This window comes from Rhipicephalus microplus, chromosome X (assembly GCF_043290135.1).
Source record: "Rhipicephalus microplus isolate Deutch F79 chromosome X, USDA_Rmic, whole genome shotgun sequence".
Classification (NCBI taxonomy): domain Eukaryota; kingdom Metazoa; phylum Arthropoda; class Arachnida; order Ixodida; family Ixodidae; genus Rhipicephalus; species Rhipicephalus microplus.
This window is the reverse complement of record NC_134710.1, coordinates 176768408-176890266: the sequence shown is the minus strand read 5'-3', so window position 1 is coordinate 176890266 and position 121859 is coordinate 176768408. Positions and strand designations below refer to the sequence as shown.

The window sequence follows — 121859 nt, the reverse complement described above, 5'->3', positions numbered from 1 at the left end:
AATACGCATTTCCGCTGTCGTCATCTGTCGGGCGCAATCAACTGCTCCTACATCTTGCACTTCTTGTGGAAGTGAAGGTGACCTTATGCGCATTCTGTTATACGTGTCGTATGTGCTGTCATATTGGTTGTACGGTACGTGATCAGTTTACAATTATCAGTAAGCGATGCTTTATTCTTACACACATAATGCTTCCTTTTGAACTTGTGTGAAAATTAGCCGATTTCATCGGGCTGTGGATCAATATACCGTGACAGCAGTTGACTGGTCCCGCTCGAATTTGTGGAAACCAGATGCGATTTCCGCTAAGCTGTTCGCCCCGTTGACTATTAATCACAGCAGCATGACGACTGCAGCGCCATTAAAATGACACTTCGTGGAGTGAAGCCTAAGAGAGCGAATGCTGTGAATGACTGATGGTCATAAAGAAACACTCAATAAGCTACACTGCGTTAACGTATTGTAACACTCTTGAACAGAGTTGCAAGTTCTAAAACGTAAAAAAGAGCGAGTAAATTGAAAAGAATGCACCAAATTTAGTGAACTTGAGTCAAAGGCATTCAAAGGTGCCAGAACGAGCTCTACATGTGTGAAAACTACTTCCACATATATATTTATTTGACTAAAAGCAAAAGTTTTTCGGACCAAACTGTAAATAACTATCTTTCAAACCCAGTTTTCGATTCTGAAACTGTAAATCTTTGCAGCGCTAGCACTTCAAACCCATAATTACTGAGGTTCCAGCATAAACTTGACTTTAGTCATTATTTCATGCATGATTTCGTAGTGTTGGCTCCGTCGGAAGAACGACTATTCACGCGTCTTGCATAATTTTTTCAATGAATTAAAGTTGCGACAAGAAAAGTCTATAGAATGAAGAGTGCGCCCAAAGTCAAAGTTTGTTTTTGTTTTATTTTATTTAAAATATCTTACAGGCATCTGCTCAGACATTGTGTAAGAGGGCCAGTACAAAATGTTCCCTTTATGAAGTGTCACTCAAAATACAATATGAGTGAACAGCAACATGTACTAAATGACATAAGGAGCAGCGCAATACAAAGTAATTAATTAGAGTAGTACTGGTAACAAAAAGAAAATCACAACATTGGGAAATATAAAACATAAATTCGGGAAATATTCACAGGAGCTATTATCTCTAAAGTAATGCAGTCAACCAAAATTAGGTTTTATAAAATACATGACTCTTATGTCTTGATTATCATGTTTGCGCATCGCATTTATGTTCATCGTCCATTCACGCGACGTAATACCAAATATAGTATAAGTGAAGCTAGTGAAACGGCCTGGAACGTGCTCTGAGCGTAGCATATAATCATGTTCTTAAATGACATGCATATCATGATTATCATATTTGCACCAGTGATATACCTTTGTCGTTCATTCACGTCACTTTATACCGAATTTGGTATATAGGGAGCTAGTGAAGCGGCCGCGGGTGCACCATGAGCATGGCATGTAGTCATGTTCTTACATGACACGCATGTCAGGATTATCGCGTTTGCACCAGTCAAATACCTTCATCAGCCATTCACGTCACGTGATAACAAGTTTTTTATATATGAAGCTAGCGAAAGGACCGCGAGTACACCATGAGCGTATGGCGTGTAGTCATGACTTACATGACATGCGCGCCATGATTTCTACGTTAGGGCCTGCCACTTATGTTGGCCATGCAGTCAAGTCATACCAGACCAGTTTTGCAATATGTCATTTGAACAAAACCACCACAAGAGCACAAGACCATGAGGTGTAAATCATGACATTCATGACTACTTATCTTGATTTTCAGGTCATGACAAGTCACCGACGCTCGTCACAGAGCCATGTTGTGCCATAAAAAGTTTGGTATATATCCCATCAACGAAATGGCCAGGATAGCTAAAAGTTGTAGGCAGATAGATAGATAGATAGATAGATAGATAGATAGATAGATAGATAGATAGATAGATAGATAGATAGATAGATAGATAGATACGCTCAAAGTAGCCGAAGTTCACTAAAAATCTTTCACATTTAATAGAATGATCCACATAGAGAAAAAACAAAGAGAAGTAGTGGCACTATGGTACTATAAAATGAAGAATTTCCAAAAAAAATATTACAATAACACAGAGGGCTCCCTGTTGTAATGAGAAATACCTTTACTATGCTCTGGCAAGAGAATTGGTCAATGCGTGACGAAATGCAGCAGTGTTGCCCATACATGCGATGCTATCTGGCAGGAAATTCCAACATCGGACTGCTCGTGGCAGTGCAGAGCAGTTGAATGCACGTGTTGATCCGTAAGTGTGTGTATAACTAAAATAATTATGAAGCATTTGTGACGTGAGTACGGCCATTTTAGTCATGCCAGTTTTCGATATGAATGAATGTGTGAAACAGCGTCAGCAAAGCAATGTCACCGTGAGTACTCAAAGGTGGTAATGAAAGCTTAAGTTTATCTGTTCGACACTACACTGATAGCCTTAATTGTTAGAAATTAAGCCACTTGTACTGTTTAGAACTTGTTCAGCTATATTAGTAAGGTATTTATGGTCAGCAGAGAAAACAGGGGAAGCGTACTCGAATTGAAGGCGAACGAGCGTTAGGTACGCTAGTTTGTGAACATTTGAAGGAGCATTTCTTAAATTTTCTCGCAAGTAAACCGAGAATTGGGAGGCTTTGGGTGAAATAGAGGTGATGTGGTCAGACCAAGAAGGAAGGTAGAAAGAACAAAAGAAAAGGCATGATGGTTAACGTGGCACATGCCCGCTTTGCTACCCTACGCTAAGAGAATAGCAAAATGGTATATAAAGATGGGAGGGAAAGGAAAGACAAGGGAAAGATGTGAGAAAATTATCGGTAGATGGGCTGACGCATATGCAGCGGTGGTACTCAGCTGAAGTCAAAGGCACTCGCATAGGCCCATAGTCCTCAGAAAGCGCAAGAGGGCTTTGACTGCCTTGCGAGTCGACGAAAGACATCGATGGTGCTCAAGCAGCTTCTGTACAGATAATGTTCGATTGTCTAACTGTCAGAACGCGTCAAAAAGGTTTTGTCTCTCGGAGGCAAATCGAGAGCAACGGCTTAGCAGATGGTCCATGTCTGCTTCGGGGCCGCAAACCTCGCCTTCCGCACTGTCGGTGACTTGAATGAGGGTTGTATATGCTTTTGTGAAGGCAAGGCCCAACCAAAGCCAACAACGAAGCAATGCTTCATGTCGACGAAGTCTGGATGGAGGTCAAATTTCCTGTTTGGGGTGTATTTTGTGGAGTCCTGTATGTCTTATGCTTGGGGTGTTCCACTCCAGCAGACACAGACCACTTGCCAGGTTACGAAGTTGCCTTCCAGCGTATATCGTTGACAGAGGAATAGGCAGGATATGCTTTTCTTGATGGGATGTTGTTTGCAGAATCATTTTCACTTATCCCACAATGACCAGGTGGCAACTCAAATTTGACCTCGTCACTTGTTTCTGTGACGTGAAGATGAAGCTTGACAATCTTTTACGTTAGTTATTCGTGGCAACCTGGTCGAAGAACTGACTGCTAACTGAATATAATGCCTGGATACTTATATTCTGTAGGGATTGCAAGATTGTCTTTATTGATATTGTATGAATATAGTGAAGGTGTAGCCTTCCGAGTAAATGACATTATTACAATTTGACATGTTCAATGCAATAAGCCATTAACTACCCTACGCAGTCATTATCATCACCATCAGCCTGACTACGTCCACTGCAGGACAAAGGTCTCTCCCCTGTTCCGCTGTTCCGCCATTCAACTTGGTCCTGTGCTTGCTGCTGCCAATTTATGCCCGCAAACTTCTTAATTTCATCTACCCACCTAACCTTCTGTCTCCCCCAACCCGCTTGCGTTCTCTGTGAATCCGATTAGTTACTCTTAATGACGAGTGGTTATCCTGTCTACGCGCTACATGTCCGGCGCATATCCATTTCCTCTTCTTGATTTCAACTAAGATTTCCTTAACCGCCGTTTGTTTCCTAATCCACTCTGCTCTCTTCTTGTTTTTTGAGGTTACGCCTACCATTGTTCTTTTCATTTCTCGCTGCGTCGTCTCCATTTTAAGCTGAATCCTCTTTGTAAGTCTCCAGGTTTCTGCTCCATAGCAAAGTACCGGCACTCTCAAGTCATGACATGTAGATTGCCACTATCCCTCAAGAGGAAGGTATATAACAGCTGCATCTTGCCCTACACAGTAGTTTGCTTCAAGTCATGCTGAATAACCAGATGGTCATCTGTATATTCCATTGGGCGATATAAATTGTAGTCCTCGGCAAATATTCTGATTCTAGAGCACACGTTACGTCAGAGATCAATAATGCAGATGAGAAAATGTGTATGACCGAGGACGCTTCTTTGTGGAACACCAGATGATACTTCATTTAAGGAGGACGAGAAGTTATTTGCAATGGTGAATTGGTGACGATTAGTTGCCATGTTGTGCTGGCATCGAATCATAAACAGTTGCCTGTTTCGTAATGATTTTTTCCGTGATAATCAATCCAGAAATACAGCCTGAACCTTAGCCTAGGAACTGATACAAGTAGTTCATCGGATATCCTATAATAGTTGGCTGTAGTGCGATAGTGTGTGACGTGCCAAAGTGAGCACTGAAAAACTAGGATACAAGAAGCAAAGGTGGCAATACAAGCCCTCTAACACAATTGTTAATGCTTGCACTGCCGCCTTTGCTTCTTGTGTCCTGTTTTTTCAACTCTCACTTGAAATGTCGGATATCTGATTTGTAATGTGGATATTGCAGGTCGGATTCTGTGGGGAGGGATTCCAATCGCTTTTCACTTCCAACTGTGATTTAAAGCCGTATTCAGGAATGGGTGATCTGCGAAATGGGTCACCATGCAGTAGTTCTCGCTGAGTTACAGTCTCGCATCTAAACGCATTTTTGTGCGTGCTTGGCGCACGTGTGTGTGTGTGTGTGTGTGTGTGTGTGTGTGTGTGTGTGTGTGTGTGTGTGTGTGTGTGTGTGTGTGTTCTCATCCCTATCATTGGCCCTCATGCCTGCTGAGGCTACTCCACCATTCTTTTCATGAAAGTTCATTATCTGCATATTAAAAGTGGATAATTCAATTTTGGGAGCCGGAAGCACGCTTTGACTTCGATGTTTGGCACCGTATACTCGAACACCACCGCTGCAACGTCACTTGATTTTGATAACCTTAATTAAATCGGGGAGACAAGAAAGTAGCCAAAAAAGATCCAAGTAGCAAACAACATTTTTATGTTTTTATGCCAAATAGGCACAAGATAATCAAACCTGACAACCCTGATATTGAATTTAAATTGCATGGGCCACCAGTATACTACTTTTGAAGGCATCGTCAGCCACGTTTCAAGCCTTGCAAACCCTTTACCGCAAACACAGAAGTCGCACGTTTGTAGGAATGGTCAAATAAATATTTTAATCGATTAAGAAATATTCATTTACTAGTATGCCGATAAAAAAATCACCCAGCAGCATGTATATAGCTACGAAATATTGGGTCACTCGTTTTGGAATGCCCTGTGTAACTTATATGAACGCACGTGGCCTAATTGAGAGTTATAAAAGAATTGCATAATTTATGATAGATAATTAAATAAATAAGCACATTGTACCAATTTTATAATGAGGGTCATATGGCTGCGGTTAACCATTTCTTTAAAGTCCTCAAGGGAAACGGCCTGCGTAAGGACTGGTTATATTTCGGGTATGTCTTTAGGTGCATGCAGCCTGCGCCAAATCCGTCTGCATTTTTTGGTTAATTGAATTTTAAGGTGACCCTAATTCTATACGTGATGAAGTTTGTAGAAAGCTCTTAGGTAAGACACAGCGATAGCATCCTCCTGCGACTTTTCAAGTCTTTAACGTCTCTAATATTATGAATTAAGATGATGTTACCATCATGTTAAAAGGGCTGGACTTAAATTGAGGACAAAGCCACAAGCCACCGAAAGTAAAATTATAGGCGTAATGTTATGAAACCATAACAGATCAGAGTGGGTAAAGGAACAAGTGCGTGTTAATGGTATCGTAGTCGTAATCAAAAGTAAGAAATGGGCATGGGCAAGCGTGTAGGCACAAACCAAGAAAACTGCTGGTCATTATTTGTGACAGACTGAATTCGTAGAGAAGGTGAGCACGTGAAAGGGAGGAGGGCAGGTAATCAAGCACGCAGATGAGATCAATAAGTTTTGCGCGAATAACGTGGCCACTGCAAGTGCAGCACCAGGTTAGCTCCAGAAACACGGTATAGAAGCCTCTGCCTTGCATGAGGCTTAGTAAGGTTGGTGGTGACGATGATGATGCACAGGTAAACAGCTGCAGCAATGAGAATGGGAAATAGGGGGGGGGGGGTCTATTCAAACTAACTTTGTGTAGGTTAACTGACACCTGCTGAACAGCTCGGAAACGGCATAGTTTGGAATTTTTCGTATGAGAATTCACTTTTTCAAAAACTTTGAATTCACATAAAAAATAAAAAAGTAAAGGTAAATTGTCCAATTAAAATAGAACCATAGCACTGAGCAAACACTAACACATCCTCGCAAGCGAAAGTTGTATAGGGAAAAATACAAAGAGAGTACGCGCCGTACGCACTTTACTATCAATCCCTGTTTTTAGCGGATGAATGTGATCACCGTAAAAAATAAATGTTATAATCCTGAAACTCTTTTACGATTATGTATGATCATTCAGTTGCATTTCTGAAAGCTATTTCGTGTACTCAATAACGTTGTGTATGTGCGCATCTCTTTTTTTTTTCGATTGTGTAACACTGCACTAAATCAACATTTTGGCTGTTGGTCTGTAAATATATCAACTATATATCTGTCCGTCAGTAAAGCTCACGTGCGAAGCATGCAATCGTGATATGGGCGACAGGCATCGGACGCTGTGAAGTCGGCGCAGGGCATAAATACCATGCACGGCGACTATTAATGAGCTTAGTTCCTGATATATATGTTTGTTTGCTGTCTTTTAGCAACATTAGGATTTGGCGTGAAATTGTGGTCAATGACTCCTCGGTCATTTTGACTCCAAGGTCCTCACGCCTGGCACATGACTGATTCTTTTCCCATAAAATGCCGCCTGCGTGACCGCAAACCTGTTTCATAGCAGTATAACGTCATTAGGGCTGGGCCACAGCACAAATGCTTGCCGCATGCGTTATTTCGTATTACTTGTTATGTCCAACGTAATGTATCGAATAGACATGAACCCAATGGAAACCTAACAGGACCTCTGCAAATTTTAACTTCAGTATAGTGATTGTGTGACGTAAACAGAAAGGTATTAAACTGGACGAAAAAAAAAAGAGGGAGAGATGCCGCTGGTCATAATCAACGCTATCGGACCCATGGACTTAGATGAAAGGGCTTTCAACATGCCCACTTTTATTATCATGAATTCTTCGCGACAGTGATATTAAAGAGAAGAAAGACGCCGGCTAAAAAGTTTATATAAAGGTTACAAGGCTTAGTGGTTACAAAGGAGCTTCCTAGAAGGCGTAAATTGGTCACTGAATGTTTAAGGTACACGCTGGAATAAAATATGTGGCTTATAGGTTACTACACAGCAGCCTTTTTCAAAGCGGCAATAGTCTCTGAACAGGTATATTCCAGTCCTACGCCGAAATAAGCCTCAGGTAAAACAATTTTTCAGTTTAAAAACATTTTCAGATTCAGATATAGAAATAGGTTCATTTACAAGAACATCTTGTAAAAAATCAAAGCCAAAGCCGTTGTGTTGATTCACCTCGACGATTTCAAGCCCGTTGAAGAAAAGCTCAGTGCGCGTGCAGCGTCGATAGTTATTCCGGGCCATGTTTCAGAGCTCCAATATTTCCGCGCCTTTGATCCCAGACTGAAATAGAGTAGAAAGTTGGGCGAGTTGGAAACGATGCATTTGTCACATTCTCTCCTTCCGTCTTTGCCTTGTTCGCACTGATTTTCCCAAGTACACTCACACACGGGGCAGCTTTTCAAATTTCGGTTTCTTTTTACCTGCCATGAAGGGCTGGTGGTTGTGGTATTCGATTGCTGACCCGTAGGTCACAGGATCGAGTACCGGCCGCGGCGACCGCATTTTGGATGGAGGTGGAAATACGCGAAGACCGTGCACTTAGATTTTAGTGCACCTCAAATAACCACAGGCGGGAAAATTTGCGAAGCCCTCCACTACGGTCTCTCTAATAATCATATCGTCGCTTTGAGATGTTAAACACCTTCTATTATGAAAACTCAAGTCCTAATTCTGTGCCCCTTCCCCCCCAAAAAATAAAATCATGAAGTTGTTATACAGTGGAAAAATCCATTAGATGTTTCTAAATAGGTTGTGCAACTTCTTTCAATATTTTGCAGTTAGAGCATTTATTTATGATATTTTTAATGGACCATACAGCTCTTGCAGAGATTTGAAAGTCAGAGGGTACTTTGAAGTTCAGTTAAAAATTATTTGTATTGTCAACCTCCTCAGTAAAAGTGTTTTCAGTAACTCTGGAGAACTGAACAACGGAAAGTTCATGGAATTTCCGTATCGCGTACTCGAATCGTAACGCAAACACACGTGAGCTAGCAGTAGTAACAATATGTCAGTAGTAGATATATTGTGGGTAACTAATGGCCCTGTATTCACAAGAAAGTGTTACGCTCACATTTGTTCGGGACCGAAAATCATAGGTTATGTTAACGAAGCCGGACGGTAAATGCCAAAAAACATTTACTAACGAACGTCATTACCGCCCCTGATACCTGCCCAGAATAAGAATGTGTCTAAGAAGCTGTAACTACTACACTTTCTGTCTTTAAACATACTCCATAACTATGTTAGTTTGAAGAATGTTCAGTTCAATGCGGTAGATTGAACAAGCTAAAAAAAGAGAGCTCATATCTATTATTATTTCACGTGCACAGTGTCTCGCTAAAAGAAGAAATCTTTGTAGACTCTTCCCCGACTGTTTTTTGGAATGATTGGCCGAAGCTTCTTCTTAAAACGCAGCAGTATTATTGCATTAGCAAATAAATACACACTCCCGGCTAATTTTTTGCCGTCGTCACCATGTGCCGGATATGTGTATATGTATATATATATATATATATATATATATATATATATATATATATATATATATATATATATATATATATATATATATATATATATATATATATATATATATATATATATATATATATATATATATATATATATATATATATATATATATATATATATATATATATATATGTGTGTGTGTGTGTAAGAAGGCATAAAGAAACATAGATCAGGGGGGAAAATTTCAAAGCAATATATCGGTTATTCGAACCAGCCACCCCTCGCTCCGCAGCTCGTTGTGCTAGCCAACACAGCCAATCGCCATTGCTTGGACTGGAGCTATAACTGGAGCTATTCATATGCACCGATTATTGATCACTGATCGTAGATCTCGGAACAGCTTGAGAGTATTTTCTATCGCCAACGTTTTTATTTTCTTTCAAATTGAAAACTCCCTTGAGACGCTCCGGAAAAAGTGGCCCCCTTTTGTACTACTCGTAATAAAGAAGAAGAAAAAGAGAAGACCGGCGTACTAGGTGCCGGACGCCACCGCGGGGCCGGAGACGCACAAGGGTCGTTCCACGTAGCGCGATTTCAAAGTAAAAGAAAAAAAATCAAACAGCGCTGGCCTCTCTATTGGGATATTTTGGGCGTGTTCTTCAAGTACAAACGCGTTACAACTATGACGCTTGTTATTTCCCACTTGTCCTGTGTACACCCATGCGTTCCTTTTGAGCATCACTCTTTTGATAGTGGTGGGCTGAAAGTATCGAACTGCTTGTCTTTCTTCATGCGATATTCTATAATGTCTAACATTCGTTGCTTCACCCTAGTAGGGAAACAGTGACTTTTTTTCTTAATCACTGCTTGCGCGCTCTTTAAAGTATTCCACCCCCAAAAGCCGTTGATCCCTTATCAGTTTACACCCCCCCCCCCCCCCAAACAAAAAACACTATATTCACTTGTTCCTACACCAACCTTCGCACAAGCACCTTCATTGTTGAGGAATATACAGGACAGGCGTTCCCTATGTTTGCCTCAGGATAATCACTGAGAAACCACGTCTCGTCACCAGGTTGCTTGAAAATTAAACTCATTTTTGTTTTTGCAAAAGTTCCAAAACAGCCCCCGTGTAACTGTGCTTTTCTTGTTTCGATCGAATGTAATTTAGCTATTGGGTCACAGGATTGAATCCTGGCTGCAGCGTCTGCATTTTCAATCAAGACGAAAATGTTTCAGGCCTGTGTATTTAGATTTAGACGCACGTGAAAGAACCCTAGGTGATCGAAACTGCGGCGTCTCTCTAATCATATGCTCGCTTTGGGACGTTAAACCCATCAATTATTATTATATTATTATTATTATTATTATTATTATTATTATTATTATTATTATTATTATTATTATTATTATTATTATTATTATTATTATTATTATTATTATTATTATTATTATTAAATGTAAAAACTCCAGCATCACTTTCATGACAAACTTTCTCATTTTCAAATTTTGCTGAAGAACGGAAGTAATTTTTTGGGATATTCGAGTTACTACATTCGCAAATGGAAAGATAGGAGCAACCCTTTTATGGGGTTTACACCCTTACAATGCATACATAGATCGTTTAACCATCGGCAACTAAATTTATTTTTATTGGCAGCCCTCGGGAGAACACAGCCGCTGAAAACTTGCGAAATTTTATGATACAAAGTATTTGCTGTTTTTATTTCGCAAATACACTGCACGGCAAGCTTTCAACATCTGTTAACCTTTTTCTCGCCTAAGCTCCTCGAACATGTGACCATCGCAAGAACGATCGCATTTTTGTCGGCAAAAAAACTTCCCTTGTGGCGTTCGATGGCTTATCTTCGCTAAAGTCGCGCAATGAAGACAGTGGAATAGGTGGATTCGTGTGTAGCTCTCCTGTTTTAACCTTCTCGTGTAGCCCTCCATCACGTGCGCATTATATCGTAATATTAGAAGCGCTTCAGGTTTCTTCACAATTGAAAGTCCTACCTTTGGCAACGTCAAGGAACGGATAATTTTTCTTTCATATGAATATTTCTAAGGGATTATTGACGGCGAGGACCCGCCGTGGCGCCATCTGCCAGAATCCTGTGAAGTATAAAACTACATCACGTGGTACCAGCAGTGCAAAGTGTTCGGCAACCCCTGTGCTTCAGGCTGTTCTGCCGGGGCTGTTCTCGCTTCGCAAGCTTCGGTTGTGTTTCTATTAGCTGCGAAACAACCAGAAGTGCTTGCCATCAAAGGTCTTTAGCGAGCCAACGTAAGGTCATCGCACGTCGTGACCTTTCGAAGGGGTGCGTGCGCATGTAGCCATGGACGCACAACGTGAAGATGCACTCTGGTAAAAGGTGGGTTGTTATGAAAATATTCTAGTAATCTGTAAATCGAAGCATTTTCGTATTGCACGAACATTTACGTTTACAGAGACAATGGCGATGACGCACACCTTCTAGCTTTTGCTCGGAAAGTGCGCGGCCAAAAGGTAACGTTTTGATCAGTGTGGACTGCCGTACAGGACTCACGGCAGCACTTCGCCTTTGTTTTTAGAGGGTTATCATGTTTCCGAAGGGAAACGAATAGTTTGGAATTGGTTATTAGGCTCGCTTGACCTTTCATAAGGGTATCGATAGAGCTATTGCACCGCAATAACATTACTCTTCACAACGAACGTGGTTTGTGTGGCCTGCTACTTTCAGCAGAATTATTACTGGACGAATATATATAAGACATATATTTCAACAAGTGGAACTTCACTGGCATATATTTTGTCTCCCTAATCATTGCTTTCCCTACACGCACTTTTCTGCGTCCGGTGTATCGACTGGAGCGAAATGATGCACGAAAGTTGCAAAGATACCTGCCCGCATCGTTTGCTCTTCTAATATTTACAATTAGAGAATCTTGTTATCAGTGACTCTATTGGTCTCTGGCATCAACCAATTTGATCACCAGCAGCTCAGCACATCACGGCTGCTAACAGAAGAGACGTCTGAAATGCAACGCGAAATTTCAGCATCAGGGCAAATTCATTCTGGCCGCCCTTGAGCTGCAGACAGCTGGAAAAGGCCTGTCGACCTGGCATGAATAAACGTCACCAATTCCTATGTGTACATTTCCGGTAAGTTCCATGTCGTACTCACCACATATCAACGCTAATGTAGTACACAAAATATTTTCGCGAAAGTGCTTGCCGCACACGCGATAATATGTGCTGGGTTGTTGGCCCATGCTCGGTTTTATCGAACATGCATAGCGCGGCTTCTTGGTGGTTTTAGTGTATGCACGGAAACTCACACCAGGGCGAGAAGTAGAGTAAAGACCACATCAGGCATTTTTTTTAACTATACAAGAGCTTAAAAGAATGGTTGCTGTGATTCCATGCTTCGGGAATCTTTTTTTCCAGTCTTGTGCAAATAAACTCAATAAATTTCTATGCATACAGATCCGCGAAGTACAGGGTCATGCAGACCAAACATTTTATCTCTAATTCCTTGCGCAAAATTTTTGCAGATCCACATATGCTGAATAAAGTGACCGCTGAGTGAACTGCACACCTGAGTATGAACACTAAGTTATTTCGCCAATTTCAGTTTTATTGTTCAAGCGTATCGAGGCTGCGACGTTTTGAAAAGGCTCATTCACACTAAGGCTCACTCGAAGTCGTCATGCACTGCGGCACCGAGCGTATACACAAACCTATAGATTAGAAAATGAACTGACTTGGAGTTGAAAGCAAGCACGCTGCACTGACAACGGCATAGACGAGTCACAATGTCGTTTACTACGTCACAGCGACAGCAGCACTGGCCTCTCCAGTCGTCGCCCTCGCTCCCACTAGAGATAAGCCAGGCTTATTTTTATTTTTACCTGTCCTGAAATGGGTGAAGACAAAGCTTTACTGCTTGCTTAATTTTAATTTACAAGCAATGCTTGTTTCTGCATCACACCTTGGCACAGCATAGCGTACAATTGTATTCACTTTAATTAACTCAGCAGATGAAGAAGGCGCTGATGACACAATAAAGTTTTGAAAAGCTGAAAAAACCTGAGCCCAATTATGCTCCATATGCCCTTTACTTTTTTCTTTTTATATACCATTCATTTCTTGCAGACTCTCGTAGTCGCCTTGTCATTTAAACACTTTTAACAGCCCACCAGCTTCCTCTTCTCCCCACTCAGCTCCTTTTATAGTTATAGCCCAGCAATTGGGTGCTTGCGTGCCCAAAATTTTAATACTCACCACGCCAGCTGAATTTGTGAAACCACGGTCCTCTTCAGTTTCCTCAACCTGTCGCGAACGCCAAAATTAGAACCTTTATGAGGTGGACATCCTCCGAAGGACAGCTTGGCTTGGAAGATGCAAAACACAATCTGATGCACCACGCTTCATTACATGCGGGAATGTGTGCCTCTGGGGAATCGGTGAACAACACGTAAACGACTGCATAAGAATAAACAACTCGACTCTCCCCACCCCCCTCAACAGGAAATTGTGGAACTGCCAGCTCCTCTTATCATTGAAAATATTGCGGAAACATGAAGGCAGAGGAACATCATGGATCATGGAGTTTATTTCTTTATTCAGATGTATTATTACGAAGGACACAACACATTAATCTTGACTGTGAGAACACGATGGCAGACGGCCACGAACAGCGGCCATGAACGCGAGGCACATTCATTGATTAAGACAAACAAGGAACCATGCAGCACATTGTGCCTCTCAGAATTTTAATTAAACAAAGAGGAAGATTATTCGAAGTGAATTTCACTTTACGAAAATAAACGAAGCATCTCATATTGCTTCCTGCTCGTTCTAAAATGAATAAATGTACAGTTCACAAATACTTTTGGCGCATTCATAAAGTAGCGGGTGCACGACGTCGTGAAGTGAAGCTTATTCGCCCGTGCAGTGGAGATGGAAAGAAGTGCGAACAGAGTGGCATCAGCATTCTCTGCTGTTCAGCATTTCGTTTCAAATCGCTATAGCCTGGATGGTAATAAAAGGCAACTGCAGTGCTCCATGATAAAAATCAAGTACTGTTTTTGCATATTTTCGTTTCAACCAGAGTCAGAGCATGATGAAAACAGCCTGACGTGCTGTAGATATTTCCTTCACCCCCCATCCTCCCCATTTGAGCATGTATGTATAGCAATCGAAAGGGCTGAGCAGGCCCAGAGGAGTGTCAGCCGATTGCGGCGGAAACAATGTCGCCTGTCGACATAATTCATAACTATCTATTTGCCAGTGGATTGATTGCATCTGCAGCCACAGCGATTACTTCCACTGTCAACAGGTGTCGCTTCCCAGTGTAAGACAATGATGATGATATGTGGAGTTTAACGTCCCAAAATCACCACATCATTATAAGAAATGCCATAGTGAAAGGCTCTGAAAAGTTCGACCGGGTCGGCTTCTTTAACGTGAACCCAAATCTGTGCACATGGGCCTACACCATTCTCAGCTCCATCGAAAATTCAGCCGCCACAGTCGGGATTCGATACCGCAATCTTCGGGTCAGCAGCCAAGTACCTCAGCCATTAGAACACCTCGGCAGGGCAGTTTTAGACAATCAAGACGCGTCTTTTGTTTGCGGCCACAGATGGTCGATGCTCACGGCAATATTCGAGCGTTCTGTTAAGTTTTTGACTATCTCTAAGACGCAGCATGGGAGTTTACAATGCACACATGAATTTCCTACACATTCATCCGAACCCTGAAACCTATAACAAAAAACTCGTTATCACAGACACTTCAATATCTGGTGGCACCAGTTGGGCCGTAACGTACTTTAAAGGGACCAACAACAATTTTTATGGTGATTTTTGTTTATTGTAGCGCGAAGAAAATCTTACCCGTCAGTGAGTCCAATTCCGGAATGGTAAAGTGTAAAACGCCCCGAAACATTTGTAATCACAGTTTTTCTTTCTGCGGCCAATATCAAGTCGTACGCTCACATGCCGCAAACAGTGAGCGCGCGAGGGGTTTGTGTTTGTGCGTGGTAGTTTACTGCGCATATATGCACTCATGCAGTGAGTGCACGCATCACCTCCTTGGCACACAGGCTCCACTAGATCCACTGGTGGCCACGACGGCCACGCCGCTTTTCCCCGTGCTACTTCTTTTACGTCATAAGCAGCACAGAATTGAGCGGGGCTGGATAACGATATACAAACTCCAGTTTTTAGCACTGTCACGCATGACAGCATCAGCCTTTGCGACCACGTTAAACAAAGTGATAGACAATATACTCCATAATCCAGCTTCAAGGCTCTTCTGCTAGCACGTCAAAACGGTTTTTGATCATTTTAAGCATGCTTTAAAAATACAAATCCTATTCACAACGCAACAAAAAATTACAGCATATCCACGAGGTGAATGATGATGAATGCGCGAGGCTCCGGAGGGAAGGAAGGAAAATAAGAGGAAAAGAACGGCAGGAAGGTTAACCAGCCTATAGGCAGCTGGTTTGATACCTGCGCATGGGAGGGGGATGGGGGAGATGAAAGATAGAGAGCAGAGAGGGAAGAGAAATAAACACAGCACATTCGGCAGCACAGGCGCGCACACTCATTGTCCAGTCTTGTATTTCGTGGTGTGTGACATTGCTGTTACAGCCGCTTGTTCAAGTCCGTGTCGCGTAGGAATTTCAATAGAGCTTTGTCGCCTTCTGTTGCAATGTCTTCTCTCGGGCACTTGACATAATAGTGTCCACAGACATTTGGTTGTTGTCGATGCGCGCAACAACGGATGCCAGTGACTGTCTCTGGATGTCATACAACGGACAGTAGCGGCAGGATGTGGTGTAGCGTCTCTTCGCAATGACAGGCATCACAGAGAGCGTTGTCCGCCATTCCTATGACAAAGGAACAAGATTTTATAAATGCCACCCTTAGCCATAAGCGATGAAGAGGGGTGGCTTCTTTTCGGTCGAGCCCAGTGGGCATGCGGAGAGCCTTCAAAGAGGACAAGTGGTGTTGACAATTCGTCTCGTTGCTTGGTGGGAACCATAGTGAAAACGTGACTTCACGCGCAAGTCGTCGAAGATTACTGACTGCATCGGTCCGCGAAAGTGATATGGCTTCTTCTCGAGTTCCTTCAAGAGCTGCCCGCGTGGCAGTATCGGCCTGTTCGTTCCCTATGACGCAGCAGTGATTTGGCAGCCACTGAAACGTCACATGATGTCCTTTCTCGTGTGAAGTGTGGAGAAGGCATCAAATTTCAAAAACAAGCTGTGCGTACGGCCCACGACGCAGTGCTGAGAGCACAGATTGTAGGGCAGCCCTTGAGTCGCTGAAAGTCGACCATTGTTGCGGTGGTTCCCGATTGACCATACAAAGTGCAGCGCGCAAAGCAGCTAGTTCCGCTGCTGTAGATGCCGTGAAGTGGTCAGTCCTAAAGCTGATGGCAACAGCTCTTGCTGGGACAACTACTGCACCTGACGAACGCTGGCGGTCCGTTGAGCCATCGGTATATATATGTACACTGTCTGAATATTTCTCGCGCAAAAGAAGAAGAGACAGTTGTTATAGCATGGGCGATGAAAGCTCAGATTTCCTCCGGATCCCTGGTACACTAAGCCCCGAATGCAGAGATGTTACTTGAATCATAGTTGACTCGTTCTTAACTCAAGACTGTCTTGCTGGTCACCATAAATCGTTCTCGAACTTGCGGATGACTTGAAGGCGACTTGGCTCGGTCGAAGTCAGGACAAGTTTCAAGTCAGCTGCGGGGCTAGCTAGAAAGCGACTTCATGCGTTATTCCAACATGGCCACCTATCGAATGGACGTCGCACGGAGGGGGGCCGCTTTTGAGTTTGCTTGCCTCGCCATAAGCGTAGCATTTTCCGAGGCGCACTGCCTGCCGAAGAATCTTGGACCCGCTTTACGTGACCGAGGAAATCTGATGGAGTTGTACGACGAGGAACAATTCCACGCTCGATACAGCTTCACGAAGAACGCCGTGCGGCAGCTGCTGGGTATGTTGCCGCTCCGTGAAAGTGGGGACAACCGTTGACAGCCTGTGCCTCCAGTGTTACTGCTACTGATGGCTCTCGGGTTTTACGGCGCTGGCACATTCCAAACAGTCAGCGGGAATCTCGTCCGCATTCCGTAGTCGACAGTTTGCCATGCAGTAGGAAAAGTTACGCTACTCATCGCAAAGCACCTGTACGCAATGCTGGTGCTCTTTGCGCAGCCGGCAGCACTTTCTATTGTTATGCGGGACTTTTATGAAGTGGCTGAGTTCATGGGGTTACAGGCTGTGTCGACTACACACACGTGCGTATTAATAGCTTCGGTGGGGACGACGCCGAAGTGTTCCGTAAGCGCAAAGGCCATTTCTGTTTTTCTTAAACACGACAAAAATTTCCGCCTCTTTCAATACAAAATTGACTCGGGGCTGTCTGTGTGCCTCGTCTATCCTTTCGTCCGGTCTAGGGCGCTGTTTCTCGCTCAGAAAGGCATCGCTTGTAGCACAACGCTACGTAAAATTCCACACACATAAAAAAGAGGTGACCTTATCACGGTTTTTTTTTATCCGCTTCACCATCATGCAGCAAGACACTGCTGCACCCCGTGAGACAGAATTCCGCTGAGGGCAATGTCCTGATCCCCACGTTTTCTCTTGTTTACCAAGCTCAACAAAAGGATACGAATCGCGTTTGTTCCCAGGACTTCTTTTTTTTTTTTCATATATAACTGCGACCTAGCCCACTACAGGCATGCACACAGGCGAACAGAAAGGTAAATACCGTGAAAATCGCATCACCTCGTGAGCCAGGTCAGCACAAATACATGCCATGGTGTTCGATTGAAAAAAAGAAAACGGCGAAAGAACCCAACGCGATGCTTGCTTCGTCTCCAAACAAGCAACTGTGGAGAAACGCGCCGCTTTTGGGCGGCCACTGAAGCCAGCGGGCAACGAACGCTTTACACAAGCAACACTGCACATCGATGTGACGGCAGGCACCACGTGCCGCTCGTTAGCCGTAAATTGACAGGAATATGCTTGCGGCCCTTCGTTTTTAGAGTTATTTTAAAACGTATGGTTTTTTTTTGATGTAATGCACGCCTTACGCGAACAACTTTATTATTACCCTCGTTAGCAGGCGAGCAGCATGTTTCTGCTTTGAAGCTCGTTCTTGACTTGACCAAGCAAAACAGCCTGAGCATCTATGAAACGCGAAAGCTGACTTGGGCGTTTTGAAGTCCGCTTCTGGCTTCATGCCGACTTGCTCAAATTAAGTATGAAGTCGCGAGCCAAGTAACATCTCTGCATTCGGGGGTTAGATGCACTGTGGGTCGAATAAGACACCAAGGGGGTATCGATGGTCTAGATGCAGGAGTGATGCCCGAGGGAAGTTTCTCGTTGTACTTCACAATCATTTTACCGAATTATGCTTGGCGTCTATCTGGAGGCAACAGTGCAAGGTGATGACAGGGAGCACGTGCGAAGTGTCTGTTGTGCGTTTTCAGGACTTCTACAACAATGTGAGTTTGTATCGGATAGTCACCAGCAATTGGAATTGTTGCCTCTGTTGACGTACATCTGGGCAGACTAAGGCACACTCTCAGTGCTTGGGCTTGTACTGCCTGTAGAACAGGAACATTGGTCTTGCAGGCTCCGGAGGGAATAATTGGTAAACCATGAATGTTCCGTGGAATTAACCGAGTCTATCATCATTTAAAGACGTGAGAAACGCTGTGTGTGTATACCGTACCGCTTGGGCCTCCCGCTCTCGTACGACAGGATCTTGGTAGTGGTGTCGCCCAGCTTTGCGGCGCGTCAACAGCGAACTAATTTTATTACAACGCTCCCCCTAGCGTATGTCGCGCACTGAATCAAACGATTGCCTTCCACTAATGACACGCGCCATAGGTGACATCATTCTTATCATAACATCTCGCATCTTTCATTATCGACTACAGGTACCACCATCTAGTTTTATGACATCTCGAATCAATGACCGCCATCTAGTGAACACTGCAAGAACTAAACTAGAGGTAGCTACCTACTGCTACTACAACTACATAACTCAGAGGATGTACAGACCCATGCCTTGAGGCACTTCGCCTCCAAAAATGCTGGAATATGTCACTATTTTTCCTGCTCTTTTCATTTCTAGGACAATCAAATCGCACTCTCTGGCCAGTTGTCGGTTTATTTGACGTGAAATCCTTAAGGTGAAAAGCTTAGTTAGACTCATTAAATGCAAAAACAGACCATGAACTTGAACGTCGGCGTCGAAACGAGTGATACAATACATAACATAACCTGTCGTCACGTGAAGACCTCACCACATGACATCGTCGTTTGGTTAAAGAAGGACGTTTAGGGAGGCAGCAAGGTCTATTAAAATAGGTCGTGAAAGCTCGGGTGAAAAGCGGTTCAGAAGCTATTGCCAGTGACATCAGCATGGAGTGTTATGGGAGCTGCAATCGAAGCGGGACGATGTGTGGAGGGAACAAGCGCTAATAGTGAAAAAAAAACAAGTTTGATTCAAAGTTGAAGCAATAAATATGTTTACGAATAATATTTCGTTTACCGAAGAGTAATATGTAGGTGTAATGAACAAAGAATTTATGACAATTTTATTATTACGAAAAATAATTTCTTCGCGCCCTCTTCCCACGCTATTATTACTCAGTGCAGACCTTGCAGTACATGGGTATACATGGCAAGGCCTGCTAGGAAAATTCGTCTGCGAAGATACGCCACCTGGCGTGTTTTATTGTTATGCGCTTGCTTGCCCTCTCTGTTGTGCACGAAATCGTTAGGTGCATTTTATCGTTTGTGAACGTGTTCAGTGCAGCGTCCAACGGGCAGCGGAACGATGCGAATTACATTAACCGCTGGATGCTTTCGTCGGTAGCTCTGGAAACAATGTGCTGTGCAAGGATGCAGTATAGCAACACACGTATGCCTAGTGACCCATGTATCCTATAGATAAGAAACAAGGAGGAAAGTTGGGAATGCACTGCTGGCTGGGCATTCATTCACCTGTTTTCCGGCAGCCCAGTTTCCTTCTTGAGTATGCAGTGCCTACTATTCGCGTTATAGGAAAGCAAATTACCAAGTTATCTATCACGGTACAATTCGCATGTTTTCATTCACATACGTAACGGTAATTTATCGTAGCATAATGTAGAAAAAAGAAAAACATAACGCAGGGAGTGTCCCCAATTTTGTCTGTTCTTATTACCATTTTGTATGGTGCAATAACTTTCAGTTTTGGTGACCATTGAATAAAACTAAAATTTCATCATTATCGCGTGTCTATGCGTCAATGTTTCTTAATAAAACGGAATATCACAAGCATTGTGCAACCAAAAAAACCTGCGTATGTGTGAAACAAAAAAGCCACGCTGCAGATATCACATGTATAGGCTGCTGCGCTGTTGGTTGCCTTTATTCCATCGGCGGAAGATGTCACGAACGACGAATAAATGTTCGAAGAATAAGTTGCCTTGTAAAACCGAGGCAAAGTGAATGGTAGTACACTCAAACATCAATATTTAGTCATGAGCTCGTATTAGATTAGCTGGCTTTGACTTGAAGTGCACTCGTGGATGACTCATCGGTGATTGCCTTAGCACGAGTCCTTAGCGATCAGGGGCCCATGAAAAGTATTTTCAGATCAAATTTCGCGCTAGTGGTCACAAAATAACGTCACTTGTTTACCAGTTATTCCGTCACATCCGTTTTAATTTTTTTGTTCCACCGGAAGTGTTCCCTCCTCACAGAGATGGCGCTAAGCCCCATTGGCGATTCATCATCCGCCATTTTCTGAATGTACGGGCTTCTAAGGAGCCTCCTCTACCAGCCTATATACACCTTGGAGGCAGTGTTAAACCAGGTGAGGTTCACAAAGCTTGCTACGCCACTGATTCTAGAGGCAGTGCAGAAAAACTTTGGATGATGAAAATGGTCGCAGGAGGGTAGGGGAAGATCGATACATCGATTGTTAAGAAATAACACGACTTTCGCCTTCCAATTTTGAGCGCCCGACATTTCTTGGAACACACCTAACATAGGTACATGTACTCAAGCGTTCGTTCATTTCGTACTAGTCTTTGTTGCCGCGATCGAAATGAAACCTACGACATTGTGCCTAACAGCACAATGCCACAGCCGCTAAGACATCTCGATGTGTTGCTCGATGGTTCAAATGTCATATTCTTTGTGCCTATATTTATTACTTTGTTCATGGCGTCTTTCTAAGTACTTTTTATTTGATTGAGGTGAAATGCTAGAGATCACTGTACTGTATCATGTCAAGGCACGTTAATGAACGCAAGATGGTCAAAATTTGCGGAGCTCCCCCTACGGCGTTTTTTATAATCATATCGTAGTCTTGGTGCCCAAAATCTCAGATATATATTAAGAAATGATTGCATTTTATTGCTTTACTTTTATGAGTTAAACTTGAATATGTTATCAGTGAATATTCTACAAGGTCCTAAATGCGCGTATAACCACCTTCAGTATAATAATCAATTCATAAGGTCAGTAGCTTAAGATGTTCCTTAAATATATACACCACTAGGACCGAATGTGCATGCTCTATGTAACCCAATGAGTTCACACGATAGCGGTGGTATTTTTTCATTCATTTGATGGAGGCTATCATAGCCTACAATAGGAAGCGATGACAAGAAAGCCTGATTGAGAAAAAAGCAAAATTTTTCGACAAGCAATATGCTACTTGACTGAAGGATTCACAACGATTAATCCTGTTCATTAAAATTTTTGCTGGGCGTCGTGCTTTCTGAACGTTTCGCCAGGGATCAGAATACATATATCCTTACGTAGGTATATTTTTAGGCTCACAAGGACATCTGGATATAGCGACAGGCAAATAAATGAATAACTATGCTTACAAATTACCGGAATATCCTTATTCACAATAAAATCTTATAAAACTAAATAATATTATTAATATATAGTAATAATAATCATAATATTATGGGGAGTTTGGCGTCCCAAAATTATGATGTGATTATGAGAGTGGAAGGCTCCGGAAATGTTGACCATCAAGCATTCTTTATTATCCGCAGACATCTCACAGTACAAAGACCTCTACCATTTCGACTTCATCAAAATGCAATCACTGCGGCCGGGATCAAAACTCGCGACCTTCTGACCAGCAGTCGAGCACCCTAGCCACTGATCCACCGAGGCGCACAATCACATTAGAAGATACGCTACAAATATGAAAACTAAAGCGAACAGCGTGCAAAATGACAGAAATAGACAAAATTGTACGGTGATATATATTTCTTCCCCAAGCTAACACTTACATTCCTTGAAAAAACACCTGCTTCAGACGAAAAATTATTTAAGTAGCATTTTGTAATGTCTCTTCTTGTACAATTTACACTTTGACGATTTCTACCAAATGTGTAATATTTGTACCGTGATGGACCTTGGATGTTGTAATAGCAACATTCAAGACATTCAGCACAAAACAATTTTAATCACGTGTATAAATGCAAAGTCTGTTACTGATGGAAGACAAGATTTCATTCACTTCAACACATGTGACAGTAGGCTAATGTTGTATGACAACATGAAGCAAAATGAACAATATGTGATGTATTATTTATTATTTACATATACTGCCGTCTCATTGTGAGACAATGCCGTGACATTGCGAGATTGTATATCTCTTTCTCGCTTTTCGCTTATTCACATAGCACCATGGGTGTTTTATACAATGGGCAACGATGACAAGAAAGCCTGATTGAGAGAAAAGCAAAACTTTGAGACAACCAATTTGCTATTTGACTGAACCATTCACAACCGTTACTCCTGTTCATTAAAAGTTTTGCAGGGCTTCGTGCTTTCTGAACGTTTCGCCAGAGATCAGAAGACATATATTCTTACGTAGATACTCCACAACAATTGTTTTTTATAAAGTATGACGTGTAGCTACCACGATTACTAAGCGAAATGCAGGAACATGTCCTTATAGCAACAACAAAGAGATGTTTCACAAGCGACTTATGTCAGCAACAGATATAACCGCTTCCAGACCCTTTTGGCTAGCGCCCACCAACCTAGAAATTTTGTCAACTGTAGCACCATTGCGTGCTGTGCCGTTCATCGGTGCTATTTTAATTTCTTTGGGATCCTTGTTTTGCAGGCTAGAGGGCATGAGCAGCTGCTTTTCCAGTCGACCCACCGGAGCTTCACAGGCCACGAACACGAAGAAGCTAAGCATAGAGCTTACCACGAAGATACTAAGTGACAGCAGCACCTGCGCAGTACAAAGGTGATTTGATAATAATGCTTTCACAAATGGGAAACATCGATTTGGTTAATACTGCTAAACACTATGAGCGTACACTTGTGAAACGGAAAGATGACAGTCACAACTCACGAGTGAATTGATTGTCATGTAAACAGTGCTTAGTGATTCCCAAATGGTGCCACGTAACGGGTCGTCGAGTCATGGTAAAAGTGTATCCTGAATTTTCAAGTATTTTTTTGCTATTTTTCAGATTCTTAAGAATTAATTCTGGTATAGGATAAAAAACACCGCCAGTTAACATGACCGCTTAGAAAGACGTCCCACTAAAAACTTCTCTCATTACCACGGTTTCCAATGAACATAAGTTCATCAAACACAAAAGGACTTCAATACTACTGAAACATTTATTTTGAACAAAATGAATATAATTTATATCGCTCAACGCGGCCCCTCCACAGTAGTTTAGTGGCTAAGGTACTCGGCTGCTGACCCGCTGGTCACGGGATCGCATCCCGGTGGCGGCGGCTGTATTTTTGATGGAGGCGAAAATGCTGTAGGCCCATGTGTTCAGAATTGGGTGCACATTAAAGAGCCCCAGAAGGTCAAAATTATCAGAGCCCTCCACATACGGCTTCTCTCATATTCATATGGTGGGTTTGGGACGTTAAACCCTACATATCAATCAATCATATTGCTGAATGTATTTGATTTTCTAATTGGGCAGTGCGATTTGTCAAGCCAAAAGCGCATGTTTTGACAGGCTCAGGCTGCCCACATGGCAGTATAGCCCGCATGCTACGTGTGATTCACGGGTATACGCGTGTTATTTCGTCAAGATACGCCTCCTCACAGCTCTTGCACGCTTCGTACGACGACTGTCTTCACCGTGATAGCTCAACCACCGTGGGTTGGTCTGTATATGGACAGTCATTTTCTAAAAATTAACCTCTGTGTGATTCAAGCTGGATCACAAGGCGACATTGCTTTTTAGAAGCGTTGACGATATAGTTTGTTTTTACATTTAACTGTAGTTACGTAGAAGTTCGAAGCGACAGGACGTTTGTGTGTTCTCGGCCAGGCTGGTGTTCATGCTTAGTGTTCGACTTTGGACTCGAAGGTTGCTGATTGGATGCCGGCCTTACCAGCCGCTTTTCTATGGAGGTGAAATGGTATTGGCACGTGCACTGTGCGATGTAAGAGAAAGTTAAAGATGGTGCCCTTCATAACGGAGTTCAGCCTTATCATATTGTGTTTTGGGGACCTTAAACCCCCAATATTAGTATAGGTAGGTTCGTGCGTTCTTGTCTCTTTTCCTAGCACTTCTTTTTCTGTTATTTCAGGGGCATAAGCACAAGTTCCCATCGGTTGACTTCGTACACATTACTTTTTATATCAATTCGCATCATTCCGGCTCGAGATGTTATCAACCTAAGAGCGGCTTATTCAACGCTGAGTTCCTAAGATATTTCAGCACCAATCCCAAATGCTTCAATGGTGTGTAAGTGCCATCTTGGATGCTGTGTTGCTAACGCGCTGTCATGGAACTGGAACTTCGTCAACTACTTTCTGGCAATAAAACAATGTGTTTAGCAGTAGACTTACCAGTGTAAAATGAGAGTAGAACGTCCTCTCACGTGCCAGGGCAAAGAAAAAGTAGTAGAGTGGAACGTGGATGATGTAGATGCCGAAAGAGAGACGACTCAAAGGGACAAGCGCCCTCCAGGAAAGAAATCTTGATACCAGACCTTTTGTGGAAGATCAATCAAATGAAACACTCAATAAATAGATACAGTAAGCATGGCACGTTCATCATTCATCATACATCATACATCGCACAGAAATATGGGTATTACGCAGTTTTTCTTTCGCCAGGCTACATTACTGCAGAAAGTCATGAGACATTTTGCAGTGGAGCAGTTTGTTACATTTAACGTGAGTACATTTTCTGTCACACTGTGAATCACAATTTCACTTCTTTCTTATCATTCGCTTGAGCTGCAAAATCTAAGCTCTCACCGGCAAGCTGGCGCTGCCTGGCGGGTTAAGCAAGAGAACCCAAACAAGGTACAAACAAAGACGTGGTTTACTGAAGCGTCAAGGCAGGCTCACCTCCTTTGCCCGCTGCGCAGGCGAATACCAACCAGCTCATGAACATGGCACAACAGAGGCCGTTGGCGACCGACACCAGGAGGGTAACCCATTCTTCTGTTGGGTTGTGGCCGCGGCACCAGTCATACTTGATAAACAGGCACGTGAGCCCACAGGTTGCGCAAAGGCACCACATGGAGAACTGTTTCAGCTATAAGAGGAAGAAAAAAGGTGAGGTGCCCTTGGTTAAACCTCGAGTATCAAGATGCATATTACGTTTTTGTTTTTCGCTTCGACTAAAAGGGTGGTCTAGTCGTTATGGTGTTTTATTGCTGGCCCAAAGGTTGCGGGAATGAATCTCGGCTTAGGAGGCCGCATTTTCGATGAAGACGAAAATGGTTGAGGCCCGTCTATTAAGGTTTCCGGAGCCACTCACTACGGTGCCTTTAATATTCGTATGGCGGCTTAGAGATGTTACACCCTACCAGCTATTATTTCACAGAACACTTTTGAAGAGCCTGCCTTAGCTTGAACAAAAATAATTCTACTTTCTCTTCTACTTACCTGTGCCTTTAACACAACAAATACAACAGAATATAGTTTCAAGCTGTTCGATGATAGTATTACACAGCTTGAACCTCTTCTGTTGGTGGTAAAAGTACACTTTACCCTACATACTCCTGAAAAACGTGGATGGTTGTTTGTATTTCCCGCTGTTCAGATCGAAGCAATAGCTACCATGGGTGTAATACGTGAATCTCTTTGTTTGCAATTATTATTTTTCTTTTTCTGGCCACACCTTCGCTAATGTTTCCAGGGTTATGATCGACAGTCTGATGAAGAACTCTAGAGCAACAGTAGTTAGGTCAGTACGGGAACTTACACGCAACGAGCCCGCGTAGCTCGCACAATAGTGGCTTATGACAGAGCGGTGTCGATCCGCACCTATAGTTGGTCCAGGCGTTACGGGTATGTGCTGAAATTTGTAATCGCCAATCTGAACGTGGCTACTCTACTCCACGTCTTGGTAAAGTATACCAACGGGGCCCTCAGGAGCAGTCTATCGCGTATAACATCCGAGGCGTGGCTCTGCACTGTAGTGACCTCACGTCCAGCAAAACCAACTGATTTCGTCTTCCAGATCCTATCAAAGGCAGCCCGCATGCTTGGCTAATAATCGTGGTGACGCCACGGCACAAGAGCAGCCACGCGCAGCTGGGTGGATCTCGGTGGAGCTATGTCTGGGCTATACACCATGCTATGTGCACCGGTCACAAGGCAACACGAGATAAGGTTAACACTGCACGAAGTTTTCTGTTCCCGGCAGACGAACCAATGCTCGTACTAAACAGCTCGGCTGTTAAAATCATCTGGTGGCTATTTGCAACTTTTGGCATTTATTTGCGAATTAATTGACCAGTGAAATAGAGCAGTCATGAAAGAAGATCATTGCGAGTTTGTCAACACAAATATGGAACACTTGTTAAGCACAGTACTATATCAGGTACAGCCACCAAGTTTATTCACTAACGTGCGGAAGTACAGTTGAAGAATGGAGCCAAGCTGCAACTTGGGTGAGGATAAACGCATCACCATAAAACGAGTGCGGCTAGGCCCATCGACTGTTGGGCTGTTTCTTTTTAAGGACATCAACCCACATTAGCGCACATCAGACCAATCATGTTCTTCGGCAATTCTCGTGAGTGCGGACGTGTAGCGTATCTTCAAATTTTAATTCCACTTTTGCTTGCTGCAGCATTCATCTTTAACACATGAAGTTTGAGCGAAAACTTTGCTTTACTCATGGCGTTGGTTCGTGTGAAGTGCGCTTATGTTGGGTGACGTTCTTAAATAAAAATAGCCTAGTAGACAATGACCTCTGCGGACTGTGCATCTTTCATATATACTTATTTTCACCTTTTTTGTAACATGGCTCTGTCATATGGCAAAGAAAGTGACACCATGAGCTGTAGTATTTTAAAGTTGTGAAAGAGATCGTCATTGAGCTGGCTGCCACAGATCAAGAGTTCCAAACCATGATTTCTAAGCTCTTCACGCATTTGAGCTTATAGAGTGTCCGACGCGTCATATCATCATGTGGAATGCGGCTCACGTGGGTCTTGAGGGAAGAGAAGCAGCTGGTGCTGCTACCCTTGGGCTTATTCACAAGGCATCGCTTCATCCACAGCCTGCTACGGAACCTAATATCTGACCACCCAGCACCCTTAAAGAAATTGCCTGTCTTTATTAAACCTTTCTAACCACTACCCCCCCTCCTGCTCTTCTGCCAAGGTGGCACCTGGGCGCAGTGATGTTCTGTACTACAGCGAAGAATTCCTCTTCAGACACATGGAAATTCCCCATTTCGTGGATTTTTCTCTGCAAGCGTTGATGAAATTTGCAGAATATTTCCCTGCACAACAGTAATAATTTTCGCCCCCATCCACACACACGCATACTATAATTACACGTGTCTCAAGTGCTAGCGACTTCTGAAATCATGAGTAGCTCCTCCACTGCCGCACAGCAAAAGCATGACTTTATTAATTGATATACGGTTAGTACACTGCACATAGTGGCTTTCAGGTCTAACACTAATAGTGAACTAGAAATCGTCCCGCGTAAATATCAGTAACAAATCTCAAAGCCAATGCTTTCTTGATGCATGTGCCAGAACCAATTACAGCATGTGAAGGCGCACTGTTACCGCTAAATATCGGTCGTCGTAGAAACATTTAACCTTTCCTGAAATTCCCTGCCATATCGCGAAGATTCCCTTTTTCCCTCTGGCTCAAAATGGCGGGCGAAAAAAAAACCTGAAAAAGGGAAAATTCTCTGCACGGAACATCACTGTCTGGGCGGCAAGCACTGTCTTCTCCACTTCTTCACGAAGTATTGTACAGTATCGTCCATTGCCGTATTAAGCACTTCAATTCTGCTTTCTCGGGTGTTGGCCCGCACTGTCACCTTGCTAACCTTTATAACAACGTGTGGGCATACTTCCACTCATCTTACCCATGCCACCTCCGTCCCACCAGAGATAACTAGAAAGCTCTCGTGCTAGGCTACTCTGACGTTCAAGCCCAACAGGCATTGGCGGCTAGAAGCCGGGTCTCCGCAGAAGCTACAGGAACATCGAGCTAGGGATCTCTCTTGGTTTTTGTGAAGGCGGGCCCTTCAGACTCGCTTCATCCCCACCTATTAGTGCAAATAGATATATAAATGTTTTTCTTCTAGACCACTCTACCCTAATTAAATATTTGGGTGGCTGTAATTAAGAAGTACGAAGATAGCTGAAGCAACCTTCTACAAATGTTTCCTTATTATCTCATAAACCGTAACAGGAACAGCATTCCCATCTTGCGCTGCCTAGCTATAACCATCTTGATCTGGATACACGCACTTCCAAAAATCTGTATATTTACCTTTGAAATTTTCACGTCACGGTATCTCTGTACCAGTAAGCAAATTATGCAGCCGGCGAAGTAACATATTCCGTGTTGAAAAGGCCATACATATACGTCATAGTGGTAATTGTTCGCTACGCTGAAAAAGAAAAAAAAAGACAGGAATTGACTGTCAGTGGGTTATATTTTAGGATTCCTGTAGCAATCAATACTGCTAAATGATGTAGGCGCTTTCCTTTTTTAAAATCTTGATCAATATAGACAATCACAACGCGCACTGCAAATGACAACTGAAGCGTTGTTCGGATAGCCGTGGCACGTTTGGTGTGCCCTGAAGTGGCAACGTGTACGACTGTGGCATACTTCACTACAGAAAGCCGAGCGCAAAGACATTACAAGAAAGTCAGCTGTTTCGACCTTTTTAATGGAGAGGAGGATCCCCTCCTTTCTGGAATGTTGCAAGGGAGCGCAAAAGCTGGTGTCACAGCCACGGCAACGCATTTGGGGGGGGGGGGGGGGGGTCACACGTGTTAATAACAGCCCAGAAGTGGGAATCGTATGGCGGCGCCCAGGCACCCTACACTGAAAGGGTCTATAGATGCTTCCCTATTTTTCTTGTTCTTTCTTGTCTCAAAACTCTGGACACGTGCCAACTAGCCTAGCTATTTATTTGACTAAGCTAAAATAACGTTACGACTGGGTCATTGAAAAAAATTGAAGACGAGGCTCTTGCTTACCTGAGATCGGTTATGATGGGCATCATAAAGGGGGGATATCCGGTGCCATGCAGCTGCCATACTGTTATGGCAGAACACACCGCCCCCATTACGCCAAATGAAGCAATTTTTCCCCAGTAGTATCTGGAAAGCAGCACAAGGCATTTAGTACGCATTAATCCTTCGTAAAAGTACCATTGAAATAACTTATTTTAGTATTCTTCTTGTCGTGAAACTACAGTTAACTGAATTACTAACAAACTAAGAAAAAAAGTCACAGCTTTGCCGCAAAGGTGAAGCGATAGACGCGATAGCAACAAATTGGAAGGTCACGCGCAGAATGGCAAGCAGATCGAAACGTGTCCCGCGTTTCTCACGCAAAAATGACTAACGAAACGTACTCACAAATACAGGTGAACGCGAATAAGAGCCTTAGTTGTTACTTAGAAATCCTTAGAAAGCGTTAGAAATCCAGCCGAGAGTGTCCATATAATTGCAATAAAAATGGCCTCCAAAGTCAATCTATCATCTCATTGTTCAGAGATGCATGATAACATTTCTGCTACAACACATGCATGAATACGCGCCTTGAGTTGGTTTGCTGTAAAAGACAAAAATTTTCAGTTGCAGCTGTTATACTCACAAGCGTACTGACTGCCCGGATCAAAAAAGAAAATTTTTACAGTTGGCAGATCAAGCATCCAGTCAAGCAATTTTCAGTACAGCTTATGTCTCAATGCCAGGTTGTATGGCCTCCATTAAGAATCAAATATATCGAAATAGGGTTGAATTTGCTGCAGTAGCTGGCATATTACCGTAGCTAACATTTAGCTTTACAGTGCTTTCGTAAGTCAAGACAGAGAAACAACTTTATTTGTTAAAAATTATGAAAAAATCAGTAGCGCATAAAGCACATGACTGAAAACGCGCGAAAGAAAAAAAAGGAAAGAAGCCGCTGGTGACACATTTTCTTGCTCTCCTCAATTTTCACGTCATCGCTCTTTTCATTATTCAACCCACGTAGAATCACTGCAGAATTGCCTTCTTTTTTGTTCGACTGCGAAGCATTCCTTTGCGTACTGCAGGTACTTACAGCATCTATCTATCTATCTATCTATCTATCTATCTATCTATCTATCTATCTATCTATCTATCTATCTATCTATCTATCTATCTATCTATCTATCTATCTATCTATCTATCTATCTATCTATCTATCTATCTATCTATCTATCTATCTATCTATCTATCTATCTATCTATCTATCTATGAATCTATCTATCTATTTATCTATCTATCTATCTATCTATCTATCTATCTATCTATCTATCTATTTATCTATCTATCTATCTATCTATCTATCTATCTATCTATCTATCTATCTATCTATCCTCTTATACGTCGAGATCATGCTCACCTACCTAACTGGGGGTAATAAACCGAAATTTCTGTGGGAGAATAAGATGGTTTGACGGATATGACTCACTGGTTATGAAATAAATATCACAATCCCATCACACACATCGTCGAACCTTTTCCGCCAGACGTGTGGTACATACCTGCGGGTGGGTATGTGCCACAGGCATGTGCCACATGCGGGTGATTGACAGTTTATAGCTACCCAGACGGCGAGAACAGACATGGGTAATTTTAAAGCATGAGCGTTAACAAAACGCTAACATTGTCAGCGTTAACCTGACGAATGCAAGAGATAAATGTCAGGGTGTCATCAGAAATCGAATGAAAATATTTTGCATGGCAATCAAGTATTATGCCCCAGGGCCACGCCAGGTATAGAAACTACTTTTCAAAGAGATTCTAATGTTAATAAAACGTCAACTGTGGTTGCAGTGCTGATTCTTCAATTTTATAAACATTACAAGTGTACTCCTATGATACAGCTGTCGCGTCGGGTTAACGTGAATTAGAGATGGACGCCATCCGCTGAAGTTGATTTATGAGCAGTGTCCAGGACTACCATCCTCGCGAGCACCAGAGCTTCATATCAGTTTACCGCTCCTGGTGATGCTAAAATGCATGTTACTATTGGCATCGTTACGGAACTGTAAACAACTGGTTATATGAAATATATGCGGCTGTTTAACGTGTCTGTGCTTGAATGTTGAACATATAATATTATAGCGTCCTTTTGTAAAACAGAGTCATCTGTCCGCATGTTTCGCTTAGCATCGTTTCCCAAGGTACTAGGAATGAATTTTCAACCGCTTTCTGGAGCATTGATCAGCACCAGCCGAAGGTTGCAGGATCAAATACCCGCCATAGAATTTCCGTTGGAGGCGAAAATGCTTGAGGCCCGTGTGCTTAGATTTAGGTGCACGCTAAACAATCCCAAGTGGTCGGAATTTCCGGAGCCCTCCACTATGGCGCCTCTGATATTTATATAGAGGTTTTGGGACGTTAAAGGCTAGTGGTTATTATTATTGACAGCGCCACCACCAAGTTCATAGCACTTGTCGCTTGCACGTGAAAGGGTCAGCGGGTCCACATAGGTCAGGGGCAGTCAAATGCGTACCTGTACAGCTTGGCTAACATGTAAAGAGCTTGACTTAAATACATCATCATCATCATCATTCTCAGCCTTTGTTAGTCCACTGCAGGACGAAAGGGTCTCCCAAAAATTCCCAGTTTGCCCTACCCTGTGCTATCACTTATTTGTATTGCAAAAAAAAAAAACACGAAATCGAAAAGTAGAGTTCATTCTATACGCTGCCAGGGTATATGATAGCCAACACCTCTTTTATTTTTTTTCAATGCCAGTGAAAACGCGGGCTCCACAATGGGAGCCGTCACTCCATCTTAGTTTAAGCAGTGGTCGCGATGTGACTCCACACGTAAGGTAGGACTAGAGCTAATGTACATGCTACAGTAACTCTAGGTAGGGCTAAAGGACCTAGAACTTCGCAAAGTAGCAGCACTCTCCTCCTCTGATCGCGTTTCTCCTCGGACTTCCCTCTTTTGCACTCGCATTTTGAACGTGGCGCCACCTGCCTTGCTCCTGCGTAGCAGACGCCCTTTGACAAAGAAAGCGCTTGTTTGGCAGTCAGTGCTGTGAAAGCATTCGCGCCAGCCGTCTAACTCATCCTAAAATCGCGTTAACGAGTGTAGCGTTAGCCCATAACAGCTCTGTTTATTGCCACGCACAATGCGTACTTGTAATCAGACCTTGATCGAGTCGCTCATCGCCGCTGTGACCGTATGTTAGCTTTGAGCGCACCCCCTATATTCTTAAATGTAGAACCTCGGGTTTTGTTTTTCTGCCCACCATTTAGTGCGTCTTCGAATAAGTTTTACACTGGAAATAACATTGCTCAAACGTTCATGTGTGGCCGTTATGGCTTACCCTTCTGTTAGCTGGCACGATAGCGCCCTAAGGTTCAGTGTGACTGCCTTTTCTTACTTCCTTACTCAGCGCATCGATGGTGCAAGCTTCGCCGTACAAAGGGTATACAATATGTGCAGAGAGCATTCACAGTGACTGTCATGTAGTAAAAGCAACAACTCGCGTTGACGCTGTCCAATTTTAGTGTTTGGTGAGGCATCCAATGCCTTGATATGTCCGAAGAAGAACCATTTATACATTCGAACAGCTGTGGTTGTTTCCTGTAGGGGTTAGACGGAACAGCTATATTTTGGAAGTGCTCCTTGTGGACGTATCTCACATACGAACTATATTGCCTAAAGATTGAGCATGCGTATGAATGAACTAGCGTGCCATCGTACGCGATTACTTCGTGAGAGCTCCACTCGCAGATATAAACTTTCACACGAAAGAGCAAACAAACTATCGCATGAAATGACACGAATGTGTGAGGTTCCTAAACGATGCACGCACCCAATGGCTCGAAGGCATGCACGTTTTGCATAGCTGCCCTCGCATCACGATTCCCCCGGCTGATCGGTCAACGTAAAAAAGCCACGAATACCAATTCGCCCTGAAATGTACGTGCGCTGCAACAGAAACCAACGAAGAGCACCAATCTTCATGGGACTTACTGCACTCAAGTTTTGTTTATTCAAAGCAGCAACGTGAAATCTCTGAAGTTTCACAATCACAATTTCGAGCGCTTTTCCGCATACATTCTAAACGTGCAAACCAGTACGGCTAACTCAAACCAATCGGTGCATAACGACAAGCATAACCCGTAAGCAAGTATTGTTGACAAAAAAGCAGCCCCCGCTGAAGCGTTAATTAACCCTGAGTTAGAGATCGCGACGTCCTGCAGCACAATTAACTGCGCGGCTATTCTGCAGCATTGCAGCAGGCATTGAATTGAACAAACACTGAACCATACTGAGTCATAATAAGAGACGCGCCAATTACTTCGCCAAGTGCATTCAAAAATGTCAGCCTGAAGTTCTCACTTTCGATTCTACGTGACTATGTTTTTTGTCGCAACTGGTTACGCTTAAAGGGCATTGTCTTATAGAGATTTTGGCCGTAACTAGACTTGTTTTGGCAGGTGAAGGCGCAACAACCGCCTACGACAACGAACAGCGACGTCATTTTTGGATGAAAAGTATTTCACAGCACCGCGCGCAACGGAAGGACTTGTTCGTATCGGTCAAAACAGATGTGCTGTTCCTCAAGGAGTCCACGCCTCCAGAGCAAAGATGGCAGTCGCGAGCAACTGTAAACAAACGAACACTGCGAGTGGGGTCACGTGACGGTACCTGGCCAATATTGACGCGGCGTCCGCCTCGGAGAGGTCGGAGGAATAGTAAAAAAGGGGAAGTGCGTGAATAACCACATACGTCGCTACTGCGAAGTTTTAGGGACTTTAGGTAGGGCCGCTTGTCTTTCACGTACGTCCAAGCGCTTTCCCTCGGAGATGCGATGTTTTCCTTTACGTTTGTCAGATTTGTTCCTTCGTTCATGCTCTTTCTTTGTGGCTCGAAGCAATGCCACTGCGGTCTCGTTGCGCTCTTGAAGTCAGCGCATGCAGCAGCGTCACAATGACGCTTTTGTGTTGTTGGCCCGCATAGCACGACAAATGGCGACAGGCTATCTCAAAACACCCTCTCTCTTCCAAAGCCAGCGTGACGGCCAATATTGTGAACACGGGGAATGCAACACGCCGCCACGCGGATCTGTACATAACTGAACAAAAAATAATTTCATGTAATTTCTGTCGTGAGGCTCCACACGATGGGTTCTCTATCCCGTCACCGCAAAGCACACGCAATAACTAGGGAATAAGCGAGAGCAGGAGTGGGCTGCAGGAAAGTATGGTCAATGGCTGGATCGAGCGCACTTGGCTGGCATTGAAAAAGATAGAGGTGTTGTAGTAGCACTTCAATTAACTGAGGCTCTATTTTAATCTTGCGGCTTCGATATACAAGCCGTAATATTCGCAATCAGTTATGACGTCTAAAGTGTGTCCTAAATAAATACAAGTTCACTAAATGTGAATGATACTCACCGTTTAAGTATCAAAACTGTCGGCATTGCGACCATGAACAGTTGGAAGTCTACTGATATAAACCACAACAACCCTAGAAATCCCTAGAAAAAAAAAATAAAGTTTATAATATATAACATGTGTTAATAACTTGACTTTATTTGTTATACACTTATAAAGTACTTATAGCGCACGTGTAGTGCGTCATATGCACGTTTTTTTTTTTGCTGATAAGGTTTGTTTACGTCAAATGACAATAGCAGCATGGTTCATCTAATCTAATAAATCAGTTCTAAAAAGAAATTTAATGTTTTATAACGTAGTGATAGAGGCACATGCGTGATGCGTTCGTCTCAACGGGCTAAATCGTGAAAAATTCTCGCACTGCGAGTCATGATGTACCGAATTGAAAAAACACTGCGCAAAAAAAACACGAGGACTATAAAGAAACACAACATATGAGCAAAAGCTATTGGCCGAATTTATTCATAGACACACGGAAGCTCATACATGAAAAAGAAAGAAAAACACCATCTTGACGTGCATAGGATCTATCGCGACGACAGGAAGGCAATCTATTTCTTCAAGTGTCATTCCTATCACAATATGTCGCGATAGAGCCTCTGTGCATTGTGATGATCTGGTGTTTTTTAACGTGCGCTCACATTGCACAGTATACACGGTCCTCTGGGATTTCACCTCCACTGAAATGCGACCGCCCCCACCGGGACCGAGCCAGTGACCTTCGAGTCAACAGCGGAGCAGCCTAGCCACTGCTCTACCGAAGCAGACATGCTTGCACAAGCTAGCTTGATATCAGTGCGGTATGTCTTTTTCTGGGGTCAGCAATACACGTATTCACAGAACACGGTAAAAGTACCCATACATGAAAAATAACTCCTTAGTTCTCCTACAATCTCGTAATAATAAAGGATTGCTTGACTAGAGTTCTATAGATATTCCTGCCACAGCATCCACAACTACACTCTCTCAGCATGGCACGTTACTCATTGTAATACTAGCGCAGCATTTTTTTTTTTCATTTAAGGACGAAATAAAAAGAAAGCCATTCACCTCCCAGTACCATGTCAAATAAAATTAGTATTTATACAGGCAAAGTAAGTGATAGATACGGGTATTCTTGTACAGCTCTGCTCAAAAATTCTTATAATTATGCTTGTGGTTTTTGATGGTAATACCTAACCTGTTGTCTGCGGTCGCCGACATTCCGAACTTGCAGCAAAATTTGCCACCACTCATTAGAAAACTCGGTGTGAATTTTCTCCATCAGTGCCTTCAGGTTAGGACCGGATGCAAACACAGGCACTACGAAGCAGCACATGATGACGAAAAATACCGGCGGGGTCGTCCTGTAATAAAAGTTTATCATAGTTACCGTACTGTTGTGCGACTCATTATAACATAATAAACACTGATTGTCAACGAAGTCGAATAGGCAGACATAAAATAGGGGGAAGTATTTACCTTAAATGCCGGCGGACAATTGCTACCAGCCAGATACAAAATCGATTCAGGTGCGTTCTCGATAATTTGTCGATGTTGTACACCATTAGGAATCCACTGCAAGGACAATGAAACGGTAATGAAGGTCCGCATAAAATCTGCTGTCAAAGATCGCATAAACATTGTACTGTGGAGCGATGTTAGCTATGTGAAATTAGCCCATGTGAAACCAATATACAAAAGTGGTGACAAGAACAAACTAACCAACTACACGCCCATATCATTAACATCTGTTGTGTGCAAACTACTTGAACATGTCTTATCGTCTCAAATCATGCAGTAAATTACAAGTAATTTCATTATTTTTCCGAACCAACATGGTTTTCAACGTGGCCGATCATGCGAATCGCAGCTTTTCGAGGTAACTACAGACATAAATCTCTACCTTCATGAGCTTATACAAACCGAGGCTATTTTTATTGATTTCACAAACGCATTTGACTGCGTGCCCCATTACCGCCTACTATACAAAATGAGGCTGATTTACATTCATGAAAAAAGTACTCAACTGGGTCAAAGAATATTTAAACAACAGATGGCACGCCATTGTGATTAACAATGTTCGTTCATCATTTCGACATGTTATCTCCGGAACGCCCTAGGGTTCTGTTTCAGGACCGACTCTATTTCTCATTTATATAAATGATATTCATAAAGGTATACATTCATAAATCTGGCTGTATGCAGACGACTGCGTTTTGTACCGACCAATAAGATGTGAGTATGACTGTGCTAAGCTAAAAGATGACTAGTATACGATTGAACGATGGTGTTCACAATGGCAAATGGGTGCGAATATTACTAAAACTAAGCTTATGAGATTTAACACTTCCTGCCAAATTACATAGGAAACTTACATTCTCAATGGTGAAGCCTGAGAAAGCACAGCATCGTTAAAATATCCAGGTATTTATTTCTCTACTAATTTGTCTTGGCAAAATTATGTGGATTTTGTTGTTTCTGCGGCATGAAAAACACTTGGCTTCTTTTATCGTACACTTCGTCAGGCTGACAGTAGTACTAAACCTCTTGCATACACTACCATACTCCACCCGAAGCATGAGTACGCCTCTTTTATATGGAACCCGCACAACATGTATCTAATCAACAAACTGTAATCTTTGCAAAATAGGGCGGTGCGTTTTATTTCTGGTAGTTATTCACAGCAATCAAGCATCACATAAAGTATGAACTTAGTCTCACCCCTTTGCAGACTAGAAGAAAAATATGCCTGTTAGCCTTTCTTTATCAGCTTTTTCATCAACCAAGTACATTCTCTCAAGAACACATCGTACCCACGAAAAAGATTTTTCCACGTATCAATCACAAATTTAAGGTTGAGCAACTTTTTGCCCGCACTAACCTATTACAGTTTTCATGCTTACACCTAGCTATCTCAGAATAGAATCGTCTCCCCAGTAACATAGCCGAAATAACGGACCACGCAGTATTTAAAAACGTTTTAAATTAGGCATTTTTATAAAGGTACATTTTAGCCTTGAAGTATTAGCGATTATTCTTATCATGTAGAATGTGTATCCTGATCATGTTGACGCGATGCCTGTATATGCAAGACAAACAATGTGCGTATAATTCTTCTGTAACGAAATAAATGCAGTACGTTGATGCCGATTGATGAGAAGTGCAATGCTAGGAATTTCTATTTTTGCTTCACTGTTTCCTTTTTTTCTTGCCTTATTTTGTTTATATTTGCACTTTACATGAAATGTTATGCTTTATGCCCCCGTTGGGCCCTTAGGGTAAATAAACAAAAAATAAACTCGTAAAGCAATTTGTGAAAATGCAGAATTTGTCTAGCGGTGAAAGTCAGTTAAAACATCCGCAGACACTTGAAGAGGAGTATTATGAACATTAAATTTCTATTGCGGAAAATTTTAGCCAGGCTATCCACGGAAATGTTTTTTACCATTCCCTTAACAACAAAACAAAAACTTTTACACGATACCACAGAGACACCTGATGCATTGCCGCAAGCTTTACCTTTTCACGAGCGTAACGAGAAATGAAGTCACTCCCGCAAAACAGAGGTTTGCGAACGTGCACCACTATTAAAAGTTTGTGGTGTGTTCACGTACAGCACGCTGAAAACCGCTGAAGTAGCTTAGCGGCTACGCTGCTGCATTTCTAAGCTCGAAGACTCCACTTACACAACCGGCCACACCAGCCCTACTTCGATGAGGATGGACTGCGAAGACATTCGTGTGCTTACATTTAGATGCATGCTAATACAAACTCATATAGTCTTAATTATTTCAGCACTCCCCCTCTACGGCGCAGTGCATATTCATATCGGGATCTTCGCCGTAAAACGCCAGAGTTTCATTTTTTTACCATAGCGTTTTAGTGCATGTTCATGCTCTGTTATATACGTCCGCAGAAATAAACTGAATAGAGATGGAAATTTGGGTAAGCTAGAGTGCGTTTGTGGTTAACAGCGCAAAAGCAATTCACTATTACATGTACATGAGCATGGTTAGCCATGTCCGCAGTAATAGCATTGCTTTGTTTGTACGCCGCTTTTGCAACATCTAGTAAGTCAGTGGTCAGTGACCACTCGAAAATTCCAAGCTATAAACATACTTTGCAATAACGTCTGTAATGTCTCTTCTCGTATTTTTTCTGAACATAGGGCAAGCAAATAAATGGGTGCTATATTTTAATAGGCACTAGGTATTCCTTTCACATATAATATCTCGATGGGATTCAACTGATACATCTCTCTCGAATCATGTCACGCAGTTTCGCGAAGAAAAATGCACTTCTAAAAGGTTTTTCTTTCTCTTCCTTTTTTTTATTTTTTTACAGGAATAGCTCTACTCCTTCAGATTATAAGCCAGAAATCTGATCTTCAAGCTCAGCCAAGGTCACGCCAGCGTCCTTACTCTGAGCACCTCGCTTTTGTGGCGTCACGTGAGCACGCACACAGAAAAAAAAATCACCCTCGTAGGCGTGTTCACGAAAGCTCTGCGTGTGGTTCTGCATGTGGTTCTATGGAACCACATGCAGCTGCACGTTAGACATGCTAATCTCAGCGAAAAATGTTTTTTGTCAGGATTCCGTGCTTCGGAGGCACAATGCGCAAGCTTTTCACCCGTATACAGCGACTAGTCTTACTTCGTATACTATTCCAGTGTGTTTCTATCGCATTGATTGCTTCGGAATTTTGAAGAAACTGCGGATTTTTGTATTTGTACTGAGGCGATGCTGAAACTTCGACACTACCCATGCTTGTGCGGTCTTGTAAAATGCAGTGTCACGTAAAAAATCACAAAGCCTGTTCCCACTTTCCCTTTAGTTGGCACTCGAACCTTCAGGCAGCGGACCTCATCTTCTTTTCAAGGGCGGTATCATTTCCTTCTTACACACCGAGAAGCCTAATGTCTATTTGATATCCCTCATGTGATTGTACTGAACGTATCCTTCGTTTTCAACTGTTTTATTGTTCTTTTTTATGTATATAAGACAATATGAAACAAGTGGCTTCCGCCTCCCGAAGAAGCAAACTTGATAACTTCGGCATCAATTATTGATGTCTGCAAAGTGCTTCCTGGACGTTAAGTGAAACGAAGTGTTATTTTCCTTTCTTTTACAAAGCAGGAAGTGGCGGCTAAAGGACGAAACACCTCAGGAAAGCCGCGGCACCCCTTCAAAGAATCTGTGCATTTTATAGGCATTAGTGTATGCATTATATGAGTGTAGGTTCGTACCTGATAAAGAAGAACACGTCCACACCCCAGTAACCGGCCAGAACGAAACCGAATCCCAGTGTGTCAGCATAATGGAGAATGTTGACTATTCGAGCTGAAACAAAAATATTTGTAGTTTTCAATATGGGCATTAACACCCCAGAGCACTTTCTTTACAGTCGTCTTTAAAACGCTCGCTCTGACTATAGAGTCGAACTTTATTTTTAGGGCAATGTATAACAGAACGCAGACGTACCATGACGATTTTATTCATAAATGTCCTTCGCTTTTCTGAAAAATAAACTTTTTCGCTTCATGTTCACTTCACGACGCAGTAATCAGTATAAGGCAATGGTCTGAAAGCGATGAGCTTGGGCAGTATTTCTGGAACAACTTTCGGAGCTTATGCAAAGTAAGCCTACCCAAACTCTGTTGTTTACTCCCAGTGCATCTACCAAAAATAATAGTAGACACCATCACACTGCGTTTGACATGGCCGTTGCGTCTACGAAAAGAGGCACTTGCAACGTGGTTATTATTATTTTCGTAAGTATGAATTGTCCGGAGCCGCTGAACCAAACGAGATGTCTAGCGGTTTTATTAGAATGTAAAATTATTAGCCAGAATTGTGGCCACTATATTTTCAGACACAGGCGTTATTGCTTTAGTTGCTTTGATTTGAATTAGCAATCATGAGCTTACTTCTTTAGAATCAATAGCAATACGCGTCATGTTACGTTTTCAGTTCGTTTGAAGGGACCTACAACTAACCAGAAGGTGTGATGAGCTCCTAGTAGAAACGAAAAGACCATGAAATATAGTCAGAGCCAAGCATTCCTTTCGCTTTCTGATTAAGACTTGTAGCTTTAACTCGCACCTAAAAGTAACAAAAACCTTGATGTGGAGTAGCTTAGCGGAGAAGAAAGGAATCTTGATTATGAAATATGGAGTATATCATGCTGTACGTTGCCGCGTAGTCTGATGCTCTTATGAATGCCAGCTCTCAAAATTAGAGTATGTATATTGTTATCCAGCCCCGCTGAATTCTGAGCTGCTTAAGGCGTTACGTAGTTGCTCGATGAGAAGCGGCGCTGCTATCGAGCCGCGGCGCATGCATTCAGAGTGCACGCATCTGCAGTAAACCACCACGCTCTAACATGAACTACTCTCACGCTTACCTTTTGCATCAAGTGAGTACATTAGTCATATTCGCTACAGATAGAAAATTCTGATTACAATTATCTTACCACGTTTTCCACTTAGAAACTCCTTTAATACTCACTGGCCGGCAAGCTTTTCGTTCCCTTATGAAATGGCACCATAACAATAGGTTGTTGGTCTGTTTAAGCGAATACATCCTAAAATGCCCCGTTGCAAACGTGCGATAACTGCAGACGGTCCTGCAGGGGTACTTGAAGAGATAACAAAATTACTTTATCCTGAGGTTTATTCACTCCAAAGGCACTAAAAGCTTCCACAGTGGTTTTTATTAGACAGAGTGTTCTAGGGTATTGGTATTACACTGATAAAAAAAGCTAGAGAATCCAATACTCGGTGCTTCCAATACAGCACCTTTTGTGCAAGGATTGCTTGATGCACGACAGTACAATGTACTAAATGCAAAACATTTCTTTGAGTACTGCAATCACTTTTGACGTGCATATATATATATATATATATATATATATATATATATATATATATATATATATATATATATATATATAGATATAGATATATATATATAAATATATATATATATATATATATATATATATATATATATATATATATATATATATATATATATATATATATATATATATATATATATATATATATATATATATATATATATATATATATATATATATATATATATATATATAAATGGATCACACTTTTAACTTGGCGTGAACTAAAAATTAGAATAGAGAGGTAAGATGGTTTGACGAATATGACGTGCTCGTCAAAACATGCGTGCGTAAGGTCCCATCGCGTATGCCGTCAAACACTTCACGCCAAACAATAGCACATACTCGTGGGCGGGTATGTGCCAACTCTATTCGGAAAAACGCCACAGGTTATTGACGCCTTGGCGTACAATCAGTCGCGCTCTGCTAGCTGTCACACCATACTCTTTGGTTCAGCTCTCACTGTTTACTACTAGAACGACCACAGTCATCTATGACCCCAAGGGCGTATTTAATAATTATTCAATCATTACTCAAGGTCATTATAGTAATCGGGATGGAATGTTTCACTTAGATTCAACGTGGATGCGTTTACGAAAAATGGTGTTAAAATTTAGTTGTGAAAAACCATCAGATATTATATAAGCTCCATTATATCAATGTATAGTGAGTACTAAACTTCATCTGAAAGGAAACGCTTCAAGTTCGTGTTTTACCGATTCCTATGACGGAGGAATCAACCATGCTTTTTTCATTACCTAGCCCTGCAGCTGCCTAACCTTTTGGAGTTTCCCTGACATTTAAAACATCACAGTGTAATTTGTGTGCTGAATATTTTTCAGTTTCATATATCAATGAGGTGCTCAATAGTCCTTGCTTAAATGACATTGAATAAAGCGTTCCGAAAGATGCGTTGTATTTAAACAAACTTTTGTTAGCATTATGTATGTAGCTGGCCAGCCAAAGCAAAGACAACTGTACCATTTATTGGGCACTTTCGTTTAAGTATGTATCATTTTACTAGACCTCGGTGTTTCAACACGCAAATACTTTAAAAATGCGTTTGAAGGATTTTACAAAACTTGGAAGGCATGAAGTGTACTCACCCACAGCTAAAGGATCAAAAAAGCTGTACGAATGACCAAGAACAATTGAGTATATGGCGAAGATCCGCATCCCATGAAGAAATCTGTACATGCTTGATTCTGATTCTTTTCCGCTTCCTGTGTTCAACAGGAGTTCTATATTCGCTTCCAGTGAAAAAGCGCAGAGCGCTCTGTGTAGGGGTCCTGAAAAAAAATTACGTTTTTTTTTTCTTTTGGTATAATATTGCTGGCACTCGGGCGACATTATTTTCAATGTGTTGCAACATAGAAAACCCAGCTAGAGTGAAGTTTTAAAAAATCCTTTACTGCAAAGGCACTTGATGAGTTATGGCATAATTGTAAGTTACATGGCATAATTGTAAGGTATCTTACTTCTTATAACTGCGGTGATAAGTAGGCTGCATTTATAGGCACTAAAATTCGAGTTTTACGCGCCAAAGGTACGCAGGCAAAGCACTGTTTCAGGCCACCAAAATAGTAAATACAGGCACAGTAAACTTTTACAGAAAATCAAATCTTGTGCAAATATGTACGTACACATATTATCACATAGACACAGATCACGTACAAATATGTACGTGATCAGTGTCTATGGACCGGAAAGCAAAGAGAAATGTTTTATCTTATGATAGTACAAAAGCACCATTGGTTTAGCATTTCTTTTCTTTTTTTCTTAGTACAAAAGCACCATTGGTTTAGCATTTCTTTTCCCCTGGGTTTGCGGAACAGTCTTCCCTTTCATTGTCCAGGATGGTAAGTTAGGTGTGCACAGTCAAATAAACATGCTCCATGGCCCCTTTCTTTTCGGCTTGGCTAAGAAGGGCAGTGCGGAAGTTAATCGCCAGACCGCTAACAGGCCAGAAGGATCTTTAAGCTTCATATTAACCAGGTCTAATCGCACACAGTCAATTTCTCCTCTGTCTGTGAACTCCATAACTCTCACAAGGTTTGAGCATTTCTAGTAGGCAATAGAAATGCGTGGACAGGGTGCTCATTATCTTGTATGCGAAGATATGCAATGCTACGCGCCCCAGAAAAAGGTGAATTGTCAGAACGAACGCCACTTGCCCTTCATGTCAAGGGCGCTCGCCCCAACTTGGCGGGATAAGGGGCATCGTAGCCTAAATAGGGCTGAAAGGAACTTCTGAGATGGAGTACAGGTTGCACTCCATAGATTTCCGAAAGCTCAACTTTGCCCGGTAACATCTCCAACTGTACTTGAAAGCGAAATTTGAGGCTAAATAGTGTTCATATAGGCATCAATTCCGAAAATAGGCATTTATTGGGACTTATAAACTTGGCACAAACATCCAAAATAGGCATTTAGAGGAACTATACAAACGGTATAAAAGCCTTCCTAACCTCTAATTTATGCTCATATATCAAAGTGCATGAATAGAACGCGAGAGGCAAAATAAGCATTTGCCTCTAATCTAATTTCTAGAGGTCTGAAGCAGGAACAGATAGGCTGTCTAGGACCACAAAAGCATGTAGTCCAATTTTCAAATGATTCCATTCACACCAGTTCACAAACAGATGCTTATGTCCAAAACAGGGGTTGTTTGTTTATAACTGTGCCTAAAGCTGCTTCCATAAAACACCCTCCCCCAATTTTAATTTTCCGAGCTAGAAGACCTGTTTAAGAAAGCCTTATTTGACTCAGGTGCCTGTGTCGCAATGATGAAACTCGAGTGTTCGGGAAATACCTATAAGATACGATGTCTGTTCAACTTGATATTCTTCTTACAACCATCTCCTTGTGCTTAAAAATACTTTCGACGGACATCAGCGCTTTAAGACACGCTTTGATCATTGCTAATTACGACTAACATTTTTTTCTAGATTTTAGAAAACAAAGCGAGCACAGGTGCTTTTTTTTTTGCAAACACTTCTGATAAAGTAAAAATGAAACACACATTTTACAGTGCAATGTACACATTCTCCATCGGAAGTGAGAGCTAGTTCATCTAAAGTTAATTAAGACTAACAGTGAGGCCGCAGGCATGCCACATACTAATTTAGGCACACTCAACACCTTCACTCTCCGGTGCACACAGCTTCCGGTCCAGCTATGACACGTTCGCGTACATGTTAGGTCGACTTATTTCATTTCCTGTTCTCGCCGCGATGCACCACAGTAGTGTGTAGGTAGAAATCCTTTTTTACACAGCGCAAGACATCCGCTTAATATTGATCCGTGCTTCCAAATACATGGAGAAATTCGCTTGAAGACCTTCAAAATATTGCGCTCTTAAGAAACTATAAGTAAAGAACTCTAAAAGCTGTTAAGAAGCTTAGCTTTAAGTTTAATGTGATTGGAGTCCAAACGTACGATCTGGGTCTTTTTGAAGACACTATTGTGCCGCGCTCATTTGTCAATCATTATTTTTTATGCATGAAACTTGAATGTCATACGCTACATATAAAAAAAATATAAACGGAAACATCATATCCACAGTTCTTTAGTAAAGTTTCACGGAAGAAAAAAACTCACCTTTCTTGATTTGTTGATATTTTATGTAGTAATCAAAGACGCTACTAGCTGTGATCACAGCCACGACAATGCCCAGGAAAGCCCTACGAGAAGAGGTAAACACGTGAATTACAAATCGCTAGATTGAATTGTATCTCTACTCTTCAATAATAATAATATTTATTCAAAACACAGTTTCCTTTGTCATTGTACAATTGTACATTGTCTCCCTGAAACGGCTGAACTGTAAAGGCTGCCCCGCCATGGTGGTCTAGTGGCTAAGGTACTCGGCTGCTGACCCGCAAGTCACGGGCTCGAATCCCGGCTAAGGCGGCTGCATTTCAGATGGAGGCGGAAATGTTCTAGGCCCGTGTGCTCAGATTCGGGTGCACGTTATAGAACTCCAGGAGGTCGAAATTTCCGGAGCCTTCCACTACGGCGTCTTTCATAATCATATCGTAGTTTTGGGACGTTAAACACTACATATCAATCAATCAATCAATCAATCAATCAATCAATGGATATTCTAGATGGCACTGTACCGCTACTGTCCGTTTGGCTGCGCACGGGCCGTGCCTGCGGGTGTAGAGAAAACGAGCGTCCCTCTCAGTGTCCTGGATCATCATCGTATGTGTGCGGATTGTTGGTGGAGCACGGAGGTTGCAGCGGAGTGCCGTGGCGGCTTATGCTCATCGCTTCGTTGGTGGGGCATGGACGAAGATGCGCGGAGGCCCACAATGGCTCGTGCTCGTCGCCAGGCAGACAAAAAGACAGACAGACAGACAGACAGACGGACAGATGGACGGACGGGCGTATGCATGGACGGACAGACGCAAGCATCCACGGATGGACGCACGCATGGACGGACGAACAGACGCTTCGCCCTATACATCATCAATTACTCCGTGGATATGCTGTGATTTTTTTTCCATTCGTTTGTCGTTCCATTGAGGGCAAAAATGCACCCATGCAAATGCACCCATGTTCCGAATGCAGTTTCTATGAACGTCTTTGAGACAGCGCCATCTGTCATACTGTTTGGGAGATACTTCCTTCCTTTTTGAGGGGCGAAGCTCCTCTATGTCTAACCTTGTCACGCGTCACGCGTAACCGAGAGAAGAGACGAGAAAGAAAAGAAGGCAAAAGAAATGGATGACAATTTCTCGTCTCATTTCCTTGATGGCGTTACTCTGCCGCTGCTCTCCAATTGGCTGCTGCGCGGGCCGTGTCTGGGTACGCGTAGAACTAATGCCTCTTTCAGTCTCCTGAATAGTCGCCATACATGGCAGATCGTTGGTGGGGGGCATGAACGAAACAGAGCGGCAGGCGCGTTGAAGACGCTTGCACTCGGCTTCCTTGACTCGCATCTCGTCGGTGTTACCCGCGTGCCGACTGCATTCTCGAACGCGATCAGATGCATGGACGCATTCACGGACGGCTGGGCACACGGACGGATGGACGGATGGATGCTTCGCCCTACTCATCACCATTCACTCCGTGGATGTGCTGTGATTTTTTTCTCGTTTTCTTTTTCGTTTGGTTACACCTGACGTAGGACAAGGTTAGACTAAGAGGAGCTGCGCACCTAAAAGACGCCCTTGTTTTTAAAACACCACCCAGTTTTGTCGACCATCCTAGACGCAATGCCAAGTTCCACCGTAACCAATAAAACGCAGCGTGTTGAGGGTTACGGTGGATCCATTTGACTTTTTCGCACTGTTGGCTCATTCAAATAGGGGTGTCGCTAGAGCTAGGAAAGATCTCGAGCTTTGGCCAAGGTCGAGCGATCCTTCATAGCGCCCTGGGTGCTACTGCAACTGTATTCATTGCGCGATGGAAAATGCCCTTGTCAAAACGTTGACTGACATGCCTTTGTCAAAACGTTGAGTAATAGCCCCCGTTCAAAAATTTTTGATCACGTCAAGCCTTGTTACCTTCATCAATTGGTTATTATTGGTTATCAAAAGGTCACTGGGTCCATTCTGTAACCGTTATTTCATCAACATATCTGCCTAGCAACTCAGTGGCTACTGTGGAGGCATCGATCAGTCCAGTGAGACGCAAGATTCCAAACTGGTTTTTCATGCCAACGCATGAAGTTTGCCCCTTCGCTGTTCAACTGTTGCACACGTCTTTAGCGAAGCAATATTCATGAAAGTAGACGATTCCTTATACAGAGTGGCTAATTATTGTCTTGAAAGTCAAACAGCAAGTCTTACACAATGGATATCTGCGTGGTTGTCCAGGGCCTCGGCTCGTTGGTAACGCAGTGTTTGACCTTTATATCAACCAAGTCTCCAAGCACTGCAGAAAAAAAAAGAGGAAGCCGGTTTTCGTGCTAACGTTAATCATAATACAGACTGGTTGAAAATGTTCTCCTTGTGAGTTAAGAAACAAGTACAAATAGCAGTAGCGTTTAAAAAGATACCACCTATATTGCAAACGCAGCAAATTAACAATGATATTGGTTTATTAATATCCGATGGAGGCGGAAATGTTGTAGGCCCGTGTACTCAGATTTGGGTGCACGTTAAAAAACCCCAGGTGGTCAAAATTTCCGGAGCCCTCCACTACGGCGTCTCTCATAATCAAATGGTGGTTTTGGGACGTTAAACCCCACAAATCAATGGTTTAATAATAATAATAATAATAATAATAATAATAATAATAAAGTTATCTGGGGTTTCACACTTTCCCCTCAACCACGATGTGATTCTGGGAGATGCCGTAGTAGAAGATTCCCAAAACTTCGACCATCTTGTGATTTTTAACGTGCACTTACATCGCACTGTACTCGCTTCTAGGACATTTATTCTCCGTCGAAATGTGATCACTGCAGCCCAGATTGAACCCGCGACCTTGGCTTAGGCAGCCGAGCAAAAGTGTGAATATCAAGTACCAGTGTTGTGCTTGAGAACACTTAATTTATCTAGTTTTTTTTTCTTTCATTACGTGCGCTGGTTCTTAAGAAATGCATGTTGAGAAGTCTGCTGATCTTCATAGGTGTACTGACCTTTATGTCGCTCTGTGTATCTTTCTATATATGATAAGCTACTGTAATTTACATTAGCAAACAACTTCAGAATTAATGGTGTACTTGTCATGAAGTACTTAAAAGCTATTGTTTAAGAACTTCGGCCTGGTTGGACTCTTTTGCTTTGATTATAACCTTCCTAGTTTTATGTCCAGCAGTAAAATGTGTACGTAAAAAATACTTAATGGCATGGGCTCTTATGCAGAGGTTTTTACAACATTAATAACGGTCATTATTCAATACGTACGTTACGTGGTCTACTCATTTATTGACAAAGTTCACCCGCCCTTAAGTTGTCTTTTATTCATCATAGCTGAATTGTCCGTTGCCCCCTATAGTTTTGTTAGGCATCGTTATCCTTTACAACTGAGAGACGGTTGACCAAGAATATACGAAGCACAAAGCACTAGATTCGTTTCGCATGCTTCATTTACTGTGATAAAACGGAAACTAACTTGAAGAAACAACCGATAAGAAGGCACAAGTGTCAAGTGGTGAATATCTCCCTGAAGTCAATCACGCATACATTGATCTGAAAAGGAGCTGACGAGCGGATACACTCACTCGCTTTGATGACGCCTTCGATGTCTTGCTCATTGCAGTCACTGATGAAGCAGATGCCTAGACGGGCACCTTGGATCATTGATATGCCGGAACTGCCGATGGCGAACTCGGCCGTCTGAAACAAATAATTACGCGAAACTGCTTCTAAACAAGACAAGTAACTATGATGTTGAATAAGATGGGAGATGGGGCATATTTTAACCTACATCTGCATTAAGAGCAACCTGCAGTATCAGACAGACAGACAAACAAACAAACGGACGAATGGGCGGACGGACGGAAGCATGGACAGAAACACAGGCGGAAGCACCGACGGATGGATGGATAGACGGATGGACTGATTCACGGACGGACAGACAAACGCACAAACACACGGATTGACGAATGAACAAAACAGACGGATGGACAGACAGACAGGCAGACGGATGGGTGGATGGACGGACGCTTTGCCCCAGTCATTATCATTCACTCCCTGAATATGCGGTGGATTTTTTTCCACTGCTAAACGCCCCTTGACAAGTCCACATCGCAAACGTGTCCTGCACTGGAGGTCGTTACGTGATGAACAAATAAAATTGTATGGAATTTTTTTTTCAGATTGATTCCTTATAAGCAGAGAGAGACAGAGGCAACTTTATTGAAAAGAAAAAAAGTTATTCGGGAATTGGGCTGAATATCCCGCCCAGGTGTTGGCCACGAGCCCTTGAATTCTGGCGACGGCCGCGGCCCGTTTGACCGACCACAGTTGGTCCTACAGGGTCGTGCGCATCAGTGCACTCTCCCAGTGCTTTCGGTTCAAGGCTGCGTCCCCGTCTGAGGCCTTGACCTCTGTCACACTCCCATAACAAATGTTCGAGGGTTGCTCTGACCACCCAAAACTTGCAGCGGGACGGATAAAGGTCGATAAAGAAAAATTTTGAAGTGGTGCACAATAATGATGTGAGGAAGCGTGCTTCACAGCCTTGGCTCTTTGTCTGTTTAACTTTCGCAAAAAAAAAAACCCTTCCCTGCACTCTCCCATACAGGACGCGCAAGATTCAGTAAGGGAAACGGAGTGGTGGGCGTGGAGGACATCGAGGCTCTCTCGGTTGCGTGGCACCGCACCTTCATCTGCATCATTATCAGTGTCGTACGCCATCGCCCCATTTTCAAGCACAAAGTCCGTGAGAAGACAAGCAGACGCCGTTCAGTTTAAAGTTTGAGCTTTTTCGGCGGCACATACTGATGTAACACGGAGCAGACATGCGCGATCCTGTGCTCGTCATGTGGGGTAGGGTGGGGCAAAACAAGATACGGGGAAAAACGGGACATTTTGATTCTGCTGGCCTCTGTAGCTAATACTTTAAAATACTTTTCTTTGTTTTTTTTTACTTTTCTACTGGTAAGTGCTAGTATTTGTTCATCTTGTCATGTGTAAAATTGCGATAATTTTTTGCAGCGTTCCCGCGGGAAAAATTACATGGCTAGTGTCAGTATGTCAGTGACCTGTCAAAAAGAGGTGAAATTATGCTCAACAAAATTTTCGAATCGATACAAGAAGCTACTCTGGCGTCAGGACAACAATGTAAGTATTTAGTAAGTTACTTCATACTTCTAGCTAATTAGTGCCAAATTTTTAGTTAATTTGGGACCGGGGCGAAAGCGGAAATGTTCAAGCTTGAATTTGGACGTGCTAAAGAGGGAAAAGGCAACAAAAAGACATCAAGCTACCTTATAAAGTATCTTAGTAAGTGAAACATTTACTTACACATTTCATGTATTATAATTGTTTGCTTAGTAGGATGAGGACGTACAGTAGAATAGGATATAGAGCTTCCTGACGAGAAAACGATATGAACAAACATTGATTGTTGTTGAGAAGAGGACTCGCTTCATTCGAGCTATGTCGAGGATATTCCGCATTCCAAACGATCCTTTAAAAAAGCGCATGACAAATGGAAAGAACCTCCAACTAAAAGCGTTAAAAGTTCTTTTAGAACAGAGCTTTGATGAGGTTTTTTTATACCAAAGCTTTAAAAATACCAAACGATAGAAAACCCAAAATTCATTGCCTCACGAAGCCCGGCTGACAAAATTGAAAGCCACGAATAGCCTGTGCAGTTCAGTATCAAAACAGAAAAAATAAGGTGAAGAAGAAGTGTCAGAACATAACTCAACTAAGGTATTTGAGAATGCAATAAACGTACGCTTGTACAAATTTTTTGACAAGTACAATGTGATCAGTGAGGCTCAGTATGGTTTTCAAAAAAAATAAATCTTGTGAAGCAGCTTTGCTTAATACTAAACATGAACTGATCACAAACATCGAACATAGACTGTACTCACTAGGTTTGTTCATAGACTTTAGAAAGGCGTTTGATTCGGTATGTCATGAAGTACTAACGGCTAAACTTAGCAAGTATGGTGTACGTGGTGTGGTTCTTGAGTTAATGAAAAACTATCTAACAAACCGCCATCAATATGTTTGCATAAACAAAAGTGCATCCACTTACTTAAACATAACAAGAGGAGTACCACAAGGGTCAATTCTTGGTCCTCTAGTGTTCATAATTTATATAAACGACCTGTGTGATATCCCATGTTCTCCCAAGTTAATAATGTATGCAGATGACACTAACATATTCTTTAGTGGCACATCCATTCTAGAGCTTGAACACCGGGTTAATAACTACCTACGAAAGTTGTCCGCGTATCTTAGTTTAAATAAACTGCAACTAAATGTTAGTAAAACAAAATACATTGTCTTTGCCCCACCTAATAAGCCACGTAACTATAGTTCAACTGTTTTATTTAAGGGCAAAGAGATAGAGCAAGTCACCAGCCAGAAGTTCCTGGGTGTATGGTTTTCTGAGGGATTGACATGGAACACACATATAGAAAAACTAACGGTAGAACTCAGTAAAACCGTTGGATGTTTATATAAGCTCAGCCCAGTCTTACCAAAATGGTTACGAATAGAATTATATTACGCACTTTTCTACTCTAAAATGACATACGGTATTTTGGTATGGGGTACTACTACACAAACAAACTATCAAAAATTACTAGTTCTGCAAAAAAGAGTTTTGCGAGCATTCGAGCAATACCATGGTATTATCAGGTATTTTAAAATCAAACCGCTCTTTGAAAAATACGCATTACTAACAATAACGAAACTGTATTATTTCAAACTTCTGCAGTGAATTAAACAAAACAAGCCACAGTGTCTTCAGAACCCGCCTGACAACAATCATTATACTATGCGTCAGCAACGCTGGAAAATCCCAGCAATAAGGACAAGTTATGGCAAGCAACACGTTCAGTATCAAATACCCACAATGTTAAATCGTTTACACGGTCTCATAGATTTCAATTCCGTACCTTCGAACACCATCACCAACTCCATCCTAATGAACCATGATATTGAGTATGCTTATTAAATTTCTGTACTTGATTTGTTACATCCTATCTATCAATTTGAGTTATGTGTTGTAGTTGCTTTTCTTATGCTTTATTTTAGTCTGTATTGAAGGTTCTTTTCAGATGACGCTTTTGTGATAAAGTGATTTTTTTAATGTTTTCCCTAAAATAGTGTGACAAGACCATGCTAAATTTTGTTGTGTTATGGTTTATTTATTGTGTTATTTATTTTTTTCTGTGTGTTACTTGTTGTGTTATATATTTATTTATGAAAAAAATGCGACAGATTGAGCGGCCTGCGTGCCAAACTGTATTTAGGAGCAGAGGCCCCATGTCAGGCTATGTGGCCTTTAGCCTCTGCTCCCGATCCTGTAAGAATTTCAGGACAAATAAACTTGAATTCAATTCAATATGTACAATTGAATCGTTAAGTGCAATCGTTCAAAAAAGACAACATTGCCACGAAGAAAGACTGATGGTGTTTGATCTGCAAAGAATTTCAATGCGAGAGAGCATTGGGGTCTGTCGGGATTCAATGCGTGGAGTGCAAAAAGTGGGATTATGCAGACTGCGTGATAGCCTACGGAGTGAATTTTAGGTATTTCTACTGAAACAACTCAGCAGATTTTTTGTTTATGCAAATTATACTGTTTTGCCCCACCGGCTGGGGCCAAATGAGCAGTGCACTTTTTCAGTGCTCTCGGCAAATAAAAAAAATCCATCGGGTGTCTCATTTTGCCCCAACCTGTGAGGCAAAACAAAACACCTGATGCATTTTATTTGTTTTTTATTAATCTTTCGAACTGCGGCAACATGGTTATATTTATGTAGCACATACCTTATACTCGAGGGAAAGTTTCTGCATTGATGTTTAATGATAACGAGTGTAATAAAAGTATATATTCACTATTTTAAAATTTCATCGCATTTTGCCCTACCGTACCCTAAGCGCTGTGCTTGTCAGCTTGAAATGTGAAGACCTGGTGAGGGGTCCTTTACAAAAATTGTCAAAAGTCACTGGTGGCTTCTAGCCCATTTATACTTCTTGAGCTAAATTAGTCTACTGCAAGAAGCGTGCTATACTTAGAAGATATTTTATATTATTTTCCTTAGAATACAATGTTTCACTAAATAACTTTTGTATTCTATAATTTGAAAGGACCAAACCAGTTTCATCGGATGGCTTTAAAGGCATCTTTTGCTCGGAGTGAATTCAGAGGATGACACTAGTGTCGAGTCATGCGTTCAAAAATATATCGGCGCTCCAGTATACCGAGTTCAATCGTGTAAAAAGAAAAAAGGGGAATTTTAAGGGCTTGTTTTTTAAACAAAATAATAATGCCAACCAACAGACGACAATGCGAGGGAAGGTATATGGAATTTTCTTCGCTAAAAATCATAATAATAAAGTCGACATAGTGGACGAAAGGGTAAGTTGCCGCTGGCACAGACCGAACTTGGCATCTAAATATGCGTTCGAAGCTCTATACCAACTGAGCTACAGCGGCAGTCATCTCCCATCCACTTTAAAGTGTATATCTGCGCATTTAAACCTGGAAGTGTTAGCGCCGACCACAGCCATGGAGACGAGTGCGTAACACCATTTTTCCTGTTGGCGTCACGTATCACGGGATCTTTTCTATGACCTGGCAGCTGACCAATAATTCCTCGTATACTACCTAAAGGCATCTGCTTGAACAAGACCATTTATTGTAAGAAACGTGAATAAAACAACAGTTCGTTTTTTCCTGTTGTTTAGGCAACTGGCGTTCGTATAAAAGATCATCCTAAGTGTGTACGACTTGCGAAATCCCCGGCTTTAGTAGAAATGATAGAGAAGGAAAGCTATGCGGAGTTCAATCAGTCCAGGATAACTGGCTCTAAAATTCTTTAGGGATGCATATTGGTTCACGGTTAGTATAGTGTAATGAACGGTCGCCGTTGCGAATAATCTCAGTGGGCAGTTTCGTGCTATCTTCTACAGAGGATTCTTGCAAAAAAATCTGACAGCGTAAAAACAAAGCAATAGGTAACGTTAGGGATTAAACAACATCTCTGAATCAAGCAACAAAGTCAGAAAGTGAATGTCCTCGATTATCATTATTATTTTTTGTCTGACTAAAGGCCTATCTTTTTGTCATTCGTGTTAGATCCGTGCTTGATTCGCACCATAAATAACATAGAAGTGTCCCAACTTGAGTTCTTAATAAAACACTTTTTTATTAGCAAAGGCACCCGACAAATGGCAAATCGTCATTAAACCTCAAGAGCTCTGTTGAGGCTACTCGAGCTTTACTTTTGAATGCACAAGTACCGCGTAAGCACTCAGGTATGCGGCGGCACATATGCAAAACCGACACAAGTAGAGCTGATCACTGAATACGAGATGGCGTAATAAATGCTTACGATAAAAAAAATGAAAATAAATAATAAATGACAGTTTACTTCCGCATTCGGTGGCGGAGACACAAACACCTAGTGACTTCTTGCTGCAATTTCAAATTTTTGTTATTTTGATCAATCGCGCATCTATTATTCCACAATTTCGGCATGCTTATGTAGGGCATAGACTCCGGTTTTTAATATAATGAAAAAGTTACTTATAAATTTGCAAATTTTATGAGATAAGAAATATATTCGCTAGGCTTTTTTATTTCGTGTTAAAGAATATTTCTTCTAAGCGCACAGGTCATAGTGGTTGCGGTAAAGAGTGTAAGCTGGTGTATATGTGACATGTTGCAACGTTTTGATGCAGCTGAAATAATAAGTGCTCACTTAACAAGTTAGTATATGCACCCTGAACAAAAAAAAAAGCTATATGAATGCTGTACATTGGGAGGCATCTCCTTAATGTGTGTACTATTGCGTAGCGGTAGCGTAGAGTTGCGTCAGACATCTAAACATGGGAATCGTGCAACGAGTGGTTCATTTAAATGGAAACTTATTATACAGCACAAAGGCATAATTAATAATAATTGAGAGCAGTAGCATCAACAAAGTGTGCAGGAGTGCAGTAGGGTGCGTTCTTTACGCTTGTGTAGTGGGTACTGCACCAATTCACAAAATTAAGAATTATGGCGTAGTAGTGGGAGTGACCACCCTCGAACTAGCCATTTTAGAATAGTTTGAAACAAATAACGTTATGATAACAGGCGTTCCTTTCCTTGCGACACAATTGAAGGGGCCCCTAACAGTTGAAGCGAAGCTAGCAACTGAGAAGGCAATTTGAGCGGAGCATAATTACGCGGTCGTGTTTCATACTCTTCAAGGCAAAGAGCATCTTTCAAGTTTTGATATCTGGATATGGGCAATCATAATTAGTACAAGCTAAATGCGGGTTGAAGCATGAATACAGAATTTTGTCACATAATTTATTGTGACATGCTTTGACGGATGTGCATTACTGAAAAAACAAACAACCACTGATTAGTACAATTATACGAGTATAGCTTTAAAATAAATTAGTCAGTTCTAATACATATTGCCGACTTGGGTGCTGATAAAATAGTAGAATAAAAACAACTCTTTTTTCCTACGTTAGTGTTCACACTACGGCAACTTTCGAAGCGGCGCCATTCGCCGTAGTATGCAGGGTTCAGAACGACAACGTCTAGTCTGTATAATCCACACTGTGGAAAAAGTTTTTATTTTTTGCTTTTTCTTCGCTTTTTCGATAAATGTGCATTAAGAAAACCCTTTGATGGCGCAGCCCACTTGTCATTAGGCAGTTGGTTTTATGCTTTCGTGAACGTGCCCATTGAATTCAGCTTTACTTATGATATTCTTTGAATGTTTTTTACTCTAAAATCTCCATTATGTAAGCTCTCAGTGAGCCCACGTTTTCTAACCAATGGCTTTAGTGGGTCTCATAGTAAGGTGAGGGGTGAAAGAGAGGCAGAGAGAAAAAAAAAGAAAGACAGAAATGGGCATAACTGTGAATGCGTGGAGAAAATAAAGCGCAATCAAAATAAAAGTAAAGGAGTAAGGAAATTGATGATAAGTGACGACATGCGCACACGCTTTATCGCGGCGTAACAGAAGACCGTCGAAGCAGGACTCCAGCTGCTTTCTTTGCTTACCCGAGGATGTGACATGCGCAGAGCTGATGCCACGTACTCCAGCGGCCGTGTATCGTTGGTCATGGGAATGTATAGGTTGCAGTATTGGCCCCGAACCTTCTCGTTGCCAAACTGGTCATGTACCAGAGTCTCGACGCACTGGTCGAACGCTCCGAGGTCTGACAAGGTTCCCTGGAACAGGCCTGTCGGGTACTTGCCAGATGCGTCGACCACTGAGGCACAAAAATGAGAACACTTATTACTTGATGCTGATAACTGCAGCAGTTATAGAAAGGCTTGCGCTAAAGTCATGTGGATGCAAAAGACGACAAAAATGAGCAATGACAAAGCTGCCATACTTGTCGGCTCTCTATAGCCCGCATCATTTCGGCGCTGTGGTCCTAATGAATGCTTCCAATTAAGTTGCAACCAAAGAAAAAGGAAACTACTTTTTGATTCCATAAAATGGGTCACGTGGGGAGGTGGGTTAGGGCCAAGAGAGATGACGAGAATGAACCCTCAGGCCGTTCCAGGTGGCCGAAAAATGTTGTATATGGCCCAGGAATATGGTCCAAATCTGGTATTACGGTAGTGAGTTGGGAAGAGTAGCCTCTCATCACTTCTGTCACTCAGCCCCCGCAAAGTATATTCGGTTATTATGTATTATTAACACCAACTTGCAGAGTCGAGAAGAGACAATGGCGTATATATAAGGTAGGCTCGATACCTGCTGGTGGTAATTGGGCTTTTCGCTCACTTTTATTTGTTCACCTTTATATTATAATTACTATAAACAACGTTCCCTCCTCTTGGCTTGACGGTGTCGGTGGTCGTTAAGTTACACAAAGCAATGTTTAGTGATGCCATGTTACCACGCAGTCCCGCACAGTCCCTCTCGCTGTTTCAGCCGTAGTAATAATACACGTATATGATGTTTTTTAGTCCTAAAACTGAGATATCATTTATGATAGACGCTTTCTTGGCGGACTCAGCAAAATTCGACAATCCGGTGTTATTTTACTTGCACCGACGTGGCACAGTACACGGACCTCCTACATTTCGCCTCTATCGAAATGCAATCGCCGCGACCGGGATCAAACCCCCGACCTGCTGGTCAGACTGAATTTCATTCGTACCATGTAGTTAACTTCTTCGAACCAGTCGATTCTATCATTCTCTCTTGGTAACATGCTCAATTATCGGTAAGTGGATTTCTCGTTGGCAGTGCGAAGCTTCTTTGGTCTCTCCATGTCTGCATCTGGCTTTTGATCTCCGTCGCTTTGGTCGAATTTTCGATTGAGGTAAAATGCTAGGGTCCAAGCTCTGTGTTACGTCAGCGCGATTTAAGGAATACGAGGTAGTCAAAATTTGGGGAGTACTCCACTATGGCGTCCCTCTTAATCATATACGTGTTCTGCGACGTAAAACTTCACATTTCATAATACATATGACTGCATCGGCAGCAGGCATATAGAACGGAACAATACAGGCATAAATACAGGCATTTATACAGAGCGGAAGAGTTCATGCGCATCTGACTGTGACGTCACGTGCTGCACGACCCAGCGGTTGCGTGCAGCGTCCAGGCAGGCAGACTGGCGGTGGAGCATTCTATATGGTAGTGAAACAGGCGCACGTCAAGGTTCGGAGTTCTTATTTTTTATGCTTCGGGCCGATTCCGACTGGTTTAAACAGCTCCGCTAATGTGGCTTTTTCATGTGCTGTGGTGTCTGCTGCAGCAGAAACACTGCTACAAATAAAAAATGGAAGAAAAAAAATGCCAAGGCTTCCCCTCAGCAAAGGAAACCACAAGTGTTCCCTTTAAGGATAGAGTAGGTGAAATATGCCTCAAAGTGATAGGCGCATGACCAAACCGTTATGAATAGTGTGGGTGGTATCGTTTCATGATAGAGCTTGGGAACACTATATATTATTATCAAATAGAAAAGATCGATTATAGACATTAACTGTAAAGAGTGCAGTGTGATCCGGTATATAGGAGCACATGAAGATTTTGTGCAGAAGTCACGAGAGATAGGCGCGTGAAATACATTAGACCTTTCGCGCAACCAAGAACGGTGAAGCCTGTTCTAGTGACAAGTACGTGTCGTTGCATACATGGAAGCAAGCGTTCTTACAGCCCTTTTATAGTAATATTGTCCCTAAGCAGTAGTGAACTTGTACAGTTTTTTGTACCACTAATAATAATAATAATAATAATAATAATAATAATAATAATAATAATAATAATAATAATAATAATAATAATAATAATAATAATAATAATAATAATAATAATAATAATAATACTGATGATGATGATGATGATTAGGTTTTTACCGCGCCCAGGAACAATCATCAGGTCATTGGACAGGCGCCCGCAGAAATAAAACAATAAAAATAAACAATACAATGCAGGACAGTCTTCAGAAAAATAAATGAAATAACAAGAGAACGCACAGACAAAAAGAAATCAGCGCCAAATGGGAAGAACGAAAAGACAAGTGAATCATGAAAAGGGGTGAAAAATAAAGGGTAATAGACCCAACTATGTAGAATCCCCTCGAAGAAAGGGGTAATATAATAATGACCAATGTGAGGTTGTCAATTAAACATAGACGTGTACTCAACTTTTGCATGTTTGGTTGTGCCACGGCCATGCGATAGAGCGAATTTATATATTCACGCCTCGCTCTGTTCGTAGGCCAGCCGCTTTCATGTGGTCTGGACTGATTGATTGATTTGTGTGGTTTAACGTCCCTAAACCACCGTTTGATTATGAGAGACGCCGTAGTGGAGGCCTCCGGAAATTTTGACCACCTGCGGTTCTTTAACGTGCACCGAAATCTGAGTACACGTGCCTACAACATTCCCGCCTCCATCGGAAATGCAGCCGCCACAGCCGGGATCCAAACCCGCGACCTGCGGGTCAGCAGCCGAGTACCTTAGCCACTAGACCACCTCGTTTGTGTATATATATATATATATATATATATATATATACATATATATATATATATATATATATATATATATATATATATATATATATATATATATATATATATATATATATATATATATATATATATATATATATATATATATATAACGTACTTTCTCTTTCAGGCTTTAGTCCAGAATCACGTAGTGCTAAAGTATATGGCAGCAAGCTTGATATATTCAAAAACTTATGTAAATGGTATTACGAACGCTAACTCAAGCACAGATTTTTATAAGAGATCTGGCGCATAATTCTGAAAGCCTTTCGTTCGGAGGCGCACTTTTACCATCGCTCAGCCAACTTACTTAATAACATTAGAAGGATTTGCTGAAGTTTTCTACTACAAATGGTTCTGGTGCAAGATAATTTTGTTCATCGGGGCCTAGGATCCATATGAACGAAATTTTCTTCGGCTGAAAACGTGCCCGAAAAAAAAATATATTGTTTGGTCAAGGTGTCAGTAGACTCGTGATTCAAATAAGCTCCATAAATTCGCCCCCGAGTTTGCATCCAAAAAATATTGGAACGATATCTTTCACATATTTGTAGGTAAATAAATGAACAATGAATATTGTTGGAATATATATATATATATATATATATATATATATATATATATATATATATATATATATATATATATATATATATATATTTATATATATATATATTTATATATATATATATATATATATATATATATATATATATATATATATATATATATATATATATATATATATATATATATATATATATATATATACACATGTATATGTATATCATAAGTTGAAAATACGCATTGAATAACTGCATTAAGTTAAATCTTTGCCCCCTAGAACGATGCTATGAGTGACACTGTAGTTGAAGATTCTGAGTAAATGTTAGTTATTGGGTTTAATAAACGTGTTTTAGTTGTATTTATACCAGATTTTTTTCATATATGAATTTCCCAACAAATTGTGGCTGGAGCAATTGGTGAGAAACCGGCAAAGCCAATGAGATTCTGTGGCAGGTACGACGGGCTGAGATCCCATTTCTACCCACGTATGCTTACATCCGCGAGAGTTGAAGTGCCATTATGTGCGATTATTGAGACGTTTTTCACCAACCTAATCTCCGGTGGCACCTTTTTAAATTTTCCACGTAAACAAACTAGCACATGCTCAGAAAGAGAGAAATGAAAACTATAAAATTGAGAAAACTCTGGCGTCCTCTCTGCATTTCCTTCGTGTAGTGTGGGTATCGTGTGTTTTGCATACTCTTTTTTTATGAATGTAAAATCAGGTTACTGATGTTGACTTTTCTCAGCCCTCTCACTTCAAATAGTGGCGAAAAAGGAACACGACGCACGCCTGAAAATGATTCCAGCTGCATTTGAGTAAATGATGCAGGTCGCAACTTTTCCCTTTGTTGTTGTGTACGCCTACCAATTTTTTATACACGCCAATACGCCGTACTTTTACTTTTTTCACGCATTGCTCGCAGATCGGCACTTTGCCAGAAGGACATCGTGAGCATGCGCGCAGCTCAAGATCCCGTTGCTTTACAACGTTTTTTAAGGGAGTTTTTCCTTAACGCCAAGGGCACGACGCAACACAAACAAAACGATGGCTTGACTTCGCTACCACGGCAATCTCTGAGTGGTCGCTGCCCCCCAGTGTAGATTGAGGAAAACCTTGACTACATTGAAGGTAGGCGATGAGTTTCAGAGTATGTCATGCGTTAATATTTCCTCGTCGCATTGCAGCACCTGGTGTCGTTCAGTCTTAAAAATATTTCCGGTAATACAAATGCGATTACTGCGCGGAAGCTTCTCAAGGCAAAGGCAACCCTCAGTGTTTTATTTCGAATTTTCTCCTACACTTTACCTATAACAACATTTTGTTCTCTTTCATATGAGGCGTTGGTGTTTTTTGTGACACCGTTATCGCAACGTATTCCAAACGGAGTTTGTTGTCAGCACTGATATTATCTACCAAAAAAAAAAAAGCTTTGGGACTTGCAAAAACTAAAGGGTAAAGCAAAGATAAGGAGTTCCGAAAATCATGGTGGCTTGAAGAGAAAATATTTTCCTTGGAGGTCTAGTTTGCAAGACACGAAAAGGCCTCATCGAACGCGTCTGAATTTCTTCCTTAAATATAGTCACACTCAAGAACACCACTCTTTATTGAGACTTTGACATACGCTGTATTTTTTATGCTTCTCTGAGCTTACATACATTGCATACATGTGCCTCTTTGACAGAGAAATACATGTCACGAATTGCAAGGTGTTTAAGACCAACTTGCAAAAAATATTTATAGTGCAAATGCGGGAGATATAAAAAGGTAAATCTTTTTCTTTTATGCTATTAGTACAAGGGGATGTAATGACGACTTACTAGCTACCACAATAAGACAAGATAAGACAATTAACAAGCTATTTTTTCTTTTTTTCCTTCGTTAAGTTCTCACATACCCTCTGGTGGTGCTTTTCGTAAATTACTGAGAACTCTCGACTCCGCACCACGGTATACAGACACATACATTTTGAAGATTCGCGTTGAAATAATTTCATATCTATGCGAACGGGCTGTCTTGAAGATCGAACAAAAATGGGGAACAATATCTCGAGAATCGCCATTCTGGCTCACACCCACAATATAACTGATGAAAACAAATCAGATGCTTCATTTTCATATACCATTTCTTATGAGTACCATGCATTCACTGCAGGAGTGTTATATATACGCGCTTATATCACGTGCCTAATTTATCTGCATGTGTCAAAGAGGTACACGAAGACGTAGTGGTTCTCGTGCATGTGCCTTCGTTGTGGCTGTGCTGTGCTGACCGCTCTCTGCACTTGGACGTTGCGAAGCCATCTGGTAAGTCGCTTTAGTTCAAAAACGTGACATTTTATTGGTGTATGTGCTGGGTATTCTCACCTATGCGACAGACTCCTCTCAGTAGCAGGAACGCCAACCAGAATCCGGAGCTGACACACCATGCTAGTGCAAAATTCAGTGCACCATGCAAGTCGGAGAATTCGAGGTCTGGCTCCCGAGTTTGCGCCTCGCTCTACAGCTACAAAGTCGACAGGTATAGGAAATGCTACCGCTACCACCTTTTCTACCGCCTGTGCTGCCGCAGCTGCAGCGGGCGCTGCAGCTTCACTTGCCTATTGCGCGCTGCAGAAACCACGCATGCCGAGTCCTTTCCAAGGTGCTCTTTTTGAATTTGTGGAAGACTGGTTGGCTGAGTTCGAGCACGCAGCAGATTTCAACGGTTGAGATGAAGTATCGAAGCTCAGGAATGTGTACTTCAGCCGTATGACTGGTTCTCGTACATGGTTCTGTCGCAGACTTCTCGATACATAGTCGAGCCCTGATCGTCGAGAGCGAGCGTAATGGGTCCTTGAGTCCCACATTCAGATGCCCAAATAACGTGATGTCATGTCATGGGTTATGGTTCATCTGTTCAATCGAGCCGATACCACCATGCCCGACGCAAAGAAGCTGCGTCACTTAATGCGGGGCGTGAAGGAGCAACCAAGTAGTAGCCTCAAATACTGCCAAGACTGTTGCGGAGTTCCTCATTGAAGTGATCGCCATAGAGAAGGAGCTGCAGCAGTGGAATCAGTATAAACGGCAATCTAATGCTACCTGCACCATTAGGCTAGGATCATTCCCGACCGACGTAGAAGCGCTTTGTGAGGACGTTTGGTTGTCCGTGACGAGCTGCAACAGCTGCACCAGGCACATCAGCAGAAGACTACTAACTACAAAGCCAGCATCATATGTGACGAAGTCCAGCAGGCACTCGGTGCACCTTGTCGCGAGACACCTGTACAGCTTGGGGCGCCACTTCAGGCGTTCGCACCTTGCGACGAACGTCGACGCGTGATGTATGCCGACGCTCTGAGACGCACAATCTTGTTGGTGGTGATACCTCCGGTGAGTGCTGGATTCCAGTCCGCCAGTTATGCCGACACATTCGGATACTACTCACCTGCGCCAGTGCCGCTACCCGCAGCAACACCGTATGTCACACTCCAGTCTGCACAGGTGGTGCCTTATTTTGAAGACACTCGGCCCGTCACGCGTAAATCCGACAATCGGCGCATGTCTGACCGAGGACCCCTTTGCTACTACTGTGGTGAGGCGGGTCGCGTGTACCGAGATTGCCAGTACCGCCGACTTTGCCTTCATGGTTTTCCTGCGAATTCACCCCGTCCCTGGTTCGGACAGCCACGACCTGAGTTCGAAGATCTCGGGTGGTGGCTGTTGAGATAAGGCCGCTGATTCTTAACGTGTTGAAGACATCGACCTCCAATTGACACGACTTCGGGCCGAGGGCAATTAAAAAACGCCCGTATCTCAGCCTCGTGACTTTTCAACGAACATACCTGTGCTCATCGACAGTTGACATATAAGACACTGGCGCGAACTACTCGAGTATTAGTGGACAATCGCCAAGTCTACTGAAAAACGTTATCACGCCTTGCACAGGGTTGCACGTACGCCCAGCTGGAGGTCACGTTGTCAAGCAGCTTGGTATGTGCACTGCCAGGCTGAAATTTCCACCTTTTTGGTTAACTCTCTCGTGATACGTGAATTGATTAACGGAATAGACGTTCTTTGGGAATGTGGTGCCTTGATCTACTTGCGCAGACGCTGCTTTTCGTTTTCTGCAGCCAACGCTACGTTGAAAGATACCGGCCCCCGTCCAGCCACTATTCGTGTTTCCGATGACAGCGTCACAATACCACCTCGTGCGAGTATCCTGATCCAGGTGACCTGCAAGGGCATAAGTGACGGTGAAACACTGGCAGAGTGCAACGCCTGCCTATTACTAGCGCTTGAAATTTCTCTGGCCCGAGGCATCATTAGGATTAAGAATTATCAAGCGAGGTCATGGTCATGAATTTCCTGAATGAACATCGTCACCTTTTCGGTGGCTCTGCCCTCGCCTACGCTGACGCCTTGGAGGATGTCATCGAGTGCTTTGTGTGCGAAGACAGTAGCTGCAATAGAACAGCCAAACCAGATGTTTACATCAACAATGCACTATCAGAAGAGAACCAGAAGGCCTTGCGAAAGCTGTTACTTAAATTGATTTGTTCCATCATATGAAGTCAGTCAGATGCCAACCAAGGAGCGCAGAATAATAACGTACGATGATGCACGACCTATCTACTAACATGCATACCACTTCTCGCAGGAAGAACGTCAAGCAATCAAGGAACAGGTGAAAGAAATGATTGACGATGGCATTATCCAGCCTTCGAACAGCCCGTGGTCATGACCGGTCGACCTGGTCAAGAAGAAAGATGGTACGCTTCGCTTCTTTGTCAATTACAAAAAGCTCAACAACGCCACACAAAAGGACGTTTATCCGCTGCCGCGTATTGATGATTCTCTTGACCAGCTACGCGAGCAAAATAATTTTCTTTTTTTGTTTGAAAATTTGCTATGGGCGAATTGAGGTTTATGAGCGCGAACGTTTAAAATCAGCCTTTGTCACACCCGATAGCCACCACGAATTCCTAATGCTCCCGTTCGGTCTCTGCTCCGCGCCAGCTACCTTCCATGATGGACACTGTGTTAGCCGACTTAAAGTGGCAAAGCTGCCTTGTCTACTTATATGACGTCGTCATGTTTTCTGCCCCCTTCTTCAAACATCTGAATCAGCTAAGACGTGTGCTCGAGGCTATTCGATCAGCTAACCTTGCATTAAAGCCTCAGTAATTTCACTTTGGTTACGAGGAATTGAAGTCCTTTCGCCATGTTGTCAGCGCAGAAAGCGTTCGTTCTGACCATGAGAAAACAACCGATGTAGCAGCCTTCCCGACTCCTTCTGATAATAATAATGTTCGGTGGTTCCTTGGGTTTATGTGCATGACACCGGCGATTTAGGCCGTTTTTTTTTTTTTTCGAAAATTGTCGAACTCCTTACTAGACCCACCAGAGACGACACACCGTTCATTTCAATCTCCGAACAAGAAATGGCATTCACCGAGTGGTGGCATCACCTGGCATCGCCACCTAATCTTGCGCACTTTGACGAGGAAGCCGATCCAGGAATTCATAACGACGGCAGTGACATCGGCCTGGGCGCGGTACTCGGACAGCAGCAGGAGGGGATTGAAAAAGTTATCGCTTACGCAGGTCGCACCCTATCACGCCCAGAGTGCAGCTAGAGCACCCCAGAAAATGACTGCCTAGGCGTCGTATGTGCACTTGCTAAGCTTCGACCTTACCTCTACGGACACTGTTTCAAGGTAGTGACGAATCGTCACTCGCTGTACTGGCTGGCGAATTTACGAGACCCTTCCGGACGACTAGCTCGATGAAGCCTACAATTGCAGAAGTATGACCTTACTATCGTGTATAAGTAGGGTCGTGCGCACGAAGAGGCAGACACGTTGTCACACCCGTCAGTTGAGCCTGCCGCTCAAAACCTCGAAGACGAATTCTCTTTCTTTGGAGCCGTAAGCATGACAGATGTGGTTACAAAGCAGTGTGCGGATGTTCAATTGCGACCTATAATTGAACATCTCGAGGGCCGTGATGTATCTCTACCCCCGCGTATAACTCGCACATTGTCAACCTTTTGTATGCGACAGGGCGTGCTGTTCGTGTATGAATTGTCGAAGCCAATATCATTTGGCTTCGACAATTGATATCTAGAAAGCGTGTTTTTTTTATTCCGTATATATATGTAATAACAAAAATATTTGGAGATTTTCAGAGCTCTATTCCACCTTGCATATCAATGCAAGGTGGAATAGTTCGCAATAATTTTGGTGCATAAAACATCTGCACAGGAGAGCCATTCAGAGAGCAAACACCCGTAGCAGCCAATGTCTGCTTATTTAGACTCTGCACTAGCTTTTCGCCACTACCGTTTCCTAGCATGCTAATCACTACAGCTGTCGTGTGTAACCATGTACTGAAATATGATACGATGAAAATTGTAGGCCCTGATAACATACGTGTTATATTTTGAGACAATATTCTTAATGAACCTCTTGGTATTTATCAATCATTCTTTCAGTCCACTTAACCACCTAGTTTTCATAGCTCTGAAAAGGTTACAAGGTTGTTCTCGTACATGAGTACGATACCCCACGGTGTTCTAGTGGCTAACGCACTCAGCTGCTGACCCGCAGGTCACGGGATCGCACCTCGGCCATGGCGGCTGCATTATCAATAGAGGCGAAAATGCTTGAGGCCTGAGTGCTTAGATTAGGGTTCACGTTTAAAAACCCCAAATGATCGAAATATCTAAATACCTCCACTATGGTGTTTCTCATAATCATATGGTGGTTTCCGGACGTTAAACCCCAACAAAAAAGTACATAAGAATGGAAATAAACAGGTCATTGTGTAACTGTAGACCTATTTCATTATATTGTAAAGAAATGCAGCACATCATCTATGACGGGTCGGAACATAAAATTGTCTCAACTACAGAACATTGCTTTTGTTGTGGCTTTTCGATGGTAACACAATTACTAAAGTTTCCCCATGATATTGCATCCCAACATAATGGTAAAGCAACGCTTGATGCAATTTTCAGTGACTACAGTAAAGAATTTGACACAGCAAGTAATAAGAAACTTTTGACTAAACTCAGGGCAATATTTCACGACCCAGACGTTTAGGCTGCATAAAGGACTACATAAGATAGAAAATCCGATTTGTCACATTTAACCAAATTTAGTCCTCTTAGGTCAATGTCACATTCGGTTCACCACAGGTATCTGTTGTGCGCCAATTACTCATCATCTACATAAATAACGTTGTTAAAGTATACCTAACGATGAATTTATTGAGTCATATTGCCAAACTGCGTTCACCGACGAGCTTTGTGTACTTTTGTGATATAGTAAGATGTTTTTCGATGTATATACTCTGTTTTCATATTGTAGTTTTAGTGTAAGTATGTTGTACTCATTCGTGCAATATCTTGCTATGCAAGATGGCAGTATGTGTTAATATAACTTAAAAATGTGAATAAAGTTTTACTCTTCCATTAGGAAATTATGGGATCAATAGCGGTCAAAAAAGGGTTGCACCAGGCTTCAACCAACGTTTTGACAAGGAAGATGTCTCAGTCTCCGAGGTCAGGGAGATAAAAAACAAGTCCTTGGGCATATCGGAATAGTACTGAGTTTAGTACATATATTCTCGAAAAGTGTATTTATACATCGCAGAATGTGTAATCCATTCTCATATCTAAGCAAAGAGAAATATAAATGGCTAAGGAATTCGTTCTATACCAACGCAGTGGCTTTTTTTATATTATTTCGTATGTGCTTCTAATGCCGCTCGGAAAACGACGTCCGGTAAAATGAGGAGCTTGTCAAATGATTGACTTCTTTGTGGGGTTTCACGTCCCAAAACCACCATATTGTTATGAGAGACGCCGTAAATGAGGGCTCCGAAAATTTTGACCACCTGAGGTACTTTAATGTGCACCAATATCTGAGCACACAGGCGTACCACGTTTTCACCTCTATCGAAAATGCAGCTGCCGCAGCCTGGATTTGATCCCGCGACATGCGGATCAGCAGCCGAGTACCTTAGCCACTAGACCACCACCGCGAGGCAAGCTTATCAGCTGTGGTTTATTAAACAAGCCTCCATCACGTGACGCCGTGAACGCAGGTTCTAGTGCTAACGAATGAAGAGCAGTGAGCATTTTTTCAAACAGGTGTATTTAAGATGAGATTGATAAAATAATGCTTTGCCCATATCAAGATTGAGTCACATTACATGTATTCATATTTTTTCGCAGGGTCCATAGGTACTAGTATTCCTTAATCAGTTGTTCAATATTATTTAGCAAGGGTTACCTGGCCCCTGCTTACAATCATTCAGTGTGTTTGTAAGCAAGAAATAAGAACGTATGTATGGTACATGGATATAGGGACATTCTTTACGTTTGTGAACGATGCATCCTTTAAATAAACAGAGTGGCGAACTATCATGTCGCGTATTGCACTTCAAAAACGAGAAAAACAACAAAAAAACTATATGAAATGTGAATGTGGTAAGTTGTCTCTGAAATCGAAACGACCCCTTCTGTAGCGATTGGCAGGCGTGGTACCTCCAGATAGCTTGTGCTACCTGCAAAGATTGCTTGTAAAAACATTATGTTTTATTTGACCTCTATCAAATTCTTATGTCACCGAACATGCATTCAGCGATACCACAGTCTTGCGAATTTCTCCGTGGCACATACTTTCTGTTGCAAAAAAAATGGTGAGCTTCAAAAGACTTTTTGGTGGCAGCTACAACAGAACTAGGGTGCATACTAAGCATTTTGTTTGTCTTGCGAACATAGATGTGGCCCTGAAGTTTCAATACTTGTAACTTTCCGATGCATTTTCATTCATTATTGTTTTGTTAGCCTTTACCTTATCCTAAGTGCAAGCGACCATCGAAGGAAAAAAGAGAGTGCTTTGACCACCTCCCCCCCCCCCTTTTTTTTTTTGGAGTCCTTATCATTTTCCGGGTATAGAAGTTTTTTTTTTTTCGAATGAGACGTGAACTGTCTTTTGAACGTTAAGGAGCACTAGAATCACCGTGCGCACTGGCGCGCGAGCGGGTTTGTCACGTGATATTTTTTTTGTATTTTGCCGGCATTTGTAATGAGCAGAAAAACACTAATACTAAATAGATGGAAAGCTCAAAACTGTTTAATCGGACGTTTTGCAAACCGATCTACAACTTTCTCGTAGAATTTTTTATTTATCTTTGTTCCTTCAATGGTTAGTTATTTAAACAAATCTAATGAAACAATATTCTAGAACAGAAGAAAATAGTCCGAATAACTCTAGGCAATGGTTAGCGAAATGCATTGGCTTATGTTTAAACTCTGGCTAATATATATATATATATATATATATATATATATATATATATATATATATATATATATATATATATATATATATATATATATATATATATATATATATATATATATATATATATATATATATATAAAAGGGATAAGGGGAGGGTCGCTGCCCGCTCATAATAAGTTCACGTGCTACGTGACGCCAAACATGCGAATAAGAGTGTTTTCACACTCGTTATTCGGCTTATAGATGGCGCTGACTGTCACTCCTACTTCTAAATTCACATATAAAACCCAAAAAAGTGGATGGAGGGAAGGCCGCTGTGATAGCTCAGTGGTTACAGCATCGAACGCGTTATTCGAAGGTCGTAGGTTCGATTCCTGCTCACGGCTGGTTATTTTTTCATCAACTTTTCTTTCTTCTTTCTTTTTATTTTACATTCCATTAGTTCTAATAACTTCCCCTGTACATTCCTTGGCATTACTGTCTGTTAGATATCATTAATATTGTGTTAAAACACGGAAAAACGAGCCCTTAGGCATACACTTCTTTCCCTTTTATATATATCTATATATATATATCTATATATATATATATATATATATATATATATATATATATATATATATATATATATATATATATATATATATATATATATATATATATATATATATATATATATATATATATTTATTTATTTATTTATATATATATATATATATATATATATATATATATATATATATATATATATATATATATGTATATATATATATATATATATATATATATAGTTATAAACTTGAGAATAGTGCAGTATAGAAAACAAAACAATAAAATATTTATTTATTTATTTAATCCTAACAGTTTCGGCTGGTGGACCAGCCTTCTTCGGAGGATGTAAGTCGTAAGTTTTCACTTACATGCTCCGAAGAAGGCTGGTCCACCATCCGAAACTGTTAGGATTAAATAAATATTTTATTGTTTTGTTTCCTATACTGCACTATTCTCGAAGTTTATAACTTTTATTACGGTAGCCGGAAGAAACTCTGATCATCTATTTCATCTATATATATATATATATATATATATATATATATATATATATATATATATATATATATATATATATATATGAGGGGGAGGGGGGATACGTTTTATATGTGCTCATACGTAACATCATTCGTGAATACCGCAAACATTTCGGTGACAAGAATTATGCTCTCTCTGGATTGCAAGAGCTCGCTTCTGAACATTCAACAAAGACCATAGCCAAGTCACTAGATCTCTAGGCATTAACCAATAAAACAAAAGATGATGCAAATGCAACATTGCTTACTTCTCATAACCCAGGGGTCCAAGTTCCGGATGCTGCGCATCAACCTCAAGAGGCCAACCGTACAGGAAGGTGAAAGGTCCGCCTGTAGCAGCCGCTGAGTCATACCACTGTCTTGGTTGTTCAACATATTGCCCACGAATTCCTTTAGTTTGTCTATCAGCCCTGGAGTTGGGCTCTCGGGGACCGCACACGCGCACGGCAAGGCTACGTAGCCCACTACGGTGCACAGGAGGAGAACACGCAGTGTCTTCATTGCTTGACTGCAGTATAGTCTGACACTTCTTGCTTGAACTCACAGAATTCTTTTGGGGTATTTTAGTGCTTTACACGAAAATGAATTTTTCAATTCCCTGACTAAAAAAGTGCCTGCATGGCAAACTTCAAGGCAAACGTTTCACCTTAGAGCTTGCTAGGAGAGCAAATTTCAACGCCAAATGTATATCCTAAAGTAAAATAAAAAACGTGTCAGCAGGCGTGCTGCTTCATGGATAACTTCGGCCCTTTCATCACTGCTGTCGTCTCAGGTGAAGGGAGAGCCCGTCCGCTGATAAAGCTTCTGTCGGAGCTGACCCAGTCGCGTCAATTTCTACGGGCGATTCTCGGTCTCGTGGCAACCCTATATAGCCTCCGTCATCCACCCGGTCAAAGGGAAAGGGCCATCGGCCACCACACGCGTGCCTAACGGCGTCATTACCGAAAAGGGTGAGGGTGGAGACTGCGTGCTTGAAGTGTGGCCTGGTGAAACGCGTGCTACGTGACGGGTCATCTGGCGTCGCGCCTTCCCCGTAAGGTCCTTGACGGGGAGCCCGGCACCGCTCCGGGTGCAGCACGTGGAGTACGTACGTATCACCTTCATAACGTAGTCAGCACCTCGTAAGCATTAGTCCGTTTCCTCCACTTTCGACATCGGCGCCTGCGTAAATGATTGGGCGCTTACCACTTGCGCAATGCCACTGGTGATGACTAAAGAGGCAGGAAGACTTTCATTTTCACCAATCTTTTGTCCTTGATCACATCAGACACATTTGAAATAGATGGTACTGCATGCGTTTTGAACAAACGTGACAGCCATGGAGCAACCAGATCATCAAATATACAACCAAATTTTTCACCAGTTAACCTGTCGAACAGGAGACTAATGGGTATCAATGCAATGAGTTGTTGAGCGAAATAATTGCTGGCTTTGCTAACCAGTCACTTAAATAGGGCGGTAGTAATCGCACTCATTATTACTAAGCAACATTTGGCTATGGTGTTCTGATTTTTATGATTTGACTGCGCGTGCAAATGTTTTCTGAGTTGCCTGCCTGGTCATCGCGAAGAATGTGTTGACTTAGTAATACGCATAATATCACATCATCTTCCAGGGAAGAATACACCAACCCAAGCGAAGCTACTGACACCCTAGCAGTTATAAAATATAAGTTGGATGAAATGCAGTGCGATTGAATAAAATTTAGTCATGTCACTGGGTCGTGGCGCGGATGAAGGGATCAGACTGGATACTCAGATTATTTGCTAGGTATACGTTAACTGGTAGCGTAACTTCCATACAAGTCCATGGGTCCAGTAGTTGGCGGCTTGTTGCCACCATTGCCATCTTCGTGAGGAGGGGACAACTATATAACAGCAAAAAATAATTAAAGAAACAAATATGACGTCACCACCGGAAGCGGTAGCGACGCCGCGCTCGAAATTGAATTTTTTTTTTCATTGCAGACCTTTTACGTGTTGTTATTATACGCGACTTTATTGCGCATTGTGGCTCACTAATTAGGTGTAGGAGAGAAAAGAAACAAAAAAAAACTGAGCGAAGTTGTTTTATTAGCGAAATGACGTACTCACAATATACACAAATAACTTCGCAAAAGCAATTGTGAGGCAAGTGTTCACGAACACAATAGCATAATAGCTCGAAAACTCACGTTGTGCATTCGTCGAAAACCACTGCAGCGAGACAGAAGCTTTCAAAATGTAGCTTTGGCACTCTTATAGTACAGTGTCTAGTTGCTTAGCATGTTGCGTTTACCGTCACCAAAGGCGCGGGCACGTCGGCCGTGTGTCAGCGAAAGTAATCGGCAATCACAGGAGCGGCTATCTACACATTCTGTCTGAAGTGTCACACCAGCAGGCAACACATTAAAATAAGTAAACTACTGAAGGCACGCACGAAACCACTACCGAAAAGTGAGCGATGCCTCGTTCAACTGGTAATGTGACGAACCAATGCCACCTATATAATTTCAGGCCTGTTCACTGTTTCTGCCACAGGCTCTGATGGCACTACGCTTGGACCACCATCTTTTGTTGCACAGACATGCCTACGCTTGCTCTCTTCGCTCGACAGACATAGATTGCCAAGCCTGACGAACGTTTTTGTGGCGTGCTGGTGTGCTTGTTGGCGACTCGAGAAGACCATGCTTTCCTGTGTCCGTGAACTGCCACGTAGATATCTGATGCGCTTTCTGCACTGGATATTCGCAATCTGTACGGCTGCAAATCCGAATGGTTGGGCGATGCTGCGTGGTGAATTTTCACGGCAAATGGACTGAAGTTGCGAGAGTTCTCGTTTCCAAAAGACAACCGAAGAACGAAATGGGAGCGTGTCGTTGGTCGAGCTGACGTCGACATCTGTTTTCTTAGTTACCCGAAAGCACGTGAGTCCATATCTCATATTTTGAAGTCAATCTAATGGCATCATCTCCACCCTGTTCTGTTCTTGCTCTAAAATAAAGGTGCTGTGTGTGCTTCTGACTTGTTAGCGTAAGACTTAGCATTAAAATATTGAACGCGCGTGGCAGTACATTTTCAGAAAAGGCATTTTTCCTTCAGCGTCGATGAACATTTTGATATTGGCGATAGCCACCTCGGATTTTTTGCATTACCTCAATTTATTTGATTGAAAAGAAAAGGAAGGCATGCTGTTGCATTCCTTGGTGTAGGGAATTCGTGCATATTTTTTTATTGCCTGTGTTTGAACCACTTCAGTGCAGTATTATAATTTTGCGCCAGTGTCACTAGCACCTTCGCCTCATACGTTTCCTTGGAATTGAGATGCCTGTAGAGACTTGCGGTAAAGTGCTTTCTTGAATGATTTTCAGGTGCACATGTGTGTGCTCTACTGCAAGCTAGAATATTTGAAAACCGCTACGAAATATGACAATGCAAGTACCTGCAAAGCAGTAAATGTGCCCATGGGGGCTACACGGTTTAATCTAGACCCAATAATATTTTCTCCAGGCCTATAAGTTATATGAGGGACTACGCACTCTTGTGAAAGGGGCCAGAGCAAAAAAGAAAACGCCACTCATTGTGTCCGTCAGAAGATATTTTTGTGCTACGAAAGATTTTGTTTCCTCTTGCAATGATCATCACCCTGATATTCTGCTGAAACGCATACTTGTGGCAGCAGCACACTCTCCTAAACAAGTACGCGTCTATGAAGACAGATGCTCGAAATAGTACAAATAAAACTGCAGAAACTTTGCAAATGAGTAGTAGCCGTTTTTTGCTTGTTCTAGCGTGTGCGTGCGTGTGTGTGTGTGTGTGTGTGCGTGTGCGTGTGCGTGTGTGTGTGTGTGTGCGTGTGCGTGTGCGTGTGCGTGTGTTTAAATGCTGAGCCATCAAATTTTCCTCTTATAGGTCGATCAATGTGTTCGACAGCGCACAATGCTTCTCACTTTTTTGTGGAAGAAATGGCTCGCATATACATCTCCAGACGCAGACAAGCGTAATATATTACTTAAACATGCGCTTTTTTTTACTAAAAAGGAACAATAAAGTTGTTAACCCACTAAATCTTGCCGCGAACGTTTTATCTTTCAATGGGAGACGATGATGGCAATGGATTCACAGCCTCCCGTATGGGTGCTCACTCGAGCAAAACGAGTGACGTCACTGCGGCAGTGAGCAGGCCTGAAATTATCTTTCTAGGTGGCATTGGCCGAACTAAAGAACACGTTGAACTAAATTCAAGCTCTCATAGCAGATTGCCTGGATATGCACCCCCCCCCTCCCCACACGACGAAAAATTGAGGCAATCAACCATTTAGCCAGGTCTGAGACACACCGTAAAGTAAGTGTATAGTTGACTATGTCATATATCAAATTGCGACTATTTTAAGGAAAAAATCATATTGAGTTTTTAGCTTTGTTTGTTTGTCTCCTGCTCACCTGCAGTCGCGCTTCAATTGCCACGCGGTTGGTGAGGTCGGTCGCGATAGGTTTCCGACAACTTTTCCTTCCGACGTTTACAACCCATTTAGATTGACCTTGGTGTTTGGCCGAACTTGTGGCCACATGAAAGGAAGGTCAAATTACGGCAAGACACTGGTACTGATAGCGGCGAACAGAGCGTCATCCATCGATGAACTGACAAGTGGCGAAGTGCGTCGGCGTTTATTCCTGTGAGGTGGAATATTCTAGCTTTATCGCTAGCGGTCACATTGCCGGTGAATCATTCGCAATGTTCACGAAGTGGGCGTAGTCTTAACAAAACGTTCTACTGCAGTCCTGAAGCTTCTCGAACGCTGCGAGCGCAGTTTGCGCTGAGAAATACTCACAATAAAACAGGGGGATAACAAAACTTGAGAAGTGAAGGTGGCATTCTATCTATTTTTTCCACACCGTCAAAGTTAGGTCTTTGTAAGCGCAACTGCTTGGAAGAGGTGATAGGCTGGTGTTGGATGTGCGTCTGATATCTCTTTTAATGAAGCAACGAGACGGGTTACTAGGGTTAGTGTCTAGAAATATACTGCCTAATGTGCTGAGCGCGCGCATTCCGTACGAGAGTGGGTGGCCGCATATGTGATGACTGCAAACAGATGCCACAAGCGGCGCTGCGTGTCGAGAGGGTGCACGAAGGCGCGAAATTCCTCTCGTCCTGTTGCTGCCGGTGCCTCGCCACGTTTAAAGTCAGTATGTGACAGCTGCCATCTGATTTATTGTGAAGTTCGACGGTGCCATATGTACACTGCAACGCCCTGAGATGTTAAAAGCTAAGCGGCAACGCAAAGAAAGGACGTGTATTGTGCCGCTGTGTCAAAGAAGTTATCGGTCGAACAAGGAAATTATGTCTTGTTCCCCGCACTAGCGGATCCAGCACGGTTTCCTGAATGAAAAAGCAGGATCAAGAGGGCAGGCAGAAGGCTGAATCCGAAGGCTGTCGTGTGAGAATAGCATTCTGAGAGTGACTCCCCCGAACTATCTTTTCGGATTAGGGTGAACGGTGTCGGGAATGAAATCGCCGTTTGGGTAAAATTTCAAATAATATTATTTATCTAAAAAATCGAAAATACCCTTTCGAATTTCATTCACACAGTTTTCTCCCATGTCAACGTCGGACTCCCTTTCCAGCAATGTTTTGAGTATCAGATGCGCCGAGTGCCAGATTATTCATTGGCATGTTATCATTCTTTTTCACTCGAATCCTAATGGAATGCAGGCTAACAGGCAAAGGTTTTAGGGTCTTCTGTGATAACTCTTGCTTCCAAGAACAAAGCACATTTTAAAAAATAACTCTGGTGGTTATACTGTCAATGGTTTATAAAATTAATATCTTTGCGTACTGCAACCACTTTGAGCATCTATCTATCTATCTATCTATCTATCTATCTATCTATCTATCTATCTATCTATCTATCTATCTATCTATCTATCTATCTATCTATCTATCTATCTATCTATCTATCTATCTATCTATTGAATCGCCTACGTCTGGGTGCCCTCACGATCACCCCCTTAACTTAGGGTCTTTGAAATACTTTGCAAGAAGAGCCAAATGTTCGTGAAACGCCAATGCTGGCTCCAGTGTTGACTATTTGATTTCTTGCATACTTTTAGCGCCACTTCATAATGTTTCACTTAATAAAAAATTACAGCAGAGTCACCTTGCATAGCATTGATTCCCAAGTTACGTGGGATCTGCGTCTTTTTTTTTTTTTGCGGGTAGTAGCGGATGGCGAAATGTATGTCACGAATTGATCTTTATTTGGTATTGCAAAGCACCAGTACTGTGAAAGCAATCGAGTAGTTCCTATACAAGTAACAATTTAGCATTATGTAAAAAAAAAACACTTCGAAATGCAGAAAAATAATAGTTGGCCTCGCGCGGCTCGGCCTCCTGAAGGCTTTGCAGAGCTTGCAGAGCGCAAGGATTCAACGCAAATGCACCCACCCGCACAGCAGCGCACCATGCAGTCATCAGCGGTGGGGCCATCTTCTAGCCCGTGCTCAGCACACTAGGCAGTATAGTTCTAGTCACTGTACTAGGGTATATATAGAACCAGGTTCAATAACCGACTGCTGTATGTTAGCCATGGAATAGCGGGAACTCAATGGCTTGTACGCAGGTGCCAAAAGAGCTAGGCTGAAAGGGCAACATTCGTTACATGGAACAACTAACTAAATAAATAAGGATCACTAAAATAAATATTTTTGTACAGCAGTGGAACTCAGGGTATGTAACAACTATCAGACGTTTCTGATGCTGTAACCACACACACACACATACACTTCTGAGGCAGCAATGTTTGCAATTTTTCTTCTCACTATAACTACTCCATAGACGGTCACTTCTTTTTGATTTCTCTCTTTCTCCTTAATTTTTATTCGTGCTTCCTTTTCAGTTGTTTTCAGCTCTTTTCTTCTACCGTTAAGCTTTTCGTTTTCTCCTCTGTGCCTCTCTCCTTGCGGTAATTCATAATATGTGATGTTTAGCGTCCCACAGCAACCATATGATTATGGGAGACGCCGTGGTGGAGGGCTCCGGAAATTTTGACCTCCCTGGGGTTCTTTAACGTGCACCCGAATCTGAGCACATGGGCCTACAGCATTTCCGCCTCCATCGGAAATGCAGCCGCCGCAGCCAGAATTCGATCCCACGACCTGCGGGTCAGCAGTCTAGTACCTTAGCCACTAGACCACCGCGGCGAGGCCACGGTAAATCATGAAGCTTCACCGTGAAATTCAATAGACAATACATCCTTCATCCCAACAGATAAGCACCATAAACCTCATGTCCAGGGGACGTGGTGTATCATAATTCCTGCACAAGGGGCATGTTGTACGTTTCCTATCTCATGCGGGCAACAGAACTCTGCGTCGATGCCAGATTGGCGAGTCACAAGAAATCATTGAAAAAAAACTCGCCTAATCACTCAGCGATATTGTGAGGTTCGAGGACTCTGTTAGACGAAACAAATAAGCACTGTCATCATAGAGTTAGAGTACGTGCATTATCATGGAACCATACCACACGAAGACGCAAAAAAGGCATGATTCGTTGAGATTTAGGTATCATACCACCTCAAACACCCTTAAATTGTACATTACGCCAAGTTAAGCCTAAAAAAATGGTTACATTATCACACCATGCACGCATGGGCTCACCACCTACGCGGCATTCTAAACACAGAGAAACTTGTTGACAGTACTCAGCGCTGGTAACGATCATGGAAATGTAAAGACTCATGTTTCTTCAGTTCTCACGACAAGCGAAGCGAAAAATGAAAGCCGATTTGTGGTTTTTAGGCTGTGGCCCTTTCCTGTGATAAGCGTACTTGTACCTTGCACAATAGTGTGTTTCACAAAGAAGGTTCATGGTTAAAATATTTGTTGATATAACGAAAGCATTAGAGATACACGAGCCCTCAGTGGGGCCAATTTCACGCTCTTTTTTTTTTTCGTAGTACACAGCTTTTGAATCAGAATTGTGTCATGATTTATTAGAGAGTTTCACTATATATACTGCGTACGTATCGTACGTGGCGGCGTTGCGTACATGAAAACGCTACGTTTTGTGCAGTGCGCATGCGCAGACCGCAACGCGCACGTATCGCGTTACGTACGTGGCCACTACGTACGCACGCATGCGAAGTGCACGTGCGTACGTATGAGGTGGTCGCGCCGCTCTAGAGCAAGTTCATGACAGCGCGAGACTTCGTTTCGCAAAATGGTGGCTGCAGTAGCGTGCTACAGCGGCTAAAAATATGACTATAATCTGGCTAGCATACTTGGATTGGCTCAGATTTGCCTTCAACAACACGTTTTTCTATATTGACCTACCAGATGGCGCAATACGCTTCACGTTCACGAAACCTCGTAATATTTCAGGCGGTTTCAACGATGTCCTAAATGAAGATACGGCTGGACTAGCGACCACACTTGCGAAAGGGGTCCATGTAATGCGTGCCACTTCTCCTCAGGTACAGGTATAGTGATATGCACAATACCGGAGGTACCGGTGCGTGACGGCAACCTGAAAAGAGCGGTTGTCAACGCAAACCCGGACATATGGCGGATGAGTCGAGATAAATGCTTTGAGGTGGTGGAAATAAACAGAGAGGTGCATAGGTGGAGTGGTTTTCAACGAGACAGAATTCACTTCAATGGGCGGCTAGGTCATAAGGTGGGTTGACGACTTGAAGGATGCGCAGTAGCTTTTTTTGGGGGGCACGCGGGCCCTTCGGGGTGCAGGATAAGGGAGGAGAGGCCAATAGTATACGGGTTTGTAGAAACACATTTCAGGGACATGGAACAACCTCTTAACAATCCGGACTACACGTGAGAATATTGTAATAGAACAGAAGGCAGCAGAAAAAGGGGTGGTATTGGGGCATTCATTCATAAAAGTACAGACTGGAAAAGGTTCAAGCAGGAGTGCAAGGAACATTTATGGCTAAAAGAAAAAGTGGCAGGGCAAATGACACTCCTTGGTTTGGTGTACTTGTGGACGGGAGCAAAGGCCGGAGAGGAAAACCAGGCAATTGTAGAGTGTATATCAAAGTACATTGAGAAGTTAGGAGGAGAGTGCGAGATAATTATACTAGGATATATGAATGCGCACATACAAAATATAGGTGGGTATACCGACCCAACAGGCAAAATGATCATGGATATGTGTGAAAAGCATAATTTATTCATATGAAACGGTACCGAGAAGTGTGAAGGGCAAATAACATGGGAGGTAGGAAGGCTGCAGGTGACGATAGATTACGCACTGTTGTCACATAGGATGTATGATAAGCTCAGGGGAATGCACATAGATGAAGGTGGCTCCTGAAGTCTGGGTAGTTATCCCAGACGTATCAAGCTAAGTTTTTGAATAGCAGTGAAAGTGGGAAGGAGACAAGATGGGCAACTGCAGGGAAATTTTTATTCAGAAAGCAAGAAGTAATAGCTACAAAACAAATTGAGAAAGTTATCACTGAGGATAATAAAACAGTATGGACATACATGGATTTAATTAGACTGTTTCAGCTAGAGCTTGCTAAGGCACGTGACAAGTCACCCCGAAAAATTAGACACAAACTTAAGAGTTGGTGGGATGAGGAAGTTAAGAGAGCCATAGCAAAACGTCAGGAAGCCTCTAGGGAACACAGACATGCTAAGCAGCTGGGTGAACCGACAGATGATGTTGAAAGAAAATGGGAAATCTTTCTAAGCTGTAGAAGGGATGCATCCATTCTGATCATTGGAAAGATTAGAAGAAAGGGAGCTCGGTGGCTGGCAGAAGTACATGAAAAAGATAGAAAGGCAGCTGCGAAATTTTGGAACCATTTAACTCTCTAAGAAATGAGACACGCTTAGAGCAGAGGTCTATAACTACAGCTCAAGGTGCTAGGCTAGAAGGGGACGAAGCTATTGAATATATAAGAACAAGGATGACAGAAACATTTCAACAAAGAAGTACTTCATGCACCACAATAGACAAGGACGAATCAAGTGGTGCAATGGCTCCATTTTCACAACGAGAGTAGGAAAGGTCTGAGAAAAGTGTTCCTAGTAGTACATCAACAGGCCCAGATGGCATTCCAATTAGGCTGATAAAGACATTAGCTCCGAAGTCTAAGCAGGCTTTGAGAGAGGCAGTGAGCAAAATAATAATCGATGGTGAAGTTCCCGATGGATGGAAACTTAGCAGGATGAGCATGATCTATAAAGGAAAGGGGGACAAAGCTGACATAAACAACTACCGTCCTATGACAGTGACATCAGTGGTCTACAGGCTGGCGATGCAGATTATAAAGGAAAGACTGCAGGCATGGATAGAAGATGAGGGGGTGCTGGGGGAACTGCAGAATGTGTTTCAGAAACACAGGAGGTTGGAAGACAATCTGTTCTCACTGACGCAGTGCATCGAAATAGCATAAAAGGAACATAGACCCCTGTGGCTAGCATTCTTGGATATCAAGGGAGCGTACGATAGCGTGGTTCAAGAGGAATTGTGGGGAACACTGGACACACTAGGCGTGGAACATGTAGCCACTAATCTTTTAAAGGGTATCTCTAAAGGTAACAAGGTAGTTATAAAGTGGGAAAAACAGGTATTCAGGCCTGCAGAGGTAAAACGGGTGCTTAGGCCGGGGTGCCCCCTGTCACCCTTATTATTCATGATGTACCTACAAGGATTAGAGGCAAAATTAGAGGGAATTGGGCTGGGCTTCAACCTCTCTTTAGTCAAACAAGGAAAACTTATTGATCAGGCACTACCAGCATTAATGTACGCAGATGATATAGTGCTAATGGCCAACAACAAGGAAGATTTGCAGAGATTGATAGACATCTGCGGTAATGAGGGAGATGGGTTAGATTTTAGATTCAGTAAGGAAAAATCAACAGTCATGATTTTCAATGACAACGAAGGTAGTGAGCTTAGGATACAGGAGGTCACGCTAGAGATAACAGATAAATACAAATATCTGGGCGTATGAATAAGCAATGGGACCGAGTACCTGAGGGAACACGAAACATACGTGATGACTAAAGGTAACGGGAATGTAGCAGTGATGAAAAATAGGGCACTGTGGAATTACAATAGGTATGATGTTGTGAGAGGAATATGGAAAGGGGTCATGGTTCCTGGGTTGACGTTCGGCAATGCGGTCTTGTGCATGAGATCAGAAGTTCAAGCAAGATTAGAAATTAAGCAACGTGGAATAGGTAGGCTTGCTTTAGAAGCTCACGGGAATACACCAAATCAGGGAGTACAAGGTGAAATGGAATGGACATCATTTGAGGGCAGGGAAGTTAGCAGCAAGATAAAATTTGAGAAGCGATTGAGAGAAATGAAGAAGGAGCGTTGGGGTAGGAAGGTTTTCAGCTACTTGTACTTGAAGAATGTCGATACAAAATGGAGGAAGCGAACCAGGAAGTTGACTGGTAAATACTTAGAAAACAGCAGGTGGCCAAACCAAAAAGAACTATTGGTTAAGAAGAAAGTGAAGGAAACGGAGACTGACATGTGGAAAATGGGCATGATTAAGAAGTCTGCACTAGAGATCTATCAAACTTTTAAGCAGGAAATTGCCAAGGAAAGGATCTATGATAATACTCGGGGTAGTTCTCTACTGTTTGAGGCAAGGACGGGAGTACTGCGAACCAAGACATATCGGGCCAAATACGAAGGGGTAGACACAGTATGCAGTGCGTGTGGAGAGGAAGAAGAAACTGCCGAACACTTGATAATGTTCTGTAAAGGGCTTGACCCTATAGTTCAGGATGATGGCGCAGAGTTTTTCAAAGTACTGGGGTTTAGGGACCGGGAGGGCAAAATAGACTTTAAGCAAGTAGACTTAACTAGAAGGAGGTTATCTGATTGGTGGCTAAAGTCAGGGCACGAGTGAAAATTAAACTCTTCACTGCAAAGTACGAATCCTCAAACTCTTTTCTTAAGAAAAAATAAATAAATATAGTTTTGAGTTCATTAAGTATTACGGCTTGGTGGCGCTAGCCACCGCCCGATCTAAAGGGTACAGCCATATCCATCCATCCATCCATCCATCCATCGTGGTTGTGGCAGGTGTGCCGGTACGCGCGTTGCGGCTGTGCGGCTAGCGCATGGAACGGTCGCTCGAGGACCACTTTTTTTTCCCGCCCACCAAAGCTCTCCGCTTTGCCCCAGCCAGTCAAAATGCCATGAGGTGGTGGCACGGTGAGAGCGCTGGTGTATTTTGGTGATTATTTATGAGAACCAGTTCTACGCGATAGCGGCACAAGTGCAAAATTACGAGATGCCCTGCCCCTTCGGCTGCGTGGGCTGCCAAGAGAGCCGTACTGTCTAAACAGGTACGCAGGCTCGTTGCCTCGCCGCATTACAAAGCCTGCTTTGCCGCTCAGCCTTCAGTACGAACGCGCCTCTAGGGTATGTCCTCACAGAAAAAGCATGCGCGAAACGCCGACGTCGTGCGCGAGGAATGATATATGCCATCACTCTGGAAAAGCTGGGAAACCCTTTATTTGCAGCCCTTTGCGGTATAAGAACCACTTGAAAAAAAAAAAACATCTACGCAGATGCCGCGCCACCTGTCGTACACTAAAAGAATCGCATTGCAATGCCGTTAAAGGACTCTAAAGGCAAAGATCCAGTCAACGTTGATCTTCGAAATAGCGGTCCGGAAACTCCGCAGTGCAACCTCGGTGAGAAAAAAAAAGTGCTTATTTTGAAATAAAATCACATTTTAATGGCACCCATCGCGTTAACGCCCTTCGAATCACCCGCCTGACAGCGGTCTTTGGGACGTCACTATTACTGTGCCTAACGTTATGCACCTTTACTGCGCGACCGCAGACATTAGTAGCTGTAGCGCAAAAGTATAGCGAGAGCTACAGTAGCAACAATGGCCATTAAATAATTTCCTGCCATTTCAAAGGGCATGGGTCTGCTTGCTTGGTTCAACTGGGCTACTGTACGCGGCACCGCCTGTCGAAACTAAACAGCTGAAAACTGAACTTTTGAACCACTCCGCCTTTCCCCATATCACTTTAAGCGTGGAAACCTTTACTAAGGTGCACATTTTCACAAATTTGTGTACCAATAAAATAAAACTGATTCAGTAACCTTTGCTAAATCAACTTTTACTAAAGATTTACAAGTTCACTTTTAAAATAGACGTCAGGGAAGTAACCTTTATTACCGTTCACAATATCGAGTACACTCACTTAAAAATAGAGGCTTCATTGCACAGTACACGATGTATACTGGTTACACAAACGACTTGCAGGAGATTTTATACGGTCATCACTCTGAGCCTCTTGTTTTCTTCGCTCTTCTTCCTTCGACGCATTCCAGGTGGGTACGCTCATCGCATGCATTCATCAGCCACGTGTGCCACAGCAATGGTAGCATGGCTTTCCACTCTTTCGCACTTCTTACTGCGCGTGCCTCGCAATTTTTTCGCCCTTCCTTATGCGGTTTAATACAGCGTACGCGTGCTAATACGTGCGAACCTTTGCAGAATACGTCAGATATGAAGCGCTTCTTGAAACACGCATTCTGGGAAATTGTTATAATACAAGTACCTGGCTGGTTCTTCACCGTCTCAATGTCAGTGGCTGAGATCATAAGCGTCAATTTCACTCATTAGAAGAGGGAGACAAAAAAAATGGCAGATACTACGTACGCTGGCAATTGATGATATGCGAAGAACGAAGGAGGAAGTTTGTTATGTCACTTTAAAATCAACGCAAAGTTGCGAGGTGGACGTAAATTATGCCGTACATGACTTCCATGTCATAATGGCCATGCTTGAACGTATCATTTACCTTCTTCGTCTATTCATGTCACGTGCTAACAAATTTGCTATATGTGGAGCTAGCGAAACAGCCACGAGCGCATCATGAGCGTGGCATGTAGTCATGTTGTTACATGCCACGCATCTCGTGATTATCTTGTTTACACCAGTCATATAACCTTGTCATCCATTCATATCACGTAATACCAAATTTGCTATATGTGGTTTTGTGATGATGTGTGCATTTGCGACCACTTTGCGCTTAGGAATAAAATACTATTTATGACTATGTTTCCTAAACATATCTTTCTTATCGGTTTCATTCATTGTGCACTTACAGTTCATCCCATTTAATTATGTGTAACACAAGTTTCATATTATTTGTGCATGTGTTTCTTAGCAATTGTATACTTAGATTTTGAATTTATTTTGTTTGTTTCTTGTTTCTTGGTAAAAAAGTATAGTATAGCCCTTTCGCATATTACTCCTACTTGGAGCCTGTGAGGTATTTATAAATAAATAAATAAAAAATATGTGCAGCTAGCGGGATGACCGCTAGTGCATCATGAGCGAGGTGCGATATCATGACTTACATGACATGCATGTCATGGTTTCCACATTAGGCTCTGCCACTTATGTTCGCCCTGTAGTCATGTCATACTATACCAGTTTTGCAATATGGCATGTGGACGAAACCACCGCAAAATCAGCAGGACCATGAAATGTAAATCATGACATTCATAACATAGATGTCATCATTTAATAATATGACTGGTCACTTAGGTCGTCTAGATAGATAGATAGATAGATAGATAGATAGATAGATAGATAGATAGATAGATAGATAGATAGATAGATGTTAGATAGATAGATAGATAGATAGATAGATAGATAGATAGATAGATAGATAGATAGATAGATAGATAGATAGATAGATAGATAGATAGATAGATAGATAGATAGATAGATAGATAGATAGATAGATAGATAGATAGATAGATAGATAGATAGATAGATAGATAGATAGATAGATAGATAGATAGATAGATAGATAGATAGATAGATAGATAGATAGATAGATAGATAGATAGATAGATAGATAGATAGATAGATAGATAGATAGATAGATAGATAGATAGATAGATAGATAGATAGATAGATAGATAGATAGATAGATAGATAGATAGATAGATACGCTCAAAGTCACCGAAGTTCGCTAAGAAATTCTTCGCATTAAAACCATTCGCATATTTGTGGCGACTTGGAGTTAGCGTGCGCTACAGTAATAATGGCTCGACCAAGTTTAGTATTAAAATACGGTCTACACTTCAGCGTCAATGAAGATGTCAGATTTTGTAAGATGATTGATATAATTGATATGCGGGGTTTAACGTCCTAAAACCACCTTATGATTATGAGAGACGCCGTAGTGCAGGGCTTCGGAATTTTCGACCACCTGGAGTTCTTTAACGTGCGCCCAAATCTGAGAACATGGGCCTACAGCATTTCCACCTCCACCGGAAATGCAGTGGCCGCAGCCGGGATTCGATACCGCGACCTGCGGGTCAGCTGCCGAGTACCTTAGTCACTAGACCATCGCGGCGGGGAAGATTTCGTAACAGTGTAATGATATACGTGTTAAGCTCTTCTCCCTTCGTCCATTTTCGAATCAGCTGAAACATTAAGTCAGCAATATTAAAAAACAAATTAGTTTCTTCCTGCTTCTTCACTTTGATTGACTGTGTGATTTGTGCTTAGCAGGTCATGTATTTTGTGATAATAAATCCCCGTTGTCGATTTGTTATAGGGCCATCGGCCATTTATTTTGTGCACTCACAAATGCGGGGTCAGCAATGAAAAACTCGGATGCTTTCAGAACGCTAAGTCGCCAAAAGAGAGCAGCTGCTAAAAGCGTTAAAGAACTGCGCAGAGAAAGAACATTGCTCTTCGCAGCGACGAGTCACCAAGATAGATATACAAAACCACTCGCCATACACCGCATTAAATCACTTTTATGTCTGAATGTCTGAACTCATCGCGTTATAGTTATATTGAGCTGGAATGTCTGTGTATACTCACTTAAATACGAATATTTAATGACATTGTTCAAGAGTCGTGCGGTACAAGTTATGTGTGAGTGGGTACAAATATAATAATAACGACAGGGCATATCAAAAGCCGGAATGCTATTTTCTCAAGAGATGTAAAATATAATGCTTGAACTTATCCGTGTAGATCAAGAGAGGATACTTGGCTGACATTCAAGGCACAACTCAGGATTAAAATTAACTTTCAATCCCCTGGTCTTAATTATTGGTTTAGGGGCACACCAATTTGAACGACTTGATGCCTCTGGTCAAAGGTGTGACAACATGAAGTATGCAAGCTCTAAGTGGTATGAATGAAGCGTACATTTCTTGCCATGCACACCCCAATTGTCGTGCTCTAAAGAGACATGTGCATGAATTATTGCAAAGCTCCAGTGCGTGTACTCCGAAAAAGGCAGGTCACCCGACATCCTCTGTGAAAGTTCTCATTTCTGTGTTTGCCCTGCCGTGGTGGTCTACAGTGGCTAAGGTACTCCGCTGCTGACCCACAGGTCTCGGGATCAAATCCAGGATGCGGCGGCTGCATTTCCGATGGAGGCGAAAATGTTGTATGCACGTGTGCTCTGATTTGGGTGCACGTTAAAGAACCCCAGGTGGTCGAAATTTTCGGAGCCCTCCATTACGGAGTCTCTCATAATTATGTGGTGGTTTTGGGAGATAAACCCCACATATCAATCAATTATTTCTCTGTTTACCCGTACGCACGCAGCATAGTAAAACCACAGAAACAACTACGAAGGAATAAGCGTGCACATAAAGAAGCACTAAATGACGAGCCACGCTTCCGTTGCTCTGAGACACTTTGCTGGGCCGATTATGTGCGAAGGAATGGTCCGGAATGTGTCGCAGAAAGACTATTGAAAGAAAAAAAATGCACATACCGCGCCTTGAGCCACCGTAGGTGTGTTCCACTGATTCCAGACTCAACTTCTATTTCTACCGGGATTGGTGAAGACTGAGTAGAACAATTATTCTCGGTGAAGCCCCTGCAAAAAAAAAAAAAATGGTGATCAAGATCCATGTGGTCATTGTACAATGCTGCTTGCACTTTGCTGAGCAGGATGATGAAACCCACAGGGCAGTCAATAAGAGGGTGATTGTCCGTCATTCACTTCTATCACTCCGGTTGTGCGCCAAATGTGTGCATTTCTGCAACACTACTAAATCACTCAACCCACTAGCACACGCGTGCAGAACATATAACAATGCACGTGCAACTCCTCCCGCGTTCTCTTTTGCTGAAACCAAAATGTGTTGTTTTTCAAATTTATTGAAGTTATACGCTTTTCGATAGTTCAACGGGCAACTATGGTACGCTTTGAAATAAAGGAGTTATCCACAGTATCACTTGATTTGCATTAAAAAATATTAGTATTTTTTATGGAAGCAAAACACATTGTCGACAGTGATCACAACTTTGTTCTTATAGGAGCATTGGTTGATTTTCGTGAGCATTGACTCTATAGAACACGACTTGTGAATGCGTGCAAGACTATGTGCTTAACTCAAAAGTTACGTTCAAGAAAAATTCAAAAGAAGACCAAATCAAGCAATGTAAAAAGTCTGTGCGTGTCAAGAAATGTCTGAAAAAAGAAAAGAAACCAATATTGTGAATCAATTTCAAAGAATTAATATTTTATTGTTCTCATATTTTCAAAGCCGAAGTCGTGAAAGTCTGTTTGATAGTCATCAATGCACACATGTTTATTCATTACCTGTATGAACACTGATTCAGCGATTGCCTACTTCGTGGGAGGCCGTCGGTATTCTCTCTTTGGTTAGTAAAAATTGCTCTTGGTGCAACGACTTCGGCTATTGCAATTTGGGCATTAAGGTACTATGCAGTTTGAATTTTTGCGCAAGTGAGAAGCGGTAAGGTTGTTCTGTGCTATGAACGTTGCGCGGCAGCTGCCATCACACGCACCACGGCTGGATTTGTCTGCCGATGAAGACGTACAACTTGCGCTTTTTTTTGCGTAGAGTTTATTGTTATTGGTTCGTCCGCACTCACCAGCCGCAGCGGTCTGAGCTTTAACTATTCCGAGCTTCTGTTTTCGCCTGTATACGTACTGCGCCTCATCAATGAGTCTTGACTTGGCGAGGCACAGCCGGATGTCGCTAAGCTTGTCATGCTTGTTGAGCAGCGGCTGTTGGCTGAGCCTCGAGCTCAGAATTTGGGTGTCATCGGCGTTGTCTTGCATGAGTGTTTGCCAAACGGCGCGTGCTGAAAGAGTGCTAGAGGGGTGTTTGTGTCATGAAGAGGAATCCAGCGCCTGGTGAAGTGTGGCTTTGTGCGGCACCAGTGTCGACCACTAATTTCTGAAGTTTTTTAGTGATTTAATGTTATTTATATCTATTACTTCATCACAACCTATGTTTAATATATAATTTTCGGTCTTGCTCTTTTTTTAACCTTGTTTTGAGCATCGCTATAGCCTTGATTAGGCCTGTACTGAGCGTTTCATTGGAAGCGTGGTCACGCAAGGTGAGATAGATGGACGACAATCCGAACCCCGCAAGTGCTACGCACTTAAAAAAGAAAGAGAGACAGAGCGAACATCAACAAAAGAGAAAGAAGGAGAAAGACAAAGTAGGGAGAGGAAGGAAGCACACCCTGCAGATTGACGGAGACCATGGAGACATACGCTATTATACCCGATCGTGTCTACAGAGTCGTGCGGAGTCTTAAGAAATTGCGTACTCCCGACGAGGAAGCCGCGCATCTCGAAGCCAGACGTATAGATCGTCGGGTATTATGAACATAAGTGACATAAGGAAGTTGGCATGATGAACAAAAGTGACGCATGTTAACGTGCAAATCATTACATGCATGTCATGTATGGTATAAGTTAATAAATAAGCTTTTGGGGGCGTCCGCAGCCATTTAAATAAATATATCTTTGTCAAAAATGGTATGGCGAGACATTTGTGTATGGTGGGCATAAATGACAGGTTGTAACATGACAATCATAACCTGTTGGTTTTGTTCTGAATGATTTACATGCTATGCTCATGGTGCGCTCACGATTAGTGAGGCTCATATAGTATACTAAATTTGGTATTAACAATGTGAGAGTCACGAAAATAACTGAGAGATATAGTTACATGATAATCGTGATATGCAGTACATGCACGGCAGGATTAAGATACGACGCTCATGGGGCGTTAGCGGCCATTTTGCTGCACTAATATGCACCAAATGGGTATTGCGTGACGTGGCTGTTCGGCGAACATAAACTACAGCTGGTAAGGGAAAAATATTGTCGTGCATGGCATGTACGCTATAATTTACATGTCACAATCATATTGCGCTGGAGGCAGTTTCCCTTGCTAGATATACCTTAAAATTGGAATTGCGTGGCGGGACTGTATCACGAACGTAACTGATAGGTGGGCAGCATGAAAATAACAACATGAATCTTGGAACGGCATCACTTGCGCGCCAGTCTCGTAGTGCGCTCGCTATCGTTTTGTTAGCAGTTTGATATACATGTAATGCGTGACGTTGGTGTAGGATGAGTATAAATGATGGTCCTAACATGGAAATTATGGCACGCGTGTTATGTACAGAATAACTTACACGTTGCTGTCTCGCTCCGCCTCCGGCCGCTTTATTGAGTGGATATATGCCAGGATTGGCATGGAATCAGATGAGTAAGGGATGAACATAAAGGACACCTCGTGCATTGTATATACTAAATTGGACGTTTTCGTGCCATCAGATAGGCCAGATTGTGCTTGCATAAATGCAAGACAAACTTGAGATGGTGAACGTCATGTGATGACATGAAAGACTTAGCTCGCTTCAAATGCAAGCAATTCCATATTTGCAGATCTGTTCTTATGGCTCCGCATTACATTCATTTGCACAATACGTGGGATTCACCGGATCGTTTTGAATTGAATTTGTGTTTTTCGTCCTTGTTCTAAAAAGTATAGCTTATGTTACGCACACGTAGCATCATGCACTGTATATTTTTGCCAGTTTATGTTTCCTTTATTCATTATATGAAGAAATAGAAATATTTTATGAGCCATTCTACTGTTTGGACAATCAGCGAAGGAGATAGCACATGATACAAAGCTGACACAAAATTGTGATTGTATTGTCTTGAGCCCCAGTATAAAATTTCATCAAAGAGATGTTACTGTTATTATAACCCTAGATTTCAATTCAAAGCATAAGTTATGTGAACCTGCCACAAGATATATATGTGCGGCTCTCAGGGAGTCCAATTTGCGCAAATAGCCTTTATGTATTATGTAAGTCATTCATGTATTATGTCAGACATTCATGACTCAGTACCCTGAAATGTGAATAGAATTACCTATAGTTTCACATGACGTGAATCTTGACGCAGATCACCCTCTCTGATCACAGCTGCATTGAGTTCTAGTTCACACGAGCACATTAAAACTTCACTAGAAGATAAACAACCTTTGAACGAGCGCAAATACTTGATAAATTAAAACGATGATACTTGTTTCACAGAAATATTCAGCTGTAACCTCGGGTCACCTGCCACTTTCGATGTAGCCGTACACAAGGCTTGTACCCTATACGCTGCATTAAGCAAAGGTTGCTCATGACACCTAATAACGCGTTCTGAATTGTGTAATGGTTGGTGGATGCCAGAATCGACCTTAGAACGTAAGCGTGTTTGAGCCATGCACCGACGTAATCAACGAACGCCCGACCCCTCTTCACGAGGCACGTATCGGAATTATACTCTTAATTATGAGTTGTCCATCTAGAGGAAGATATTACAAAAGTAAAATCCTCATTCGATGAGGACGTTTACGATTTACTCACTACAAATATTTTTTCCGTAGATTTGCCTTATGGAACGCAAACAGCTTCTCCGGCGAGGCTTACCTGGCTCTTACCCAAGACATCAGTACACTAGTAAACATCTACTCCCAAGAAAATACGCATCATAAAACCATGCGAGATGGTGTAGCATGCCCTTACCAGTGGAAAACCTCCGACTCTCCCTTCACATTTTCTGACATAAAATGGGCAGTAAGACAGAGCTCTTTTCATTCCCCTCCACGACATGACTGCTTCACTCACCTGTTTGTTAAAGGAATATTCGGATATCATTTAGATATCTTTAACTTTATATTTAACACCCTCTTACATAAAAGTTTGACGTTTCCCCGCAAGCTTGGAAGCAAAGGAAAGTGATAATATTTATGCCTAAGGCGGCCGCTAAACTCGCCTAAACATATATACCAATACGAACACTACCTTCGGTATAAAGTATTGAGAAGTCGCAGGGGAACACGTCTGTTGGGCCTATACTCTCTCCGCTCCAAGAAGACGCTGCTATCGTTTACGTCTGGCCACTCCAAGCTTGTCAAGCGGGCCATCACGGTATCGGCTTCGAGTAGCGCATTGCGGCGATCTTGCCGCCACAAGGTTCTGGACATCTTTGTCAACCAAACGGACAGCTGCCGGGTTTCCCTCTCACATGTGAACTGGCGACAATGTTTTTGTGCAAGAAACGCACCGAAGCTGCAGAAAAAGACTTAGGACAGGCTTCACGCCCAAAGGCTTCGGTCATCTCTTATATTCACGGTGTCTTGCATCGCTACAAAAAGAATGCGGGACGCGTAGGTGTTCGTGTTATCTTCAGCGTCCCAAACAAGATCAGAGCTATATGCCGCCAAGTGAACTCTTGTGAACACTGGCAGGCCGCCGACGTGCACCAAGAAGCAAGTCAAGTCCTTGGTCGGATGCCTAACGGGGTGGTGCCTCAATGAACGACTTAGGGAACATGAGAGCACGTTAAAAAGTGGCACGGGCAGCAACTTGGCTCTCCATTGCAGCAATCAGTGCCCGTCAGCTCACTGCGCACCCGAGCTGGATAATGATATTGATTTGTGGGGTTTAACGTCCCAAAACCACCATATGATTATGAGCGACGCCATAGTGGAGGGCTCCGGAAATTTCGATCACCTCATCTGAGCTTAATACGGGAGTACTAAAAAGGTATAAAATGAAACAAGAGAGCGAAATACTCGAGTCGTATGTCATCGACAAGCTGGGGAGAAGATGCATCAGTAAGCCGTCTTTTGACCTGTTTTCTTGTGAAATAGACTACCTCGACAAATAACGTGGTAGGTGGTTTTATCTGGTTTTATCTTGTAGAACTATGTGGCGGTGTTTTCGGTAACACGTGATTCCCTGGCTTTATAAGCGCAGTCAACGCAAAATTAAGCTTCGTTGCATGTACGCATCTTTCCTGTCAACTTTTTTCTTAAAATTTTGTACGCAGCGCTAGACTAAAAAATTCTTCTATGAAATACCAACTAGCCAGCATAGACACCTGACACGAAACTACGACTGATTGAAAGCTGGCACGAACTACGATTGATCCACTACTACGTTTACGGGAGTCAAGCTGTATAAATCTCTTTCTTACACCATTAAATGATCAACCATGGGACATGCATTCCAAAATATAGAAAATATTTTTTCGAACAACTGTCTTCATCCTGGCAACTGCGTTTTCATTGGTACATGATATATTGCTCTTATGTTTTGTTAAATAATTTTCAATCGTTTTTCAGTGTTACCTATTGATTTTCTGTTAAACATATACTACTCTTGTTTTTTTTCGGACTGTTCGTTTTCTTACTTACAGGATATGGTGTAACTGTACACACTTTTCTCTAATATATTATAGTTGGTGTTCTGCAATCTTGAAATTTGTTTATATTCCACATTATTTTTCACTCCCATTCCCTAATTCTCATCTTGTCTTTTTATTCTTCCCATTTTGTGTTGATTTCTTTTTGTAAGTGCTTTTTTCGCTTTTTCATTTGATTTCTTATTGTGAAGACTGTGTTGTATTGTTTATTTTTTCGTTTTGTTTTTTTGCATGCACCTGTGCAAGGAGTTTATGGTTGTTTCTGGGAAAGTTTTATTATTATTATTATTATTATTTATATTATTATTATTATTATTATTATTATTATTATTATTATTATTATTATTATTATTATTATTATTATTATTATTATTATTATTATTATTATTATTATTATTATTATTATTATTAACGTGAGAGCGTCAAAAAGACCAATTCGCAGAAATTTCAGTGTTCGCGTCATAAGTTGTGCACAAAAAATTGTCATGTTCGTCACAAAAAAATTTATAAAAATGCAAAAAAATAGTGGTCTTAAATAAGAATCGCACTCGGTCCGTGTTTGAGGCACGCAGGTGTTCTATCAATGACCCACCATAATATTCAAAATTTGCGTGAAAGAAAACACCACAGGAATCTCGTGTAGTGGAGGGAGTCTCCTAAAGCATCATTTATTGCGTGGCAGAACCGCATATTCACCTCAGGCGTCAAAACATATGAATTGAACAAAGAGTGTGTTTTTGAAAGGCCCAGTCATTACAAAGTGCTTGGACATATTTAATTTTAAAAATAGTTTAGGTATCTATTTTAATGAGCACTTCACATGGGATTACCGCATAAATGACCTAATTAACGAACTATCTAGTACAAAGGTGGGATGCGTTGTGTCTATTTCGAATGCCCCGTAAGCATTACCATGTTCATGTTTAAGGCTCTATTCGTACCAATACTTGATTATGGATTGCTATTTCGGGGTACTACTACAAAAGAAATCATTGACAACCTCGCAGTTCTACAAAAAATGGCAGTGGCTTAGCTCAGCTATGCCAGGATATACGTAGCGTTAGCAAAGGTTCAGCTGATTATTCTTAGCTTTCCAGAGTGTCTAGGATTAGCTTGATTATCATACTTACTGCTGCTGCAATGATACACGTATATTTATTTTGCCGGGCAACTACTTCGGGATCCGATGAGTTAAGCTTCTCCGCTCTACTGCACCGTTGAGCAGCATTTGCACTCTCCTTCTCCATGGCTATACCACAGTGGCAAACGCCAGTCAGAGGCGCTATCAAATGGCTTCAGCGCAGTGTCAGATGTTGACTGCACAGGGAAGGCGCGCGCGTCGGCGTCCATATGTCTGCCAAGGCTGTGACGGCACTCCTCTGGAAAGCTCACACCAGCGGCGGCGAGTCGCGCGCGGCCGCGGCCGAGGGCGAGGGAGGTGCTGGCTTCGGTGCGTGACACCACTGATCAGCTGCGCAGCGCATCGAATTGTACGCACACCGGCGGCGAGCCGCGCGCGGCGATGGCGGAGTATTATTGCGCATGCGCAGACCAGTGCCACGCGAAATTGGCTCAGCGAGGCCAGTGTAGCTAACACTACAAAACGCGTGGTTCGAATAGCAAGCAAGGTTTCATACCTCTCGCACACCAGTGACCTCTTTATAAGACACAACATTGTCCCGGTAAAGTCAATCTTTAACTATAATCCATGTCAGCAGTATAAATCTAGCTTAATGAAAAAAAACTAGTACACTAGAAACGCAAGCAGGATTACAGGTCACCCAAATGAAGTATATTATACGCAAACCTGAAGAATGGCAAATTAATAAATGTCGCAAAAACTACGGTCAACAAATGCTTTGGTTAACGCTATCAGCTTTGTTAATTAGAATCAGTAAAGAGCAGCTTTTGAACATTCCGGAGGCCTCATTTAAGGAACAACGGAGACTTTACATCACAATATCTTTATCCTGAACATGCCTCATAACGCCATCTATATCTAGTTTCGCTTTTTTGTTTTTTTTTTCAAGAAGAATAACTTATTTCTTTATTATGTTCTTTATTATGTTTACGAAAGCTTTTGCATGCAGTATATTGAAGTACAACATATTATGTGTGCATTTTATTTGCTGTTTTTTGTTGCTTACTACCTTTTATGTGGTAACACGCGTATAGGGTGGCCAGGACATCTTCAAGCTGATTGTATCTGCTTTTTTCCCCTGATCTCCCACAACACTTTTCTTGTAAATAAATAAATGAAATAAAATTGAACAATAAATAAATACTCATGAGTGGCAGAACCGTGAACAAAGTGAACAGTGCAGAACCGTGAACAAAGTGAACAGGTTTGGGTGTTGCCTTAACGACGCGTAGTGGGCCCTCTGCTGATTCTCAGGAGGAATAACTATGGGTTAGTGGACCCTTAGGAACTGTGTTTGCAGTGGGCATATAGTGATACTTTGTAATGGTTATTGTTGCGCACCGTTGTTTTGATTCTTTACGGCACGGTTGAAGCATGCACTAAGAACCGAAGCAATGCTATAGCAGTTCGAGAGGTGATGCGCACGAGGCCCGATCAAGCTACCGCAATCTGCTCTTGAATGTGGAGGTCAAACATCCTACAACTATTATTATTATTATTATTATTATTATTATTATCATTATTATTATTAGTATTATTATTATTATTATTATTATTATTAGTATTATTATTATTATTATTATTATTATTATTATTATTATTATTATTATTATTATTATTATTATTATTATTATTATTATTATTATTATTATTATTATTATTATCAAAATGTCGGCTCTCCAATAGAGCACTTGACTGGTAGCACTAATGGCTTGTTAACAGCCTAAATAATATATATATATATGTATATATATATATATATATATATATATATATATATATATATATATATATATATATATATATATATATATATATATATATATATATATATATATATTGACTCCAAACGATTCATGAGAATGGGCATAAGCTTTATTATGGGCTTACAGTGTATAATTAGGGCTACGTGTCACCATGTCATGCGATAACAAACTTCTTTCTTTTACTTATTTTGATTGCAAGACAACTAAAATCAGTATGTAAATGAGGAGGAGGAAGAAAGCTAAGGCACGGAAGTTAGCCAACCCATACATACTTAATATCATCATCAACATCAAAAACTTCCTCTTTCTCTATGACACAACCATCAAAAAAGTGAACAGCTGCGTAGGTTCACGTTTGGCCTATAGACTTGTAGTGGGCCATTTGTGTGAATTATGTTTACCAAATAGAGAGAGAGAGAGAGAGAGAGAGAAATCAATATTTGGTAAAAGGCCTTCGCAATGGTGAATCAAGTATTTTAGAACAATCTACGACCGTATCACAGCACATACGCAGATAGGCCTCAACATAAGTGTGCTTACGTTACTGCATACATGATTAGTCAGGCTTCCGGACAAATTTGCGAGGCCAACATGTTCATTCGCAGCCAAAGTATTCTTTCGTGCAGCTTATGGCTCTAGCGCGTGTGCTACAGATGATGGCGCGAATCACGGCCTTTTGTGAAGGGAAAGGGCATTCGAGGCCGCTGTCAGCGATGCATCTCCCCACACGGCTGACTTTGCTGCACGCATTAGAGTCTTGGCAGGCATAAGCGACAGCTATCTGGAAGACGCCCGTCGTGTCATGAGAGCAAAGGCGGGGGCATCGGCTAGAGATTTTTACTTTGCAAGACCTCTGTCTCGATCAACACTTCCTCAAACCAAGTAATGTCTGCGCTTGCAAGCAAGTAGAAAATATTCATTCTTGCTTTCTAAACGACCCTGTCACATTTCTTCCTTATTTTCCGTTCTTGAGAGTAACTGATGCGAAGTAACTATCTCTCCACGTGCTCGTCGCTATGTCTCTCTCGAGACACATGGGTTAAAAGAGTCTGAGTTTTAATTATAGAGATTTCACAGTGGACGAGACCCTGTTGAATGAGACGAGGTAATTGAACGTGTTGCCTTCAATATGTAAAAAAAACGTCACTAATGGAACCTTACTCGTTGTATTACGATGTTTTCTTTTTAAATGCGAAGCATTTCTTAGCGAAGTTCGGCGACTTTCAGAGTATCTATCTATCTATCTATCTATCTATCTATCTATCTATCTATCTATCTATCTATCTATCTATCTATCTATCTATCTATCTATCTATCTATCTGTCTGTCTGTCTGTCTGTCTGTCTGTATGTATGTATGTATGTATCTATGTATGTATGTATGTATGTATGTATGTATGTATGTATGTATGTATGTATGTATGTATGTATGTATGTATGTATGTATGTATGTATGTATGTATGTATGTATGTATGTATGCATGCATGTATGTATGTATGTATGTATGTATGTATGTATGTATGTATGTATGTATGTATGTATGTATGTATGTATGTATGTATGTATGTATGTATGTATGTATGTATGTATGTATGTATGTAGCCACCTACAACATTTTAGCTGTCCTGGCTGTTTCGGTTATGCTATCGATACTAAAATTAATACGACATAACATGACTGTATGACGAGCATAATTTACTTGTCATAACATGAAAATTATGACAACTATGTCATAAATGTCATCATTTACATTTCGTGGTCTTGCCGCTCTTGCGGTGGTTTTGCACACTTTACATGATTCAAAACTGGTATGGTATTACATGACTGCATGACGATCATCAGTGACAGCCCCTAACGTGGAAATCTATATATGCGTGTCATGTAAGAACATGACTACATGCTACGATCATGATGCGCTTGGGGTTGTTTTTTTCACGCGATAACTACATAATATGGAGTTCTCTTGAGCATTTCAGTGTTTTATCGCCTCACTGGCAATTGAACGCACAATAAATGTGAAGTCACAATTGTATTAGTGACAGAGCTATGCAAGCTCTGGGCTGAGCATATAATATACAAGACCAATCGCAGGGCTTGTATATATAGGTTAGAATATCGATTAATTTGATCTATATGTGGGTTGTAACGTCCCGAAACCACCATGTGAATATGAGAGACGCCGTAGTGAAGAACTCTAGAAATTTCGACCAAAGATTAGAATATCCTAACTCAAAGTGTGGTATGGGCTTGCGCAGCTTTCAACATGTGTTCATGCCACTTCGCTGACCAAAATCTTCTTAATTTTCGCTTAAGCGAGCCCCTAAATGCATATTGTATTTTAGAGGCATGCCAAATTAGCGTTCCTCAACATGAATGGTGCTCTTCTGCGAGGGAGAACCTAGCTTTGTTATGATCAGTCATGCAAACCAACAAAAAATTAACAAAATAAAGAAGTGGCGCTGCTTGCACCATGGGTACAGGGGGGAAATTAGCAGCGGAGCTAGTGTTCGGACATTCGAAGATGAAGCGGCCCGCCCAAGCGCACGTCCCTGCCCCACCATACTTGTCATGTGAAATGTTTCTCCAACTTCATGTCGGAGGTTTGGCGGTAACGACGTCGCTGTACTCTACCAGGGGCACTGCTGTGCACGCAACTTCAGCAAGAATGATAAAAAATCTGGGACTTTACGACCCAAAACTGTGATATGACTATGAGAGACGTAATATGTGAGGGGCTGCAGAAATTTTGACCATCTGGTGTTCTTTAAGGCGCACTGGCGCCGCACAGTACACAGGCCTTTATACCATTTCGCCTCTACCGTAGCCGGAATCAAGCTCGCGACCTTCCGGCCAGCAGCCGAACAACTTAGCCGCTGGTCCACCGTGGCGAACCGCTACGCAGAAAGTTTCCTCAGGAAAATCGGTTAGTCGGCGAATCTCGTGGCCTGCTTTCTTCTTTGCGAACACTCGCAAGGGCCTCACCGTGACGTGTCTTGAAGGTGTGTATATGAAATGCTGCAAAAACGAAAGTAACAAGGGGCTAAACAATCTACTCGTACAATAATGGTCATACAATGACGTGTAGTCATTTACAGGGTACTAAAGAGCTTCATTTACTACTTAGCCTAAAACGAAAATCAAAAATCTATTCTGAGTGGTAAAACAATCAAAATATTATTGCGAAGTATTGCCAGCGCATCTGATCAAGTCTCGCTAGCCTCCAATGCGTTGCACCGAATGCCTGAAACAAAGTATAATTTCGCATCATCTCTTTAACGGGAATATATCTCGCGAGTAGTGCAACGGGAATTTCATGAGAATACTTCGCGAGACTATAGTATAACGTCGTTTTACGGCACGTTTGCCTCCTCTTCCTCCTTCTTTCTTTTTCTCTGTCTCTATATTTCTAGCTTCATTTTTCTTTCTGTTTTTTTTTCTTTTTCTCTATATTTTTTCTCTTTGTTTTCTCTTCCTTTTTTGTTTAGATTTTTGTTTTTAATCTCTATGTGTGCCTGTTTTTCTCTTTTTTTTCTTTGTAACTTTTATTGCCTGCCTTTCTGTCTTCGTTGTTCCCTTTTTTTTACCCTCATTTTGGTCTATGTCTATCTTTCTGTCTCCTTCCATCTCTTTTTCTCTATCTTCCTTTCTCTCTATTTCACTTCCTTTTCTCCTTCTCTATATTTGCTCTCACTCTCCTATCAAAGTTATAGCATTGCATGCCGGACAAGTCGGGGCACGTGTTGTGGAAGCAAAGCAGGAAATGAAGAAGATTAAGAAGAGGAGGACAAGCATACAGCGTGCCTGTTCATGATGATGACATTTTTCTGTTGATGGATTACAACCATCCGCTGTCACAAACAGTTCCGCTGTTGAAACAACCTATAGCCTCAGAGCCCGAGAATGATGGCGAGGAGCGCGCATCTTCTCTAACCATTGCATTATTTCATGGCGGTCTTCGCCGCGACTGCTCCGTGACGGAAACGGCGTGTTCTTTCGCTTGCGACTGCATTAAACGATGCCCTTCATAGCTATGGTGCCCCCACAAGGTTAGGGCTGAACCTTCTTTCGATAATCTCGTCATGTGACGAATGTCGATCGGGCATTCTATGCGCTGGCCTTCAATGTACAAAATCACGACGCGCGACGGCCGCTTTGCGGGGCACGGGGGCTTTTCCGGGAACTTACCGTCGAGCGCGCCCGGCTCCAGTAGAATCTGTAGGCCACCATTTCCTCGTAAGTCGTCCTTGTCGCACATCCAATTAAACGCAAAACACTAGGACACAGCGGGGACGGTTTCGCGATATACATTGTTGAGCATCGGCACCAAGGTGAGCCGTGGCACTTGAGCCACCCACCTATGTCCACATACGATGACTCTCCTTTTGACCACGTACGTTTTTAAGGAAACACGTACTTGTTGATGCGATCCTCACGAATACACAACAGCCCGAATGACACACCTACAAATACTTCAGAATGTTTGTTACCTGCATTTGTTCTTGCGTGGCAACGGCGTATTCGTCTGCCTATTTGTAAAAAAAAAGCCCTGTGATACTACTACGCCTAGAAGACGCTAGCACATGTTAAATTAAGTTTTTGTTTAACCTATTACCCATACCTCGATTGCACCTAAAAATTCTATTGATGTGTAGGATCTCAATACTGTCGCTGTAGGCGCGCGGTCACCAACTACAAGTTCTGGTGAAGACGGTTAGGCGACCTACTATTCAGTCTGCTATGCGTAACAGCACACAACATTTCAACGTTTGCTAAGTGCTTGCAGCATAAGAGTTCCAACTAAGTGCCGTGAATGTGCATGTCATTACAAGAAATCATGTTCTTGATGCTTCCTAAACGGAAGCTTGTGGAAACTCTAATGGGGGCTGGGGTCCAATTTCGTATTTCAAACTGTTTCGCTTTGTTGGTATTATAATACTTTCTAGCTGAAGTTGGAGCGACAGAACGACATTATATATTTCGAATATTCAAGATATCATTACATCATCATTACTCCTCCACAGTAAAAACTAATTAACAGTAACATTTCCCTGTTAGAAAAACTCTGCTTGATAGAACATATATATATATATATATATATATATATATATATATATATATATATATATATATATATATATATATATATTTATATTTATATATATATATATATAGGCAGGCATGGTGGTTGAGTGGCCGTAGCGTTGCATATAGTCCAGTAGATCCTCCGTGAGCGGTCACAACGTGGTTTATTTCGACGTTTCGGCCTAGAGTCTGGCCTTCATCAGGATCCTGATGAAGGCCAGACTCTAGGCCGAAACGTCGAAATAAACCACGTTGTGACCGCTCACGGAGGATCTACTGGACTATATATATATATATATATATATATATATATATATGAGATATGGCACAACGGGAGCGTTGTCAACAAGGATAAATATATTTATTTCCCAACAGTTTCGGGAGGGGTCCTCCCTTCATCAGGGGATGAGTTATACTGACATGAGCTTCCAAACTTCGTTGCTGCCGCGTCCCTCTCGCCTTGAAAAATGTTTGCGAGAGTGAGAGGGAACTAGAAAAAGAAAAAAAAAGAAAAGGGGGAGAAAAAAGACGAAAAAGAAAAAGAAAGAAAAGAAAGAAAGTAAAAAAGAGGAAGAACCACTGTCAACACTGAGAACGAAGCCAACTGTCCGTCTACATCCACATACGGTTCATATCACGTGCTGTTCAGTTCTTGACGTGTGTCGGGCCACCCAAGATTGTCGCCGCGGTGCCGGGAGGGTCCATGACGGCGTGCATAAAGAAAGGGGTTTCCCCGTAATGGGTCGGTCGGCGGGCGGCGTGCGTAAAGGAAGGAATTCCCGTTAATGGGTCAGTCGGCTATTTACCTTTAATCTTCGTTATATATATATATATATATATATATATATATATATATATATATATATATATATATATATATATATATATATATATATAGATATATATATATATATATATATATATGTGTGTGTGTGTGTGTGTGTGTGTGTGTGTGTGTGTGTGTGTGTGTGTGTGTGTGTGTGTGTGTGTGTGTGTGTGTGTGTGTGTGTGTGTGTGTGTGTGTGTGTGTGTGTGTGTGTGTGTGTGTGTGTGTGTGTGTGTGTGTGTGTGTGTGTGTGTGTGTGTGTGTGTGTGTGTGTGTGTGTGTGTGTGTGTGTGTGTGTGTGTGTGTGCACAGAATGCCTGAATGCCTAAAAATTACTGTGACTTGCCAATATCAAATATGTTGCTACTCCGTAATCACTTCAAGCGGAAACCATGCAATAATTATCTGCGTGAATGGTGCGACGCATATGAATTGTTGCAGTGAATATGTCGCGACTAATATCACACGTCTCACGCATTTTTGAGCGTATACGCCGTACAGCGTTGGATCACCAATTTATATACTTCTGTCCAAGAAATATTGCTGGAGCGTCTACCTGCAAATTATCTTTGCAGTTCATACCTATACATGTCGTTCACTCACGGTGGCAGTGCCTGACGTGCCGCGTAATACTGTCGCTGTAGTGCCGAGCGTAGCGATGTCGTGAATGTGTCGGCTATGCGCACCTCGTGTTTATGTGAACCATCTGAAGGGCTTGTTCTTGTGTGTCATACACAACTAATGAAACCAACAGGCAGTTAATTCAAGTAAGGCATAGGGAACTACGTTTGCGGGGTCTTAGCTGCATTGTCAAGACTCTAATTTAAATTGATATGAATTGAAGTGGACAAAAATCACCCTTTGCGTCTATGGAAATGTGTTGGAATAGCGCTGCGACTGAAAAAGTATATGGCTGTCTAACAACCTTGGAAGCAGAGACCATCTTGAATCACGCGATGATCACCCTGTACCCCACCAGGTCTTCGTAGCCACGTGATAGTTTTAAGAATCGCAGGGTCAGTTATGTCCTGGTAGTTAACGTGCAGGCACTTCATCTGTGGTAGGCATTGGCAGGCATCGGTTACGGCAGTCAATGCCGCATTGGGTGAGAGACTAGTTTCTAATAAAAGGTACAGGTACCGAAGATCAGCCAAGTGGCACAGGTTGGTCGGCAATGGAACGGCGTGGAAATTTCGGTTTCATGAATGGTTTGACAGAGGAAACAGTTCAAGGAGAGTTTCTGTACCAGGCGAATCAGAGCTTGGGCTTACTATAGGCCTGTTTAGTAAAGTCTTGAAGCAGAGGATCACGAAATGGTTGATTATCCCGCTTTCTGTTAAGACTGATTGCTCGCGCCCATGTGCAAGTGCACGAAAAAAAAAGAGTACAGCGAAGCTTATAGTGGTGTACCGTCACAGCACATCAGTATTAACTGCGCCACACCCACAAGGCTTGAAACATAGTAGGCAGTGTGAACGACCGTAGCATTATAAGTAAAATAAATCTCAATACAGCTGGCATGGTATACATGCTTCAAAGACATTAAACCAGCAAGACATATCGCGTTCGTCGCAAGGAGAGGCTATGCACACAGAAATAGATACTCACCAGCAAATCTACGTCGTCCAACCAAATTAGGTGGTGCTGTAAAATGAAGCAGCTCGTCCCTGTGCTGTCGGCGAGAGTGCTACACAGACGCCCGAAGTCAAACTTCGAATGGCAATATGACAACCGCAGTGTGGCCATCGGACAGCAGCATTTGATGAACCACCGGCACATAACGTCACGAACATAGCTCAAGGTCAACCTCGCAAGTCCATTCTGAAAGGCGGGACTGGTGCAATTGCGAAATTCGGCGACAAGCGAGCTTTCGTTCTCGCAGCCGTCGCACCAGGACAAGTTGCCCCTCGTCTCGAAGCGCACGTCCAGTTCCCTGAAGTGAGGGCAGTGCAGCGACAGACGGCGCAGAGACGAGACTCAGCAAAACCCACAAGGGGGAGCCGAGAGCACCTGCAGGAACTGCAGCGAGCCTTCTTGAAGCAGTGCGCTCACGTCGAGCCCCGTTTTGAAGTGGAACTTGCTTATGTTAACCTCGACGACGTGCCTCAGAATTGCGCTGAACACGCGAAGGCAATCGAGGTAACTGCCGCATGCGGCTGGGTAGATGCAGGTCTGGCTCGGTGGCAACAGCACGAGGCATAGCTAGCACACGTGCTGCCACGTGTGCTTCTGGCTAGCCTAACGAATCCTGTCCGGCGTTTTCTTGTCCTGACCAGCGACCAGTACAGTTTGAAATGGCATACGCCTTCTTTCAACACTGTCAACCACGAGGTCCTGCAGTCGAAAGCAACTCCAGAAGTAATTCGACCAGCGGTACCTGATGTTTGCGCAGACTGCGGCGAACTTGGCAAAAAAGAGCGGAACAACCGGCTCGCTCTGAAAAGGCGAGGACACCTCCGAGGTGAAGGTGAACGTCTCCAGCCATGTGCACGTCGCAATAAGGGTGTGGCATTCTCGAACAGCGTTGCGGAAATCACCGCGCAATAGCTGCACGTATAGGTGGGCCCCATTTGGAGAGTGTTCCATTAAGGCATGCAGTCGCGCGAAATTGTGGTCCTGGCCCACTTCGCAGTATACGAGTCGCAGGTTCGAAGCACCGCCATTTCGGAGGTTTCCAGACAGTATAATGGGATTAATCTCGGCTTCCCAAGAATCTCTTCCACCAAGGCAAAAGAACTCGACCTCTACAAGGTATGGTAGCTGCTGAACCACACGCCGGACCACGTCACTCGATGGTATGGCGCAGGCGGCGCACCGCAAACGGTGCAGCTGCTTGCATTCGGTGATCAGTGGAAGCAGTCGCAGGATGTTGACGTCGACGCAATTTGTGAGGTTCAACTCTGTGACGGCCGATGCTCCGCCGACAGCTCCAGCTGTTCGGCCAGTCTGCTCACAGGTTCGTTGGCGCGTGGGCGTACGTTCATCTCGGTTGTTGAGCCAGCGGTTCACCCTCGTTGAAAGGGAACTTCAAATGGCGCGGTTAGACGACCAAATCCCTACATATATATCAACGCGGAACAGTCGCCACGGACGTAATAAGTGCCACCAGTATTAAATAGCCTGACGTCAGCGGTGTGCGGTGGCACTCTGGTTGATCTCGAAGCTACCTTATCGGCGGAACCTCAGGTGAACGCTTTTATGGGCGTAGGTGTGCCACTGCGAAAGTGATTATTATGGGGGATTTAGCGTCCCGTAGCCACCACATGATTACATTCGTATTGGAGGGCTGAGAAAATTTCGGCCACCTGGGGTTCTTTAACGTGCACGCGAATCTGAGCATATGGGCCTACAACATTTTCGCCTCCATCGCAAATGCAGCCGCCGCGGGGACTCAATTCCAGCTTTCTGACGCTTGCAACGATCCAACAGGTCATAAATCCACTTGGCCTACTTTACAACGAAAAAAAGAAATGGTGCCATTATTTTCGGTATGCTCACAACCTTTTTTTGTTTGGCCGGAAGGCACAGACTGTTTGCTTTTAAGGGCGTAAAACTTCACGCATATTTGGGCGACAGCGAGGTTGGTGCATTTTGGCAACCTATTTAAGCCAGCCAATAGGTGATTGTCGCAAAAAGACCATTAGGTCACGTTGGTGGCCCCTATTGCTTTCTCCAATTTTGGTGGACCACTAGTGAGCAACGGGAATCGCATAAGTCCTGTAGCATGTAACGCGCTTGATTATTAAATATTTTCTGTTAGGCAGTCCAGCATATCTCCTTAGGCCGCAAGAATTACAGCTATTTTGAATATATTAGCTGTTCGAAGAAAAAAGGACGACTGCTACCTCTGTCTTAGGAAATTGTACAACAAGCCAAAGTGAAACTTCTCTTTACATATATAGTTGAGCCTTTACTCTGCGCTGTTTCGGTGAAAGAGCGAAGGAATGAATGCTACGGCTACAAATCGTAATGTAGCGCGAAAAAAAAAATGGCAAGGAGCTAAAATAAAATTTGCAGCGTGCACCTGCAGCAGAAATGACGCACGAAATGATCATACACATAGTTCGGTCGGGCTAACAACTCTCAACGCTCGACACTTAAAGCAGTCTGCTCAAACATAAAGACTCACAAAAAGAACGCACAATTAGACACAGGACGTGCGCGAACAACTGCTTCGTGTGTGAGCGGCGTGCTCCTTTCGCTGCAGCGGGTGAATTGACATTCGTGCACGTGCTTTAATCACTGTAATATTTCAAAGCAAACTTGAGGTCTAAGCACAAAACGCACAAAGTGCATCAATCGGGAGATAAGCGCGCGCGCATCGTTGCACACGGGCCGACCACTTAAGTGTGCATGCTAGCTCAGTGCCCTTCGAGCCATATGGCCAGCGATGACGAAAAAGCACCGAATGCGCTGTGCCCCCGAAGAACGCCACAAGGAGTATGAAAGGTGGAGTTTTTCCAACGTGTCGTTTCCTGCCACGGCCTCCACACAGTGGGTCTGTGTGGCCTCTGATATAACATACTTGACTGTCCAGCCATCGATAGTGAGCTTCTTTAGGCTAGTACAATCGGTCAGTATACTGGTAAGGAAACGCACACTATTTTCCCCACTTTCAAGTCCAATAATGTGCAGTGTGGAGAAAGTATAGTTACAAACGAGAGCCTCTGGAAGCAAGAACTCATTGCCATTCGTCACTTCACCGAAAAGGTGCATATTTGTGAGCAATCTGTTACTTCTGACTTACGCCCCGACGCGTTCTCGCGTTTTCGGGATATTCCAGTTGACCCACAGTTCGAGGTACTTTAGGGTCGTATTTGCGGCGAGGGCGTTGATGAATGTCTGTGGCGACTGGTCTTTCACGAGGCACACACGGAAGACAAGGAAAGTAAGGCACGCCGTGTTCCTCAAGAGAGCTGATATGGCGGCCAAAAGGAAGTTTGTAATCCAGAGCGCGGCGAAGTCGGCCTGCACACTGTCACCACGAGGACACTCCAGCTCGAGTCTCGTCAGCCGGGAATTGTCGGGCAGTTTTTGAATTATACGGGTGTGCACTGTCACCCATTTACGTTGTAGTTTGAGGCCATTGGTGCAGACGTAGGTTCTGAGTAGCCACCAAACGAAAGCATTTGACCGGTCCAAGTTTGATTGTCGAAGAGGCGTGACTTTGGGCTCCCCTGTTCGAAAGCAGACCAAGGACAATGAGCCCCCGCGTTGTTCTCGAAGCTCCATGCCGATGTCGAAAAGGAGCTCGTTGCATCCTTGGTAGTCGTTGATCGGACAGGCCTGATCGCTGTCCATGGAGCTAGGCGTTCCGGCAGTGCATGGCAGACAGAAGTGCTCCGATACTTGCCAATCAAAAAAGTTGAGGCTGTCGACCTCGTCTGCCAAGGCGGCCAGCGCCTGTTGCTTTTGTTCAGTAGAAAGATTTTCCATTGCCTCTATGCAAAGGGCCACCCACGGTTGTAGAGTTTCAACCTGCACAACGCAAGCAAGAGCTATATTCGGAGCAAGTAATGTTCGCACGCATGGAACTTCGATCACTTTCACATGTGCTGGAAGCTAATTCACTAAAAAGAGATGTCGTATCTTCACACTTTGTTAAGTAGCACTTTAAAGAGTGTAACCACCATAATATTATGGTAAATAGACTACGGTATGAACTTTTCCTGAATTCTAGAATTGATAGGATGAATTTCAACAAAGATCAGCTGGGTTGAAGGTGCTGTTTCTTCATTTTCTTTCAAATCTAGAAACAAGGTGCGCCTACGTTAACCGTAAGAGAGGAAGTGAAGTTACTGCGGTTAAAAGTATGACATGCTCTGCATTACAAATGTGACAAAGGTGTTGAAGAAATATAGGTGCAGAATTACCACGAGCACGTGTATTATGAAAACAATTGAGCTTCAGATGTTAGGGATAAATAATCACCAGCTGTTCGTGGGATCGAACCCCGGGTGTGGCTGCCGCGCTTCGGATGGAGGCGCCAATGCACGAGACCCATGTACTTAAAGTTATGTGCAAGTAAAAAAACACTAAAGTAGTCAAAATTTCTGCAGCCCTCCGCTACGGCGTCTCTCATAATCATATCATGGTGTCAGGACGATAAACCCCAGCAATTATTGTAATTATAGGATAAAGCTGCATTTTCACAACTGTTCTGTTTTGGGGGACCCCCTACCACCACGGTTGTATATGAACTTTCTTGATAAAAAATATCGCTTTTGAGCAACATCTACACTCCGCACAGAAAATCCACGAAAGCATGATCCCGTGGTTCTGAACTTCAAGCTCAGCCACGGTCATCTCGCACCTTCTAGGTGCCCAAGGAGCGTACAGATATATGTCATCACAGCATTCGCGATAAGCCCAATGTTTTCGCCCATGCGTTCGCGCCGACGTGGCTAAAAGTCATCAGTTCGTTGTTATCATGGGATTAGCCAGGTACGCGTTTTATCGTGTTTTTAGGACCGAATAAATGTTTATTCACTCACTCAAACCACGCACCTCGTTCTTTGGCCATCTTTCGACATTAAACCCCAAAAATCCTTCTTTGCTACTCCCATGTTGTCATAACACGAGCCAAAGAAGTCCGGCAAAAACGAATGGCGGAAGGCTATATTCCGTGGCACCTCCACAGAAGGCGCTGGTTGTACCAGTTCGTTGCACGCTCGCGCTGAAAGGGCCAACAGCGTTGAGCAGTCATCTTTGCCGCCAATTCAATGCTATACCTCGACGCGGTTGATCGTTCGGGTGCATATAATAGCTATAAAAGCACAATTAAAGTTCCCCGCTCACGTTTCCCTCAAATGTCCATCTGACGTCACTCTAAAGCAGTCGTGAAAATCTCGCTTTACAACGACAATAGTATAGTATATTCTTCTAGGCACTATACCAATACGGCACCATCGGCAGACACACAATATATATATATATATATATATATATATATATATATATATATATATATATATATATATATATATATATATATATATATATATATTTAATGCACTCGTAAGTACCGAAGAGTTCCGCGTTCCTCGATACGCGAAGCATTACTTATGCTGACGTTCCCTAGTTAGTGCATGTAGACGCCGATGGTGCAGCATTGTCGTTTTAGAGCAAGCGTTTCACGACCCCTTCAAGTCAGCCAATAAAAAGTTTTTGTTGTCGACAAAAAATAGCGATGCAGCGATGCTTGATGAGCCATAGTTGACTCACGTTCGTGCCATAATACCATTTCAATTGCGATGCTGTAAAGCGGTCACGAATGTTGATTCCACCTTGATTAGCTGAGCAACAATACCTTACAACGCACTCGGTAGGCACAGCGAGGACTAAACCATTCAAAACACGCCGTAATAAATAACCGAACGTAATCAGGAAGAAAGACACTGGGTTGCTGCGCCGAGCGAGCGAAGGTGACTCGTGACGGAGCCCGGATGGAGTTGAAAGCGGAACCAAGGGAACCATTTGCTGTACTTCCACAGTACACACAACTCCAAGAGCAAAAGTTACTCTGCTATTTTTTTCCTTCCTGTGTTTCTAATAATATGTCATTTTGGAGCAAGGACAGCTAGCATTCTATTTATAACTTTCCTTACCCTGAAGTTTCACTGACTTCGCACTGTGTTAGTGGCTATGGCTCCCAGGAGTGTCACATAAATGATCGCTTAGGGTCCCAAGAAAACTGTGATTTCGAATAGTTGTAATTATTTATAGACTCGTTATTGCGCCCAGACAATTCGCAATCAGCATGCCTATGCCTTAGTGATTAAAGCAGAAAAAAAATCGGCAGATCCCACGTACCTGGGAATTGACCTTATGCGAAGAATGCAGAGGGAAGGTGACCGTGTTGTAATTTTTTTATTGAGCGACACGTCATGAAATAACGCTAAATATCTGAACAAATGTTGCCCGCACAGATTTGATAAGTTGCAAACGTTTTTATAGCCAGTTGTTTCCACTTAAGCAACGATGCCAACTAAAACATGCGTATTAATTAGCAACGCCACAGCGCTGATGCTTGCCAGGATGTCGCCCTGGACACTGCTACACAAATTAACTTCAGCGCATGGCCCGAAGTGATGGCTATATCAAAGGAGTAAATATGTAATGTTCATAAAATTGGCTGAGCAGCAATATAACCGCTATAGACGTTTCACGAATATTAACGTCTATTTGACAAATAGTTCCGCGATCTGGCGTAGCTCTGTGGTAAATTGCTTCATTGCCACGCAGACTGCTTGGGTTGGATTCCAGCTGAGACGCTGACATTTTTTGCATTCATTGGGTCGACGTTACCAACGTCAGATTTTTCTTAACGCTCGCGCGTTCAAATTGCCCACGTGTGTTCTCGTCGACCCTGGGTAGATACTCAGTGTCAGTCACCTGTGGCACATACCCGCGTACCAGCGGCACATACCCGCCCGTGGGTATGCGCCACTGGCTGGAGGGAAGTGCTTGCGACGTAGACGACGGGATGTTGACATTCGTGTCTTGACCCAGGCGTCATATTCGTCAAACCATCTTACCCTCCCATGCTAATTTTGGTTCACGCCAAGTTAAGGCGGTGAGCACGAGAGCACCCAAATGTAAGCGGCTAGATAGATAGATACGCATAATGTAGCCGAAGTTTGCTAAGAAATGCTTCGCATTTAAAAGTTAGAAACAGGCAGCTTCACTTTCATTTCACGACCTGTTTAAACCTTCAGTTTCTGCATATGTTGAACCACGTACCTGCTATTCTCTGAGGTACCTACTGATATTACAGGAAACAAATCAGACATACTCAGGGAAGCAGGGATAGAAGGAGGAATTAATTGATTTGTGGGGTTTAACGTCCCAAAACCACCATATGAATATGATAAACGCCGTAGTGGAGGGCTCCGGAAATTTCGACCACCTGGGGTTCTTTAACGTGAACCCAAATCTGAGCACACGGGCCTACAACATTTCCGCCCTTATCGGAAATGCAGCCGCCGCAACCCGGATTCGATCCCGCGACCTGCGGGTCAGAAGCCGGGTACCTTATTCACTAGACAACAGCGGTGGGGCATTTCACATGGAATAATATTTGTGCGATTCGAGATGAACCTCGTACCCTGCTCATCTATGTGTCAAACAAGGGTCTATTCACCTGCTAATTTTTTTCAGCTAAAACGTCTGCCATGAAACGTGCGCGTTTTACGAAAAGGCAGCCACGCCATATCCATGGCCATGGTGTTAGATATCTATATCTAACACCATGTCCATGGCATCCAGCGACGCGTGTGCTGCTAGAACACCCGGCAGAACCTCGTGTAGTCATGCCAAACAGCCGATTAGCAGCAGTGATATCCTCGAAGCCATCATCGCTAAGCCACGAGCAGCGGCGGACACCCCGCGCAACCAAGTTTGGCGGTGATTCCCCCCCCCCCCCTCGATCAGATATACAGTGACGGGACGCATGAATGTACGCACTCCCGAAGAAGCAGCAGCGCACCGTGATGTGAGGTTTGTCACTGTTCTAGAAAACGGAAACGACAGCGTCGAACAAGTTCAAATTATGCAGACAGGAAAAAAGAAAACGAAAGGCGATTCTAAGTTCAACGTGTAGCCGCAATTAAGTTGAACAACACGGAAGCCACGAAACGCCATCAAATCAGCCAGCTTCGCTGTATCGGTAGGCTTGCGTGGCTGGGTGATATATTCCACCTTTTTTTTCTGATACTCTGAATAACAACAGCCTGTACATGATGGCTGACAGTGACGCCGTGCCTCAGCATGTAGCGGTATAATAAAAAAAGTATTTGCTCACGTGTAAAAGGCTGCGAAGAAGGACGTCAACGGGCTGCGGTTGCGGAACAGGCGATGGAACGGTTGTCTCCAAACTCGAAGGGTCTTGCCGATGACGATGCGGCTTTGCAATGTCGGCATGTTGGTGGTGGAAGTAGAGGGTACAGTGCAACATTGATTCACATGAGGGTTTGGAGGAAAGGCGAATCAGATCGAATTGTGGGACATGAGCAAGACGGAATGAGAGAGAGAGAGAGGAGGGGGGGCGTGAGTTGCCAATGAAGCGCTGCTTGATTAAGTTGAGAAAAATAGCATGCAGAAAAAATGCACGATTGAAATGTATACATGCATGCTACCTTTATGGCGCAAGTGCACAAGTAGTGATTCGTTGTAAGAATATACCCATTGGGTAAGGCACCAGCTAGGGGCGGGGGCGCTGTGGTACTGTATACCCCTGCAGAAAACGCTGTCTACTATGGTTCTCCCAAAAGCAGTGCTTTTATGTTTTCACAGCCACAGCCTCGCATGATTAATCTTTCGACTGAACTTGCGAAAATTCTCTCGGAGTCAACGTCAACAGTAAAAAAAAGTCACAGTTTCGCCACAAAGGTGAAACAATGAACGCGACAGCAACAAATTGGAAAGTTCTGCGCAGAATGTCAAGCAGATTGCAAAGTACCCCACGTTTCTCACGCACAAATAACGCGCGGAAAGTACTCACAAGTTCAGATGAACGTGAATAAGCGTCTCAATGTTAGTTTGCTGTGTCTGAAAAGCGCGCTCTTTTTCGCAAAAGGAAAGACAGTGCGACGATTGCAGTCACCTTTGTGCGCCCGGTAACAACAGAATCGTTCCGGTGAAAGCCAAATGCCAGCCAAGACGTACGAACCTCCCCACGGCGAGATAAGGGCGACTCGCGTGCCGACTGTTTGTGCCCTCGCAATCTCCGACGTCAGCGTAGCTCCGGTCGACTGGGCTCGCCCTACGTCATCTCCTGACAACGACGACCTTCGACGACGGTGTAGCTCTGACCGACTGGACTCTGTCTACGCCATCTACTGACGCCGACAAGAGATATCGCGAGTGGTGCCCCGTCCTCGGACTCCTGTGACCGTGTTTCCATCTTTCCTATCTCTCTTATCCCCTCGATATGTCGTCGCGCTCGCTCTCTGGCATACTGTTTCTCTCTCTCTCTCTACACCTCTACTCCTATCCTTTTAATCTCTCCTCACACCCATACCTTGTGAGCTACTGTTGAGGTGTCTCTCCCTGAAGCAGACAGTCACGGGGCTCACTCTTCTCTTTCTTTCTCTCTCAGAACCACTTAGCGAGATAAGGGCTCGTCAGTGAGCGTCTGCCTATGTTCACCCTGGGGGTGTGCGTGGGAGATGAGAGCTCGCCGCCGCATCGTGACCTTGGTCGTTATGATGTGGCGACGCGTGCTCATTGCGACACCTTGCTGGTAAAGCTGAAAACACGATAGGTCCCCCCAAGATGCCCGCCACGAGCGGTAAGTGGTATATGTAATTAGCTTGCCGTATGAACGTTGAAGGACGTGCATCTTCATGGCTCAGTGGTTAACGCCTCACACTCACGTTTCATAGGTTTTACGTTCTACTGTGCGCACTGGAGTGTTTCATCTGGATTTTTTTCTTTATTGCATTTTCATTGATATAGACACGTACACATATACGGTGAGTGACGACAACGCCCTCGTCGACGACGACGCCGGTGGCGAAATCCAGCTGAGAGTGTTCACATAATTTCTATCGCATTAAAAATTGTCGGCTGACCAGTGAAGCTCTTGTTCAGGCACTTAGGTAGGCCATACCTGAGTACATAAGTAAAGGAGCGCGAAAAAGCACGGACAAAGGAAGGCGAGTACACAAGATGCCGAGTGCCCTACCAGTGTGGTTCTTTTTTTTTTTGTTATTTTTTCGTTCATGTTTTCGCGCGCTGTGCTTTTATAGCGGGCCTTCATGTGATCATAACCTAGCACGGAAGTGGTATAGCGTGGTTGAGAAGAACAGACCAGGGCGCGTGTGAACAGGGTGACATTCCGGAGACTGAAATTCCACCAAATGGCCGGATTTCTTAATTGCGGAATTTTATGGCAATAAAAAAGACTTTAGGAAACGCCTTGCGGGCCAATCACAGTCAATCAAAGCCAATCCAATGCCAAAAAAAGAACTCTGGCTGGTCTAGAAATGATCCTCCTGGTCATACAGACGCCGTGTAAAACATAAACCGAATAGCGGCATTTTACACTAGTGGCGTGCAGGACTGGAACCACCGGCGGATATAGTGTTCAAGCTGTAGCTAATGGCGCCATCCACTGGTACATTCGCGAGTGGCCAACGAACTCTGCGCTGGAGCACTCTACTCTGGCGGAAGGCAACCGAAGAAAATCTACCAACAAAATACACACGCTCCAGGTGGAGCAGAATGAGAATAGAATGCGATACACCCGTCTCCCTTCTTGCATGATGGCGCACACTGCAGGCACAGGGACGCTATACGCTAGCAAAACCCGAGACGCGAAAGGCGTCCGTTCGCGCCACGGGCGTCAGGATGGGGGTGAAAATGGTGTACGCGCCTCCCCTCGAGTCTCACGAGCTCTTGCCCCAGCCACGACGCGACGCGAGTTTGCACCCCCTTCCCCACACACACAAAAAAGAAAATTTGGCCTACGACCAGGATTGATGCGCCCACAGTTAGCCCCGTTCCATGGCATGAGTCGCTTGCGACTGCGGGTTGAATCCACAGCTTTTTGCGGACCAGAAAAACTTTGCTCCATAGAGGGAATTGTGCAACCGAGCTGCTCTGAATCTGCCCATTTCTTGACTGAGCTGCTCTGAATCTACCAAGAAGACATACAGGGAGCACCTCAGTTTGCCACTGGAACAGACTTTCTACTTTGCACAAAATGAACTTTTAACATAATATTAACGGAACGCGTGTTAACGCGTTCTGCTAACAAAATCTTCATGAGTACGAGAGTTACTAGCACGGCCTTAATTAGTATGTTTTGAATGCATAAGCACGCAATTGGCTTGTCTTTCGTTAGATTGTCTCTAGTTATTATCATGCTAGTTAGCATGACCTTATTTATCTCGGTCGCAGCTTGGCTTGGCTTCAATAGCATAGTCTCAATGGCTTAACTGGCTGAAAAAGCTCGGTCTTAGCAGGACCTCACTGAATTCGCTTTTGTCAAGGCATATTCTGACTTCATTAGCTCAGTATACCACCCAGGCAATTAGCTACTCAGCAGGGTGTGCCTGCTCTGTGAGCGAGGAGAAGAGGAAGAAGAGTACAAAGAAGACGTGTGCCTGTCTAGTAGGCCGGCCGAGCAATGCCATGAACAATAGCGGAAGAAGAACAAGAACAATGCGCGAACATATATTCAAACAGTAGAACATGGCTTCACTCCACATTTAAAAACTGGGTTTACCTTAACTGAGGAAACTGCATAAAGGTTCGGTGCCTCATATTTGGGATACTGCCACAGGGATGTTTTTGATGTCATTTCTAATTTGATTGTAACTACTAAAATCTTGTCTTCAATAATTTGTGGCATACTGAAATCTTGTCTTCAATAATTTGTAGCCCAATCTAACTAATCTTTTCGAAATTGTTCCGATCAGGTTAATACGGCCTACTGGAATACGAGCGACAATTTGGCAGGTTCTACGTACCTGTAAATTGACGTTATGCGAAGCATTCGGAGGGAAGGTGACCGTGTTGCAATTTTTTTATTGAGTGACACGTAATCAAATGACGCTAAATATATGTATAAGTGTTGCACGCACAGACTTACGTTGAAGAGTTGCAGATGTTTATATAACCAGTTGTTAGCACTTGCGCAAAATGCCAACTGAAACATGCGTACTAGCAACACCAGAAGCTGATATGAAGCGGCGCTGATGCTCGCGAGTATGCTGGCCTGCTACCTAAATTAACTTCAGCGCGTGGCAACTAACCATAATTGACGTTAACCCGACGTGATGGCTGCATCAAAGGAGTACATATGTAATGTTGATAAAATTTGGTAGGCAGCACTTCAACCACTTTTGACGTTTCACGAAGATTAGCGTCTATTTGAAAAGCAGCTGCGAAGCCTGGCGTAGCTCTGTGGTATAATGCTTCATTGCCACGCAGAATGCTTCGGTTTGATTCCAGCTGGGGCCCTGACATTCATTCTTTGCATTCGTCGGGTTGACGCTACCAATATCGGGCATTTCTTTTTTATAGCTTACTGCTGACCAGAATTCGGTCCTTGCAGGAAGGGCACTCATAGTACACTTAAAAAGAAATACAATACCTAAATATCAATACAGTGAGTACAAGGAATGCGCAAATTTTCACACTCAACTTATAAAGACACTCGGACTGCGTACGATAAAAAAATGCATTACAGTAATTACAACAGAAGTAAGTAAACTGAAGTAAAACATACAAAATGGACACAACACCTAACGCGTCTATTGTGGTAACTTAAAGAGGGCCATTCATTATATGCCCAGATTTCCACTCCAACATACAAAATCATGCAAAATCAAAACACAATATACAAAAAACATACGAAATTATAACACAACACCTAACGCGGGTATTGTGTTAACTTAAAAATATCATTCATTTCATGCCTACAGTTCCACTCCGACACTGTCGTGGGAAAAAATGAGTATTTTTAAATATCTGTTCTAGCAAAATGGGGGGTTAAAGCATGTGTGTGGTCGTGACGTGTACGCCTTGTGGACAGAGGTGTTACATATAATGCGGGGTCGATGGATGATTCACGTTTAATGAGTGATTGTAGGAAATTGCGGCGGAGAATCTGCCTACGTGTTTAGAGGAGGGGGATGTCATTTTCTATCATCAGCTGTGTGGGGGAATCGGTGTGCTTCAACTTAGAGTAAATGAAGCGAACATCTTTTTTCTGAACTTTCTTTATTATTTCAATGCTGTGTTTAGTGTAGGGATCCCAGGTAATGCAAGCATACTCTAACTTCGGTGTATTGAAAGTAATGTAACTCAATAGTTTAATGTGGGTGGGTGAATTTTTAATCTTGTGTTTCAGGAAACAAAAATTGCGGAAAGCTGAGGAACATATATTACTAATGTGTAAATTCCACGAAAGGTTGTTTGAGAATGTTACCCCCAGATATTTATAGTTTTCAACTTATTTCAGTGGTGAGGCGGCCAGTGTGTAGGTGTATTTTAACGGGCTTTTTTTTCCTTGTGATACAAAGACAGTTTTTTCTTTGTTTAAAGACAAGCCTGATCTGTCACACCACGCCTGTATGTTGTGCCAACTAATCTCGAGGTCGGTTTGGTTATACACTGTAGTTATTTCCTGATACAAACAATTGTCTGCAAACAATCTGACTTGTGTGCCAGGTGTAACAACGTTGACAATGTCATTTATGTAGACCAAAAACAACAATGGCCCCAGGACGCTACTCTAGGGTATATAGGATGTCACTAGAAGACAGCTCGAGTCGTTGCCCCCAATAGTGACAAACTGCACGCGATCCGAATGATAAGCTGCTATCCAGGATGCTATAATGCTAGGAAGGTTGTTATCTCTGAGTTTTTGTAAAGGTTTACATTGAACTACTCTTTCGAACGCCTTGCTAACGTCTGAAAAAAAGAGCGTCGATTGGACCATTGTTATCCAATCTTCTTGCAAAGGCTATGAATTACAGTAACAGTTGTGTCGTAGAGGAGTAGCCTTTCCTGAAGCCATGCTGGCAGTTCATTAACACTGAATTTCTGTCTAAAAACTTTGTCATTTGATTGGCGATGATATGCTCGATTAGAATAGTGCATTGAGGCGGTGGCAAGTCACGTTGAAACCAAGAAGTTGGAGGCTCCGGTTGCCAGAGGCGAGGATTAGCGTGCGTTCCCGCAGCTGTTGCTGACAGCTGCCGACGCGGAAGCGTGACATGGTGGGGGTTCAGGTTGCTAGGGACGCGCGAGCCCGCGGCCGTTGCTGTGGGAGAGGGCGGTGGACGGATCCCGACAGACGGCTGATATAGCCCGACTAATAAATGCAATCGCATTTATTACTTGCGCGCTGTAAGCTACTGAAGGCGCTAACTAATAGCGTCACTTGAGCCATAAACAGCTTCGTCATTGAATTGACCCGCTAAAGAGAAGTGCTCCATTCTACTTATATGACATAGAGATGCAAATAACAACGCACCAGAACTTACTGACACTGGTTCTGCCTGAAATTCAGCGTGAAGTCTGTGCCGTACATGGTATACCTCATCAAGCATTGGTCTAGGTGGACCACGCGATCTTCCACGTACACGCATCCTGCGCCGGATATGGCAGCAGACAGGCTGTATTGAAGCGCTATGGAGACTGCCTGAAAAGAAAGTTAAGAGAAATTGGTTGCCAATAGTTCAACGTTTCGAGTTGATGTACTTGAGTAAGGCATGTGCGTGCACACGGGGAACGGGGTAAAACCAATGTGCCCCCCCCCCCCCTGCACTCATCTGAGGAGTGCGCCCACTTTTCCCGCATACCACCGGAGAATGGAATACCCTTCCTTCAAATATCGCCTTACAGAGAAATTGATCAATTCAAAGCTGCTATCGAAGACCGACTCTCAAGTCATGAAATCTAACCCAATCCGCCATTTTTTTTGCCCACCCCACCCTCATAAAATATTCCAGGTGGAACCTTTGAGGTTTCATGAATAAATTTATGAATAAATTAATAATGTGCAGTGCTATGGAAATGCAAGTTTATTCACGATAACTGTCGTGGAGTGCATCTCATCTTGCATTCGTAGAATTCTATACTTCACACTCCTAGCACGGGGAAGCTGCAGATAAAAAGTGTTGAGCAGCACGTCAACACTTCCGTTTCATTTTCGCATCCGCTTCGAAGATTAGGTTTCCTTTCTGTCGTACTCTACCAAAGGGAGGGCATGGTGCGGGATGCATTGCGACGAAATCTCACCTCCTCTAGTGGTGGAACCCACGCGCGTTTACGGTGTGAGGGTGTGCTGTATTGGATAACGTGCCTGTTATTTGGGCAACGAATAACGGCGCAAACGAGACAAGGAGCTAGCGGGGAAGATGCATAGAAAACAACACGTTGTGATGACCGACAACAGAGTTGTTTTTTACGACAGGAAGGCATTTAACAACCATTGTACGCTTTGTGAGCAATATGAATGCGATCAGAGAAAAAAAAATGGCAGCATATCCACGGAGTGAATGATGGAGAGTGGGGCGAAGCATTCGTCCGTCCATGCGTCCGTCTGTGTGACCGTCCATGTGTCTGTTCGTGCGCCCGTCCCCGCGTTCGTTCATGCTTCCGCCCCTGCGTCCGTTCATGCGTCCATCCATGCATCTGTCTGTGTGTCCGTTCGTCCATCTATTCAACACTCCAAGTCCCACCATCTCGCATCTTTTTATCATATATTCCCCATATAGAAGCACCGCCATTTAGTGGACATTCCAAGGACTAAACGAGAGGTGGCACACGCACACTTTCTTACGGCTTGCGCTTCGGGTCTACTTCCCACCTTCAACCACCCTGAGTTCATGGTATATAGTAGTTCACTGTATTCATGGCACTGCGGCCCAACGCTCACTAAACCTTTCTAAAACTAAGGAGCTTACACCCAGCGAGTATAATGTAGCAACCCTTTCTTGTCCGATAGTGCTCAATGTACATGCCAATGGCTGCTAATGGGGATCGCAGCATGCGCGTTGACTAAAAGCCGAATGCTCCTGTCTCTCATTCCCCATTAGCAGCCAGTGGCATGTACATTGAGCACTATTTTTTATTGTTAAACAACGCACAGAAGAAATCTCACATCAGCACCACCTTGGAGGTCAAACGTTATACCTAGTTCGGGTATGTGCCACTGGTGGTTACGTACTACAAGGGACGCACAAGCCACGCCATAAGGAGCTTCGCCCCTAAAAAAGGAGGAGAGGGCTTAGGATAAGAGAAGCTCCCACACACGATGGTGCGTGCCGTGCCAACAGATTATGGGCGCTCGGTAAAATGTGGGCAGACCTCAGTGGCAGTTCTGTGAAAGCAGCAGAAACCTGCGATAGCCCCGCTCCTGGAGGTAATGCAAAACCACCGTACATATAGAAAGCTTTCAAGGAATGTGGATGTGTCAGTACAATCTACTGAGAAGTAAGTTGAGAAAATGAAGACGACGATGACTTGAGCCCTCGTGTAGCCTTAAAGGGAACCCTAAAAATTTCTCAGTGTAGCCATGGAATGAATTTGTGAAAACGGCTTATTGCCGCACGAATTCACCACCACAAATTTTTTTTACAATACGTTCAATAAAAGTCGAGTTGCAAATATTTTCCCATGATTCTATCGAATTCTTTCTTTCGTCCCGACGAAAGGGCTAGAAGCTAAGCCACAGAGTAACATATAAAAAGTTAGGACGACACTCCTATAAAGCCATGTGGCTTATTTGAATTCGCAGTACCCCAAATGATCGTTAGGAACCTTTGCTGCCTCAGAGATAGGAGACCACAGAAAAGGGTGTTTTTAAGGCTATTTTCTGGCAGTTAAGAATATTACACAACCTCTGAGACCACTTCTATGTGCATGCCTGTCTCTGAGGCCACACTTAAATTTTTTTAATGCGTCATATAGTAGCTATGTGTAAGCTGCATCATCAGAGCGGCAAGCATACAATGCCACTGTGTGTCTATGCCCCCATTTTAAATAAAACATGAGAATCGTTGCAGGAGCGACACTTATTTTCAAGTGATATTCTTGGTGATGGCACGCTCACTTTGGTAATGTTTGATGAACGTGGGTACGAATAGATAGGTTCATTGCAATGCAAAACGTGGAAATACAGGTGACATACAATGAGTATGAATAAGACGTAAGAATAAAACATATAGGCAACATTTTAAGAAGACCCGCAGAGCAGTAAAACTGCAGTAAATGCACATAACCACACACACAGTGCACAACGCAACACGGCAGTAGTTGCCGCAGCACTTGACACCAGCATGGGCCGAACAAAGGAAAATGTTGGCTTCGTTTTCTTTCGCGCCCACGCACAAATATTTTTGTACGCACGCTATTTTGCGAAAAACAGTCACAAGCAGTTGCCCCAGCAAAACCGTAGCAATTTTAGGTGCCACGCAAGCTGTTAACGAGGCAGGAGTGCTTACTCAAAGATTACACCATAGCTTTAGCTAACATTTCTTTAGAGTCGCCACTTCTCTCGTATTGCGCTCCTCAGAGCTTTCAGCAATTTGCGAACTCCCCAGCCAACGCTACTAAGAATACCTGCACTCTTCACAAAATCTCACTCATGATTACGCAGTGAATTTGCATACAAAAAGAAAAACTAACAACGCGAGCGGCGACTGACTTTCCTGAACCAAGAAACGATTTTCTCGCAAACGTACAGCGCAGCATCCCAAAAAGCTTTTTTTTTTCTTTCGTGAGAAGCAATTCACGAAAATGCACGAAGTGAAGAGCACAAAAAAAGCTCTCGGCACCAAACAGCACAATGCGACAAATGTTAGTTTAACCCCCGTATTCTAAACACTCCACCTTCATCACTTGAGAAAGCCGATGGGAGCGCCATCTTTAGGCAGGGCAAGTCACTGCATATCAGTGATAATTTGCTGCTATTCTTGAGTAGCGCAGCGTCATTTTCAGCCGAGCAGCGGCGCAGGGCTTAACTCTTTCAAGTGATGGGTGAAGGTCGAGTCGAGGAATGTTTGTGAATACGGGGGTAAGTCTCCAATGACGAATGCAATACGCACTTTACAAAGTAATGATGGCGTTCACACCTAGCAGCAGCCAAGCTGAGAGGCAGACAAAACAACCGAAGACCACGACGCACGCCGAGAACGTTATCGCACATTCTTTATCGCGTCTCCCTGCTGCTGTCCGTACTTCGTCATTGTCTGAAATGCTCATGAACACGGAGCGTGACAAGGTTGTCGTTGCGTCGACGCCACGTGCATTTCTCTCGCATCCGATGCATGTCAAATCCTACCCGACCATGTGCACGCGAGGCGATAACGACGGCTACAAAAGCCACAATCTCAGTTGCAAAAACACGTAGGTGTATAATGCACTAGAAACTGTACTGTACGCGTGTTTCTTTGAAGCAGCGAGTGATGTCTTGCCATCTTACGGCTGGCGTGAAGCTGCGTAGCACCGCCACTTTTGGCCAGAGTGGCCATCCCTCCGTGCTTAGGTATACGTA

General features: G+C 42.8%; 1 protein-coding gene across 1 annotated transcript; it reads right to left on the bottom strand.

Moving 5' to 3' along the window:
- Window positions 1–22567: 22567 nt before the first annotated feature.
- Window positions 22568–71358, bottom strand: LOC119177216 (nose resistant to fluoxetine protein 6). The gene is made up of 15 exons (XM_037428634.2): window positions 70756–71358; window positions 56576–56787; window positions 49098–49212; window positions 47719–47803; window positions 45521–45603; window positions 43027–43209; window positions 40248–40341; window positions 36481–36576; window positions 36200–36365; window positions 35017–35099; window positions 29597–29719; window positions 28878–28998; window positions 25474–25663; window positions 24967–25109; window positions 22568–23370 (listed from the first exon to the last, which is right to left on the bottom strand). Exons 1-15 carry the CDS (start codon window positions 71006–71008, stop codon window positions 23104–23106), a joined length of 2214 nt encoding a protein of 737 aa, XP_037284531.2. The 5' UTR covers window positions 71009–71358; the 3' UTR covers window positions 22568–23103.
- Between the last annotated feature and the right edge of the window lie 50501 nt (window positions 71359–121859).

Coding starts and splice junctions, on each gene's coding strand:
- LOC119177216 (XM_037428634.2), bottom strand. CDS start 71,008: ATGAAGACACTGCGTGTTCTCCTCCTGTGCACCGTAGTGGGCTACGTA. Junction 49,213..56,575: donor TGCGCATGTCACATCCTCGG/GTAAGCAAAGAA, acceptor TATTTGTTTCAG/ACGGCCGAGTTCGCCATCGG. Junction 47,804..49,097: donor CGAAGGCGTCATCAAAGCGA/GTGAGTGTATCC, acceptor TTTTTTCTGCAG/TGCTTGGAGACTTGGTTGAT.